The sequence below is a fragment of the Hetaerina americana genome, unplaced genomic scaffold (assembly GCF_022747635.1).
Source record: "Hetaerina americana unplaced genomic scaffold, ioHetAmer1.1.p SCAF_53, whole genome shotgun sequence".
Lineage (NCBI taxonomy): Eukaryota > Metazoa > Arthropoda > Insecta > Odonata > Calopterygidae > Hetaerina > Hetaerina americana.
The window spans coordinates 90,001-227,703 of NW_027287128.1; the positions used below are offsets into that span (position 1 = coordinate 90,001).

At 37.8% G+C, this 137,703-nt stretch overlaps 1 protein-coding gene across 1 annotated transcript; it reads right to left on the reverse strand.

Moving 5' to 3' along the window:
- Positions 1-19,462: 19,462 nt before the first annotated feature.
- On the reverse strand, positions 19,463-103,611 carry LOC139694728 (limbic system-associated membrane protein-like). Its single transcript, XM_071593227.1, has 8 exons — positions 103,575-103,611; positions 93,962-94,307; positions 50,038-50,453; positions 36,217-36,430; positions 35,580-35,865; positions 35,305-35,441; positions 20,524-20,672; positions 19,463-20,175 (listed from the first exon to the last, which is right to left on the reverse strand). The coding sequence occupies exons 2-7, from the start codon at positions 94,215-94,217 to the stop codon at positions 20,560-20,562; spliced, it is 1,422 nt and encodes a 473-aa protein (XP_071449328.1). The 5' UTR covers positions 94,218-94,307; positions 103,575-103,611; the 3' UTR covers positions 19,463-20,175; positions 20,524-20,559.
- Between the last annotated feature and the right edge of the window lie 34,092 nt (positions 103,612-137,703).

Here is a 137,703-nt window from a genome sequence, read left to right on the forward strand (position 1 = left end):
AGTATTATCATGCTTTATCTTGTAATTGGTACTGGAAAAATAGTAATCAGTGACAACGGGTTCACATTCTTAACAAAGAATTTTACATGGTAATTTAAAGTAATCTTTTGACTTAATTCTAGGTCGTTTTTTTCAAACCATGCTTAATGAGCACTAAGTTAAGGAAAATTCATCATTTTAATCGCTGTTTTTCGTACCTGTGCACAGCTCCAAGATTGTATAATCTGCCTCCATTTTGCGTTGCTGTGCTTTTACCTTGTAAATATTCGTACCACGTGAGAAATATCCATTAGCTGTAAGCTTTATTTTATGTACACTTTTAACACCCGCGAGTTTACTGAGCATTGAAATTATAATTCATGTCGTGAGGGGATTATTATTGCGCTTTAAAAACCGCGGGATCCCTTATTCCTTTAAGTGTATTCTACCACATTTCTTCTTTAATTTCTGAAAAACAACACACCGTTTTCTCTCCGTGTATGTTGTGTAACAGAATTAATTTTTAAACTAATGCAAGAAGAAACTTCCTTGGAAAAGAGTTAGATCGGATCTTTTGGAAGCGAATCTCCTTGACTGCAGAGGTGAAACGGTAAGTAAAAGTGATTGTTGAAATATGGCATATATGAAATTTCCTACCGGGTGGATCTTAATCGCAATGAAGTAGTACCGGATTCAAGAGATGGCCCTAGAAGATAAAGCTGCGGTACGTTTAATGAGGGCGCCGCGGTGCACGAATCGAGTCCAATAACATGCACCCTTTCGTTCTCGATTGTGCTTGCCACCCATGAGCCTTCCTGTTTCAATTCATTTCACCCACATAGCACTATATCTCATTATTTTACTTGATTCATTCTGTAGGTTTTCGATGGTCATCTCTACGGCGTATAGAGTGCGTTATTTCTTGTCAAAATAAAATGGAGATGAAATAACTTTCTAAGGCTGCTGGAGGTAAAAAACACCATCATGAAATATGAAAAAGTCATGATTCAACATGATTCCATACATTTACTTGCAACTGTTAAGAACACGTTATGATTTTTACTGCATGACAGCAAGAATGATTTTAAGAAAACATTACTTCAGTATCGATTTCACATTACCCAATTTTACTTGTTTTTCCACCTTTTTAAATTAATATAATTCTTCATTCTGATTTTCAAACCGTAATTCAAACTAATACAGAAAATTTTTTGTCTTCATAACGTTTACTCCCAAAATTGAGATACATCATGGCGTGAATCGTATGATTTTTGTACTTCAGCATTTTATTTGCAGAGCTTATATTTTAATTCATTGCTTAATTTCTTCTGCGGCCGATGAAAATTTTCTGAAAGAGTATACGTTGCATAGAATGAATATTCAGCTTTCAAATTGTTACCGAATTAGCTGTCATTCAATATTTTGGGACCAGGAAATAATGATTTAATGATTATACATTTATAAAGCCATCAGTCTCATGAATATTCCATGCGAAAGTGATGTATGAGCGTTTTGTACAATGAGTGGTAAAATTTTGAAGATCTGGACTGAGATAAATTTTTTCAGCCTCTACAAATGACTTATATTCTAATGTTTATGCATTTATGAAAATTATATTTTTAGCTTTAAGAAGCATAAATAAATAAAATCATTTTCATGTATTCTAAAAATTTTACATGCAGTTTGTCAGTTATAGTTAACCTCTTTTGAATTTCATTCCGCTTTGGTAATAAAGAAACAAGTTTTTAATAACTGCGTGTGAAATCCCAATTTAATAATAGATTTTGCAGGCGAGCTGGTGAGACTTAAGGACTTTTTGGGACTCAAAGTACTTGCATATAATGATGAAATACTTATTTTGATCGAGTTTATAATAGCAACGCCCATTCTTTTCAACCAGCTGCTAAATATTTGTAGTTACATTTTCGACGAAAGTACTATACTTCAGAGGGCTAATTTTAAGGCTATTTCGAAAAACGTCAAATTTCATGGTGGACAACATCTAATGTAAATCTAATATTTTTTCTTCCAAAATTACTTAGATATATTTAATGAAGCCTAAGAATAGTCTCACTAACAAAAGGTTTAGAACGATATTTTGGCGTTCAACAACAGATTTTAAATTCTATATACGTGAGAAAAATGAGGTAGTATTTTAATTTGAACTCTTTTTATTTAAATGGATTCTTTCTGCGTATTTTTATTTAACCAAATGCCATGGTTGCGAAATAGTTACATTTAAAATACAATAAATGCTAGTGATAAACCTTTTTTAACGTTAAACAGTTTCAACGTATAAGTTCTTATGAACTTAAATATTGAAAGTAATTTGATTAAGAAAACTTTTTATAAAAAATTACCCTGATGTACTACAAAATCATAGTAGATTAGGGTAGCGTAGATCTCATATGCTTGCCTAAGCTCTTTACCAGATGTTATCTAATATTGGAAGAATAGAGTTTTTGCTGGAAGATTCTCTGTTCCACGTGATAACCTAAATATAAGGGTATATTTCTGAACACTACATCAAAGTTATCGACCCTAATAGCTTTTTCAGTTTTTCAAAGATCAATAACAGTTGCGGTCAACCGTAAATGGAGAAAATCATGCTCCGGGTGGCCACTCCTAGGTTTAAAAATGGTAAAAGGTGGGCAAATATTTTGTAGACATTCTACACGGACATGTAAGAACTATGTCATATCAATGAGGCTTCCATTGTAAATTTAATGATAAATATTAAGACTAGTACTTTTTATTTAATTTTAAAAGGTAAATCTTTGTTAGAGGAAAATAGACGCACGTAATGTCGATGCCGTTATTACGATGTCTCACATTATAATGGAGAATTTAATAAGTAATACACAAATGTTAGAGTAGAACTCTATAGTTCTCTTATTTTATCTGGATTATTTTCCCTTTAATTTAGGGTCCAAATAAAGTGTTATGCTTTAGAAATGAAATTGTCGTCTCTTTCCATATTTCATATGGTACGCTCGCCTAATGTCGCCGCGTCTGAAAGGATACATATCCTGGTTCTCCATAATATCCGTCGCATTTTCTGCTCAAAAATTTTTTTCATGCAACTTTGAGCTTCAATTAGATGCTCCAATAGATTTCCAATTATTGGAGTAAGCTTAAAATCTGCACGAACTAATTTGAAATAAGATTTTTCTTTTCCATTACGCATTCCCACAAACCAAAATGAAGCAACTTCCAAAAAGATAGACGCGAATATTCGTCTGTTGTGGACGCCCTATTATATGGGATGAATACCATTAGGTTCATTTTAAAACAGGACTTATTTTGAGTTACTGAAAGAGGCTTGACTTTTATTTACTTAAAAATCATTCCCTAGCTCAGTACATGAGGTGTGGCAATGTTGTCGTTAGGCAGATATTGAGATAGAGTTTTTAGCATTTGGAAAGAAATCAATAGCCCTGAAAATTGTGAAAAGGTAAACAAGGATCAATGAAAGCACTAGGAAAGGTATAACATGGAAGAACATGCAAAAACTCTAGGATTGACTAATGACAGATATACTGCAAAATTTTCAAAAATGAAATTAGCAAAAATAAAAGGAGGGCTAGAATATACTGGATGTATATCCTACACGGAAAATTTCAACATGACCGTGTTGCAAGGAATTTATCCAGCTTACAGAAGCTCGAGACACCATTTTAGTAAATGCACAGCAAATACGAATGCCGTGCAAGGTAAAAACGCTGAAATTCTTGCTGAAGATGAAAAAAAGTGAAGAGATGGAAAGAGAATTTGGAGAATATTCAACAGGGAAAAGAAATGCATGCAAGAATACTGGAGGAAAGATACGAATATCGATGATAATGAAAGAGGATATTTTTTATTTATGTATTTCCTATTTCTTTATGTACCCTGCAAGGCGCTGTAAAGGTGTGTGGCAAAGGGTGAATATACACCAGACTTATTTTGACCCAAATATGGCTCAACCACGGTCGGATAAAGTTATTCTGATCCCTTAACCTTCGAGAAAAAATGACGTTATATCTATCTGCTCTACACTTAATCTTTATAATTTTATTGACATGATTACTCCTACTGTGGTACAATTGAGGTAATATAATTCATTTTCAACGTCACTGCTAAAGAGACGATCTTACAATTATATTATATTATATCTAATAATAATTTATCTAATGATATCTAATTATAATTATATCTATCAGTCTAAATGTATGCCAATTAAAGGGCAAACAGGGCACCAGGGATCGACTATACACCCCCGAATATAATGGAATGTACACCCCCGAATAATGTCTTCGAATAAGAAGTTCATATAGCTGTACAACCTTAGAAGTGATATAATGCCTGAGAGCATTAATTCCAATCAAATTTAAAAAGAATGTGTAACTGCCCCTGCACTAAAAAAGAAAAGCCAAAAAACGTGAAAACCTCGGAACGATCAGTCTGACAAAAAATGTATAATATATTCTACCCAAAATATAATATCACAGATCGGAGGAGAAAATGAATGATGAATTGAAGACCAATTTTGATTTAGAAAAAGTCCAAGAAAAAATGAAGATATGTACGCTCTCAGACTCGTCGTGGAAAATAGGTTACAAAATGATTAACCTACCTATGTTGAATTCCTTGATCAGAAGAATGTTGTTTGCAATGTGGGCTGTAATATGCTACGTATCCTAAAGGCAATTAAATGGACTGCAACGACAGGATATGGATACACAATCTTTATGGAAAGCAGGCAGTAGTGATTAGATGCGGAAAAAGCCGTGTAGAAGCTAAAACCAAGGAGTAAGGATATGCGCAGAGATAAGACAATGATTATGAAAAAAGAAATGATGATGAAATGATTAAGAAATTATGAAAAATAGCTCAAAAAGAGTACCATCTCAAGGCTGACATGATTAAAACTTAAGTAATTGTCTACATTCGAAGTTGGGAAAATAATATCCCAGGGTATGAAAGGGCAAAATGGAACTAGTGAACGAGTGTTGCAATTCTGTCAGCAGGATCGCTAAATTCAATGGCTTCATACTCTCTTTTGTGAAAATTCCTCATCACTAAATAAGTAAACTTTGTATATTTTCACACTAAACCTTAATACACTAAACACCTCCTTTGTCTTCCCCCCTTCCATTTTCTTTTCATTTCCACTCATTTCACCTTACCCTCACCCATCTTCCCCTCCCATTTTATACCAACCAAGCCCCCCCCCCTCTGCGGTCACCTACTGTCCCTACCTCCCCTTTCCACCTCAATTTATAGGTGAAATTAAATGAAATTTTACACCTGATGTCGCATATGCATCCAAACTGGTAGTAGTGTAACAAAATTTAGTGTGAAAACACTCTTAAGTTCACTTATTCAGTGAGCAGAGTGACTAGAAATAGTAGAAGAAACGATAGGGTATTTAATGTAGGATTAAAATGTTGAAGAAGAATTACAGAAAAAGCAACTAATAACAGTTTACACTCGTTGTAAATACCACTAATTGTGCAAGAACCCACGAGGAAATTGAATGGTGAGGAGTAGGATAGTTGGACGCATGCTATGCACAAATCCTCTAAATGATAACCCCTGACGATGATCACATTACCTACTTTTCTAACTTTCAGTTGACCTTGGTTTTAAATGTAGTCCCTGCTATTATGGAGATCTGCTATAAATTATAGTAATGAAAGTTATTGAAGCAAAACTCGAAATCAATATGACATCATTGAAAAAACTAACTCCATTTCCGGTATTCTAGACAATATAACGGCCAACAACGGGGAGGAGGATGTGTATTAATGCAAAATATCACAGGGGGAGACATCCGTCACGAATTAGTGGCCGTGATCTATTGATCTAATCCAATACTTCATCCGTATCAATACTTTGTCCTTGTGATACGTAACTTCTCCTCTGTGATATTTTTTCATTTATTTTCATTATAACATATGCCTCTTCCCGTTCTAAATACCGGCATTGGATTTAGTTTCTTCGTTACAGTCATATTGGCTCAGGGTTTTTCTTCTAAAATCTAAATGCCAATATTTCGTATTTTGACTTACACAAAGAGATGTCACTCAACGCTCAAGGCACTGAATCTTCATTCTTAGTCTAGGAATGCCTTTTTAACGTAAATAGTTATTTACAACAAGTTCTCCTCGTGTTTCTTTGTTATCTGTTCAGCGACTGGTATTTGTTTCTTTTTATTTTAAAGCCACCAATTTATCTGATGATTTTTTCGCATTTCACATATTTAAAAATGCTGATTAGTGTTTTGGGATTTGCACATAATATTTCTGTTTCTACATGAAGTTTTCTACATCTACATAATACCCCGTCACCACCCGTAAAAGGGAACAAAACTACATTCAAAACCAACACATATATACACCAAAATCCATGCCCACAGTGACGCATACATTCATGCAAAAATCGTTGAATTTTACACGCAAGCAAAATACATATACTATCATCTAAAAAATCATTGCACCTTAGGATGCAGTGGGAAATGCATTCAATAACGTGTCAGCTAAAGAGATGGAGAGTTTTTTGTTATCTCATTATGAAATTATAAACCGTCTGGTGATATGGGGTAGAAATAATATTGGCATGTTGAATGGAATGGATGATGGAGGTATGCGGAATGGAACCTCCCGCCATACGCCCTTGCGGCGGCATGCGGGGTATTGTGTAGATGAGATGAATGGGAAAGGGATTTATTATAGTTTCAGGGGGCAGATAATGGTTAGTTATAAGGCAAAGACATTTTTCGTTTTACAGTATATGAACATCCAAAAACACCCTTTAATGGTAGAATTTCCATAATAAATTATTTTTAAACTGATTTTTTTCTTATTTTTTACTTTAGCAAGTTTTTATGTACTGCGTTGTATCGTTTCATTTTCATGGTATTTCGTTTATCCCTCCTTGGTTGTTTTAAGCATGATTCCAGCACAACTCGATAACTTAATATATTCGATGTTTTCAGGCTTTACTTTGTGAAAACTCATTATTACTGAAGTAAAAATACCAAGATATCTTTCCACTCAATTTTATTTGCTACAACTAGTTTCGACGCATCGGCGTCATCCTCAGGTACAGAGTTACACATACTTGGTTGAAGTTGGTGGGGATTGTTGAGGGAGGCAGGGGTGTTTGGTGGCAGAGAGTGGGGAGGTTAAGGCCCGAGAATGGAGGTGGTCAGGAGAGTTCACGGTTGGAGGTCGCGAGGCATTATCTTAAATGAGAGAGGGGTTGCCATCGTTGGGGAATATCTTTGAAAAACAATGCCATTAAGGATATGTCCCTTTTAAACTTGTCTTTTTATCTCCAGCTCTTCCAATATGTCCATTTTACTCCATTTTTGACAATGTGTTGGACATCAGGGATGAAGTCACTTGCGTGTCCCTCCCGCAGCAGATGACTCGCAAAGTGGGAGTCCCATGCTATCCCGTGAAGGAAACCTTTTTTGTGTTCCTCTTTGGAAGGATCTTCCGGTCTGCCCCCGTGCGTGGCGTCAAAAATTATTGCATCGTAAGTTTTCCCTTATTTACATTCCCCTATTTCTAATTTATTATCCCTGTCTTTTGCTCTGTTAGCAAACCATCTAAGATTGGTATAGTAGGCAACCCTAAATTGTTCTCTTGGAAAGACCTTTTGCTATTTTAAGGGATACATCCCCAGAGAACGTTAATTTTCACCACTTTTTTGTGATGTATCCTTCACTTTAGAGGGATGGTAAAGGAGTGAAACTAAAATTCCTAATTATTTTGGCCAGCGTTGAGTCTATACAGCTGATGTTGTATCCCTTTTTTGTTACTATCTACCTAATGGTATTAAGTTCGTGGTTGTACTTGTCCTTATATGTTATAAATAAAATTGAGTGGGAAGATCAATTGGTATCTGCACTTCAGTCGATTGCTAAACTTCATATGACAACGAATGTGAAGTTAGCATACGATACAGCCCATCAATTGACGATTCACAGCAGTCTTATTGGACCTTAGTTAAGTGAGTTTACTATATTTTTATTTTTTCAAATTTATTTATACCCTGCAAGCCACCACCATGATATGTGGCATGGGTAAATGCACACCAGAATAATTTTACCCGAACATGACCCTACCGCGGTCAAACAATGTTATTGTGATCCCCTATCTTTCGTGGAAAAAACGAAATCTTAAATCTACCTATTCCACACTTAATCTCTCAAACTTTACTATCATGATCTCTCCTACCGTAGTAATATGGGGGTAATAATACATATTCAACACCACTGCTATAGAGACGATCTTCCAATTTATGCAAGATCTTTAATCTGTAATTTAAACTTCGCTCCGTGAGTGATTCCGAGCCTAGCTTCTCTAATATTTAGGGTACGCTTCTTAGTTTAACTTATAACAATATTATAGCTTCTTTGATTTTAATACTATTGAAACGATCGCTTTTTACCTAATTTCCATCAAATATGCCACGGCAGTTGACTACGGTGTGTGTCAGGCCGTGCCGTGCCGTACTCTCCCAGGCCATTTGGTGTTTTTTTTGTATATTTTGGAAATACTTTCAGACTGCCAAATATTTGGAGGCCAATTTTCGATTCCTAAGGGCTCATGCTTCCGAATATGGATTAAAATATGATTTTTACCCATAAAATTACTGTATTGTAACATTTAAATAAACTCACACTTCCTGCAATGACTTGGCAAGGCATAATTGGAGTAAAATAGAGATACTGATAATATCTTTTTTAGGAGGAATTAATGCACCTACTCTGAATAATTTAAACACTTTTATATACTGCCTATCAACCCAGCCTTAAGTTATGTTTAACTATCCTAGTACGTTTCTGTATTTTTCAATCTGCTCTCTATGATGCTACGCATGTACCATGGCCTTCCGAGTAAATAGTTGTTAGTTATATCCCTTACAACCAGCACTCCTCTTTTGAAATTCATGTGGTAAAGGTATAATCTAATTAATAAATGTGTATTCACATCAAAGGTCATCTTAATTCATGAATTAGCCATAATTTCACATGTTCTGCGAAACAAAGAATTTTTCACTCGATGGCTTATGAAAGTTATTTGTGTTAGGGAGGTATCCCTTCAGCATGGATCTCCCATATAAGACTGCTTGAAAGTGCCCTTATCGCCATTTAAAGAGCAACAATAAATATATATGCCTTTATTAAAAAGTAATGCAAAGTAAAGATCTCATAAAATACTAGAAAGACTCAATGCACAGCGAATACCCCTACGTGAACGACCAAACCATACGAAGTAATGAGCGAATGGTTAGTAAGAAAATAATTGTTTCCTGTAAATTCTGTAGTTAAACTGCCATGTAAGTAAACCCTGCATTTTTAATGATGAGAAAAATGAATTGTCTTAAAATATGCGAAATTAAATATCATAAAAATGGTATCTTTCCAACTCTAAATTTTCTTTACTGATGTCCAAATAAGTATATTCATAAACACGAGACATTTATGAACCATTTAATTGTATATTTATATTTTGAAATTTTTACTCAGAATATATATTACCCCTTATTCAAAAAATATTTACAGAGTTATTCTAATTATAATAAAAATCATGCATCTTGATTTTTTAGACTAAAAAAATAGCACCTTTAACTTGTGAAGAGTGAATATGGCTGAATATTGGATGCCGTTTCTCGAATTTTGTGACATTTCGTCCAGTAAAGTTTCAAACAGACCAATTTTCCTCTGGTATTCTAATTCGTAATTTCTAAGTAAGATTGTTTATATCGTTTTGTAAATTCTTTAGCATTTCCAATGTAAATTCATTTGCGCTTGCCTTTTATTGGAACAGAGTAATATTTACCCGCTTTTCTCAAAGGGTATTCCTTATTCTTATGTTTGATGTTTCTATTTGCGTCACCTTTTCTTTATTTTTTCACCGTTCCTCTCTAAAATTTCCGCCTTACATTCGAGATAAAGTGTAAAAGAGCGACTTTCAATCGATCTGAACAAGAAAGGATACAGGAAACTGAAAGGAGACCACCTAGCCCTCACGGAAAAATTGTCGATTTCCAGTCCCACCCTCCGAACTCTTTGCCGGAAATAAACCCTCTCACTTTTTTCGAGACTTGGGCCTAACAGAAACAGTAAAAACTTCTCTACTTCTGGGGAAATAAATCGAAAATAAAAATTTTGGGAATAAAATGTTTTACAATGACTAAGGAAATCACAGAGAAAAGTTATTTCTGGAGTTATAACATCGAAAGAAAAGAAACAAAGAGAAGAAACAAGGAGTGAAGGAAAATAGAAATGTGAAAGGGAATTAAGTTAAAAGAAATAGGTTGAAATTATCGAAGCAAAAATATCTTGCACGGTCCTTATCTCAGCACAGAGTTTGATAAATATTGCGGTAAGAGTTCAAACGTGCTGTAAAGAAATCACTGTACTTAGATGGAGAGAATTATGTGTACCGAAGGAAAAGGGTACTTTAATCGAAACACAATGCAATGGGAAACAAAAATATTAATAAAAAGTACAGTATTAATCGTTAGAACCATGAAAAATTGGTGAAAAGTGAGAATATGTCTGTGATTTCTAGCAAATTCATAGTTCTAGTGAAGAAATATGAAACTAAGTCAAGATATGAAGAAAAAAATAAAACAGTCTGGCGTCACTTGGTGGAACATTATCATATTGAAATTGAAATTAAACAACTTGGCTTTTCCACATTTTCCAATTTTTCATTTACTACCAAGGTTTCGCATGGTAAAACATCATCTGAGATGATGTTATACCATAACGAAAAAAGCTATTGCGAAAAAGTAAAAAAAGTTCTGAAACACTAATAAATATATCATTCTCTGAAATATTGGATTCCCCAAGGTTAGTTAACACGTGTGGACAGATTATTATTACAAATTTTAAACATTGATAGGTATATGTTCATTAGTAACTTTTTTCACCCTAGATTTACAAATATACTGTTAATTCATATAAATTTATTTGAAGTAGAGCGTAAATATTTTTATAAACCATTTAATTAGTTTATCTGTATTTCGTTGGCGGCACATACTTCCAGCCTACTTAGCCAATCTAGTTCATTGATCGTGCGTTTAGATCGACACAAACACACACGTAAACACACATACACACACTAATTTTAAAATAGACAAGGTTATGGCAAAACCTGGTGTTTAACTGTTGTAGTGAAATAATAATGAGGGAATGAACAAACAGTGTGTGTGTGTATATATATATATATACACATACTACCTTGATCAAAAAGTTCCCGGAATAACCACACACAGATTTAAAGGGAATATCAACAACAGATGTACCAATTTAACAAAAAAAACAGAACTCAAATCGGAACGATGGGAGCGCCACACGGTGGTTATTCCGGGAAATTTTTGTTCAAGGTAGTATATATACATATATATTTATAAATACATATATATACATACATAAATATATATGTGTGTGTATATATATAAATAATACACACAGTTATCAGACACTGTAAATATTGATACATCTTTGATTGAGCAAATGTGAAATTGCTGGAAATAAAATTGATAAAAGATAGAAGAGTTAGAGAAATTGACTCGGAATACAAAAACTAGGCAAGTGCGTGATTGTAGTTTGTTATTGATGTCCATCGCAATTCTCTTTCGAGAATGAACGGAATTAATGGTGGTTTTGCACACATTCGATCAATGCATAAATGCCGAATTCAGCGTTTAATCGTCCAAGGACCGAATCAACCAAAAAGTCTTCACAGCTGTTGCACAAATGCCTTCAAATATATCTTTCAGGGTAAAACAAGGGGAGGCCCCGTTCCTGCTGTTGAATAAGCACATGGCCTTTTAATAAACGCGTCATTTCCAACTAGTGCGCACAGGGAAGCATAAAACCGAGTTGAATATTGCTCGACGCGGGAATGGGAGGGGAGGAGGAAAACAATGACAAAGGAAGAAAAAAAGTCTTGGGAGGAGAGGAGGCGCTCTTGAGTGTAGGCGCTGATGCGATGCAGTGAGCTTTGAAGGAAGTGCGGCAGGAGGAGGGTGAGGAGGAGTTAATCAGAAGGAAGATGGGCGTTGATGGGGAGAAGGAAGAAGCAAGCACAAAAAAGCAGTATAAATGAAGGGGAAGGACCGGGAGATGGATTGAAGGAGAGAGGTGGGTCTGTGTATAAAAAGAAGCTTAGCCGAAAGGAGTAGAGTGAAAGTGGAAGAGAGATAGAGGGGGGGATGGGGGAGATAATTCAGGATTTGATTGCGCGCACAGGGGAAGAAGAGGGGCCGGGGGTGGAGGGGTCTGGATGGGAGGTGGTTTCTGGTGCGACTGCGGAGGAAGGCGCTTATGGGAGGTTAGATGGGGGAAAAAGAGAGTTCGTGATGGGAGTGGGGAGGGGCCGGAGAGGGGTCGGGAGAGGAGATGGGAGAGCCGTTGGAGTAGGAGTTAGGGGGCTGCGTCAGAGGGTGGCGAGCAGTCTATTTCCATATCCATTATTAGATTCCGGATCCGCAATTTTAACTCTCGACTTTTTCTCTCTTACTCCGCACCGACTTTTTCCCCAACATGTCGCCGATCTCAATCCCCCTCTCTTTCCCTTCCTTTTCCTCCAGCTCATTCCACCCTCGGGCAATGGGTAGTCGGGAATGCGCGGAGGGGGGTGGGAGAAAGGTGGAGGGGTACTGGACGGAGCGGTGTGCGGGTATATGCAGTCAAAATGCTTTGCAGGCCCTTCTGAATTTTTTCTCACCTTGTCTTTGTTAGGTATTACTTTTCGGCCGCAGAATTCGCCGTTCTATGTTTTCCATTGAACGCTCACCGAAGACGTTTTCTATTCGAGGGCATGAAAATATAATGCTAAAAAAATTGTTTGCCCTTTCTCTCTATCTCTCCTTTAGAAAGGATTTTATCAGGCTATTTTCCAACCCATTCCCCTCCATTGCCGAGTTTTGTTGATTCCGCCTTTTTAATTCCTTCTTTCGACTCTTGAATGCAACATTTGTAAATTCTACTCGTATATTCATAATATTTCTGCGTATTTTCAAAGTATGTATTTTTATATGATCTGTTCATTTTTGGGTACATTTTTAATTTTTAATTTTGCTCATAACTTTACATGGTATTTTATCTACTACAATAATTTATGGCCACCCAGCCATGCTCTTTATACCATTCTTTGAAAAAATAAGGGAATAATATTTTGATAAAGTGTTGGGAAAATCATGGTTCTGCCGCGTAGTGCCCTTGGTTACCGCGTAGAAAACCGTTCTGTTTTTTACTCATTCAACAGCAATAACTTAACTTCCTTGCGAGCATCGATTTTAAAAACTATACTTATAAGTTGAAAGGAAAACCTGTGGCCTTTTAGCAGTTTATTGAGCAATTGTTACAGAACTTTCCGAATGAGTAATATGTAAATATAAATGTTAATAGTAGTTAAACAATCGACTTCTTGAATAATCGTCATTCGTTTTTTCCACTAAAGAAAATAGTTGCAAGCATATTGGCGAGATCTCTACCTCGGCATCGTTTACAAATTAATGAAAATAACCAAATTGGTTATCTGATATTTTCCATGAGTAGTCATTATTTTCCGAAATACTTAAGGTCGTACTCAGATCGAATTCATGCTCTATTTTTATTTTAGCTTTCATTGGGCTAAAGCTTTTGTGTATTTAAGTATTTAATTTCCGCTAACTATACAGTATTTCACAGTATCTATAACAAGACTATTTGTTTTCATTAGGGTAAATTTAGTCATAGATAATGAAATAAATGAACGAATGTCTGATCTCAGGATGGCTGAAATTTATTAATTTGCTCATTGAAGCAAATATGATTTAATTAATACGTTTACTAACATCCACATAATTGAGCTACGTATGGAGTCTTTTACTCATTATTTCCTTTACCCTAAACAATAAATAAATAAAATTTAATTAATAATAAGGCTAGCCTGAATCGTCACGGGATATTGATTTTTGATTTCCAAAATACATTGACTTACTAGTCATAAATAATTACAATTTAATTTATTTAATAATGTTATAAATAGTATATTTTTGTTTACTTCTCTATTATGGATGTATTTTAATATTCGTATGTAAATATAAAGCGTAAATATGTTACCCTATTGTATTTTGTATTTAATAAGTATAACCTTAATAAAATAGAGAAACCGCTATCTCGAACGATATTTGCATTTAAAAATTCGGACCAAATTTTCTCATGCCTTCTTTTAGCATGTTAAGTCTTTAATTTCACTTTATTTCACCTGTACCAATATATATAATAGAGGATATTACGTAAACATAAAATAAGTAATGAGTTACTGAAAATAAGTTATGAGTTTTTCCTCAAGTTAGCTCATGGAAAATAGCAATAATACTTGTTCTCTCTTTGATGTCTGATTCGTGCTAATTGTCACCCATACGCTGCTGACGTTCAAGTGTTCAGTATCCGAGTGATCGCACGTCTCGTTTGTGGATGAAGGTCTGTAAACTCTAGAGGATTGGTTATATAACAGCTGCACATCTGCAGCTGTTGTATTTCCAGTTCTGTTGTAGATGTGTCTTGAATTCCTCGTCAAAGCCGTTCTTCTTTCTTAAATTCATTAGGCAACACTGAGGACAGATTTGTGACCATATTGTAGGAGCTATTTATAAATTTGTCTGATATCTGAATCAAAAAAGCTGAAAAAAGGCCTTATTCCCTCACGGAAACTATCATTTCCCAGTATGCCAATGTCTTGGATGTTTTTCATGAAAATCTATCCCAGTTGAGAGATAAATTATCAAGTGAAATGTTACCTTTTATAGAATATTCATTTACCTTATAATCAACTTCTGTTGGATAAAGGTGAGTATGCTAAATAAATAATAAAATACGAGATTTGGGACATTTTCATATCAGATTAGGAGTAAATGGGGGGCATTTGGTTTTAAATTCTTGGACATTTTTATTTTTTTAGGGTCAATAGGTGATTCCGGTGACTCCTTCCGAGTCCCCAGCCATTGTGCGTTTCTTGTATCCCGCCTAATCTTCGTATTTAAACCAAGTCTCTCGAGTTAAAAGTAGCCTTACGATGGGTGGTAGTTAAAAAGGTATTAATGAAAATCCCGTAAACACCCCGGTTTAGCAGTGTATATTAATGAATATTATAGAGGTTAAGTGTAAAGCATTTTTTCCGGTTCGTGAACTGGAGCGGTAGGGAAAAGTGTCGGGATGTACGATGTCTAATATCCTCGTCATAAATAGCTTAGGGAGTTAGCACGGCAAATAGCATTGCCTTTAGTCTCTTTGAGAAGAAATATGCGAATATTTCAACCAAAATTTAATTCCGGGAGCTGTATTACTTCATCAGGTGTTTCTCACTAATGTAAAACAAAAAATGTATTCCAAACGATTCTTTTATCCATTAAATAATAAAGTATAGTGACCATAAACTGAGTGTTTTTTCAAAACATCTAAGAGTGTGGTTAACTTCAGATCCTAATTAACAAAATATAAATTATATAAAGAAATCATCACGTTTTCACTCAAAAGGATAAATGTAGTGTAGAATAGAGAAACTGCTTAAAAATGTTTAAAGGAGAAAATAAATTATAAGTTAACTTATCATTAACGACGTGAGATAAGCTATCCAATGTGTATGTTTTCGCTTAACAAAATGATGGCGATATTTCAAAGAAAGTGCGGGAGATGCCGCAACAGTAACTTTAACGGAGTCACCCGCTAAAGTGCATTTCAATGCAACAATTTCAGAGAGTAAAAATCATTCGCCTTGACCGGGATCCCGGTCAAGGCGAATGATTTGCAATGATGGCGATAGCTAGTGAACTTTAATTTGATGTCTTTTCAATCGCATCAAACTTCACTGTTGGTATTCTAAGTGATTTTTTGAAAGAAATAGTCACTAATTTTAAATAAAGCCTGTTATTCTGCGTTTTGGTGATAGTAGGCACTCTAAATTTTCCTCTTTCAACCCTCCCAGAGCGAGAGTTTTTGTTTTACAAATATAACTACAGATATTGCCAAATATCCTTGTCCAAATATTTATATAATGAATTCAAACAAACTCTTATTGTTTTAATCTAGTAAATATCAAAAACTCGGCTCGTATTTGAACTGAAAAACTCAGTTTTCTCACTAATAATTTCTCAAAAAAATTAAAATAGTTTGAAAAATCAATAATGGTAAAATCAGTTTTCTTTCATTGAATTTGTTACACTTATCACTTAATGTCTGCTCCTCTAGAAGTCATAGAGCTCATTTATTTGCAATATGTCGCAGAATACCATTTTTTACACGATTTTTTCGCAGGAGCAAGAGCAAACCTAAAATGTGTACTGGTGACGTATACCATTTAACAGATAATGAAAAAGTTCATAACATAGTGTTGCTCCATTTCGGTATTGTATCCAAAGCATAAAATATTATGTTACGCTACTTACCTTTCCAGTTCTTCAATTTTAAGCAGACAATTTAAATGGTTGTTACCTTTGAGAATACCGAAAAATAGTCACATTCCTGTCCAGGTGCTGTTCTTCCTAATCTTCCTCCTTGTTTTCCTTCCTTGACTAACTCAATCCCATTAATTTACTTATAATATGCAAAATACCCTAAGTACCTGTTGAGCTCTTCTCTTAGCTATTGAACTAAATTTTCGGGTGGTACATTTTTATTTTGGTTAATCTAAACTATCTGTCTTGTTTGTCTAATTTCCCACACTGGATTTGCAATATCCGTTCATTCTGTTGTTCCATGCATATCACCATCTAAAATTGTGCAATTCGTAAGACAGCTACAGTTTCTCCACGTATTCTTTTTGTATTAACTATATTTAGTATTTAGCTCCTAGCTATTTTTCCTATTTGAGTATTTAGATCCCATATATGGATACCACACTTTAAGAATTCCTTAGTTTAAGTCACATTTCACATATTTACTTCCTGCATATTCTTTCAACTCCTTGTAGAGCATGTTAAATATATGTTCCCGAAATTTCTCCATATCATCTCATTGCGCTCACCTCCATTCTTCCTTCTTAGTTTTCTTGATTAAGTGCACCGTACAAAGCATTCCCTCCCACTTCTTCGAACTCACGTTCTTCTATTTCCTTCTTTCTTCTATCTTCCCAATCAGGTTTCCCGTAATACACGGCCTCCTTATTTACATATACAAAGTTCCTATTGTTTGCTTTACAATCCTTGTCATCTATTTAATGCCTTCCCATTTTTTACTGCTTAATTCACGTTATCATATGTTTCATTATTTGGTCCTTAATTATTATTTCAGCTTAAACTGCAGAGTTCCACTTTTACACCATGCTGTCTCTATTAAGTCTATCGAAGAAATCGTTATAAATTTCTCAAAGTAGCTAATGAATTGTTTGAACCTTTGGGCGCCGTACAGAAGTAGTTAGAATTAATTAACGCGTTGGTTCAAAATTTGACTTTTTAGCTAGGCTAGTGACTGGTTCTGAGTTAAACTATTAATTTTATTATCACTTCCTCCAGTGAAACTTAACCGAAAGTTTTCTTTTTAAAGACCACGTTTTCTTAACGTCCGTATCACCCATCTACATTGAAATTGAAAAATCGCTTTTATTGATTTTTTCAAGAATTTTCCTACTGAATTTGTCCAGATTTAATATAGTAATATCTAATTATTTCCTATCTAGACTACTTATCGGTGAGAAATTGTGTCATGTAGGATGTGGTGGAAAATTTAAATAATAACATACCATAAATTAATTATTTTCATCATTACTATAACTTAAATATTCATCTACTCTTATTTCTGGTAATAATATTCTATCACTTACTTCCCACATTTATTTCACGCTTATCTTTGATTTTATGAACTATACGACGTATATCCGATATTGGCTCTCTTTTTCGCCGACAAAATTCTTTGTATCCATTGCTCTTGTAACCATGATTTTTTTTCCTTTCCGCTTAGTCACTTAAAATTTCGCATTTAAAAACCATATTTATTCAATGGTGTTTAAAAATATCATAGGAAAATTGAAAAAAATTGAAACATATAATGAAACATAATATGAAAATTAAGTGAGGAGCTCATCTAGTTACCTTATGATTTACTAATCGATGAAAGCTTTTATTAGTGATTTTAGGGAAAAAATATCTTCATTTAACCTTCATTTCAGTTCCTCTTTTAGTTTTCCTTAGATATTTTATTCTTATATCTTTCAATTTTTCAATTACACCGAGTATTTCTGCAAAAAGAGAAATATTCCACACACTTCGAAGGGTGGCAAAAAAAAAGTAAAGACAGTTTTCGCCAAGTCTTTTAAGATTAACGTTGAAAAACAGCTTTCATTGCACATTGTGATATTATTACCACCTGATACTTAATATAAGATGATCAGCGAATTCTTTCTTCGTGTTGATTTTTAAAAGTATTCCCATGCCCAATTTGTCTTTATGCCCTCATTTATGACATTTTTAACGTAATAATTTTTCTGATAGAAGTGCTATTCAAATCACATACCTTCTCATTCCCAATGATAGAAAGAAAATGTTGATGTCTTCTGTCTTATGTTGCTGATTATTTCCTTAACCCTTAGATATGAATGCTCTCCAAAGCGTGTTTAAACTAGTAGGTATCTAACAAAAATATATATTATAAAATAAAATGGCAGTATGAATTCGAAAATATCATCATTATTATGACGATTTCAAGAGCCAAAGCTTCTATCTTGGAAGAAAATTTGACGCGTTAAAAATAAACCATTAACAAAATGTTCTATTTTTCTAGTTTTTCATGCACACTTGCAAAGTGAAGTCCTTACGACATGAATTTAACATTAACTCAATTTATCCGCGTGAAATTTCTCACGTTGCATGCCAGAACCTGATTTTTGCTCTTCTGTCGGATTTAAACGTCAGTGTAGATGTCAACATCGGTGAGTGTCAGTTGAGAGAATTCGTTTGAGTCCTCTTTCATGATGAGTGAGAGGTATATCCGTCGTGCAGAATAAATTTAAAATCGGACAGCTGATCCACGCTCTCTGTAAACTCCTTAAATGGCTGAAATATTGACGTGCTTGATCGTCTCTAGCATAGGCGAATATTAAACAGTTAACACGATCATATTTTATACGCTTCTAAAAATATCTTTTAACATTCACAGATTACCACGAACACTCAGGCGTATATGGGTGTATTTGATATGTCATTGAAGTGTACATCTGTAAATGCTCAAAATACAACCTGCCATAATTAAAAATTGATATAAATTGGAATTTATATTAAGCTAAATGAATATTATAATTAAATAAAATGTATCCATAGAATGACTCTACATGATAAGTAGCCCAAATTGGCTTGTCTTATTGCTTACGCTTTCAGTGAAACGCTAGAATTACGGAATGGAAGTCCTAAAATATGAACTTGGCAGAATAAGAATAAACACAATACAGACATTGTAGATATGTAATTTAATTGGGAAGCATTAAGTATCATTCCAAGCAACACATTTTTTCGCACTGTTTAAAGACACAACAATGTATGACGTAAATGTATACATGGTTGATCGATTACTTCGGGCATCTTCAGAGCACAAACATTTCTCAAAGGATGAAAATATTAAACATAATAATAACCCACTATCATTAACCCTTTTAAGTTTGGATAATGAAATAAGATGATGACACACATATTTTGAATTACAAAGGAGAATGAAGAAAATTATTTGATTTTGCACATTTACTCATTGTCAGTTTGATGTATTTGATGAAGAAACATTACGATACAAAAATATATGTGACTTACTTATCCTCTTTGCTAAAACCTTTTTTCCTCTTTGCTTTACTAACACTTACGTGAAAAATTGTTATAGTAATGCTTTTCTCTCACTCTCTCAGGTTCTAAATTTTTTAATTGCTTCCATAATCAATAAAATGCTATCCACGCACACGAAATGCTAATCACTTTCACCTCTTTAAATGTCACCGTAATCTTCACTATTTCTCTCTTGAGTCGCAGAGCACAAGGTTTATTATTTTTTGACACGTCTGCACAGAAATTTCTGTGTTATGAGTCATTGCTCCTTAGATTTTGCACACAGTAATTGGATGACTATATACCTTATTATGAAATCTGAGATATACGACGCATGCCAAAATAGTCTTCATGCATTGATCTTGCAACCGGGAAGCTTCCTTTGTGCCGTCATCGGACCTCCTAAAAATAAGATAGGCATATTTTTTTAAATACTTTTCACAGTTTAAAAAAACATTTTAACACATCAGTATCAAATTCAGACCACTAAATAGTCTTTATATTTGCTCCCTCTCACTATGTGATAGTCCAACTTGACTATTATAAAATCATTTTTTAAATCAATTTCCAATCTAGAAAAAACAGTCAATTTTAAGCAACTATTTCGATCTTACATTACTATTTATTTATTAATGTTGACTAATCTTATTACATTAATGGCATTATTGCCCACAAATGTAATTCGTAAAATCGTAAAATTCCGTTTTATTTATATTCTACTTCCAATAATAATGGGAAAGAATTTTATACTGGATCATTTCTCCCAAAGATGCCAATGCTCAGATGTCACCGCCAGATTACACCACATGACAGGTATAGGCAGATTATCTGGAGCCAAATGCTGATCTCTTCGAAAAGGTTCGCAGACGTCCCATACTGAACAGCAGCCGGTAGTTCACCTGAAAGAGAAGTGCGTCAGTATTGATGTGTATTAATAATATCTAGTCGGGTTAAACTAGCCCGAAATACTGTATTGGGACTCGTGGATTTTTTGCAAAAATTTATACCACTATTATCAAGACCAGTCGCGGCAAAAACTTGACAACTCAGAAAAGTCAATTTTAGACAAATTATTTCTATCGAGAAATTTCTACCACGATGTTACCTATGGCATCTCTTTTAGGTAGGCTTTTAGCCAGAATATACCATGGATACATCCATTAAATTTATTAATAGGCGTATATCTATAAAATATATAACCACTTTTTAGATCAATGCGAAAATTTCAGGTTTTGATAACCATTACTACCTTTCTTGCAGTCCCAAAGACTCTATATCCTCTCCATCTTCGTGGCCTCCACTACATTCCGCTTTCTGCCAAGATTTATCTTTGGCTGAGACCTTCAATTTTCTCCTCCAAATTCTTTCTCCCAAAGCTCATCTAGTACGCATCCATTGGTCTCATTCCTTTTCAACTCACCTTTCCGATTCCAACCCGAACCATAATCTCAACATTGGAAATGATCTGTCAATTCTCAAGCAAAAAATTTGTTCACTATTAATCAAAAACTTTATTTTTATTCATCAGAGTCTAACCGTGCAAATATTTATTACATCAACCAACAAGGGTAGGCTGAAAACAAATGCACACATGCTTGTAGACCACAAACAAAATGACCTTCAGAAGCACTCCTGGTGGCATGTGGAAGTAACATTTCCCCTAAACATGCTTGCGCAGGTTTGAGATCCGTTATTTCATCCTGTGTATTTCGAGAAGCGGAAATATGTAGACGTGTTTTAGTGTTATGTCAACGCGAATTAAACAGCGTGCTGTTATCGAATTTTTAACTGCTGAAAAAGTGACTCCTACTGAGATTCATCGTCGTTTGACGACTGTCTATGGTGACGATGCTGTCAATAGGTCAACTTTAAATCGATAGGTAGTAAAATTCGCGGTTGTGAGCCGGGAAAAGCCATAATTGTTGACACGTAGCGGACGTCCGATCATTGGCACAGACGATAAACATCGCAAACTCGTCAAAGATTTGATTCAAAATGACCGGCGAGTCACTCAAAAGCGTCTCACAAACCATAATGAAATATCCAAGGAAGAAATTTGTCGTGTTAAAGGTAGCCTGGCGCCAATAATCTTGCAATATGACAACGCTCGTCCACACACCTCGCGCGCAAATGGAGAGGCTCTGCGAAACCTGAAATCTGAACCAATTCTACACCCTTCTTATTCCTCCGATATTTTTCCTCAACTCAAGATACACCTCAAGGGTAATCATTACACCTCGGACGATGAGGTGAAGGCAGCGGTCAAGTCCTGGATTCGAGAAACGTTGGTAGAGTTTTTCAGTGACGGAATGAAAAAACTTGTTAAACGTTGGGAGAAATGTGTTAGCCTTAGCCGGTGACCTTGTTGAAGAATAGATGCATAATTTTGAAATATTAGAATTTTACTTTAATGTACTTTTTGCTCAATATTGGTATTTGTTTTTGTTCACGCTCTACAAGAAAGTGTACATCACTTTTCAGCCTACCCTCGTATTTTCTTTCCTATATTCTATAATTTATGAACGCAATATCATATTTTACGAGTTATTATATTAAATAATTTTGTTCCCTTTTAAAACTATAAGCATTGAGCACACATAATAATGTGTCTCAATATACATATTCATAGGAGGGTGGTCTGAAAAGTTTCCGACATAACAATGATGCAAGACATTTTTTCTAAAATTCTCTGATTCGGAAACTTTTCAGACCACCCATGCATATATATATATATATATATATATATATATATATATATATATATATATATATATATATGTCTTTCTCGAAATCCCTTTACGCTGGTGTGCTGCGTCATATGTCCAATTTCGATATTGAATTCCGCGGGTGGGTTCACTCGCGACCAAAACGCCTCGGTCCACGTAGATAGTTAAATATTAAACATAAAAACGTGCCAATAAGGCTAAAGCTTTTCCCCCGACCGCCACAGTTTTTTGGCGGAAAATCCTAACAATTCACCGTTTGTTTGATGACCTCATGTCGAATCAACGTGAAAGTTTTGAAACAACGATGTGGCTACTCCTTCAACTGTTATTTTTCCATCAACGCGAAGCGTGCGTACACAGTCGAAGCAACTCGTTATTCCCACAGCGCGGCTCACTCGTGGTCGATTTTATTTCCCCTCCTCTTTACCATTCTATGCCAGTCACCTTTCACTTCCAAACACTTTCAAAACTAGTCTTTTCCGCTTACTACCTCAAAACTAATGGTAATATTTTCTTCTCTTGTTTCTCTCCAACTCACAAAATGCTCATGTCACTGAAACAAACTCTCCATCGCTCACACAAGCTTTCTTTTTAACGTGAAGGATATTACTGCAGCATCTTATTCGTGGAATTGTTTTGTTTTGCAGGTGTTTTATCTTATTTTCTCTCTTTATACAACAATTTATCTAAACAAATACCGACTTTGTGTTAATCAGAGATTTTTACGATCAAACTCTAAATAAAACTTGACAAAATATGGTCATAACCAGAGATGCATTTATTTTCCATCTGAATGATTCTCGTGAAATTTTATTTATTTAAAAATATAAGTATTCCTGGTTTTAGTGAAATAAGTGCTTTATTTAATTAATAGTCATGCTCATTCCGTGTTGGGCTTTGTTTGAGGAAGATATTCCCATTCTCACCACAAAGCTCATATCCTAATTCCTGGCAAAATATTCCAGCAATGACTGAGCATATGTGCACCTTTCCTCGGCAAAGAGTTAATCCCTGTCCTCGGACGTCGTCCGATTGGATGTTCGCTATCTTTTTTGTCATATCGAACGAATGAAGCCTCACTAATGGTTCCCACGGCGTAAGATATAGGTGCTGATGATTTCCTATCGTGCCTTCCCTTCTCCTCTCAATGAGCAACTCCTATACTCAGCAAGATACAATTATTTAAATGTATTGCCCCATCAATTTCAAAGGGATAGAGAAACGAACTAAAACAAGATGAGGAAAAAAAATTCTCTCATTACAAATCTTAACATTAGCTAGGCTTTGTCCGAAAATTTACTTCGAAAATCTCTTGTCAATCCCAGCCATCAAAATTATTTTTCATTTTTAGAAACATGAAAAGGCCTTCTGTGCCTTGCTGTGGGATACTATTTCAGTATTTCCCAAACCAATCTAAAATTTCTTTAAACCAGAAATACATGTATTTCCAGTTCTCGCATCTCCCATCCTAAGTCTGCCATCACCATTTTTTCCGTTACTTATCTAGTTTTTTAATTCTATGGTTCAGAGATTCAAATTTTGTCATCAAATCAAAAATGTAGGCACAAGGTTCTGCTTGGGAAAACTTTCAAACTCTCTGATTTTTAAGTAATAGATGGTAAACGAAAACTCGATGGATTCGATGGCAATTACTGTAACATAGAGATACTTACAAAACTTCTAGTGGTTTGTCGTAAAATACAGACTATCGTAAATCTCGGGATCCGATTTGTGGCCCTATTTTTTGTAACTAAATACACAAGTGAAATTCCTTTTATCCTAGTATTTCCTGGTTCCTATCAGCCGGTTCATTTATTCCTATCATTCCAGTAATCGCCGTTTTAATCGGAAATCGTCTTTCTCAGCTAACTGGAAGATCAATGGTTCAAATTTCGTCGTAAGAATGGAGGTTACGTTGCCATATAATGGTGCTCATTTATAGGGACAAATGGGAAGTCAAAAAAGGGGTTTAAAGCACTTTGAGCTTCTAAATCCTAAGTTAGTCTTCCTCGTCGCGCTCAACATTCAATCACTTTTCCTTTCGCTTCCTTCTTTTCCATTCTCACGATTTCTCATTTATATTAGTTCCTCTTTTTTACATCTCTCCTCTTTCCTTTCTGAAATCGATCGACAAGCACGCGGAATTCTGAAAACTCCGCCATTGTGCCGTTCTTCGGTCAAATTTCTTGGAGGGAAGGGAGAGGTAACACCAGAGTTTCGATATTTTTAGTGCCTAACATGATTTTTTAACTACTATGAAAAAAAAAAAGGCAGAAATTCTGCAGGTATCAGCAAGAGTATCACCTGCATTGATATTTTCTTGACAATATCATTTGGTTGCATCCTGAACGGGTTCTGGTGACCGGGGAGTAAATGGATAAACTGGCTTTGAAAACAAAAAAGCATTATTTGATAAAGTTCTTAGATTTATTTACTCCCGCCCCCTATCCAATATTTGCTAGGTACTTGATTCTGCAATATTTTTCATCGTCATGTCTTCAACTAACACAATGATTGGCTACTATGAGAGAAAGCAAACTAAATGCAGGCAGGCCCTGGGGCAGCTTGAAACGCAACTTATAACACCATAATTTTAAGCACTGCTTCATGCATAGTTATTTTTCCTACCCTCTCGTGGTCAAAATCAAATGTCCTCAGGCATTATTTATATTTGCAAGTGTAAAAATATCGTTGAAATCAACGGACCTCACAATTGTTATCGTAAAACGTTATGCAAACAACCCTACTGCGCGAAATGTTTTAAACAAGATCCCTTGAAGGTGGAGGTCATTTTTCTCCCTGAAAGAAGCAAAATACAATACGTGTCATCACAACACAACATGCTCAGGAATGATTGTAATCAGTTGACTGGTTTATCTGGCGAGCGTGTGACCTTCTATTGGTACCGATTCACTAACCTGGGACTCTCTTGCCTCATAGTGATGCAGCATGCATGCTAAATGGATTTACAGATTTAAAGATACTTCCTTTCCTGAGAAAATCTGTTCTGTCGAGGTTGTCAACTAATTTTTCTGTATATAATTTCCCTCTATTTCTAATTATGAGTAGCTCATTACAAAAGTTTGAGTTTAACTCAATAAACGTATTCTCGGGACTCTCCATCTCTTCCAACCTATTTGTTGATAAGATGCAGTTGCACAATTCTCATGCTTAGCACTAAAGCCTCTCTCGCCAAAGAACTCAAAATTTAATCACTTAAATCTCTTAAATGGCTGAGTAAGAGGGTCACGTAGTATAAAGGAACATTTCCAGACATAGCGTAGTACGTACTTAAGTTTCGAGCTTCGTTTCAAAATGCTTTTCCAGTGCCTTCTCAGAAACGGGACAAGAAATAGGTTTCTCTAATCCTCTTTCAAAGTAATCTAATAAGAAGATGTCGTGGAGAAGTCGCACACGCAGACAAGTTTTGGCAGAGAATACACAGCGCTCCGCGCATTTCCCTCTTGTTCATTTAGTCTGACTGATCTATTGCGCAATATCGTTGATTTAATGTGATACACATAATTGGCAAAATCAAAACGACTATTATTTAACTTCAGTGATATGTCAAATTAGCAAAAATTTTATAAATAGAATTTCAACCATTTTCTGTTATTATAGCAGCTATTTGACTCTATGTGTAGAAAGTAATTTCTCCTTTATAGCAGGATTCAATTCCATTGCTTCCTCTCAAATTACACCAACCAATTATCTTCATTTCTTATCAATTAGTTGCTCGTCATAATGAATTCAGTGTAATTATTACTTTGAAATAATTGTAAACCAATGCTTTTAGTAAATGGATAAGTAAATGGGTCGACGTTCTCAAATGTTTTCAATCTCTTAATAATAAATGGGAATTGTAAAGAATGATTAAAACAATAAGCCTTTTCAATATCATTCATTATCTTTACTATTCTTTCACCAATAAACACTAATTAACTCGAGAATTATAAAACATGCAAAATGAAGTTGGCCATATACGATTTTGAGTGAACGAAGCATATGTGGACATGACAGCCTAACATGCAGCGCCGTTATAGTTGAAGCAATAGGCAACCGATAAAATACAATAGTATTCTACTGTTTCAGGATTCGCATGGTGGAAGTATTTCATGCCCATATTGAAAGAACCTGGCACTTTTCCACAGCTTTTTATTTTAAGGTACAACGCATTTCACCGACTTGCGGCATCATCAGGTACAAATATACTTAACAACAGTGCACCTTGTAATAACAATCTGTGGAAAGTACCAAGTTCTTTTAATATGAATAAAAAATACAATAGATGTAAATTACGCTAAAAAACCGTGACCAGCTGTAAAGTCAGCCAAAGTAAGTCAGGAAATACGTACTATAAACTCAAAGAACTAACTGTGATATATCCACTTTTCAATTTATTGGTTTCCTATCAAGTAATTTTGCGAAATATTTCCTTTTTTAATATTTTATTTTTCGTCAATTGCGTCGTCACATTTAAAATTAAACTGAATTATTTTCCTGTTTATCAGTGCCAATTGGGCCAACAAAATATTTGGTATGGTTTGGAGTGAGGATTGATTAAATGCTTTGGCGATTTAAATACACATATAAATGAAGGATAAAACATCCCCTGTGGTTTTATGTTAGCTTAACCGTGCTCTCTGTTCACATGTGAAACATGTAAACGTAAGTCTGCAAAACAATATAACTAAGCCGATCCAGACACACAATTTCTAACCAAATTTTCAACACCTTATAGCCAATTGATAACCGCTTGTGAGGTGACCATAATTATGGTGGAATAGAATAAATGCTGGTTTACAAGGTTGTTCTTTTTTGGGAAAATTTAGATAAGCAGTCGTTGATTGAAGTGGCTCTATAAGGGAAGGAAACAGTTTAAGGGCCTGCTGCTGAGTGAGCTAACGTTCAGCAGCCTGAATGGCCCCCGTATCTAAGGGCAATAATTTCATAATGGATAGGCTTGGAATATGAATACGTTATATAAAACGGTAAAGATAGCTGACTTAATACCAGGGATATGTTTTGTGAAATGGTAATGGGAATGAAGGATCATAAAAGAGAAGTCAAAAGACCAGGAGAGGCTCTAATGGATACGCTAACAAAGTTCCTTTTCAAGAAAATAAGATGCTGATAAAGAGATGAGCATTTTTGACCATCTAGAATTCATTTTATTTCCACGAGAGGTTATAAATTTAGCAAATTAAGAATCAATTTCACAAAAGGAGGTTAAATTGGTTTATAGGATATATAACTTGTTAAAAATCACTTTTACCAATTGACCGATAAATTTTTATGGCAAGTGATATCAAAATAAATTTCTAAAAGTAAATTCTTAAGCTCCTACGAACACTATATGTGCGATTAGTTTTTAATTTCATGTTGTAAATTACCATCCATAAATAAAATGTTGTCATCAATATGATGCAACAGTACAGATGAGTATAAAATAAATGCGTTACGCTGGTTTTATGTTGTTGCGAAAGTTGATAATCATATCAAATTAACTAAATATAATAGAAGAGTAAATAACCTCAAAAAGAGGAGCAGACTGTGAAAGTCGCGGATCATTGTGGTTGTAGAGGATCTCAAGGCAAGAAATATTGCAAATATTAGGAGTTGACAAGCAAAAGTAATATGCAAAGGCAGGACGGTTAGGATGAAATGATTTCAAGGTATTAATATTTCTCAAATAAACTTAAATAAAATATTTTGGCTTTACCGACTGCAAAAAAAATGAGAGATGTTATCATGTTAATATTTCGGAACCCATCTCCCTTGGAGATTATCAGTGTGCCAACTTTATTGCATGGCATTTCAAATGCATGTAAATAATTACGCAGGATATATGTAGTCTCTAAAAAAAATGGTGCAAATAATTCCTTAAAAGTATTCAAATGGACGATATAATGATAGCAATTTCGCCAAGGAAACTGCTCTCGTTGATCACAACGAAAATTTCTATACATTTTGATTTTGAAATCCACCTGATATTTCAGTTGTACATTCATACAAATAAAGTCGTAAAAGAATATCTTCTATTTTTTTCTTGATGCAACTTTATGCCAATTCAAAAATTATTTATTGAGATCAAATCCCTCACTCAATACTTATTACATCCTATCGTTCCCCTAAGAGCATTTTGTTCATCAAGACAAAATATAACTTCTAGATTATAAATGTTTTAAACTTCTTTTCTCGCATTTCTCCATTTGGAAGAACACTAAAATAATAAACTTTACCTAGTTTATTTATTTTCCTCTGAGAGCTATAATATAAAAAACCGCTTAAAAAGTTAAATCATGCATTGATCGAAGGCCGAATAAGACATACTACCTTGATCAAAAATTTCCCGGAATTTATTCAGAAAATTAAAAATACAAGTTTATTCATCTAAATCTATATTGTCCCCTTCAAAGTAATCCCCATCGACTGCAACACACTTATGCCAGCGCTTGATCCAATCCTCGAAACATTTTTTATATTCGGTTTTCGGTATGTCCATCAGTGCTTCCTGCGATTTTTCCATTACTTCCTCTCGGCTGCTAAAACGCGTTCCCCGTAATGGTTTTTTAACTCGATTGAACAGAAAGAAGTCACAGGGAGCCAAATCAGGTGAATTCGGTGGCTGTTGGATGGTATTTGTTGCATTTTTCGTCAAAAAATTACGAATAATGATAGCACTGTGCGACGGTGCGTTATCATGGTGCAAAATCCACGAGTTTTCTGCCCACATTTCTGGTCTCTTTCGGCGAATTGCTTCACGCAAACGTCTCATAACGCCCAAATAATACTCTTTGTTTACTGTCTGGCCTTCTGGCAAAAATTCATGATGCACTACACCGTTGTAATCCATGAAAACCGTCAGCATTGCCTTCTTTTTTGACTGAAAACGACGTGGTTTTTTTGGTCTCGGCTCATTTGGTGAACGCCATTCACTTGCCTGATGTCTGGATTGCGTGTCGTACTCATAAACCCACGTCTCGTCTCCAGTAATGATCCTTTTGATGAATGTGGGATCGGATTCAGCCTCGCAAATCATGTCTTTTGCGACGTCAACACGGTCTCTTTTTTGCATGAAATTGAGGTCTTGCTTTGCTGCTACACGACGGAAACCCAAATCATTAACCACAATGTCTTGGGCGGATCCATAGGCAATGTTCAAGTCCTCCGCTATTTCTCTGATGGTTAATTTGCGGTTATTGACCAACATTTCTTTTACTTTATCAATTTTTTCACCGACTTTCGATGTCGATGGTCTGCCACTGCGTTCATCATCTTCGATTGACTCACGACCACTTCTGAACCGCTCGTGCCACTGGTAAACGACCGTTTTTTTTAGAGAATCGTTGCCGAAACACTTTTCCAACATTTCCAACGTCCGTGCGCCACTAAATCCGTTTTTTACGCAAAATTTAATACAAGTTCGTTGTTGCAAATTTAAATCCATTTCTGAAATTGTAAAAAATCGCCAACACACACAGAGATAGATGTACTCTTGGCTACGTAACTTTTGCAAATGTCAAGTTATGACACTAAGATTTAAAGGGAATATCAACAACAGATGTACCAATTTAACAAAAAAAACAGAACTCAAATCGGAACGATGGGAGCGCCACACGGTGGTTATTCCGGGAACTTTTTGATCAAGGTAGTATGCCGGTCGAATATATTATTTTTCAGACGTCGACGACTTCATCAGATTTACACTCATTGAGCATCTGTGTAGCTATTTCATGCAGAAACTTATTAATATGTCCTTATGACATACTAGGTGGAAACATTTCATTCAAAATCTCAATATCTATGTTGCGGCATGTCGTTATACAACATGAAAATGACGATATATTCGTGTTTTGCTCTGTTTTCCCGTCTCAAAGACCCGAAGACACTATGCACGCAGCATTTTATATCACTCCATCTTGCACCAACCTGGTAGGAGTTTACGAAATTACAGCGAATGGGAGCAAGCTTGCAGACAACCTTTATCGTCGCCACCACTCCCCTTAGTACAGCCTTTTGTTGCCGCTGCTCTGGCGTGCGCCCAAACTCTAGGAGCAGCTCTTAAGCAACGCATCGGCCGACTTCTTTCCCCCGCCCCTGTTCCCCCCTTTCCATCCTAAACGTGTAGCGTGTCCCTTTACGACCATTGGTCGGGAAGGGCTCCTCCGTCCCACCTCCAGAGGAACGCACAAAGATTCGCCCAAAACTTTTCGACAATAACCTTCGCCCTGTATGCTCGCCTTCCCCAGGGGCGCCGGGCATAGAAGAGCGTTCCGCGTCGCATCCCAAGAGGTATTGCGCGCAGCGAAAAACTCCTCCACCAGGATTCTCCCCTCTACCTCCTTCTCTCTCTTTCTGCTACTACACTACCCGATGAAAACCTAAAGGAAAACATTTTCAAGTGAAGGCTTAAAGGAAGTTGAAGGGTTTTAGTACCCTCTCCTCCCTCAGGGCTTGCACTTCCCCGTCCTCCATCCCCAGGGTAGCAATTTTATCTGCCTCTGCTCTCTCTGCCCCTGCTCTCCCCTCACCCCACGCCATCAACCCCTCTTCCGGGGAAGCATCTTACCGACGCAGGCAATGCTGGCAGTTTTCGCCGCGGTCAAAATCTTTAAGGGGCCCCTCTCTCGAATGGGCGGGCGAAAACTGGAGCAACTGTGAGTGAATACAATGGAGGGATGCGGGGGAGAACTGACCGTGGTTTCGTCGACAAACAGTTCCGAGTTTTTTATCTTAAAATGGGAGCTTCTCAGAAAGAGGTGACGGCTGACGTCAAGGAACTGTCCCGAGGGAAAGTGGATGGAGTCCTCAAAATGAAAGGGTGTCAGGAGATGCTTCGCAATTCAGCGTACATCCAAACGCTCTCTTGCCCCTGGGGAAAGTTTCGAGGAAGTTGTTTGCCATTGTTCTGTATTATTGGTAGAAACACTACATTCTCCTAATGACTTCCTAGATTTTATCTTCCAACATTCGTGTTATCGGTTACTACCCACTAACTGTACTTAATTCGTCGCTTGAGGCAGTACTAGTCTTTTAACTAGTTTCTCGAAATTGGGAGTACTCCGCATCAATTACCAATTTTAGATTGACGCAGGTTTGAGTTTATCTCCTGCTTAATCCGGATTCCTTTTCTCTCGTACTTAATTCATAACTTTTCCCAGTCATTTACTGATCCTTCCTTTATTTCAGAATGCATAGTTAAATTTGTTTAGGGCGAACCAAGGATATCATTTCCAGTTATGTTTACATTTTCTCTGCATACTCACTGAGGCTATTTGATTGCTTTCCTCTTTAATTGGCTGACTGTTATTCCTTTCTGTTATTTTTCACAACGTTCTGCCACTTTCAGAAAACTATTATTCTTGAATGTCAATATATATGTTGCCTTTCTGCCGTTGCAAATTTTCTTTTACTTAGAATGGAGAAGATGTTTGTTACTCTAAGATTTTCACTATGCGGTAACCTAGAGCAGAATCACTCTATCATCAATTTGAAAAATATATCATCGGGCATACCTAGCGAAGGAAATGTTGTAAGGTTCACCTCTCTTTCTCTTTATTTCTCTGTTGCTTCACATATAGAAAAAGAAATAAATGTAGAGAAATTTATTTTGCGCCAAAATCAGACATCTCTGCTGCGTTTTCCATTTAAACTGAAATTGCTGGAAATAAAAAAAATCAAGAGGATATGACGTCTCGAATAAAGGTATTAAAACCTCAGGGAACAGAAAAGTCGTAGCGGAACACTTCTTTTTCACCCTTTCTATAAGTTTGAAGTGCTGCATTACGACAGCCTTAATAGGAATTCTTGTGACCCTGTCTCAAGATGATGGAGCCAGGAAAGTGGAATCCGTGGTTAGTGACAGATAAGGTCACAACTCTTTCGCGGACTACAGATGAAAAGAAAATATCACATGGAGGTAGGTTTCTCCAAATAGTAAGGTAGCAAGAAGTATTAAAAGACCCTGGGACAATTTTATATCTCGTTAACAGAAATTCCATTTCGCCTTGGAGATAGGGTGCCCTCGAATAGCAGTGAGGTATGAGGCGGAAAAATAAGGCAATATTATGTATAAGTAAACAACTTCGACCCTTCAGCTGCTTCATTTCTCCGAAAACACAATCTCACTTTTTCGAGAATTCCTGCTGAACTTCTCGGGACCTTGTCGCAGCGCTCATTCCTTCCCCGCCTCAGGCGAAGAGGCTATTTAGATATATCGAAGAGCTGGTCAGGTCCCATTTCGGTGGCGTACGGGCAAATATAGGAAAGCGAGTACCTTTAAGACATACAGTATGTTTGCCGAATATATAGCAGCATAGATTTTATCAGAAAATTGTCTGAGTTATTCTTTTTTGTATCTTAGAAATAGAAATGACAAAATGTAAATAATCGTTTCTGTTAATATGTGTTATGTAGCTGAAAACGGACTCCTTCATATCTTTCCTGACGTAGGAATTACTCCGTAATCTGCATCAATCGAATCGCATTCAGAGTGATTCTTATGCTGATAACATTTTAATGATGTAAATAATAATCAGATCAGTGATACGCTAAATAAATATTTCACCTTTATTTAGCTGCATGCAAATAAACCCATGAAAAATGATTCATATTTTCTTTGGGTGGAACAAATGTTGTGACTTCATAGAACTTGTAAATTAATTGAATGTTGAGAGATTTTTAAACGATTGTATCTTAAGTTTTCAGGAATTCAGTGTGATATGTCGCAGATTTATTAGAATTATACCAAAACGATCTACTTTAATGACCGAATTAATATTTCTGCATCGTGCACAATGTACACAATCGGAGTACATTATTTATTAATTCAGCACTGGCACATTATTTCTTTTTCATTGTCGTAGATCCGTCAATAACAATTAGATAATCATCTGCAACTATAATTGCATATCAGGAAATAGCATTTTCACCAGCTCTTTAATTGTCTTAAGAGTATACGTAGAGACAGAAATTTCTTTAGAAACATGTTCTCAAAGTCTTGTTCTACTAAGTACCTTAAATGGAAGAATTCTGTTTCTCTGTCTAATATTAACGAGGGTGTACGTGCGAGTACACAAAATTTGGGTTCGAAAAACCAACTTCTAGTATTAATCAAAGATGAACTCATATAAACGTCAAAATGCATGATCTCTGAATGAGTAACTCAATAAATTCATCTCTATTACAAAAATTCAACGTTCGATTAAAATTATTATAGTATTCCAATATTTGTTGGCCATAGCTCTCCAACGTCCGGCGAAAGAAAAAGCAAAACAAATTTTTATATAAATCACATTCATTGACGTGTCAAATTAATTTTCATTCATAACGCTGACGTATCAATACGAAGAAAGTTTAAGAACATCTTCTTCAAGTTAGAAATCCTATTATGAATACTTAATTTTTTTCAATTAATTGCATTGGATGTTTTATTATTTTGCGTATATTATAATGAGTGTATACAGAATCAAAGTTTTTATAAATGAATTTTCTTCAAGTCATCTTTAGAATTATTTTATATTGATCACGCTACATATTTAGCTCATAGAAGCTAGTAAATTATGCTGTTATAATTTGTTTCCCTCTTTGATGATAATTTTTTTGGTAATAAAATTCAATTACCTCTTCGTTCAATTTTTATTACGTTCGAAGATTTCAAATTTTAAGCGGTTTAGTTACTCGGTTGGGCAACGTAGAATGTTAAGTTTTCTTTTCGGTTTATCTCCTTAAACACATTTCGCCACCTTTTTTTAGAACTGGAATGAGGACACAGAAGTTTCGCATCGTCCCCATTATCCACATTCGATGGAATTCGAACCAATTATATGATTTGAATATCCTTTCATAGCAAAAAGCCTCCCGGCCCCCTTAATCTCATGATCTAAGGTAGTCCCGATAAAAGCCAGCGTCGTTATCATTTCTCTATTCGGGGAAAATAACAAAAGAAATTTTCCAGGGACGCTGGAGTTTGATTCGGGAGCTTTTAGTGCGCGACAACTCTCTCGACATATTCAAGGAAATCCTTGGCTTTTCAAATCCATCTGATTCAAAGTCGAGTGGAAATTAAAAGCCGGGGTAACATTAAAATGATTACGTGCAAATTCTTCTTAATTTTATTTAATTTATACTTTAAGTTTATTTCAAATTAATGAAAACCGTGAGGCGGCATTTTATTGCCAAAAATTCTTACTTCTAACTTGGGAAATGTGACCATTTGTGAAGCAAATTTTTCTGTTTTGGTCATAAAAACGACTAATTCATCATTATCTGTATTAGGTTTTACAGAAAAGAGGTCAAAATTCGTAATAATAATTAATTTTTTTATTCAGACAATTTTTCCTACCAATGGTGAAACAGTTTGTTATGTTCGTACGGCTTAAATATGCTTTCAATTATTTCTGTTTAAGCTCGTGAGCAATTCTTTCGTTTAAATTTAAACACTCAATCATTAAACTACCAAAAAAATTGGCAAATCATTTATATGATTAAAAAATACTATCCCCAAAATGACTAATTAATAGCAAATTGATGAATTTGAGTACCTATAATTATTGCTTTCTATCGATATATCCGTAAACCGTAGCAATCTAGGGGTTATTTTATCCTAGTTCGGAGTACAAATTAAAAATTTTCCCCTATATTCCGCGACACAACTTATTTGACAAAAATGGCAGTTCTACATCAAATAATCCACCAATAATAACATCTGAAGGTTCGTATTTCAACCAAAGTCGTTGGTTCTAGAATATGCCTGTCGAAATGCAAAACTACTAATGTGTAACATTTCTGAACGGAAACATACCGTTTAAGATGTGTATGAAGACCGTGGCCGAAGAGATAGTGCCAATGGAGCAGGTGTAATTGCCTCCATCTTCCTTCGTCACGGATTCAATCCTTAGCGTCAGAGCTACATTTCTTCCACCTGCACTCACTCTGATCCTGGGAATAAAATTGGAGAAAGATTGCTTGTGATGATTTCAAAGTTACACTTTCAGGATGAATGGCTTTCTACAAATAAAGTTATTCAAATGCATTTAATACACGTATTTGGAATGAATAATGCGTACTGTTGCTTACCCCACACCTCTGCCGTTAGAATTGTGAGTGATGGCCGAGTCTCCTTGTCTCCATAGGACCCTACCCGCGGCGCCCCTAAGCACAGAGAAACTCCTACGTGGTGGAGAGGGAGGGGCTGGGGATGTTGTCGTGTCCTTTTGACTTGTGTTACCCTCGTCCACCTCGGGAAGACCGTCCCTTTCTTCCAGTTGGGTGGCCAGGCATGTCAATTCAACTTCGCTCCCGACTTTGTAATACCTCTCGTGGACGTCGTGACGATTCTCATCCACTATTCTTATTTGAGGAGCTGCAAAAATATGAAACGCATAGGTAATCCAATACAAGTGGTTTCTCCGACATTTTGACTACCATAGCGGTTCATTAGATTTGAGTTGCAAGCCATATTTTAGCTTTAAATTGATGAAAGTATAAGGAATACCTCAAAATACAACGTAGTTTTTATTGTTTTATTTAATATTTCTAGTTCATTCTACTTCCATTTCTATCATTATACTTGATGAAAATGATAATTGTTTTAAATGCTTAAAATATTTTACTGTAGAAAGCATTTTCATTATCCAAAATATTTTCATTACCGTTACCCTGAAAAGTCATAGTTTCTACTATTCACTCAAGAAGACCATAAAATGCAACCTACCTGTCACTTTAAGGTACACTTTTCTGACCCTTATTGGATGCGTTGCCACTTGACATTCGTAGAGGCCTTCGTCCCGTCTGTTGGTAAACAAAATTTGAAGTCGCCAGTTGTTTGGATAACGATATGCGAGTGAGAAGCGTGAGTCACTGCTGTATGTTTGCCTACCGACCGTTAGCAAGTGAATTGCATCATCTTTACGGTGCAGCCATGTGACCTATAGGGGAAAAGAAAAATAAAGGAATTTAACATAGCAAACAATGATAATTCGATTAGAAAAAAATCATTCGCTGGACAAATCTTATCATAGTGTTCAGTCGAATAATAGGTAAACTTTGTATTTCAGCATTATAAATTCAGCAGTGTAAGCTACAAGTGCAACGAAACCATGGTCAGTAGCCTGTAAAATAACGCATCAACTGAGGGAGTAGACTTATTTAGTGTTGCTAGTCTTTTGATGACACGATTGGTAGTGCTAGTCTGATGAAATATCCCTAGTTCATACGTTGAAATGGTTATGCATCTAAATAAATGATGTGGAAAGTACAAAGGTTAACCTCAAGAGGAATCGAGATACGCGTGAAGCTTTTGAATGAATTCTTTTAGTAATACGACCTTCTGGTATCCTCCAAATTGAATAAATAAGTTATCTGGAAGTAGTTTGGCTTGGGTCTTCAGATTTGCCGCCCAGATTTTAAGTCAGAGTCCCCAGATCATACTACCTTGATCAAAAATTTCCCGGAATAACCACAGTGTGGCGCTCCCATCGTTCCGATTTGAGTTCTGTTTTTTTTGTTAAATTGGTACATCTGTTGTTGATATTCCCTTTAAATCTTAGTGTCATAACTTGACATTTGCAAAAGTTACGGTCGGTTTCCGGTATGTCCATCAGTGCTTCCTGCGATTTTTCCATTACTTCCTCTCGGCTGCTAAAACGCGTTCCCCGTAATGGTTTTTTAACTCGATTGAACAGAAAGAAGTCACAGGGAGCCAAATCAGGTGAATTCGGTGGCTGTTGGATGGTATTTGTTGCATTTTTCGTCAAAAAATTACGAATAATGATAGCACTGTGCGACGGTGCGTTATCATGGTGCAAAATCCACGAGTTTTCTGCCCACATTTCTGGTCTCTTTCGGCGAATTGCTTCACGCAAACGTCTCATAACGCCCAAATAATACTCTTTGTTTACTGTCTGGCCTTCTGGCAAAAATTCATGATGCACTACACCGTTGTAATCCATGAAAACCGTCAGCATTGCCTTCTTTTTTGACTGAAAACGACGTGGTTTTTTTGGTCTCGGCTCATTTGGTGAACGCCATTCACTTGCCTGATGTCTGGATTGCGTGTCGTACTCATAAACCCACGTCTCGTCTCCAGTAATGATCCTTTTGATGAATGTGGGATCGGATTCAGCCTCGCAAATCATGTCTTTTGCGACGTCAACATGGTCTCTTTTTTGCATGAAATTGAGGTCTTTTGGCACCAACTTTGCTGCTACGCGACGGAAACCCAAATCATTAACCACAATGTCTTGGGCGGATCCATAGGCAATGTTCAAGTCCTCCGCTATTTCTCTGATGGTTAATTTGCGGTTATTGACCAACATTTCTTTTACTTTATCAATTTTTTCACCGACTTTCGATGTCGATGGTCTGCCACTGCGTTCATCATCTTCGATTGACTCACGACCACTTCTGAACCGCTCGTGCCACTGGTAAACGACCGTTTTTTTAGAGAATCGTTGCCGAAACACTTTTCCAACATTTCCAACGTCCGTGCGCCACTAAATCCGTTTTTTACGCAAAATTTAATACAAGTTCGTTGTTGCAAATTTAAATCCATTTCTGCAATTGTAAAAAATCGCCAACACACACAGAGATAGATGTACTCTTGGCTACGTAACTTTTGCAAATGTCATGTTATGACACTAAGATTTAAAGGAAATATCAACAACAGATGTACCAATTTAACAAAAAAAACAGAACTCAAATCGGAACGATGGGAGCGCCACACGGTGGTTATTCCGGGAACTTTTTGATCAAGGTAGTATGCCAAATATCGATCCGATTGGCTTCACCACTATTCACTTTTTTGGAAGAATTCCTAAGAATATCCCCTCTACTTTCGGTTTCGTTATATGGTCTTCAACGTTTTCGATCGGCGATGTGGAGTTTTTGCGACGTCAATCGATTAAATTTATTACGTAAATAAGGAATTAAATCAACTTGGTGAAAAAACCTGGGTGTATAGCAAAAATAAAGGATTGAGATAAAATTCCATGTTTAGATATTAATAAAAGGTGAACGTATTTTTCCGTGGAAAAAAATTAAAAATACTATTAATATTGTATTATATAAATTTAGATATATTTTCCGAAAAATCTTCAAGAACTGCCTAATTCGTCTAATCATCACTCAATATGCTCTTTCTAAATTAAATGTGCCGAAGTTTTACATTTTAATATTCAAGCCGTTAAGAAAAATCCAGGAGTTAATATCAAAAATTATTCTTTTACATTTCCTAAGCCTTCATTCGCCAAAATATGGTTTACATAGCCATAATGTAATATATAAATATACCGTAGTTGGGGCCCATATGGAGTAGAAACTTTAAACCAAGAAATTAATGTTTTTGAATGAACCTCCAATAAATTTTACCGGGCATTTTTCCAAAACAGATCTTTCTTCATAAAAGCAGAAAAAATTGGTCTCCATATCTTAGTTGACCGAAGCATTCCCCGTGCATCGAGGGATCTGGGTGCGAATACCGATTAAGGCGAAAGATTTTTACACTCTGAAAATTTCGTATTGTTATGCATAAGCATTGATTTACATGTCTACGGTTAATTTATTCTCATTTCCGGAAACGTGCAATTTTGTTCCAAATTTTTGATTAATTAATAATTAAAATCAAAATGTTAACACGGTTTTCAAATTGAAATAAGTAGCTCATCATTAAAAATCACCCTCCCATTTCTTTCTTTCCTCAAATTATACAAATTTGCGCTATTAAGACCAGCTTATATGCCTCTACCATAATTAATAATGGAATGCGTATAATAAACAATAGTATAGATTTAATTTATGAATATCCATACAAGTTAATTATAAATGATAAACTATTGCTGTAAACCCGAGTTTAAAGGGAAAAATCAAAATGCATGAAATGCATGGAACATAAATTTATTTGTTCATAAAAGATAATGGCTAAAAATATGAATATTGTGTTTTTATGTTTAATATGTAAAATATGTCTTGTAGTGAATTAATTCCCTAGTAAACTTCCTTTATATATTGACGGTCAAAAACTATTAGTCCATGAATTTAATAATCGGTCACTGAATACCAGTAATTTGTCCTCATGCCCTGGAATTACCCGAATCAACAATAATCTCTTGTAACAAACCATTAAGCATTCTTTGGATGCATAGAAACTCCAGACCAATCGTTCAAAAACATGCAACCGGATTCCATATCAAAGGGCGTTTTTCGAAACTTGATCACAGTCCGGTGACGTGGGTGAAGTGAAGCGGAAATCCTGGTCGAACCGAATAGTTTGTTCAGCATCATCAGCGTGCCTCAGCAGTCCAAACCACACGTGACCTTTGATCAGCTTAACCCCACCGCGAAATTTTAAACTTCCTTCATCTCCGATGCAATGTTTGTTTCTTTTTAATTTCCTTTATTTGCTGAAGTGGCCTTATTTCAATGAAGGCATTGTGGAAAGATTAATCAAAAGAATTTCATTCGCTTAATATCGTTTCAAGTTTGCAGATAGTAGAAAATGTGAAATTAGAGCTGTTAAAAAAGTATTAAGAGCATAAAAATATGGATTAAAACTCAATCATACCTTTCATTAACGGTGATCAATAATCTGTAAGTTGAATTTATTGTGGCTACCCAGTTAGTCTAATAGCTGGCGCAATTGCTGCCTTCTCTGACGTTCGCGGTGTTTGTAACGTCCCTGCGATTGATGCTGTGCTGTGGTGCTGTGGTTTGGCTAGAATTGTGTTACATGCACGAAATGACTCCACCATCAAGGCGCCTTTAACCTAATTATTGGTCGTATTTCAACCATTTCCCCGTGTCCCCTCTGCGAGGGTAGATTAATTAATTTCATTTTATGGTAAAAAACTTTTTTTTAAAGCAACGGTTGGACTTAAATGAGGTAATATTCAAGTCAAATCTCTTTCTCTTTAATCTATGTTATCTAGTAGTTTTTGTGATAGTTAAAGATGCTTATAGACAATTTTTTAAATTTACACATAAAAACCACCATCGAATTCGGATTATAAAATGGAAGGCACTTTTAATTCAGGAAAATATTGCAATTTTTCGAAATTATAAAACTGAGAATTTTTTATTGTATTTTCTTTGAATATTTGGGTAAAACAAATATTAAATATGTATACTTCTTATATATATATATATATATATATATATATATATATATACTAAATTAGTCTTCCAAGGATCTGCTGTCAGGTTGCTTCAAACTAAGATTTTGGAAATTAAATTGCAGATATTAGAATTATAACAAAAAACATGATGAAAGAGAAATTCCTTCTGCCAGTATGTAAAATTTCTTAATTTATAGTTCCCGATGACGTAGCTTCTCAGTTTTAGGAATATTGTTCTATTAGTCCTCACCAAGAGAGAGAACAAAATATTAGTATTATATTTACTCCAATTTTAATGGCACAATAATTGACCTAATCAGCGGAAAATACTGTGAATTTCTTTTTGACACTGAATTAAAAAGAATGCAGTTTCAACACCCGCATCCCTTTCCAAGGTATTGAATTCTAATTCACTATTTAATTGTTTCTAATCTCCTGCTATACACTGACACTTAAGATTAACCTTGCTTCACCGCATAATGTTAAATAACGTCTCAGGATAAATTGAATTTATCATTATATTCTCATTAATTTCAAATAATTGATATATGGTGAATGCAGATGTGGTGTTACCTTCCTTGGCCTACACGTAATGCAGCCCGCATCACACGTAAATACTCATTGGTTATTTCTATATTCTACATTTTTGCCCCTTTCATTATTCTCTTCTACATAATTTAGAAGTAGGTCAAAAAAACTCCACGGTCAATCATAACATTTATGAGAACCATAAAAATCATAAGCACAGTAATCAACCCGGCTGGCCTTAGTGGAGCCCCAAGGGCACGTGAAATTCGCTGCTGCCTATGGTTCCGCCTGCCCTGGAAGATTTGACACTTGAAAAATCATATATCTTGTGTGCAGCAGAGGGCACCCAGAGGCACGGATTGAACCCGGCCCTTTCGGTCAGTAGTCCCATGCTCTAACTCTGGAATATCGCATCCCCCATACCACGTAGCAGTGAAATGCCCACTACTTTAGACGCGTCCTTCCAAAGTTTTACTTGAAACTTGAAAAGCAATTACAGGCATATGATAGACCAGAAAAAATATGCAACCAATCTCTTCCCACTTTCTATCCCCCAAACCCCGCTCCCCTGTCTCAACTCTTTCCCTTCTGCTCTCACTTGCACAACTTGGGCATGCATTTATGCTGATCCTTCTCAAATTTTTCACCAGATAATGATGCAAGGTGGCGGAATCATGGTCGTGTAAAATTTCAATATTTTTTCAACTGTTTATTACATGGAAAAATGCCAGAATACGAAATTCGAAGCAGAGTCCCAAGGACATATGGACAATCTCAGTGGTTGCTAACTGATAGCTGAATTTTATTTTAATATTTTTGTGGGAATCATTTTTTTCGTGCCCGAACTCCAATTTACTGGCAAGGCATGGCATATATAATTCAGTTTTGCTATCTTGTTGCGAGGGAATCATCAGGAGTAGTTTTCGTAACATTGTCCAATTATTCGCTGGTAAAGTCCGTTTTCCAACCACGCGCTCTTGAAATATATTAGGAAATTTATTTTGGTTATGAGTCACTCATTCAATTTAATTCTTTCAGCTAAATTTCGTACTCATCTAATACTCATAGGTTTGCCATCAATTAACGAAATAATTTTTTTCCTTTTTTAAGATTAGAAATATATATATTTTTTAACTATTCCTACTTGTGGTCAATCAAGTGGTTGTGGCATTTCCGAGAGCTACCGTTATTGACTGAGAGTTGATGTGCTAGCAACTTTAAATGTTTGATCCTCAGCACATTAGATTTCACCTGCAGTGGATGGAGAATAGTACTCGTATTTATCACTGATACGTCACATAAGGTACTAAAAATAATTAAATCTAATTAGATTCTCTTGGAGAATAATTGGTTATTAGCCCGTCACGTTAGGAATCATACGCAAACTTAACAATCCAAAATGAAATAAATAGTTCCGAGTACTCGTATCTGCCCAGTGCCTATACACAATTACCCATTCACTTTCCATATCTGCGTGCCTAAACTCATGTTTGTAAAATTGTTAAGATTTTATTTTTTTTAATTTAGGAAATATTAAATTAAAATGACATGAATGGAGGGAATACGAATGAGTTACCGTCAGGCTGACGCATGATATTTAAAATACGTATGTGTTGAGGAATTCCCAAAATGCTCTAAAATAGGACGCAAGCTATCGTCAAAACATGGCGAAAACATTAATTTATTCTGGTCTATTCATGTCAATTTGAGTCTTTCCCACCACACTCCCAAGTGGGACCCGCTTAAATAATGCAATATACATTTTTAACTCACTAATTAAGCACATTTGAGGCTGCCAAAAGCTTATATATATATATATATAAATATATAAATATATATATATAAATATATATATATATATATATATATATATATATATATATATATATATATATATATATACTGTATATATATATATATATACTGTATATATATATATATATATATATATATATACTGTATATATATATATATACTGTATATATATATATATATATATATATATATATACTGTATATATATATATATATATATATATATATATACTGTACATATATATACTGTATATATATATAATTAAGAAAAAAGAGCTATAGGCATGATTGTATACTAGGCGTCGGTATTTTGAAAGTCTAATGCCCATTCCCTCTCAACTTCACTCGCGGCGGCTTTCCCATTATTTCTGACAGATCTGTCCTCATAGCGGCCAGACGCAGTTTAATTCCCTGGAGTAGAAGACCCAACCATGTGTACAAGTGTACGGAGTAGCAGAGGGAGAGTGTACCTATGGTAAATAGGTAGCTTTAGGAAGCGGGTGTATTCTTCGGTATGAGGAACCTTTTCATGTGGTACATGAACGTCACCGAAAGAAAAAGAGATTCTTCCTCTCGTCGTCCTTTTAGAGAAAATGCTGGAGGTGTTGCTTTTCAGGGAAAAGGCGAAGGTGGACGAGGAAGAGTGGTCGAGAAAATGTCTGCAATTGGCAAATAGTTAGGGGAGAGGTAAACTTCGTTTGGATTAAGGGTAACTGGGACTGATGTACCGAAGAGTGTAATGGGATTATTCGAAGGAGAAGTGAAAGTGGAAAAGTCACTCCCTCAGGGATGGGTTTCTAATTTCGGCCTTCCCTCGTCTTCTCCTCCCAACATTTCGTGCTATAAGATCTTGGTTCCCATTCTCTTCTCCCCTTTTATTTTTGGGACGAACGAATGAAATAGATTTTATCTTCAGCCTTTGACCTAAGGCCCTTCCAATATCTTAGGGTGGGGATTGAGGCAGAGAAATCAGATTTAATAATAAATGTCTCTTACTGCTGAGAAGATGATTTTGATAATTCGTTCACATTGGCGAAAGCATGAGATTAGTAACAGTAGCAACATGGCAAATATTTTTTGTAAGAAAGTCAAGAACAAATATATGTAATCCTGATTATTTCTTTAATTATTAATGGCTGAGGAACTAAGAATGTTAATTAATGCTTTTGAATGACTAATTTTTGTTCTTTTCATTCTTCTGAAGTTCTCACGGTTATGATTGTCAATACACGGCAATAATTTACTTTAAATAAACATCATGCAATTTTTCTTGAGCATCAATACTAAGCTAATAAATTGGCATTTAGTTCCTCTCTAAAATATTTTATATTTTCATCAAAATAGCTCAATGCATAAATTTTGCAATTTTCATTGATTTCATTGAACCCCAGCACTACGTCAGCGTCAGCTGTTGCAATGTGAAACCTGCAGTTCACCTATACCTGCTTCTGAATATGAAAAACGCTTTCCACGAAGGTAATTATTCACATTCGGGAACACGTAAAAATCAAATGGGCTAGATTTGCACTAGAACGGGAATTAAGAACACACTTCACATTGGTTTTTGCGTGGTAATTGTGAATTTGCGGAACCCACCGCACACAAACGTTGCTAACACGCAGTTTTTATAACAACGTGCGAATATAAATCAATAAAATGTTCAGTTTTTATGATAGTGGTCTTAACTTTATTGAAAGATCTTCTTTCTAAATGGCAGCAGCGGTGTTATTGTTAAATTCCGTAAAAGAAGTAACTGGATCTCCGGATCCATCTTCCTTTTGCTTTGATTGCCTCCTTTATTTGATATTTTGGAGCAATCATTCAGCTGTAGTGTAGGGACGAATTAACTCACCATATGCCTTTTGTACGATATCTGTAGACCATGACAACGGATTTATTCAGAGGAAATCAAAATTTTTACGCAAAAAAGCTTGTTTGAACATCTCCGTAGGCTAACTGAACAGATTTCAATTTGCAGTGGCTGCCGCTACCGTAGCACTGGCATTTAATTAATGGAATTTGGGTCATCTAGGACATCAATGTTGCAACAGGCATTACATGTTGAGCTTACAAGGTAACATTAAATCAAATTCTTATACAGTAAATTATGCATATAAAAGATGACCACCCTTTGAATATCCCTCGTATATTCTATGAAACATAGGACATTTATATTCCACGCACCAAAATAAACATTATACTCGCATTTACCATTTAACTAGCATCACAATTCATCAAATATTTTATACTGCCTTCGTCATGAATTCTGTCATAGTTTACTACAAGTTAAAGCTGTGGATAAAACCATAAAATGAGAAAAGCCGAACGTGATGACGTCCTAAGTATCTTCATAATAACGTCAATGTAGTTGTGAAATGGATATAAAAAATTTCACCATCTATCCAATACAATTGTACATATTTAGATTGTGTTCAATCACCATTCTAGCATTTTAAAAATTGTATGTAAATATGCCAGGTATAGTGGTTTTAATAATTTATAGTGAAATGTAACTATTACTTAGCTTCCTGGTGCCAAACTCTTCGATGGATTTCGACATGAAGCATTAGCCTTTTATATGATAAGCAAATTGATCTTTTACCGCAGCAGTCTCGTTAGTCCAGTTAATGGTTTGAGAGTTTAATTCGGAGGTCGTGGCCCGAGATTCTGTCTAATTCGTATTGGAGTCGAATCGTGATCTCAGTGGGCGTAAAGAACTAAGATCCTTGTAAGAACCTCATGCAATATCAAAAGTATTCTACATTGGTTTTACCTATACTATATTTGACTAATTTCGGAAGATTTCAATTACTTATGGAAAAGGATATAACAGCCGTACAATATTTGCGATATTTTTGTTCCAGGATAGGAAAAAAGCATAGTAACGTACCTTAGTGTAAAATTGACCATTTCTAGTAAAATTACCCTAGGACGAAAGAGCATCTGCACAGAAAGTTCATTTCCAAGTCTATGATTACTTTAAATTCACATTGGAAATTAAAATCGGGAATTTAGAAGGTTTAGAACCATCAAATATGCTGAAAGTGTTAAATATACGTACTACGTTAGTTGTCCTCGACTGCAAAGGGTCCCACAATTGAGCTATCTTGGCTATCAGAAAAGTGGAGGAGAAATTTAACTAATTGCGGTCCAATTCAGCAATTTCCGACGCAGCAAACGATATTCACCCAGTGAACTAAAGGAATATTTTTAAAGAGCTGATTCGAATAAAATTATAGGGATAGGGCAATTTACTTTCGTGGACCATGTGACTCAATTAACTGTCCGACTGTGGAACTCGGGTAGCTAGCTGTGCAGAATTGAATAACAAACTTTATGATATAGATTACGACTGTGAAAAAATGAGAAAAACCTAAATATTCAGCAACCCAAATAAAATCAGTTTTTTTAATCGTTTTCTTCCACTTCTGATCAATAAATATTTAGTTACGTGGACTAGTTAATAACGACGCTTTGGTTAGATTCTAATTTGAAACTGAATACGCAAATCAGATTTGTAAAAGTTAGCCTTTATGACGGGAATATTGCAAAGGTATCTATACGAAAGATAATTGATAAGTATTGTCTAATAGGAAGGTGTAGATAAATAAAGTTTTGAATATTGAAAACTTAGGGGGTTATTGACCAGAGAAAATGCGGCACATTAAAATTTAAGACTTATTCTTAATATGTTTCTATTATTTTTGTTTTTTTTATTATTAATTATAGTAGTCGTTCCTCTTATATTATGGTAGCCTTTTGGGTAGTGCGATGGGACTGAAGGGACCAAGGTTACGGTCATGTATTTTGTCTAGTTCATTTATGTGGCTACAGCACAAATCTTTTCGATGAATTTGGAATAGGTATATTTTTCGATGGTGCTAAAAATATATTGCTAGCGCCAAAATACCACGTTTGGAGAAGTGATAAAATAATTAAGATAACGGTGCAAATAGCTGCAAATGACCGGGCAAGTATCTTAGTGTGTGATTACATTTTAATCTAGCACTTATTTTATTGTCCTTCCTCCTAGAATTTGGTCCTATATAGTATGTATATTTTACAATTCGAAAAAGCGATGTGTGTAGCCATTGTAATAATTAATTCTATCAATAGAACTGTTTAACATATTTATTGGTTAATAACATTTAAGCAGAAATAAACTATGATGCTCCATGGGTAGATGGCAATAATCACCTGCCACATACCATTGCTGTGGCTGGTAGCATACCAAGTAGCTGTGTATCTAAAATCAAAGGACCTATGTTCTTCACTACAACTTCAAATCCAATCGTCCCATCCCACTGTTCTTATTGCATGAATTTACACCCCTTAAGGCTTAATTTGGATTAAGTAAACCCTAAGAACCTAATTACGGGTCAGTTGTAGCAATTATAATACTTAGCAGGTTGCCAAGTATAGTAAAACAACTTGTTATTCAGCGGTGTTGTAATACTTTCCAGAGCAATTTGTTGGACCAGAAAAGGTGCTGATGGAACTCATGAAGAATATCATCCCATTCCAATCGCTTGAATACTCTACCAGATATACTCTTGCCTGCGGTGTGCCCCAAAGGAAGCTTAATTCGGGAAGAGTGAGTACACTTTTGGGATACCTTAACCTCCCTTTTCCTACGCAAGTCACATGGACAGGATTGTGCCCATTTACACAGACGTGTAATTCTTATGCGATTAGGCATATTTCTGTCATCAGCGTGTCTTATTTATGGAAAATGTTGATATACATTCATATATATATATATATATATATATATATATATATATATATATATATATATATATATATATATATATACACATATGTATATATGCGTGTGTTTATACGTGTATGTATGCCTGTATGAATACAGGGTTCGTCCGGAAAATAAGTGTACTGATTTTTTCCCGCCACTCCAGGCGCGTCCAGCACCGCTCTGACGGGCTGCGATTGGAGGGGGGTATGTTGGCAAGCGACGCTGAAAAAGGCAGTCGGCTCTGAGCTGTGGTGTAGGGAGGAGCTCTGTTAACTCGAACCTCCACGCTCGACCCACGTCACGGAACGCGATGCCGAAATTTTTGGAGCAGCGTTATTCCATCAAATTTGCGGTAAAGCTTGGGAAATCGTCTACCGAAACTGTCGGTATGATTAATCAGGCTTACGGGGAGTCAGCCATGTCCAGAAACATGATCTTTCGGTGGCACAAGATGTTCGTGGAGGGCAGAGAAGAGGTCGACGACAAACCACGGCCTGGACGCCCATCAACGACACTCACCGACGAAAATGTGCGAAAAGTTCGCGATGGACTGAACTCTGATCGTCGTCTTAGTGTTCGGATGATAGCAGAGCAGTGTAATGTGCCAAAACCAACAGTGCACGAGATTATTAGGGAGCAATTACAGATACAAAAAATTTGTGCAAAGTTGGTGCCGAAAGTGCTCAGTGATGATCAAAGACTCAATCGTTTGGAAATCGCGACACAACTTGCGGATCACTGAAAAAATGATCCACATTTTTCCCTGACTTCTTTCTGTTCCCGAAGATAAAGAGGAGTTTGAAAGGAACGCGATACGGGACTTTGGACGACGTCAAAGAGGCCGTGACGACGTGTCTTCGAGAGGTTCCCGATGATGCCTTCGCGGGAGAGTTCCAGGAATGGGAACGCCGCTGGAACAAGTGTATCGACTCACAAGGGTCCTATTTTGAGGAATATTAGCTTAAGATATGTAAAAGTGTAATACATTTTTTTCCTGAGCTCAGTACACTTATTTTCCGGACGAACCCTGTAAGTGTGTGTATATATTTAACCTTTGAAAAGCCTTCACTTTTACGTATCTTAACGTCCTTAGGAATTTTGACGGAAGATTTCGTACGACCTGCGTCGGTACTCATTTCCAAAAGGTAAATCTATTTTAATGAGAAAACAAGAGAACAAAAAGACTGATTTTGATACACAGCTGAAGTCGTGTAAAGGATTATAAACAAACGGATGGAAAGGAGAGAGTGTGATTAATAAGGGGATTATCAGTTTGGTTTCAGAAAAGAGAACGGTACGCGTGATGTCATAGCGGTGATGAGGTAGAGGGAAGAGGTTGAGGGAAGCATAGAATAAAATCAGGATGTATTTGTTTCTTTCTTAGATTTCTAAAAGGCGTTCCACAAAGTAACTCGTTTTTAATTATTCAATTGTGGCAGAAAAATTAGTAGAGTGTGGATAGTTATCCGATTAATTGTATTTGTCTCAGGCTACTTAGGTGCGAGTGACGGAGAGTCGTAAGATAGGGATAAGATAGGGATGTCCATTATTACCTGTGATTCAACACATGATATGGGAAAATATGGGAACAAGAGGAAATGGTAAAACTTGGGACGAACTGGAGACAGGAAAGAAAGTCGGTGGGGAATTTTTAAACTCAGTAAAGTAAGAGGATAATCATGATTTATATAACCATTCACAGTCTGCCAATGGGTGACAATTATCATTAAACGCATCAGAAAATCAATGTGATCAGTAAGGGATAAATATCCCGGTTAATAAAATATTGTGGGTTTTCGAGAGGAAAGACGACTAAGATAAATGTTAAAATAGAAGGGCAAACATTAGAGCAAGTCGAACTATTTAAGTACGAGTCTCATATTGGAGGTGTTTTGGGCCATGATGGTCCAAGTCGTAGGAACTTCAGAAGAAGAATTGTGTTCGGCGGAGAAGTTTTCACGAGGAGAAAGGAGTTAATGCGAGGGCGTTGAGTATGGTTTATGACCCCAAATAGAGAATTTAGGCACACTCTCGTACTTGAGGAATAAGCTAGGCTGTTTTTCAACAAGTTTTCTACACATGAACATTGTTCATCACGAAACTTCTTCCGATTGCTATCGTATCAATACGTGAATGTGTCTGACCGTACTTCTAAAATAATTGGGAAGTAATGATCCACTGACAAAAACGTTCCTGTTATTTCCGTAATCTCTGTGTGACGAGCGGAATATTACTTTCATCTTTTTAAAGACCGGAATGGCTGAAGGAAGGAACGTTCTTTGCAAGGCATCGAATAAAATCTCAAGGGTTCTCTCCGTGTTCTCTTTTACCGTCTTGTCCTGTAGCATGCCGATCTTGCAGTCCATTCTCACCGTCGATCCCAGGCGGGCCGTGACGTTGCTTCCGTCCGCCCCTTCCTCGAAGTAAGGACCGAACCGAGACTTTGGCCCGTGGTGGTGTACGGGGTGGTGCACAGGTGGGAGCCACGGATGTGTGGTTGTGGGCGAGACGGATCCCGGCAAAGGGGTTCTCTGAGTGGCCACCACAGTGGTGGGGGGTTCGGTGATGGACGTGGCGCCCGATGAGGCGGATGGGGCGACTTCTCCCATCTGTCGGTGCGGCGGCAGGACGTGGAGGGCGGGCGGCGGGATTTTCGGCCCCGCGCTCTCAGGTCCGTCGACGTGATCCGACAAGTTGACTGGACCGGGTAGGATGCGCGGCAATTCGCTCGGCATTCCTAAGTGCCCTAGAAAGGAATAAGTCATGGTAATCAATGCGTATTTATTCACCTTACTCTCGCTTTATCTCTCATCAAACCAGAACGTAGCAGACTTGATTGGTTCTAATGCAAAAATATTCATTCATACGTAAACAATTAACTCTTGGCCTTTTATCTTTTCGCGCCGAATTGTTGCATATTAAATGGAGGTTTCATCTTTACTCAAGCTTGGAAATCTCAAAACGTCATTCATATGTTGAAATTATTTAAAATGTGTCTCCAGTTCATGACAGCATATATTCTTAAATTCCTTGTTGGAAAATGTTTATCTACATCCCCAGGTTAAAAGATAAAATTATTTTATTTTATTATTTTCTTTAAAGCTTCAATAATCTTTAAATATTTCATATTTAAAAGGATTCCGTCATTTCATTTTATGCAGCTACCTCTGAATTGGATATTCAATCTAAATGCAGCGCATAAAGTTAAACGAATTCCTTTGATTCCCACTTGCACTTAGGAGACTTATATTAATAGTGGACATGAATTTTAATAAATAGGAAGTTTATTTTGTTTGGGGGGTACAAAACTATGGGATTAAATGAAGACTCGGTGAATATCACATTTTACATCTACCCTACCACAATCTTTAAAGAAAAAGAGATTCTGAGATAGATACTAATACGGGCTGAAAATAGGATTGCACGGCTATTTAAATCACATTACATTATGAATAATTGCTTAATAATTTTCATGATTTCCTTCCTTGTAAAAGAATATGTATAATTTAAGTAGTATTTAATGTTTATGTAAATAAAAAATGTGTGCGTTTATATACACACATGCACGCACCTACCCACACACACACATACACACACACGCATATATGTATATTATTCCCGAGCAAGGAACTCTGGGCACCAGCAGTTCCACTCAAGCTAAATTATTTTTCGGGTACCAGATCTTCCTGGGAAACCATAACCGGCACAGGGAAAATAACTGGTTATTAAACTCTGTCATCACCTACCAAACCGACCTTCGGCTTCAATACTGTGTTTGTGGTTTATGGTGGTATATATATATATATATATATATATATATATATATATATATATATATATATATATACACAGTAACACACAATATAGAAACACAAAAAAAGAAGACACCTCACACGTTATTTCTTTTCTTGATATTTCGACGGAAACAATCCGTCTTCATCTGAAGATATAGAAGTAATCATTACTTCTATATCTTCAGATGAAGACGGATTGTTTCCGTCGAAATATCAAGAAAAGAAATAACGTGTGAGTGTTCTTCTTTTTTTGTGTTTCTACAGGGTCGCACCCAAAAGTGGTAGGACTGATTTTTTTACAAGAATTTTATTGACGATATACTTACGTTGACTTAATAATCTTCAAAGTATGCTCCTTGAGCTGCTACACAATATAACGTTGCTCCCATTCCCCGTACGCCCGCTGGAAATTTTCTTTGGGGATGCCGTTGATGACCCTCGTCGAAGCCTCTTGAACGGGCTTTATCGAGTCAAAACGTCCCTTGAGCTGTCTTTTCATCAGGGGGAAGAATAAGTCCGGTGGTGCCAGATCGGGAGAATAGGGCGGGTGCGGCAACGTGGCAACGCCGTATTTGGCCAGGAGCTGTCTGACGACGAGCGCGCCATGGCACGGCGCGTTGTCATTGTGAAGCACCCAGCAGTTTGCGATGGCCGGTCGGACTCTTTTCACGAGTTCTCGGAGGCGGATGAGAACCGTAACGTAAAATTTCTTATCACAGTCTCCCCTGCTGGGACAAACTCCTTGTGAACCACTCCATGACGGTCGAAAAACACAATCAACATCGTTTTGATTTTTGATTTGCTCATGCGAGCCTTTTTTGGACGTGGGGACGCGGAAGTGTGCCATTCCGCGGATTGTATTTTCGTTTCGGGGTCACATTGAAAAACCCATGTTTCATCACCAGTTATCACATTGTCCAAACAATTTTCATCTCGGTGCAAATTGGCTAACACTTCTTCGGGAATGCGCACACGCGTTGCCTGTTGGTCGACACTCAGAATTTTCGGCACCATCTTGGCGCACACCTTGCGCATGGCCAAATCCTGTGAAATAATGCGTTGGACGTTGGATGCAGACAGACCCAACTGGTCTGCAATATCTTCGCTGGTTAAGTGTCGGTCTGTGTTCAGCAGTGTCCCCACTCTGTCCACATTCGTGTCGGTTCTTGCCGTCGACGGCCGTCTGGAGCGATGGTCGTCTTCAACGAGCTCCCTACCCTCTTTAAACAACTTGTGCCACTCAAATACTGTGGAACGGCTTAAGGCAGAGTCCCCATAAGCCTGCTTGATCATATCGAGGGTCTCAGTAGCCGTCTTCCCGAGTTTAGCACAAAACTTCACGGAATAACGTTGCTCTAAATTCAGATTCATTTGTTATTCGACGCGGACAAAAAACTTGCTTCACTAAAAACAATGTCCTCACTCAAGGACAGCCCCCAGGCAACCAAGATTGGTGTTGGTCTGTTGCTAAGAGCCCCCTCCACCTTACCCTGCCAGGCAGACCCCCCTCCACCGCTCCGTTCGCGCCAGAGAAAATCAGTCGTACCACTTTTGGGTGCAACCCTGTATATTGTGTGTTACTGTTTATTGTACTATTCGGTACTTCCGTGTTACGTCTACGAAAGCATATATATATATATATATATATATATATATATATATATATATATATATATATATATATATATATATACGTGTATATATCCTCATCATTGGTCGTGCAATCCTAAAATTGGTTGACCACAGCCCTCCCTATACCCTATGTGATGCTGATTGGCTTACTTCCTAGTATTTTTTGCAATGCAATATCTTTTTTATTTGTCCCATATATTTATTTATCCCTTGGCCTTCCTCTTGGGACTCTTCCCTCAAATATTCCTTCTACCATATTCTTCACGAATCCATTAAGCCTCAGGATGTGGCCAATCCATCTGGTTCTTATTTTCCCTATGGTGTTCCATGAGGTCCCGTCTTTGTCTATTCTTCTATATACTTATTCCTCTTTTATTAATCCGTCCATTTCATTTTAAGCATCCTACTACAGCACCAGATTTTGAAGGCTTCTAGTGTTTTCTGGTTTACTTTTCCGATGGTCCATAGATCTGATCCAGGAGGAGAGAGAAATGTGTTCCTCACATTTCTGTCTCCTCGTCTTCTTTGGAACCGCGATCATCACACGACTTTGAAAGTCTTAATGAAGACTTCCATCTTTAAGTATTTCATACAGATTACCCTTGGCATTGTTTCCAGGTGCCTTGATGATGCCTTCTCCAGAAGATTTGTTTATCTCAAGGTCTTTTACTGCTCTATCGAATCCTCTCCTCAGTATGAATGGACCCTGGTTTTCGTCATCCGTTTCACTCTCGTCCTTCATCAGGTTTAATTCCAGCGGCCTAGGACCTTGGTAGAGTTCTTCGATGTATTGCTTCCATCTATTGCTAATATCTTCACCTTATATCAGAATATCCCCGTTTACATCCCTGATGTTGTTGCTTTTCATTTTTATTTCTCCAAAATTCTTCTTCACCAGTTTGAATGCTGTATCAATATTCCCCTTCTTCACTTTGTCGTTGATTTTCTCGAAGCAAACTTTTATCCAATTCTCCCTAGCCTTTTTGCGTTCTCGGTGGACTTGGTTCTCAAGCTTCTTCTAGAGCCTTTCCTCATCATCATTCCTGGCATTCTTGTATTTTCTTCTTTCTTCTATTAGCTCTACTATCTTCGTCATGATCCATGGTTACTTCGTATCAACTTGTTTTCTCACCGGTTGCTCTTCTGCAACTTCTGCAATTGCCCTCTTCAGTGCACCCCATCTCTATTCGGTTCTCCTTTCTCCTTCATCACCTAGTTTGTTGTCAATGGCCGTGACCAATCTTACTCTGTTGTCTTTTTCCGCCAGCAATTTTGAGTCTAACCTTGGTTCTTGTTTGGTCTTCTAAACTTTCTTGCAGCGAAGGTGGCTCTTCATGATTACCAGTGCATATATATATATATATATATATATATATATATATATATATATATATATATATATATATATATATATATGACATTTTGACGACACAATAGAACACAAATAAAATAGATAACACTTAAAAGGACTCTCATATTGTAGATTGTTTGAGCTTTCGGCCTTCTGCGAGGCCTTCTTCAAGTAAGATCCTATTGTGCCGTCCAAATGTTATATTGCTCTTGTGAGTGCTTCAACATCATCTATATATATATATATATATATATATATATATATATATATATATATATATAGAATTGTATGCATGTCTGTGCGTGATTATAAGTGTAATTTTGTGTGTACACACAAATGCACTTATAAACATAAACGATAAACGTAGCTTCTTACATAAATGATAATTTAAAAAAAGTTCTCTAATTAAACGGCCATTAGCGTCTCTGATTAGTTGTAGGTCCCGAAATGACCGGATGAGGAGGATTCCTTTGTAATGCCTCATTCAAAATGAAATTGGCTTAAGCCTTGCTTGTAGAGGTTTTCTTCGCCAAGAGAAGCATTAGGTACATTGACTAAGAAGAAACCATGTTACATTTCGACTACCACCGAATAAATAATTCCCTTTCACGCCACATAATCTTTATAAATTCGCGTTTGCTCCGAAATAATTCCGAGAACCGCGGTAAGATATAGCAGCATTAATACGGCAGCCTACGTAAACGGGTCGTTTGGTCCCCAGAACGAGGGTAGCAGCGCTCAAAGAGTTTTGGAGCCGAGCGGCGCGATGAGATCCGAGTCAGATGCTCACGCCCCCTCCCCCCGGTGGTGGCGAGACAAATGAGTTGGCGGGCCAAGGTGGATGGGCGGCATTGGGGAGAGAGGGATGGAGGGAGGGTTCGCATTTGCGAGGTGATTTGCTCTCGAGGGATACCTTGGGGAAGCGGATGAAGGACGGGGATGAGTGATAAGGGCCAAGCGTGGGCGCCAAGTCAGCGGAAAGGGGTTTTAACTCGCTCACTCACAGCTTCTGCTCGGTGTTTTATCCTAGAACTAGAAATTGCGAATATTTTCCAAGTGTCAACCTGCGTAAAAAGGCACTTGGAGTGGAAGGAACGATCGGAATGGCGTGGTTGACGACTTTCATGCGATGCATTTCATTCTCAGAAATTTGCATTTGAATTTTTTTCCCAATGGGACGAGGATCTAAGTAGTTCCTTTCGTGTCTATCGTTGGGAGTACCTTTATGATGGTATTTTTCCTCATTTTTCTCTGATTCCGATGACTGAAGCGACGCTCTTTGGCAATCACATTTTTCCTATATAAGTAATAAGTTATCCGTAATACTAACCGAAGAGTATACTTATCAACCAAATGTGTGTCGTAAATTGTATTCAGGTGTTTTTTCAATGCATTCGTGCATGAATATAAAATTGCATCGAAATTCTTAGATACCAAAAAACGAAATGAAACTTGTATGGTAACCCATATTTTAAATTATCATAACTTATATAATTAGTTAATTAATACAGAAAAATACGAATCATTTAATCACTAGTCATCATACGTTAAATAATTTTGTTAGCTCTATCTCAAACACGAATCTGTTCGCCTCGTTTGCTATGATATAATCAGTAAATTATAACATCCATCGAAAATGAAATCCACTGCACATTTAAATATATGTTTGATACTCCAACGAAAAATTAAGTTTCAAACAAAATTTTTAATAAATTTTCCATTTTCTCGAGGAACAACCTGGAAAGTATTTTTGAAGCGTTTTCTTCATGCTTTTTCCCAAATACTCAGCCCAGAATAAATGTTGAGAATATTCTATATTCACTCCTATAGAAGGGGAACGATGAACGCCGGAGTGGGATCCAACGGGGAATTGCGCAAATGATCCGGTTTTGAAACGCAATGTGGCTGACAGAGCAATTAAATGAAAACTACCTGTTTGAGGCTTTAGATGTTAGAATATGATTGACGTAACAAGGAAGATTACGGATGATTACAAAGTATGCAATGGAGAACGAAATAAACACCAAAAGGACATGCGTTCAAATCAATTCAAATGCATGACGGTTATGAACCTGATGTGTTCCTTTTTGTTTGAGTCGCCATTTGTTTACGCTACAGGTGAAGAGGGAGGAGGGTGTGCGTTGGACGGAGATGCGGAGAGAGACATAATTCGACAGGGGGGGGGAAGTACCCTCGTAATAAGAAAACTCTCTGAAGAAAGTGGGGAGGGGGACAACAGACAGGAGGACTTAACTCAGTTAAACCCGAGAGCGGCAAAGAGACCGAGCGTAATTAGTAGAACCACGGAGCCGTGAGAAAGGAGGCTGGAAGCGGTACCTAAGCGGGATAAAAGGGCGGTGGCCGAGGCCTTGAATCGGTGGAGGGAGAGAGGATAAGAGGGAATGAGGGGCGGGTGAAGAGAGTGGGGGAAAGCAGGGCCAATGGAGGGCGGGGACCGCAGGAGCGGGAAGGCGGTGGGTGGGCTGAGGTTGAGTGCATTAGGGTCAGCGATCTGTTTCCTTAATCTCCCCGATCACGTGACGCCCTTATTCCCGCCACATTGGTCTCTTCAGACGCAGCTCCTTGACTCCGCTTTTTTCCATTCCATTTATCCCTCGCTTCACCCCGACAGGAATCTCTCCATCCTCTCTCCCTGTTTCTTTCTCCTTCCCTCACTCAAACACACACACACGCTCTAACACCAACCCGCATTGATCTCTTTCTTTCCCTCCAAACGCTCTCTCCATCCCTCTTTCTCTCTCACTCTCTTATCTCCGACTTTCCACCGTTCTCCTTTTCCCTCCACCTCTCTCCCGCCCCAACTTCTCCGTCACTTTCTCTCCCTCCCCATGCCGTCGCCCCACGGTCAGGCGTTATCGCCCCTCCTCCTCGCGAGAACTCATTTCTCTCACCGACTAAAGCCGGCCTCCTTGCATTTTTCCCTTGCTCCCACCCGGAGGGACCGCGGCTTGTTTCGCCCTACGCTCTCCACTCGATTAGTACCAATTTCCTGCAGAAACGGAAACCCACCCATCCCACACCACTCCCCATTCTTTGAGCGTGATTTCCACCGCTTGTGTTCCCACTAAATTCGACACCTGGATTTTTCTTCCGTCTCCCACAACCTTTCCCTCAAATGAGTATTAAAGTTTCCCGCTGGAATGATTACGAAGCCTTCGCACGATCACGCATTCGCCTCGAAGGTGAAATTCTTGTGATCAATTGTCTACTCTTTCATGTGCTATTTTTCATGTGGTCACTATCAATACGAAATCTACCTTTATTATTGATTTTCGTGCAAGGTAGCGTTCATCCAGCTCTGGGAAACGAGAATTTGAACTTTGGGTAGGTAGCCTTCCATGACAATTGGGAGTGCACTAGAAACCATTGTCGTGTGACCAACCAATGAGTTCGGATATCCTGTTTAATCAGTAAATTCATTACATAAGAATTTTTCAACCTGGCAACGGTAATTTGACAAATAGCAGTCATGCAACTTACGATAAGAAAGCTATCGCTACTGTGGTAAACTTATATAGGTGCCGTTTTCAAATATTGAACTGTGGCGCCTTCTTTCAAGAAAGAATTTAATCTTCTCCCGCTATTTTACATTCAAAAATCAATGCAGATTTCAGATTTACTGATAATAAATTTGTATTTGCAATAAAATGAATAACTTTAGAGTTTATTAATGCCTTCTTGAAAGAGTGAAGAGGGACCTGAAGGTGACACAAAGTCAAACTCGGGTCATGTGAATAAAAATAATGTAGCGTCGAGTCAAGAGACCGTTTTAATTCGATGAAACTAAGATCAAGGAGAATTTTTTTATTAAACTGGATAATACCATTTGGAGGAAGTCATTATGTTAGCTATTTTAATGTATTCCACGATGTTTCAAGTAATTTATTATTATGAAGTAATTATTCTGAATGCTTAATGATCTTATTTAATAAATGCACTTAACTCTTCATTGTGATCATTACTTTTTCTTTTCTTCATATCATTATCCATTAAATCGGCGCCATTCAAATAGCTATCTATAATTCACTAGTATCACGTTTTTGAGGTGAGTATTTTCCTTGTGAAACTGTGTGCAATTCAAGACATTTGTTTTTCCATTATCAATTTTACGAGTATATCCTTAGGATTACAAACTGAGTCAAAATGCTTCTATTTCCTCTCTTCCTTCCCTTCCGTTGCGTTTCCCTCCCTGCCCTTATAGTACTATCGTCTACATTCGCCTCCTATTTTTTCATCAGCTGTCTGACCTTCTCGGCTGTCGAAAAAACCATTAAATGACTTAAGGCTACATTCGTATCAGCGCATGATCATTTGGATCGGGAATCTATCTTTTCTTCCATTCCCATTTTCTGGAATGCTAGAACTTGGTCTCTACACAAATCGTCCAAGATGAGAAAATGTCTCTCTAGCTGGGATAACACTCTCTATGGGTAGGAATGCGGGGATCGTATTTTTTCGAATGAATGAGGGCTTGAAAGCAGACAAACCTTTATATGAGCATTTCTCTCGGGAAAATACATTCAAATGAGAATGCTGACCTTTGATAGAAACGGAGTTAAAACTTTTTTTCAAGCAATTTGCTACCATATTTAAGGTCATAGTTCGTTGTTGCTTTCACCTGTAATCAATATGCACATAAAATAAAATAATACTATTCATGTCCAAGGTATGAAATCTACACAATGATATTATATCTTATATCTCTCTTAGATATAAATATTAATCTGAATTACATTCAAAAGTAGCTGCTAAATTGAACGTCCCAATGTGGTCTTAAGTGTACATATATAGTGTTAATTAATGTCAGAGAAAGCGCTTCGTGAAAGTAAACTTTCAAAAACCAACGCTGAATAAATTAGGGAGAAAAAAATATTACGCTCAAAAGGACTTAGTTTTAAAACGACAGTCGTCCATTTGGTGATTTCGGTTGTGAGAGAACCCCATACGATATAGCAACAGCAGCGCATTAAGTAAATAGCAAAGCGCAAACATTTTGCGTGTTTTCTCTACCTTTTTTGTCATTCAAGGTAAGTGCTAACGTTTCCTTAATTGAGTCAGATTACCAGGAGGTCACTAAATGCAATTTCACAATCTTTTGACCTAGTATCCCATCCCATCTATAGAGATCTCTGATACCAAGCGAGAATACGAGGTTATCGATAAATTACCAAGGGATTATTGATGCAAGGGAAAGGCAGAGCCTTGATGTCATTTCTCAGTTTAAATGCCCAGTGTATCGTGGGGAAAGCGTTCCTTGCTGACAGGAACATTGCTCATTCGGAGCTATTAATTAATTTCTCTAGCAATGTGCCACAATCTTAAGGTTCGCATTTAATCAAACTAACAATCATGAACCAGAGAACGACGCGTTTCACTAATGAAACCTCTCGGTCTCATTTGTTGATGTGATCATGAATTCTCCTTCTGTTCATGAGCTCAGCGTTTTTTTAGGGTACTCTTCGTCAGTCATTCTTATATGTGTGATTCACTCGAACTGAATATCTACGAAATAATTATTTTGAAATTATTTTACCAGAAGTTTAGATATCTAATCATTTTTAATATCCTTTTCAATAACTCCCCATGAAGTACTCGAATGTCAGTCATTGAAACTTACATAAATACAATTACGAGAGAGACTTACAAATATTTTATGTATTTATAATGTACACGATAGATTTACATGGCCGTACTCAATCACCACCACATTTATCACGATGTTATTTGATTCTTGAGTTCGTTTTCGAAATATTTGTTGCTGTTGCAAATACCCTTGAAGCATTTATGATTAATAAATCTATAGAAATATACTTAAGTGATAAGAATTTTCTCATATAGATTTCCTTTAGTATAGATTTCTATTAGATTTCCTTTAATTTTCGCTATGACCACTAAAAGTTTGGCAATACAATTTTTCCAATTGATTTTCTAATTTATTCTAAAATGCTATTGTTGCAAGGGTTATGCGTCAGCACAATCAAACTCTTGGAAACCACCGCCGCGACCACCGGCTAATCAGTCCGGGGACTGATACCGGGAGAACGTTGTGAGTCAGGAGCGGAGTCACGAGTGATTCCCCCGGCCCTGCCGTGCGTCACAAGAGAGACTACCCTTTGTACCCTGAGCTCCGATAAAAGGGTGACCATCCTCGGCAGACGGGTGGCCCGCCAGTGTGATCCTGATCGCCCATAACCTCGGACCAGCCGTGCTCCGCTCGGAATTCGGTCCACGCCCGCTCCCTATCCCCGCTTCCCCGGACCAGCCTCTCTACGTAAGGGTTCGGTCCCTTCCTCACCGATACCTCCAGACCAGCTCGCTCGAGTTACCGGTCTACATCCCATCCCCCGGCCGGTTCCTTCCGACGACTCGACGCCGACGACGCCTCTGGTCACCCTTCAGCCCGGTCAATCCTCTTGTCCTCCTGTAAGTACCTACCCAAGTCTTCCCTTCACTTCCTACTCTCTCGCGGCATTGTCTCATGAGCTGTGTACCGCCATACTGTCAAACCTTCTGTTACGCACATAAAAATACCCGTACCGAAGACCGCTCTTGTTATTTAATTAATACCCTCAACCCTTGTTGTCGCGGATTCGGAGCGCTGCGACATCAACTGGTGTCAGGTGTGGGGTTGACGGTGTAAGTTTAGCTCCGAAACCTTTTCATTTGAACAGCCATTAAATCCTTTAATCGAGAGCGGTCAATAGCACTTGTTCAAAGTATTCATATCTTGCCTTAACCTATTGTGTGAAGCCTTGATTGGTTATCTCTTTATTATTTATTTTGTGCTATACGTTATATAATTTCTTGCCATGGCCTGGTTGAGCTGTTTTCCCCCATTCCCGTCTATGTCTCCTGTGGAAGCGTCCCCCCGAGTAAATCAAACTTTAATCGAAATGGACCCTTGCGTTAATACAATAACTCCATCCGCAAATGGCTCTTGTAACGAGGCAAGAGTCACTCCTCACCCGCCAGCCTTAGGTGCGCACGTTTACTTCGTGCCTTGTTTTAGCGGAGAAGACGATGTTTCCGTGGAAAAATTTTTAGAATGCGTAAAACTCACTAGTCATCTTTGTTCGTGGAGTGAATCTCAGACACTTTGCATCGCTCGTTTGCGTCTCAATGGATCTGCCGCAGATTTTGTTGCCGCCAATCCCCATGTCCTTGATAATTTCGAAAATTTCTCAACTTATCTTACGCGAAGGTTTTCGTCTCGGGTATCACCTCTGTTATTAGAGCGTACATTCACCAACTGCGTGCAGCAGCCTCTCGAGGGCGTGTCGGCCTATGCCACAAGGCTTAGGAAAATAGCTCGCCAATTGCAGGGAACACTCAAGGATCCTAATTTGGAAGGAACACGAGCAATGATAGAAAATCGGCTTTTGTCGCAATTTTTGCTGGGATTACGGGAAGAAATAGGACGTTTTGTGTTGGTACGAAATCCTAAGTGTATCTTGGAAGCAGAAGAATTTGCACTAAGTGAGGAATCTAACGTTAGGAATTATGCCTGTAAATCTATGATCAATTCTCTCCAAATTCCGCAAGATAATGCAGCGCCGCCATGGTTCTCTTCGATGACAATTAAAAATTCATCTCAGACAGAATTTAGGGAACCGAGTCGTTGTTCTTGCCCCAACCAAATCAATTCCCTACGGTGCTCCGCTACCAGCAACCCTCCTGCTCCCATCACCGCTCCCAGCACAGGATGGTCTCGCGGTAGCGATGTCACAAACGCGGACAGAAAATGTTACTCCTGTGGACGAGTGGGCCACATAGCTCGTTATTGTAGATCAAACCAAAGAAATTGCTTCAACTGTGGAGAAACTGGCCATCCCTCCAGGAATTGTCCTCTGTTATGTTGCGGTCTTTGCAAGCAATCGGGTCACCGCCCTCTAGAATGCCCTACTAAATCCAATAATTCCAGTCAGGGAAATGGATCGGCCCCGACCCAGGGGTCGGGGACGAAGTAATTTTGGCCATTTCTCCCGCGAGCGGGATCATGGTTCGAGTGGAGGTACTGGGCAAAAGCTATTGGTTCCTCGTGGATACCGGTGCTGCCGTCACAATAATTCATCAGAAGGTATTCCCGTTTGGCGAGTTGGAAATATCACCCTACGATCGCCCAGTAAGGAGTGCTTCCGGTCACGCACTATCAATAATCGGCCAAAGTTGCGTAAAATTTGTTATGGACAGAATCCAGTACCCTCACGACACATTAATAGCAGATCTCGGAGTAACTCCGTACGAGGGAATCATCGGGCTAGATTTTATGAAAAAATATGGTAGTAGCATATCCTTAACGCACGAGACCATGAAGGTGAATGAAAACCACGAAGTAAAATTAGAATCCAGACCTTCCGCGGCAGCCGACGTAGATCTTATCTCCTTTGGTGACAATGAGCCTGGAAATGACCAGTTAAATACGAGATCAACATATTCTTCAGGAGAATCTCACACCTCAAGAAGAGTAGAGGGAAAATGCGACGAGAGAGAGACAGGCGATGATTGGGCCGTGCCGTCAGTTGCGAAACGTTTTGAATTTTTGGGCAATGACGATGACTTGGGGCAGACCGTAGTCTCTCTTCCTACAGAAAAACATTCTAAGTCCGTATTCGGTTCAGAGGAGACTCGCTTAGAGGGAAAATGCGACGAGAGAGAGACAGGCGATGATTGGGCCGTGCCGTCAGTTGCGAAACGTTTTGAATTTTTGGGCAATGACGATGACTTGGGGCAGACCGTAGTCTCTCTTCCTACAGAAAAACATTCTAAGTCCGTATTCGGTTCAGAGGAGACTCGCTTAGAGGGAAAATGCGACGAGAGAGAGACAGGCGATGATTGGGCCGTGCCGTCAGTTGCGAAACGTTTTGAATTTTTGGGCAATGACGATGACTTGGGGCAGACCGTAGTCTCTCTTCCTACAGAAAAACATTCTAAGTCCGTATTCGGTTCAGAGGAGACTCGCTTAGAGGGAAAATGCGACGAGAGAGAGACAGGCGATGATTGGGCCGTGCCGTCAGTTGCGAAACGTTTTGAATTTTTGGGCAATGACGATGACTTGGGGCAGACCGTAGTCTCTCTTCCTACAGAAAAACATTCTAAGTCCGTATTCGGTTCAGAGGAGACTCGCTTAGAGGGAAAATGCGACGAGGGAGAGACAGGCGATGATTGGGCCGTGCCGTCAGTTGCGAAACGTTTTGAATTTTTGGGCAATGACGATGACTTGGGGCAGACCGTAGTCTCTTTCAATGATAAAAATAACTCGAGGCCCGATTTTGGTTCAAGGGAGATTAGCTTTGGGAGAACGAGCGATGAGGAGATAGACAAAGACTGCACAGTACCACTAATTGTGGAGCCTGTTTACTTTTTGACCCAAGAGGAAAGGGGATCAGAAGTGGTCCGTATAGAGGAAAAATTAAAGATTCCTCCGTTATCATACGTTCTAACAACAGCAAGGAATACTAATTTAGCCGGAAAGGAGGTTTTCTTAGATAATTTTCAAGTACCGGACATAACAGACGTAATCGTAATTCCGGTAGTGGCAAAAGTAATGGACGATGGAACACTTCCGATATTACTGGGTAACATGCACAAAAGCGAGAAAATCTTTCCGAAGGGTTTGGAATTTTCGACAGCCGGGGTGCACGCAGAAAAGGCCTCCTACGTGAACGAAATAATTGTCGCAGAGGAGGCAGAAATATGGCCGAACGATAGAGAAAAAGGGGAATTCATGGTTCAATTCAGCCTAAATAACGTACCAGAAGACGCCCGAGAGCCGTTACGTGACCTATTAGAAGAATTCAGAGATATTTTTGTGCACGGCGGCGTTCCCCTGGGCTGCACCAGCGTAGTAAAACACACCATAGACATAGGCCTTTCCACGCCAATCAATAAGCGACCATATCGTGTCCCTCATTCACAGAGATCCGTATTAGACAATGCAATTAAAGACATGTTACAGCAAGGAGTGATATCACCTTCGACGAGCCCCTGGTCGGCACCAATTATTTTGGTTAAAAAAAAGGGTAGAGACGGAATCCCGACACAATACCGCCCGTGTATAGATTACCGCGCATTGAACAATGTCACAAAAAAGGAAGTATTTCCGATGCCAAATATAGAAGAAACGTTTGACCAGCTAGGGGGCGCGAAATATTTTTCTACCATGGATCTTTGCAGCGGCTATTGGCAGGTCGAGGTAGACGACAAGAGCAAGGAATACACAGCCTTTAGCACACCAGATGGACATTTTGAATGTAATAGAATGAGCTTTGGGTTGACGAACGCTCCGTCTACTTTCATGCGGTTAATGACCACAATTCTGGACGGATTGATATACCGTGGTTGCGTATGCTATCTAGATGATATCCTCCGTTACGATTCCACTCCTGAAGGACATGTGGCAGGTCTTCGGGAAGTATTTCGTCGGCTAAGGACAGCAAACCTAAGACTCAAACCCCAGAAATGCCAATTCTTTCAAGAAAAAGTCAAATTTTTGGGCCATTTAATTACCGCAGATGGATTACAGCCCGATGAAGACAAAGTAGGAGTCATAAAGCATTTTTCGCCCCCAACGAGCGTGCCAGAATTACAATCCTTTCTAGGATTAGTCGGATATTACAGGAAATTCATTCCAAATTTCGCAAAAAAGTCCAGTGCTCTCACTCCATTATTGAAAAAAGATGCAGTGTTTTTCTGGGGTGAGGATCAACAACACGCATTCGAACACTTGAGGTTGTGTCTTACGACCCAACCTATTCTTAAATTTCCCGAATTTTCCAAACCTTTCCTCCTTGCGACGGACGCTTCCCAACAAGCCATCGGTGGGATACTCTCCCAAATTTTTGAGGATGGCGAACATCCTATTGCATGTGCAAGTAGACAGTTGCATAAAGCCGAAAAATCTTATTCTGCCACAGAACTTGAATGTTTAGCCGTAGTAGAGATGGTGAAGAAGTTTCGCATTTATTTGCTAGGGAGACAATTCATCCTTCACACCGATCATAAGCCTCTAAAATGGCTGTTAACTCTCTCAGAACCGAAGCCGAGAATGGCAAGATGGATAATGGAACTGAGTGAGTACGCGTTTGAAATTATCCACAAGCCAGGCAAGAGCATAACCCATGTAGATGCCCTTTCTAGGTTAACGCCTAGTAACAGTACAGTAAATACGTTGGTAGAATCCCATCAACCCGCGTGGGATAAGGATAAAATTTCAAGGGAACAATTAATTTGCCCAGATCTGAAACTCTTGCACGAGCAGGCGAGGAAGCACTATCCGAATTTGTTTTATGATGAGAATGACGTTCTTTACAAAGTTCACACGGAGGAACCGGGAACCCGATTTACCATTTGTGCCCCCAGGAGCATGCGAGCTTACATTTTAAAACAATGCCACGACAATCCGCTCGGCGGGCACCTCGGAATCGATAAAACCTTAGAAATCGTGCAGCGATACTTCAATTGGGATGGATGTTATACGGATATAGTAAAGTATATAAAGCAATGTCTGGCATGTAAAAAACGAAAGATGCAACCGCAAAAAATCCCCATTCAACCAGTCACGGAAGCCTCTTACCCATTAGAGAAGGTTGCCTTGGACATAGTGGGGCCTCTAACTACGTCAGCTCGAGGCAACAGATACATTCTAACTTGTCAAGATTTCTTTACGCGATACCCTGAAGCTTTCGCGATACCCAATCAGTCGGCTCAGACGATCGCGGAAATTTTTGTAGAAAAGTTTATTTGCCGACATGGAGTGCCTAAACAAATATTAACGGACAGGGGAGCTAACTTTACATCTGAACTCATGAAAAACATATGCAAAAAACTTCAAATCAAATCTATTTTCACCTCTCCTCATAATCCTGGGGCCAACGGACGCCTGGAACGTGCCCATCAATCATTTGCTAATGTTATCTCGTATTATGTGTCACAGGACCATTCAGATTGGGACGAGCAGCTTGGCTTTGCTTTATTTGTGTACCGAAACAGCAAGCATAGAATCACGGGATTCACTCCCGCATACCTCATGCACGGGCGAGAATTAGAGATGCCATGGGACTCGATTTTAACGCCTGTTAAAAAATCATATGCCGAAGATCCTCCTTATGAGAATGTTATTCAACATAGATTGCAATTAGCGCACGCACAAGCGGCTGAATTTAACAGAGAGAATACAAGAAGGGAACACATGAAATACAATCGAGGCTTAACACTTCCTACCATTGCCACCGGGCAATTAGTCCTCCTGCGTAACATGAATCTCCGACAAGGTCAGGCGCGGAAACTAGTGTCCCGCTGGATAGGACCCTATAAAGTAATCAAAATTAGAAGTCCGGTTACCTTCGACCTTCAGAATACCCAAAATAGCCGCCTGGTCACAGCTCATCTCAGGAACCTACTACCCTTGCCACCCGACCCCGAACCTAATTTCCCGCCAGACTTTTTCGTCGGCGAAGAGCAGTTCCCCTTACCCCCAGTGCTTCTAAACAACGATGCCGGAGGTTCACCCAACCCGGCCGAAAAAACGACACCAACGGAGCCTTCACTGGAAACACCACCCTCTAACCCTTCCAACGCAAGCCCGCCCCCACCTATCCCCAAAACCCATGATTATAACCTACGGGCCCTTCCCGGAAGAGTACCATAGCCAAAGAATATTCCAGAATGGCAGCAAGAGGACGGCACCCACACCACCAGTCACCGTCCCTGGAGCCACTACAGTTTACCACTCCTGGCAACTTGAACCGTCACCAGACCACAATGCTATCCGAGCGGCCGTCTATCCCGACTTCCAAGTTCGACTGGGACGTCCCCAAGACTCCCGAACGACCACCCACTCCGGGCTGCGAGATAGACCTGGGGACATTCCGGAGTGCACCTCAACCAGTGCCATGCAGAGGGAGCCAAGAGGCATATATCTACACAAGAGAAATCGACTCCGAGGAGATGGAGCGGCCGCCAACCCCGGGGCGGAATATTGACCCAAGGCTGCTGCGGAAATTTGATTCCGATCCGGTACTCCCGGATTCCCGTCCGACCACTGGCTTAGCGAATGCTTCAACTCGGTTATCACACTCTTACTACCAATAGGGATTCCAAAAAAGCGACAAGAGGCATGCTAAATCTGTTGGGATATGGTCTGCACTATTTAGCGGGAACGGCCACGGACGATCAAATAGTTGAGCTCCAGAAACAAATATCTCGAGTCGCAGAAAACACCCAAAATTTAAACAATGCTAGATTCACCTTTTTGGAAAATGTAAGTAGCACCCTAAAGAGGCACGATGAAATGCTTTCCCAAACTGAGAAAATCCTACGCCTTCTGCAAAATAAAATTTACACAACAAGCGCTTCGGTTACCCACTCTCTCTCCGAGAGCCGCTATCAAGATAATTTATTTCATATCCTTCATCTAGTTTTTTCGGCTATTTCGCGTCACATATCGGGGCTCTTAAGCGATCTCAATTACATACGCAATACAGTAATGTTGGCCGAGCTTAATAAACTGACTCCTTCCACCCTACCCCTTGACCAACTCAGAGAGATCATTAGAAATGCTCGCTCTAAGCTGCGGCCAGATACGGAATTCGCCCAGTACGGGAGCGACCTTCTCTCGGTCTACAAATCCGCCCACGCACGCATCGTAAGACAAGGGAAGAGCCTCACATTATTGGTGGCATTTCCGTTATATCGGCGAGGATCGGTTTTCCAGGTGTATAAGGCGCACGCCTTCCCTTCGGTTGACTCGAACCATAAGCGAGCGGTCATCCTTTGACCCGACTCGACTTACCTCGGGGTCTCTGCAAATGACAAGGAATACGTATTGCTCCCAGATGAGTACTGGCGAAATTGTTTCCGGAATGGCATAGATATCTGTCCATATTCCTATCCTATTCACACCAGTTTATCCAGCTCGTGCAATATTGCGGTATTTCGGAATCAAAGTAAGCTAATAAGGGAGAATTGCGAGATCCTCCTTACTCAATCTAATTACGCAGTTTTCTTGAAAAGTCAGTATCCGGGGATCTGGCATTACAGTGTCAGTAAAAATATTACATTGGTTAATGCTTGCACAATGAAAATTTCGCGAATAACTATCTTCGGTCAAGGAAGCCTCACCTTGCCTCCAGGGTGTTCAGCTAGCACTGATCATGTTTTTCTGGGAGCCACGTCCGTTGTGTACGGAACTAGTTTTTCTTTTGACCGGGATGTGTCCGTAGAACCTCTGCCGGATATTAATATCGACTTAAGAAGTAGTGAGCCTGTTGCTCTAAAGGCGGCAGATGGTTTGGCCGAAGCATTCACCTCAGTAGAAAAACTAAATACGCACAATGTTCCGACCATTTCCCTAACCGATATGGCAAGAAATGTGAAAATGTTATCACCCTTAAGCTCTAACATTCAATTTATTAATTATTCTGGAGTGACTGTAGCGAGTGCAATCATTGTGTTGTGTTGTGTAGTGATTCCACGTCTCTGGGGATTCTGCCATAAGAAAGAAGACAATAGTGAAGCCAGCCCTACAGACAGACTTGAGCGCCTCCCGGCCACTGTAACGCCAACACTCCAAATATACAATATTTCAAGGAACGAGCCTTTGTTTCCCCAACTCCCTGATGCGTAAAATGTGTAAAACTGTGGATAAGGAATGCCAGAATGATGATAATCTCTGGGATAGTGATTAAAAAAAAAAACTTATGTGTGTCAGAGACAGACAGACTACTAAAATTATATACGTAGATATATATCTGTTTTTTTTCTATATGTCATATATAGCTAGTGGTGGAGGTATTGTTCATACTCGAGGGTTAACACATGTGTATATATATTCCTGTCATTTTTCCGGTATAAGGTGTTGTATATGTATTTTATGTGTTCTCATGAGCTGTCGCTGAGACAGGGTACTATTTGGGAGTTTTCTCTTGTGACAAGCTGAGTTAGGATTCTAAACCCCGCGGAGCCTTTTTCTTTTACCGCGAGGGTGGTGTTGCAAGGGTTATGCGTCAGCACAATCAAACTCTTGGAAACCACCGCCGCGACCACCGGCTAATCAGTCCGGGGACTGATACCGGGAGAACGTTGTGAGTCAGGAGCGGAGTCACGAGTGATTCCCCCGGCCCTGCCGTGCGTCACAAGAGAGACTACCCTTTGTACCCTGAGCTCCGATAAAAGGGTGACCATCCTCGGCAGACGGGTGGCCCGCCAGTGTGATCCTGATCGCCCATAACCTCGGACCAGCCGTGCTCCGCTCGGAATTCGGTCCACGCCCGCTCCCTATCCCCGCTTCCCCGGACCAGCCTCTCTACGTAAGGGTTCGGTCCCTTCCTCACCGATACCTCCAGACCAGCTCGCTCGAGTTACCGGTCTACATTCCATCCCCCGGCCGGTTCCTTCCGACGACTCGACGCCGACGACGCCTCTGGTCACCCTTCAGCCCGGTCAATCCTCTTGTCCTCCTGTAAGTACCTACCCAAGTCTTCCCTTCACTTCCTACTCTCTCGCGGCATTGTCTCATGAGCTGTGTACCGCCATACTGTCAAACCTTCTGTTACGCACATAAAAATACCCGTACCGAAGACCGCTCTTGTTATTTAATTAATACCCTCAACCCTTGTTGTCGCGGATTCGGAGCGCTGCGACACTATCTTGACTCAGTCCGTCATTACCACGAAGGTTTACTGATTCCAAAGGTGTATTATATATGTGTGAATATATATATATATACAAATATATATATACATATATATATATACATATATATATATATATATAAACAAAAGCATTTAAAATTACAAACTAAACCATTCATTTATAGCTATAAAGAATTTTGATTTCCCAAATATTGAAAAGGATGATATCGCAAAGAAATATGCAATTTTGAAAAAAATATAGTCCATACATCCCATTATTTGTAATAAGTATTTTAATGATTAAATATTAAAATTCTTACCTAAATCATTTATTCAGCAACCACTAATTTAAAGGATCAGTTTCCCTTTTGCAATCCTTACGCTTGATACAGCTCAGAAGAATGTCTTTTAGATTGCTGTATTTAACAAAGAACCATATAAATTTACTGAATAGCCCTTTACAACGTTGTTTGCGTCGAAATGTGCTCTAATGATATTGCCTATTCATTAACATACCCCAATTACAAATTTATCGGATTCTACCTTAACTCAAGTGTAAATGCGTGTAGTGAGAACCAAAACCTAAATGTGTTTATCCCTTACCAAATTTCAATAATTAGAATTTCAAGCGCGGGAGAGGCAATCTCCCGATTCAGAAACACCTAATCTCTTTTCAAATTAGATCCCCTATTGTTTGGCTCGCCGTAAGCTTATGGACGCTTACAAGTCCCGGCCGAGAATTTGCAGTGTGAAACGGATTTAAGCATTTCCCATTTCCCAAGCATTTTCCTGTCCACAATTGAGCGTGACACGTGCTCTCCTGGACTTTAGTTTAAGGTACCCCATCGACTTTACCTTAGAATGGGTATTTGTAATGTATCGCTATTTAGAATGTTTTCAGAAGTTTCTTCTTAAAATTTATCTCTGGTGTTATGAACTAGTGATGTAGTGGTAGATATTGATCTATAAAAGCAGAGAAAATTCAATATGACTTAAATGACTCGATATTTGCCCAAACCAAACCAAATCGAACCAGTTTGTCCAAAATTTATCTCATAAATATATTTTGTTAGTCTTCTGAATGAGCTCTATATAATTTAACAATATGTGAAAAAGTACATGAATCTGTTTTTATAAAATTGATATAAAATAATCAGAGGACATATTCTCATGTAAAATAAAAATATATACCTCTCAGGTGTGCTAAAATAATCAATACGCTGTGACTCAGATCTACAAATCCAATTCCCTTCTGGAAAATTCTCAATATTTTTCATAATTACTTACCCTCTTTTAAGATTACTATTAAATTATTTCTAATTAAAAAAAGGTGGTTTGCTTTAAAAATTAATTACATTAGCTTATAAAATCGATTTGTGCTCACATTTAATGAGGAATAATATGTATCTACTTTAAAATTAATTATGACAAAATTTACCAAAAAATGAACAACAACGAAAGATATCTAAAGATATGAAAATACTAATATTATCCACGTGATAAAATTTGCTCTTAACTAGAAACTTTCACAATCATAAAACGCGGTATTTGCAAGAAGAAAATATGGATTTTCATGGATCCTTCTTACTCAAGTTAAACTATTTATGGAATCTCAATTTCTTTTGCATCACCTATCATAGGGCTTTAATCTGAATTTTAAATTGCTTCTTTCATTAAAGCACCCTCGACAACCGTCAGTTTTCATGAGACGCCTGATCGACGCTCTTCCCAAAAAAAACCGCCTCCTCAAATACAGGCGCGTCCTTAAACAACCCATTAAAGCCCAACCGAGAGCCTGGAAACTTATACGGCCATCAACCTGTGACAAGAACCCGCAATCCCTCATCCCACGTCCCTCCTTGAAAACCACGTGATGTTTCCGAACCAGTCGCTCCCCAAGCCCTTAACCATTTCCTTCCCCTCCCACTTCTCAATCCTCACTCTCCTCTCTCCCAGTTTTCCCTTCCAAAACGTTTCTCGATATCGAAAAAGTATCGATACATTTATTTTCGATACACGCCGATTTTGATCTTTTTCCCGATAAATGTTTCGCGAAGAAAGAGATTCCAATTTAAATCCTGAAAAAACAGCGTAAATAGATAAAATAACGATTGGTTAGATTTTGCTTACAAAACAAAGACGAGAGATATCCTAAATATCGCACGTCATTTGTTAAGTTACTGTATGTATAAGTGTAAGTACTAACTTAATTTTCCTTACCTGATATCGGTATTTAACATTGCAATTTGCCCTACGTACCGATTGCGGTTAGGTTTTGCCTTTTTATTTCACTTCATCTGGATGCACAAAGATTATCGGTATTGCAGAATTCATAGTATTTTCGAACTTAGAACATCCCTGATGGTAATTGAGACCTGATGGTGCCGTTATCCCTATGGGCGTTGCTTTTAGCTTACCATCAGATGTACGACGGGAGTGAATGATGAAAGTTTTCATATAATCCATGAACTCTACAAAACTCTAACTCACGACCTTCGTTTGTGTAACCGTTAAGAAGAATTTCTTATATTCCGGAATATAGTTACTTCTTCTTTCCTCCGCTTTTCCTGCTTTCTCGAATGGAAACGCCGGAACTTTATTTTAAATCAGGGAACTTTCGTCCCTCTCATTTATCAAGAAAACATATTTGGTGTCCCTATTTGCGCGAAATCTTTAGTACCGTGCATATTTATATCTGCATAATGTATCTTAAATCGTTAAAACACCTTCCGCGTATCCAAAATACTTTCTTCCGTACTTCAAACATGATTTCTTCCATTTACTATGAAAATATTGTCTAAAAGTGCTCTACCAGGATGTGATACACCGAAAATAATCTACTTTTATTTTCTTGTCTTCCTTAACTATAACTGAAAATTGTAACTACACTCGGAGAAAGTTCAGTATCTTCCATAAGCGATTATTGAAATTTTGTGACGGAATTTTTTAATTGTGTAAGTGAAGTATAAGTGAGATATGTATCTCCATTTTCATCGCATTTAAGCATAGCGATGTGTAAATATTTTCTTAAATATTTATTAAGATTAATGAGAGACAAAGAATTATGATGGATAATAAATTGCCGATGTTTCCCAAGTTGTTCCTAGAATAGAAGAATAATTATAAAATGCCAAACAAATGCATCGATACCGAGGGTACACATTACCTTTCACCCGTCGTCCCTTCTCTGTCATTTATCTTAATTAATCCCCTCCTCAAACGCCTATCCCATTTCCCACCTCAGCCTCTAGCACATTCACCCCGCTAGTCTTCTCGTCTTTTATCTTACCCCGAGGACCAATCTTTTCTTTGTTTTCTCCCGAAATGAAAGCTGTAAAAACCTCACGTCTCCCTCCAATTCTGTTAGTGCCTGCTTTTTATCTTCATATAACAGGAATTCAAAGCGGCGACCCCTTTAGAATAATCCCGCTATAAAGCCCTAATCAAGAATTATAATATATTACTCTTATAGAGTAATCGTTTATGAAAAAATCATAAATTCTGTCCAATAGATACACTTTTATGAAGTGAATAAAATGATACAAATCTTACGGATTGTTGACTTTGACATGAAAATAATACTTGCTGTTACGACATGTACCGCTACTAATTATAAAAATTCAGTGAAATATCCGAAAAGAATATTATTTGCTTCTCTCCAAAAATTTGAGTAAATTTATTTGAATGCTTATATTATGGCGTACATTACACAAATAAAACGGTGAATCATACAGTACAGATATGAATCCTCGCAAATAAAACAGCATCTTAAATTAGATCAGAAACTCTAGAGAAGACCCAAACTGTGTATCTTGATGAATTTCGGAGCCAGTTTTGGTTGCATGACGATGTAAATTTTCTATGCATGAACACAACTTTAGGAATCGCAAAATCAAGATTCTTGCCATAAAAATCACCTCCTTTCCAATTTTTCAAATTTATTTCACTATTTCTTTACGTTGCTTAAGGTTTTAGAACCCTTCTGGAAGGCGGCGCCCTGAATGCGACCCTCGAGCATGAGCTTCCTCGTCACGGTCTGTTGTAACGCTTCCGCCGAGCCATGGTGGTGTCCTTTTAGCACAAATTTGAAGCGTAGGAAGAGGAAGAAGTCTGGTGGGGCATTGTCTAAGAACTTTGGATTCACACTTACATGGTCGAAACGCTCTTGGCTGATCCTCGTGCGAGTTTCTTTATGTTCGTCCGAGAGCATTTGCGGCATTTACTTCGTACGTAACTTTCTTATGCCCATGTTTTCGGTCACAAGTCAATGCACATCACTTTTACGGATGTGAAGTTCATCAAAAACCATGTAAACACTTAGTATGCGATCCCTTTACTTCAGCCTTAACTCTTGCACGATATTCGTCACTTTTTGGAGGTCGAAGGGCGTTCTGAACGTTCGGCGTTTTTAACATCTCCTCTACCTTTTATATTTTATCTCTTTCGTCTTGATCTTTATGTTGATCCAAGAATAGTGCAATGTTTAACCTTCTGCTCTGGCCATAAACAATTTATTTCCATGAACAATGACTTTAATATTGGTTACGTATTATATTCATGTTTTATTTTATATGACGTCAATATTTTGTCGAGGATTGTAAAAATAAAAATGGCCATGACACATTTTCTGAAGAGCGCTATGCGTAGTTAATCCCCACCTGGGCAAGATTATTCCTTTTTTTCTTTGACTAGCCGCCACGATTCATTCTTCACAGTTTCCTTAATCCCTCAAGGCTTTTGAAGCTTACTTTCCGTTGCTGTATTTTTTGCTTAGGATATTAAGCCCATTTTGTGTCAAGGCGTTCATATTTTTAAAAATACATGAAGGTAAACTACTATATATTCTCAAGAAATAAGTTACTATGAATGAATGTTATGCGGCCTTCAGTTTAATAAATTAGCCTTCTTCGACGATTCGTAATTGTGTGCGGATCATTTTTTTTGATTTTTTCAATATTTATGGACCATAAAATTTTCTACATCGATCACCGAATAACGAAGGGGATATAGACAGAGATCATGTATTTCACTGTAATTCTCGCAGTTTCTGCGGCCACACTATAAAAAGTCTTTGACTTTGTTCTAAAGTTCATACGTTTGTATGTGAAAGTTAATTAAAAAGTTTTTATGCGCCAATTTAATCTTTAAACACGTCAATTAGAGTGTGACTTTTGGAAATTAATAATCATTATTAAACAAATACTTGTCAACAAAATAAAAACATGTATTTTCTCTTTGCAATTTTATTTATTGTTAATTATTTTAATATCAATAACTCCGGAACTTGCTTATAATGAAGATAGAAGTGCCATGAAATTCAGTTACGGATCCCTTTCTAAATTAATTTCCTTTCCTACTGTAAATACATATGTCCCAGATACTTCCTTTATTCTCACTAATCTTAATGTTAATATCACATTCTAGCGTTTTTTATGCAACATACCACATTGAAAAGTAATAGAATAAGCTCGTGAGTTTGCAAAAGATGTTAGAAATATAATAAATCTAACGGAGATCCCTTATGTATCAAAATCTATAAATTTCCATATTTGCGCGGAAAAGCTTGGTCTGAAATTTCTAAAAACATTGGTTCTCGGAATGACACGTCTATCAGAAAATCTCGGAGACCTTGTGAAAAATTCAAACTCATTCGTCTGTCACTTCGACAAATTCGTCCTTAAATCTTAAATGGACTTCGTTTATGGCGGCGGACGAAATGTGTCAGCGAGTGAAAGTCTTTCCCGATTCAATTAAACAGGGCGTGTCGAAATAGTGGGCCACTCAAGTCTAATCTACGACCCGCAATCCATCAGTAGGGTTAATAATCCAAGGGTTCCCGTTTTACATTCACCATTTACGTGACGTGAAGAAAACATGTTTTCACGAAAAAATATATTTAAAAAAATCGTCGGGTACCAACGAAAATACAATTTTTTGACAGTTTACGGACGTTTTTGGACCACTCCACCGATACCGCATGTAAATGGGAGTGATTTTTTTTGGTCTATGTAGGATTGAATACTTGTCGCTTTTTCACCAAAAAAACATTATATATAGCTGCACTCGATTTAAACATTTCCAAAAGTGTCTTTCATTTTTTTTATAGGTACCAAATTGGAATAATGACCTTTGCAATCATTTATTTTCTTTCACTGGTCGATAAGGCATTGATATATTTTTTAATAACATCTTGCATATATGTTTTTAAATTGTAATAAAATTTGCAATGACTTAACTAAAAGAAATATTTTTTCAATCATTGCAAAAGTTTATTAATCAAATCGCGCAAAAGTTTGCCATTATCGTGTGTCTTTCATTTAAAATTCATATTTCTTGATTGACTTAGAATTTTAATTTTTGTGGTTCCTTCCTTTGAGTATTAACCTGTAGTATCTGGGATATTTTTGGCCACTACCGAGGTATCACCTAAAAAAATCCACTTTCAACATATTTTTCAATTTGATTTTTTACGGATGATTATATATTTACGTCAAATTTATGTTCTGCCTAACTCTTTAATGGTACCGTAGGAAATAAAATGTTTAGTATCCCGATCTTTTTATCAATTGAGCAGTTGTGAAATAGAATAAGTCTAACAAAAGGGGGTTTTTAACCTTCGGGGAATAAATTCTGTTTGCTTTCTGGACATTAATGGAGCTTCATACGCCTATTGGGATTCTCGTAAGCCTTGTCTGGCCCTCAGGTTGCTAAGGCTCCGAAGCACCAGAGTTAACGCGACGTCTCCGTCTAAAACGGTACTAACTCCGAGACCTAGCACTAGCGAGAGTGCCGAGATCCGTGGAGAATAGGGCCTAGGGTAATCGATTCATTAAATTAAACTGTTTCATCCAAGTTTAGGAGGTAAATCTTGACAAATTAATTAAAAATAGCTAAAATTAAATGTATAAATAAGTTCAATTCCTGAAGACAATAATTTAAAAAAAGCACTGGGCGCAAAACTTCATGAAGTATATTAATTTATTAAATTACTCCGATTTTTTGATATCATGATTTTTAATATGGCGACAATTTCATCCAGATAATTTTGTGATAATCCCTGTTAAACATACTATATTATATTACATATTATTACCGATCGGTTAAATTGAAATTCCCGGTCGAAAAGGCTCTAGAACACCATATATCGTTTACAAAAAAATCGTGAATTATAGTCAGGTCAAAGCTTTAGCCTCTGTTGTGAAATTACTTTCGCATTTTTCACAGAAAACTTTCAAAAATATCTAGGATAAGATTTTACGGGTGATTTCCCAATGTAAATATATTACGGACGTATGAAAGCAAACATTCATACCTTGAAGCAGTGAAAGGTATCATTTTGTTCCCATCGTGCCACCGGGATGGTTCGCTATTCCTTGGCTTACGCAAATTATTATCGCCGACTCTTCTACCACCCCCTACCAGCCAGTCTCCTCTCCCGCCTTCTTCGCCCGAAGCACCACCGCCCGCCAGAACTCATGCAATCATTCCCTAAGCCTCACTTCTCTCCGCCCTTACTCCTCCCTCACACCACACGCCCTCCCTTATCGTCCCTCGAAAGAGGGGGCCCGCATCCTTTTTCTTCCTCTTCCCTCAAAACATCCAATTTCCTGCGCTTCCCAGCACCTTCCTCTTCTCCTCTTTCTCTCTCTCCCTCTCATATAAAAAATACCTACACGCTCCCACGACGGCAACTCCTTTTCCATCCCTGCTCCCTTCCCCATCTCCCCGACGGTATACCCTCGCCGTCCTATCAACGCCAGAACATCATTTCCAGGGAGCAACCAAGAAATGGTTATATTTCTGGATTTCCTCTCGCGGTGGTCATTGGTGGGCGGATCTGAGATGCAGCTATTTGAAGATTGCTTATATCCTTCTCTTCTCCGACTTACTTTTTCCAGAAGTGGCGAGAATATCCATCTTAGCCCTCTAACTTTAAAATTTGAGGCTTGTAAGAGATAAGCATATTTATTTAGTAATTGTTACTGATGATACGTGCTGAACTTTCGTTTATGAAATATGCTTCTGACAATACTGCAGGTACTTTGTCTTCATTATGCGGTTCCAGTAGAACTGAAAAGTTGATTTTTCCAATACGGGCTAAGCTATTTGCCCTGTGTCTTCATATTCCCGGAGAATTTGGTTTAGTATGGCACCTAGCAACGATGTTACCGGACATGGTAAAACTGAAGTCATAAATATTGTAATGACTATGATTATGGTGGTAGTTGAATTTATGGACAGATTTGTTCATATGCGTTTTATATCACCAGTTTTATTAAAGCTCGATCAAATTCAAAGCGGTGTACGTGTTTTTGCAGTGATTAGCTTCCACTAATCGCTGAATGACGAGTATGTTGTATAATGCTTTTCTACCTAGCATATATTTTTTGTTTTTAATTTACTCCTTGTTGCAAAATAAATTATTCCTAGCGTTGAATTTGGTACATTTTCATCAAATATTAATATTCTTCAAACTATTATTTTCGGGATATTTTACAAATACATTTCAGCACATTTATTCCAAATCCGAGGTAAATTGAGGCTTTGGTATTCGTTCACTGACCGCAAGCAGCATAACTCAGTTTTATGATTCAGTAGGATAATTTAGCTCCTTAAATGATGAACAAAGTAATAGTACGATATTCGTAGAGTAGAATTAAGACGCCTGATCCAACTAAATGTCGTATGACCGATGATTTTAGAAAGGAAAGGCAAGATTTTTGTAACAACTGGTTCTATAAATCTAAAAATTAATCGTGATGTCAATGAGGAAATTTATTTAATAGTATTAGCCTCTATATGAAAAAATAATATTTCAGGCAAGGAATTGCCGATAAAATCATTCCCTTGAAAAATCTATTCTCCATGCCATGAGGAGTACGACTTCAAAATCTCATGCAGCACTTTAGTAACTATATACTACAAGATTTATATTCCCATTTTTGATAGTAATTGCATCACTTGAAGTGAAAATTTGCTAGGTTGTATACCCTATTTGAAAGGAACTTTACCTTAAAAATGTAAACTTACGTAGGATTTCAAAGACTAACACCTTAAAAGCTACATAGTACCTCATTACATTCAAAATGACGGTTTTCCTCCAAAAACGTAGTCCAATATTTTGGAGGAATTTTCCAATTTTAGTATCATCTTCAAGTCTATATCTATATGACTATGTGAAAAACAATTGAGTTTCCATATACTTGAGTATTTTTATTCAATAATGCAAACACAATGCATGCAAACATTTTTATTTACGAGCACACGGATTGTTTAGCTCATAATACAAGAAATATTTCTCCGCCAAGTATTATTAATTAAAAGATATCTCGTGCTTATTTTGATGCACCATAGTCAGAATGTCAGCGCGCTCATCTACGAAAGGTGTGAAGTAACTGCGTGTTTCGTTTCTGCTCCACCACGTAAGTCTCACTTGGAGCCCCTCCCAGGCACCCCCTTTGACTCAGTTCTCTCCATTCTCTTCACTGCCTCCCCCCGCTGAGCCCCACACCCTCCTCGGAATCTCCTTTCTTCTCTGTCTTTCTACCAGGCCCCTCACTTTTTCTCTCCTCTTTTCTCGTCGCCCTCCTCCTCCGCACTCGACATCATCCGGGGCGGCAAAGCCAGCCAGCCGCCTATTCCCCTTCACCGGCGGCGACCCGCCCCTCCAGGCGACCCGGGAGGACGCGCGACAGCGCCGCCCGCGTAATTTCTCCGCTACTCCCAACCCCTTACGACCCCATTCCGCATTCCACCCTCCGGGACGCATCCATCCCTCCTCCTCCCTTCTATTCCCTTATTTTTCTCTCAGTGTCGCTCTGTCCCTCTTTCTCCCTCTCTCGCTCTCTCTTCTCCTCGACGACGCTTTTGAGAGCATCAACCGATACGACGCCTCCATCAGCGCGTTCCCACCGTCCTTATGGCACCACTTTTAAAGGCCATTAGCCCACCTCTTCCACCCACCCACCCACCCCAGTCCTCCTCCCCACCGAGACTGCCTACTCCTCCTCCTCTTCCCTTTCCTACCATTTCACCTGTACCACCGTCTCTGGACCTAACCCTTTAAATACACGGTTTCTCCCCCCCTTCGTTCTCCCTCGCCACCTTTCCACCTCCATTCCTCCCGTTCTCCCTTCCCCGCCCCCCTCCCCAACCACCCCCTCTGAAAACGGTACCCTTTATGGAATTTCGAACGGCGTGCCGGGGGTACGGGAAAGCCGTAGCAAGCGCTCTATCGCAAGCGGTCGCTACTCTTGCCCTCCGCCCCTCCCGAACACCCTGTCCCCATCAACGAAACGAGCAGCGTGATTTATTCTTGCTAATAAATGATGGGGCCATTCCAGCTCCGCCTCCCACCCCCCCCCCCGGACAACGGGCGCGGAAGATGAAGGGTGGGGGGGGCAGTGTGAGTTCGCTGGTCAGGTCATTGAGGGAAAGTAATTCGGTATGCCTATGCGAAATACATGATCCCGCATTCGATGTAAATTCATTTAATACCCCGTGTTTCCCCTCACCTGGATGAATGGAGCGCTCACCTGCCTGTTGATCTGTCGTTCATTCAGTTGTGTCGTTCAAACAATTTAATCCATGTAGGTTAATTATTGTTAACTACTAAAGCGATAAAATTTTTTTTGACCGAAAAAAACGCTCCAGCTGGAATCCTGTATCAATTCAATATTACCGCTTTGACGCTAATTTACTATTGACATATACTTCCTTCCGAATGAACACTTTCATCAAATTTAAATGCCGTGAAATTCTTCACATTCTATCTCTAATGCTTGCAGAAAATATTACATTTATAATACGGACTGCTCTCATAATTGGCATCTCCTTCTAATGTATGTCGCCCCCCGCCACACGCCCTAGCGGTGGTTTGCGATGTATTATGAAGATGTAGGTATGAATGGTGCTGTTAGTATTGTTAAAATAAATTGAAGTTTATAGTGTCAATTTTTTTAGAACGCAAGGAGGTGGGAAAAATACATACCTTACGTAATTTTTTAATAAAATAGAAATGAATGCTGAAAACAAAATTATTTAATGAAAAGTGCCTGAAATGAATTCAATAATTGTCTATAGCGTTAATTTTTCTTATCATTTCGCGTATTTAATTCCATACTGATGCCAAGTGAAGATACTAAAATGATTGAATGGGTGGGAGGGCAAGTGAACCGAAAAAGTTAAATGTTCGTATTTCACGTTGGTCAGGACCCATTCATAAAAAGCAGCAGGGATTTCAGAACCACCACTGAGATCCAATGACAAAAATGAAATAACCAATGAAATAAATGAATTCAGAAGTAGAGATGCCCCATAACTTGTTTCAATAAGAATGAGGTGTCACGGGATTATTCGGGAATCTATTATGAGAAATACTTCAGTGCATATCATAATAGATTTTCAACTAGCTTCTCAAGTTTATTTCAGACATTTGGAGATATATTTAAGTCCCCACTGTTTCGACATATTAAACCACGTGTATGAAATATGAGAAATGGACTCCCGAAATGCTATATAAACTTTTTATTCCACTGTACCAATTAAAAGTCATTCGAGCAAAACCAATGTCGATATCGTATGGGAATATAGAGAACTTTCATTAATGCTTTCTCCCTGATAATAAATTCCCCCAAACAAATACAGGAAACAATATTTACCTTCTAAAATGTCTAGCGTTCTGCGAGTTATATGGGAGCCTGCTTCGGTGGGCAAGTGAAATATTTTCATATTATCACAGCTAGCGGAATAACCAAGTAAAATCAACAATAACACATAACGCCAAGGACTAAGATAGCCAATATTTGCGCAAATTTCATTCTTTTATACCTTTAAAGATAAGAGAGAGATATGAAGGTACTATAAATACAAAGAGTTTTCCTTGGTTTTCCTAAAACAGTATAGCATAAAATAGGATGAGACGTATGAATTACCTGATGGTGGTTACAGAATATCTCAACCGAGTCGTATACGTATAATGGTATTAAACAAACAATAGAACTTTCTCATCACAATACCGTGCAATTTCAAAAATATATGCATTGAATTTTTTAAAGTACCTTTGTACATTTAGATAATCATGTAATAGCTTCAATTCAATCTCGTTCCATTGAAATAGCCAAAATAATAAATTATATAAAGAAAAGCTATATTGCGCAATTGAAAAAACTATTTATTTACTTTTTTAAGCATTTTAGTCGGCTTATGCCAAACCGCTAAATCGGTCAAAATAATTCTATCCGCCTTAAGATGCAAAAGAGTTTTAAAATATTATTAACATATCATTATTAAATTAAGGTCTGTTGCGAATGAATCATTGTTCTCTTTTAATCCAATAATCATCATTTAATTTTTAATGCAATATTTACCTATTGAATTGTACCGAGAGGCATAGGATCTACGTAAGATACAATCGGATATTTCCCAACCTGATGCTTAGATAATTAAGAATAATGAATGTGCACGGGGAATTTGTATGGATCTTCAAATTAAATGCTAAAATTAAAACCCATAAGCATTTAATTTTATCTTAATGCGCGCGATCATGAGCTTTTTAAAACGCGTCAATTTTTAAGTTGGCCCTGGATTATCAGTGCACTCTGAAAGAAGGGAAATGGCTACTTTTTTAGGACTTTGTGCATACTAGTTACCGGCAATGAATCTCATCCTTCGTAAAAACAGACATTCGACTTCTTTTAAACATATATCTCTACCCGCTATTCCACGTAAGCAAGTAAGTTCCCATCACATTAAATTCATTTTGCTGCAAATAATTTATGTAATTAATTATAACCTTCATCACACTTTTTCAAAAATTGGTGAAGAGATTTATTTTAAAAGTATGTTTTTGGTTATCATCCATAAAGACGACCATAACTCGTAATTATTCTTGATGACCTGTATTGTTTGAGTATTACTTTTTTAACTTTTTTAGCAAATTCATCTGAATTTCTTCTTGAAAGTGATAATCTAGATGAGATAAATATACCTACGTGATGTTTTGTACGGTAATTATGATGTGCTATACAAGTATATGCTTCTTGCATACGCTTAAAATATATCGTTTTTATTTTTCACATATTTATTTACCTATACTTCATCATTCATGCTACCAGAAGAGTATCCCAAAAAAAGTACATGGATAACTCTTTCGGAAGGAAATGGGAGTACGCTATATGGTTATAGTCTACCAATGGGTATTCTGAACTTAACCAGCAATTGAAACTCATCAGTGAGGACCTGGCTCCGAAACCAGTAGACATGACCGTTGGCGACAGCAAACGATATAATGTTAGCCTTTGGTATTAATCTATAGGCCGTAAATCCATGAGACGGGATTGATTCCCTGGACCATATATTGGCGTTCAGCTGCAGCATTACTTCAGGGTGTATCGGTTTGCCTATATCTTCTACGAACGTCAAGCGCAGTGGCGCACAAACACAAGAGCTTTCACTGCCTCTACTATATGATAAGCGGTTTGGCCCAATATGGCATTAAGAATACTTACGCACGCGTAAGGTTTTCTGAGATATATTTCCTGGCTTTCAATCGGGTTTCTTTTTCTGTCAAAGATTAAGATAATTCCCATGATTTCAGAGGTAATTGCCAGATGCATATACAAATTGGTAAATATTTAAAGGAATCGGACGACGTAGCGTAAATCACTTCTCTAAATAGTTTTTCATGGCTACCTCCAGAAGTACTAAATCGTGGATTATCTTGTGACTGAAATATTCAAGGTTGTCCAGTATATGTGCCAAATCTTTTGGATGGCGCTATTTTGGCGATCCGTTCCTTGTTCTCGGAGTCGAGGAGGAAAGGCTAAAGGATGCCACGAGAGCACAAGGCGACCCTTCGGTATTTCCTCCATGCTAATCCCCCACGCCCTTCTCACCTCCGCACGCCAAGCCATCCGTCCGTCTTCTTTCCTTTTATGCTTATCACCACACATACCTCGCCCAGAGGGTGTGACGACGATGGCATGAATATTGATGACGTGAAAGCTCCAACAGGCACTCTCGCCCGTTCCCTTCCCTTTAAACAGGTCGTTTTCTTCGTCCGTGTCCATCCGTGGGACCCAGAAACACGGGGAGACCCTCCAATCCCGCCCCACTCCCCGTCCGTCCGTCCTTCCTTCCGTCCTCATCCGACCTTCCTGCCATTATTCCACTCCGTCCTTTCCCTTTTCTCTCCACCCTTCACCCCCGTGGATGTGAGATTTTTGAACCTCAGTATCGCCGCAAAAGGGGCGATACATCGGCGTGGTAACGCGAGGCAAAGCCCCTAGCGATGCCACATTTCTTTTACCGCATCGCATTCCTTGTTGACGCTTCGCGTTGCTTGTTACGTTGCGACGATTATTTTTCAAGCACTTAGCTTTAAACTCCCATTTCCCACATATCTGGGAGATAAAGATGAGTATTGCTAAAGTTGGGATGATATCGTAACTTAGTTAACTTTCACAGCGTTCATTGAGTAGCACGACAAACGTTCAAACATGAACTGAACTTCATCCTCATGTGTGACACAAAGTTAAACGTTCAAACGTTGAAACACGAGTGTTACTGCTCAATGAATGCTATAAAAGTTTACAAAGTTGTAATATCCTTCACCCTGAAGATGTCATTTCACCAAGTTAAAGCTTCAACAGTTAACTGTATAATGGGCAAAGTGTCACTTTATTCCGTAAAACCTCTCTATGTATACCTACTCGTCAGGTCCACAGCCTTGTCATATCGACATTCAAAATGGTTGGCATCTGGTAGGTAGTATACAAATACTAATTCACTGAAGCTCGTATTGTCGCATTGCTTAAGGTTAAAGAGTGAGTACACGTTTCCATGCAATGGGATTAATCGATCTGCTCGGCGACCGGACGTCGCAACACGATATCGAAAGAATTTATCACACTATATATATATATATATATATATATATATATATATATATATATATATATATATATATATATATATATATACACAGTAATACCGCACAGCCCCATCCCCGTCTGTATTTCCTCCTCCCTTTTCTTCTCTTTTTCCCTTGTTTTCCGCAACCCCCACCTTCCCTTCGTGTTCAAGGTCGAGACTTTTTATATAGTATACTCTCTTCCACCGCCCGACGTCTCACAGACCTTCTCTCCGGTACGCTTCCGATTATCTCGTCTCGTGCCATATATTTTAGCTCTTCGAGAGAATATGCGGCAAGGGACAAAAGTTATTTTTTTTCCATAACACGTTATTTTACGGTAGGGAAAGGGTGCGGATGCCCCAAGTGAAATATGAGCATGGGATTCTGATATTTTTTGGAAAATTTGTTCAGTCGATTGAGGTCGTGCTGTACGTTAATGCTAAACGTTTTCCCAAGATAAAAAATCAAGCTATATCATTCGCGCATTTTGAAGGGACCGAATTCGAAACTATTGATTTTGACAGTGAGCGCAAAGCACAACAAGCGAAATAAAATAAATGGAAAACCGATTGGAATGTGGAATATGCTCGCGTTGATATGTGTTAAACCACAATTCAAAACTTGAAATTGTGAATTAAAGGGCATTGGAAACAATGCATGACTCCATAGCTGAAATATAACGATGCTCAAGTAGACGAAAATAATTTTACTTAAATAATATTAAATCAATTAAATAAAAAATGTAAGGAATAGAAGAATGTTTAATTTACATATTTATGGAGTTAATGATGTAATAAAGCCAGCCATTTTGGTAGTTTTTGTCTCCTAACAAGCTTAAATATTCTTTAAATCTACGACACTTAAGGGTATTCTCATACACAAAATATTTCCGTTACACATACCTTGGATCCAACGTGCATGTCAAATCTTCCTTGTTTTATTCTCGTCTCCATTCGCGCACCCTCTCTTTCTGTGTGCACCACTTATCATTTATCTTCCTAAGGGAATGTTCCCCGTTAAAAGAATGACTTCGTGAGCGCCACAGTTTAGATTGTAATACATCCGTACTAACGGCTAACGAGTATGCTGCATTGAATGTGAGTTGAAGTCTCGTTGTGATTTGATAGTCATCATTTCCGTTCTCGGTGACATTCTTTCGGGGACTCTAAATTCACGCGTTACGCGATGGCGTCAATTTGTCCTTGTCAAGGCTCCGCGATCTACGTAAACATCATTACATTATTTACCCCATTCCCCGGGACTTCACTTTGTCGATTTCTCCAACTCACTCCCGCTTTCTTCCCCGTGGGCCTTTAACGCGGCAATATCTCTCGATTCCTCCTCTCATTACTCAAACTTCCCTCCTCAAAACGGGCTCTTCCCAACTCCCCTCCGTCACGAGATGTTTTCCCACTCCACAGAGTTCCCATTCTCCTCTCTCCATCTCCCTACCCCAGCCCTCTCCGTCCTCCTCGACGCCCTGTGCCGCTTCCCCATACCTACGCCCAACCCTCCCTCAGTCCTATTTATCCTCTCACCCCTACCTGACTGTCCCTTACCTCGCCGCGCCTCGTTGGTCCACTCCCCTCCTCCCTGAGGTCGCATTTTCCTTCTCCCGAAACCCTCTTTTGCGACACTTTACACGCTTTCCTTCTTTCTCTCTTTCTTCCCCGTCACTCTCTCCTCCCCGCCCGGCACAGCCGCACCCCTTTACCCTCCCGGACTGCACCGCAAAGCTAGGTGGTTCCCCTCCCCCACCCCCCCGCGCTCCCTTAGGGTGTGTCCGGGGGAGATGGGGTCGGTGGGGTGGAAATTGGAGAGCTGGATGTCTGAGTTGTCGGCTCGAGAGGTATGCAAAGAGAGGGTGGCGAGCACAAGGCTTGCGGTACGGGTTTTTGAACACCTCCTCAATCCAGGAGTGGGGAAGTAAATCGATTTACCCGTTGCACGATTGGCTTGTTCGTCACTATCGGCAAGGTGGACATTTTCGATCGAACATGTTAAAAAGAAGGGAAATAAATACCGAACCAATAACCGGTCGAAAATCACAATCCAGGACTTCAATGCGTCCTCAGTCCAATGTGCCAGGATCCAAGCTAATATCAAATAGATCGGAGTTATACGTACTTAGGCTGATATATACTTAATTTCTAAAGACGTGAGATGTAGTAATAGAATGTAATATATGTATTTGAATACCATCTTTATACTAGATAATTCTAACAAACTAAGAGGAATAAGTTCATGAGATATTATATTCAATTTCTATAGCACACTCGCACAAGATTTCTTCGTCATCTGTCCTCCCTTTTACAAACATATCTAATTTTTAAGTCCCGGTCAAGGAAATGTTTTTGCACTTGCGATCTGCTCGATTCCGCCTTCTCCACCTGTCGTGTTTCGTTCTTTATATGTGTTCCTATACATTTATGTATGCATATATATATATATATATATATATATATATATATATATATATATATATATATATTGCGTTTGGTTCAGAAAAATAAAAGAATTTATAAGAGGCAAGGGAGAAAGTTTCAGTTCCCAAAACAAATAACCCATTTAGGAGTGTAGAAGTGTACCAAACTGTACGCTCACATTTTTCAGAAAGCTGGAAACGGAAAGGAAAAGTTTGTGGAAAATATTTTTCTCTTTGTAAGCAGGGATAGTCTAAGGCAAATTTTAGTAAAGAAGAATCGTAAGGGAAGAGCGTATGCGAGAATAAGCTTAAGGGAACTAAAAGGAAATGACATAGAGACGTATTTATGTAGATTGCCGAAATTTCAGCAGGGAGAGTGAAAGATGTGAAGCTAGGATAGGGTTTCTCGTAGAGGAAACATACATGTAATATCAAGGGGGTGCCCCGAAAATAAGAAGGGAATAAAAAGAAAGTTAGAGAAAATAATGGAAATTGGATGGGTGTTGCAACTTCAATGAATCTGAATTTACGTTCTCCATGTAGAAAACGTAACTAGCACAAGTTAAAGGAATAGAGTAGGAATCAAGGCAGCTGCATAGCCATGTGCACCAAATGAGGACTAGCAAAACAAGAAGACAATAAAATCGTGCCAAAAGGCACTCGTCCAGTAATAATTTAAATAAAAATATCGTGTGTATCTGAAGATCTTATCCTTTTTCCGCCGTTTTTCAATAATGCACTGGTGAAAATGGCTTTAAAATTGTTTTTTTTCCGAATATTATTTTACTCAGAACATGATACACCCTGAAATGTGCCAATTACAACGGAGCAGTTAGCCGCAGTTCACTGTCGCAATGTCACATTTTTCTGTTATCTTCTGAATATCGTTGGTTGTAGAGAATTGGTTAAGTGCATCACATTTTATCCAACAAATTTTATTATTACATGCGCCTAATAACTTTTTGATTTTCATTAACACTTAAATAGATTTTTAAACATTCTGCTACCATCGTATCCGACATCCATTGTAATCTATACCTATGAAAATATTCATAATCCAAGCATCCATAGATTCGTAGCTAATCTATTCCATAACCAAACCGTAAAGGGATATTTTGCCATTATAATATTTTATTGATATAAATTGGCCAACACGAGATGAAAAGTTTTGTTCATTTAAATTTAACTTTTTAAAAGGCCTTCCAATAACTTTCCCCAACGTATCTCAGGAATAGAGTATGTGTACACACGCACACACATTCAAACACGAAACCCCGCCATATGGCGAACAAATATTCATTCATATGGAAATAGATATAAAGAAAAGGGATAGGAACACACACACACACAAAATATATGTATGTGTATATGTATATGTATATGTATATGTATATATATATATATATATATATATATATATATATATATATATACATATATACATATATATACACGTAGACTGGAGGCTTTTGAAATGTGGGTGTGGAGAAGAATGGAGAAGGTGAAATGGACAGAGAAGAAAACAAATGAGGAAGTACTTGGTATGGTGGGCGAAGAGAGGGGTTTGTTGGGAGCAATCCTATGGAGGCAGGAAAAGTGGCTGAAGGGGGTATTGACCGGCAGCGGGATGTTGAAAACTGTAATTGAGGGGAGAATGTTAGGCAAACGAGGAAAGGGAAGGAACAGGATAGGGATGTTGGACGGGATGAAGGGAGGAAGAAAGTACTTAGAGATGAAGAGGGACCTGATATAGAGTAGGATGATGGATTTTTTGTTTTGTTAGGAATAATAAAATGCTTGTTTGGTAGTTGTGTCCATCCAAAAACCTACCTTAACCGGTAGATTACCTTAAAAAAAAAAAAAAAAAAATATATATATATATATATATATATATATATATATATATACACACAGTAATCAACCCGGAGGGCGGTATGATAGGTGATGTTAGAGTTCACCCAGTACCAAGTCCAACGACGCGTGACATTCCCATATTAGGGTAGAGGAGCCAGTTCTTTTCCCTGTGCCTGGTTACAGTTTCCCAGTAAGATCTGGTACCCGAAAAATCACACCGCTTGGGTGGTGCTGAAGGTGCCCAGAGAGGCCCTATGAATTGAACCCGGTCAGTAGTCCCACGCGCAACCCCTGGACTTTCGCTTACCCCATATAATATATATATATATATATATATATATATATATATATATATATATATATATATATATATATATATATAATATGAAGCTTTAAAATACGTAAACAGTATGTGGTAAATACATGAATAGTGTATAAGCATATGAATTTTTAGAAAAACATTAGAAACTTAATGTTATGAAAAGATCACCATATCTATGAAATACGGAATTTACACCCGCGGATGGATTGTACTTCTATTCTGATAAAAATTTATTCTTTGATCCCCAGTTAAATATTACGCAGAGAAGCCATCAGCATTGCGTCCTTAAGTTTTCGAAGAGGATAGCGTTGGCCTGTTGGAGAGGTGAATGAGTCGTTCACTATTGCCTCTGTATTTGACTGTCTAGCTCGCGTATAGATAAGAACCGCCGTGGTGTGGGTCCGACCATGGAATGTTATCGACCCTCTTACTCGGCCACCAAATCACGCTTAGCGCCAGAGGGCACTTGAGCTTGGATTACACGATTAGAAGCGTAGCCATATGCAGTTTAATGCAAAAGTACTGCAAGATGGTGACCGATGGAGTACCAAAATCACCCCAAAAGCCCAAGAAGAATAGGCCCACTACCTATAAATGTCGGAATTTACGCAATTTTTCTATTCTCAACATCGCTACTATACTTTTTATCAGAAAAATTAATTCATTTTTCACTTTGCATAATCACTGATGATATCTGTACTTTTTTACCGATAAAACATATTTCTGTAAATGGCAGAGAGGGTGGAAACTTAAGTTTAAGTTTTGCCTAAATAGGATTATTGGAACATTTATTTCATAGGCCGGGATTACAATTTGATGCGTCATAGGCTCCAGAAGACATTTTCCGCAAGGGTTACAAGGGGGAAAAATTAAAAATATAAGAAACTGATGAATTATATATATCCATTAATCTGCTCCTAGTATACACCTATCAAAGAACAAAGAATAAGTTTTGTTTGATCGTATCATGCATGGCATACTTGATATTTCCGCCTGATGGTGAATATTTTACTGAAACTTGATTTCAAAAGCATTTTAGGCAAAAATATTACCTTGTTGTTTTTTTACTTATTGAATTTAATTCATAGAAACTCTTAAGTATATTTCTTTACCTAAGTAATCCATAAAGACCGCGTCTTCATTTTATTTCTCCACGTTGAAAATTAAGCACCAAGCTGCATTGATTTCAGGCTCCTGTTAAATTTTTCAAAATATGATAACTGAATATTAAACTATTAAATTTTATTGATGTTATTTAAGATAATATCTTCTATGTGTTAATTAAATGCCGTACTAATACGTATTTATTTAGTAGTCGTGCCGAGATTTATGGCATAAAATCGTTCGTAAATTACCTTTTTAATTTAAGTTGTATTTTTCAATTGTATCTACTCAGTTAAATTTATTTCTAAATCCAAGGATAACCTTTGGAACTATCAAACCGCTATGCTAATCATAAAATAGCATTCACCAAGGCTAGGGGGTTGATAAGATCATTAGGATTTGTTTTTATTCCGATTTTAGGATCATTTTTTTTTTATTCCGATTCCAATATTCCAGCATTTTACAATTTTTCAGGAAGGTTAATGGCATGCATGAAAATTTCAAGCCAGCACATTGCCTGCTTACCACCGAGAAAGCAACAGAGTTGGAATAGTAAATACACTATTTATTGAATAAAAATAAAATTTATCCTTTATTTAGGAATTTTCCTTTAAATCGTGTATTTCCTTGAAACATTCAATTAGCATATTTATTTAGTTTTGTCTCATTTTCTCGTTCACAGAATTCGTATAAAAACCTCCGTTTAATTTCTAAGTGACGTGGAAAATACAGTTGTTTCATTTTTAAAGGACATAGCTCACAAAATATATGACAAATATTTTGATCAAATTTTAAATTTTGTATAAAAACAAAATACAGAGTAAATGGAAATTTTAAGAAGACTTTTGCTATTAAAGAAAATCCCCGGCTGTACCACTAAATATTTATCCAATTTTTAATGCATGGTAGACTGAACCACATTAAATGGAAATTTTAGAAGAAAAAATGTGAATTCAAACATTCTTTTCCCAGGAATATAAAGATTATTCCATTTTACTGTTTAGGATTAAATGCAAGTACGTAATGGAATCAAAACATGAATAAAATTGAGAACGAACGCAGTGTCAACAGAGAATACTTGGAAAATATGCGGCGATTAACCCATAGGTTTTGGGATTCAGATCCTGTTTCTGGGGCATGAATGTCAAGTGACCCCTGTACAGAGGTTATATTTGTGGTACAAAATGTCCTCAACTGTCGTAAAACCTTATAAAGCCAATTACGGTCGGTATTACTAGCACAGGCACGATGGAGAAAGTTTACTCTTGCTGAGAGAAAAGAAATTTAAGGTGGTTGAAATTCAAAATTATTTATAAAATAAATTCAAATGCTCACGTAGAGATCTCAAATGCTTAAAGGTAGTAAAAAGAGAATATTAGGGGTTAAAAGAAAAAGAAAGACCGAGAGAGTGAGAAAGTGTAAGAATGAGCTAAGCGGCGTATTAATTAAGGAACGAGAAATATTTAAAATGTTCCACAATAAAGACCGTTCTAATGGCATTTATTTTTGTCTTCTGTTCATTAATCCTCTTACAGTATAATTCCCTTGTTTCCATCCACTGTCTCAAGAAAACCTACCACTTCACTCTTGCTCAATTGAATCACGAAATTTTATTATATGGGACAATGTTAGGTATGCATTTGTAAGCTAAGAATAAAATAATTGAATATGGGAGAATGGAGGTTAAAGCTGCCTCGGAAGTGGGAGACATCTAAGAGGATTCAGAAAATTGTTATTTTGCTTTAGGATTAGGTATACAGAGGAAAGATTGTTTCAAGCAGAGTTATTTCATAAAAAAAAAGAAAATCCCATTTTCTTTAAATATATGAGGCCGTGGGTAAGAGGGAAAAAACAGCCCAAGGGATTGAATGGGATTATGGCAGTGAGGCTAAAATAACATTGGCGATTTTGGTTTCTCTGAAGGACGTTTCTCATATTATGTTACGCAGAGAAAGTTGCTTAACTTTTCCTTTTCTTGTTATTACGTTGTATATTCAAAATGAAGTTGCCTTTTTAGTTGAACGTACAGACATCTCAAAATCTCTGGTCCTAGTTAGCATCTTTAATTTTATTCCTAAATATAAATGTACCGTGATTATTTCATTCAGTCATCTTACTAAACTCCAAAGCCATTTTTCTAGATCGTTTAATTACTCAAAGTAGCAAAAACACTTGAATGTTTAATTCACCTTTTTCTAATCTATACTGTTTAAATTGACTAAATTTAATTGATTAAAATTTACTTTTTATGATTAAATTAAGCTCCGAATTCATGTCCACCCGAAATGTGTTGCCTTTCAAGTATTATTTCATCAACTTGCTCTTTACGTCCTCGGTTTCTTTTACTTAATGAATTCGCCAAAAATACTGAATAACGGCATGATTTTTTTTGGCGTTTGTATTAACCTATTTTTTTAATAAGATCAGTACAATTTTTATCATTACAATGATATCGGGTTTAACCTTGTGAACATTTATATTAAGGTCTAAGAAAATCTTTGTAAAATCCACAAAAATTTTATAAATGCAATACTACTGGTTTCATTACTTAGGTGACATTTTCAGGGACGGGTAGTACTTTGTAAATAACATTTTGTGAATTTTGCAAATTTTGTCTTATTCCTCATAATTTTTATTAATTTTCTATCAATTCCGTGACCACTTCTGCCACTAATAACGTCCTAAATTGAGGTAATTCCAACCATTGCACAAGAGTTTACGCAATTATCAGACGTGTGAAAATCTGAAATGACACAATGATCTTGTTATGGACCCAATTTGAAATAAGGTGAATTCAACCAAAAAAAGGCATTTTTGCGGCTACTATTCACTGATTAGCCCGCTACGCCAATTAAATTATCTTATATTAATTTCACTTGTTCACACCTTTTGGTATTGGTAGTATCCTAGTGCCGGCAAATAAAATTTTTCATTAGATAATGTCGTGTTATGTATGTATTAAAGCCGTGAGGCTCGTTATTCATCCTTTTTTTAATTGTAATACAAGAAATCTCTTATTTTTCCCAGACATAGCGGGTACAGTCCAACGATCAACTCTTACGAAAAAGTAATTGCCATTTGAGCTGAAATCTGAGTTGAAAACGATTGCAACAGTTTTGTTACCGAGATTTTTTACCTTTAAGCTGCCACGTACCAATAGACGACGGCCGTCGAAAGCAGGTTGCTACGGGCGATGTTGTGAACTCACCTGTCCCATCAGCGTGCTCTGGAACAACGGATGGGCGTTCGGTGGGACCGTCTGCCAGCACCCCGGCCTCGAATCCCCCGGTGGCCCCCTCCTCTTCCTCGGCGGTAGATTCGGCAGCGGTGACCGCTGATATGCCGAGTGGTCGTTCCGAGGAGGCGGGGGAAAAATCTGCGGGGGCGCAGACGGGAGCGGCCAGGCAGTGTACGAGGAGGAGGGGAATGAGTGGGTTGACGGTGTGTTGACGGGGGTGAGCCATAGCGGTCTAGCCGGACTCTGCCAATCGGGGACAATGCGATTGCCGTTGGGCCGCGGTCATCATTGGCCTGATGGCCGCCGAGTACGGGAACTGTAAAATAGAATGAACGCATGGTTGATTTCCCCGAGATACCTCAGGGTGGCAAGATTAATTCGATTTAAACGTGATGCATAGATCATAAATCGGTCTCAGTCGCCACAATGCCTATATGTATTCAAATATACTATATACGTATGTATGTACGGTGATATATGCATATAAATATATATATATATATATATTTAAAAAAAAAATATATATATATATACATATATATAATGTATATATATATATAAAATGTATTAATATAGGTATATACGGAGGTATTGTGGCGACTAAGACCGATTTATGATCTATGATTCACGTATCACGTCTCAAATGATATACGAGTATATATGTATATATATATATATATATATATATATATATTTATATTTATATATATATATATATATATTTATATATATATATATTTATATATTTATATATATTTATATATATATTTATATATTTATATATATTTATATATTTATATTTATATATATATATATATATCATGTAAATCAAGTTAGGACCAACGCACAAACACAGAAACACGAAAATGAAACACAAGTTTTCCTATTTTCGGTGGTCAAGCCTCCTTCCTCAAGGATGAGAATCAAGGATCAACCTTGAGAAAGGTGGCTTGACCACCGAAAATTCGAAAACGTGTGAGTTTATTTTTTGCGTGTTTCTGTGTTTTTGTTTTTGTTCGCTTATGCTATGTTAATATACATTATTATTCACATCCGTGAGACTTTTTTATTAGTTTTAATTGTAGGCAAACTACATTTAGCACGGAGTAATAAATATTTTTTTAATTAATTTTTTTTCTAAAGCCTCTAGATTTTGATTAAAGACATAGTTGCACCCAAGGCGATCATAAGTATTTGGAGCTCAATATTGCGTGCAATATCTGTGCGTTAGGCAATGATCATAGAATTCATATTGATGTTGCGTGAATAATATTAATTTGTTTTGTTTATTACAAATAACTGATGAAATTACTTTTTGGAGATCGAACTGAAAAACTTTTATGCTCAGGCAAATTGAAACTCAGTATTAACCGTCACATTTCTAATAACTAACCGCAATTTGCCAAATTGTTTCAAAACCGTATGCTTAATTTTATATTTTTTAAATTCCTGAGGCAGGGAAAAATCGATTTAGGAATCTTACTCTCACATCTCCTGAGTACCACTCAAGGAATTAGATGTGTAATCATCGAATTTATTTCTGCTATAAGACCCATAACACTGACTTTCTTCTCTATTCCATTGCTTGAAGCGAACTACATTGACCCTAAAAGAACGGTTTGAAAGTCTGTCATGTGTATGCGGGTGCCAAGTTGGACTTCGGAGGATCGATGCGTCGTTTTCATACACCCCCTTAGAAAAGGTCCCTCTGCTCTAATTCCAGAAGCTGTTTCCCTACGGAGCATTGCCTATTCCTGCTTTCACGCCATCCCACCAATCAGTGTCCAATCCAGATACCGTCCCCATGTAAAGTGGACGGATATTGGCCATCATCCCTCTCAAGAGAAGTAAATGGTGTTAGGGATAGCGGAAATGATAGCTCGTCTTACATCTTGAAAAAAGGTAGTAGCCTGAATCTTGGGGTCTAATGGATATAGCTATGGCTTTGACAGTGCTGCAGTACATATTGCGACAAAAAATGCGTAAGACAAAAAGCAGTAAATACTTAGATTAGCATGAGACGTAATACAAGGGTATTCAGGGTGTAGCAACATGATAAAAAATACTTTTATTTTTAGTAGGTTATCATTAAATGAATTAACCTATATTAAAAATGATAGCATTAAAATACTGAAAAAAACCGTCCCCAATTTAAGATGAGTATGAAAAATTGGTTGCTTTTTTACGAATCAGGGCCACGTGGCATAAAGAAATTCCCATTGTAATAACTCACAAACGATAGCAGTAAGGAAAAATACCATAAGACAACTATCCAGCAGTGCATAGCACTGAAATAAATTAATAACCAGTTTTTAGGATATTATTTTTCTAATTTAATAAATTTAATTCAAAGGTAAATGAATCAGAAAATTTATCATACTTTTATGGAGGAAACTCAATCAGATGTTAGAATTAGAAAATAAAAATTGTGCAACGGTTTGCATAAATTATCTTATTTATGTCTCGGAAATCAAAAATAGATTCAGCACTCCTTAATATTTTCTGTGTGTAGACGAGAGATTTCATTTTCAAGAATAAAAAGTGATCAAGGTGACTATTGGTGTGAAAGGAATTAAGAGATTTTCCTCACCAGTTGGCTGAAATGCTTTCAAGAGATCCGGTGGATTTGATTGATTACAGTTGAAAATTAGATCTCCCCTTCCTTTTCTTACCCTTCGAACCCTTTCACAGCCGTTTAATACCATTTCCACGTTCAGTTCACGCCATTTTTTTTATATCCCCAATGAGATGGGAAATGCACATTTCAAATTCTTCCATGAATATTTTTATGCGAATCAAGTATTAATCGAATTGTGAATATGAGCTATTATGGACTGTTTGTTATTATAAGCTCACTGCGTTTCTATTCCAATTCTCACAGGATTTTTGTTTCGAAGCGAGAGTTTAAAGAGCACCTACCGCTGAAAATGGAGTTTTTATGCCACTATGGTACTACTGGAAATCAATTTGTGTATTATACTTGCTGTAATAGGTAATAAAACTAGGTAATTTAGTCTTAATAATACAATGATATCTCATCTTGAGAGTTTTCATGAAGCGGTAGATGCATTGCTGGCACAGCAATGAATATGCTAATATTTTACAGAAGGAAATAAAATATTTAAAATCAACTATAGTTCGTAAAAAAAACAATGCTTCTCGTTGGATTGAAAATTCTGTTCACCGTAATGAAATAATTTTAGCACCACATACTTCGTATTTTTCATGATGATGGTAAAAAAGAAACTTATAAAAAAGAAACTGCCATTATCAGGTGATGATGATGCGCAGCATCAAAACCATAGTCGTGAAATGTTAAATCTTTTTTGTGGAAGTGTAAAGTTTCTTTTTTACCCTCATCATGAAGGAATTCCACAAATTTAAACCTTGAGCAGTTATGTTTATCGTATTATTCATTTTAGAATCGAATTACGAGAGATGTGAGGGATAGTTAAATGAAAACTTTAGGAACAAACACGTTAGACTAGTCCGTGCACCAACAAGGTCATAACCTAACAACTGAGTGCTCCTATGAGTTGCCACTATGCAGTTCTCCTATCAAATGGATGGCAGTATCGATATGTAGCAACAGTGCTGCTACTTTTCGCGCGGACTGTGTGTTATGGCGGGTGTTCAATTTTTCTTTGACTGCCCCTTATACTTTGAAATGAATATTATGTTGTAAAATAGGATGACTTGATTCTAACTTCATTAACTCCACTGACAGACATTGGTTTTAACGATAAAAAAATGGTTAATATAATTTCTTGTAGATAGGAGAGATTTTGATTAATTTATAAATAGTTTCTCCATATACTCTCCTTATCTCGCTTTATAATTTGGTCGCGAATTGTAAGAAGGAGGGTTAATCCTTTGATACGAGTACATCCCTTCGGTATTAAGTACACTTCTATTTGTGTAAATATTTCCTGATCCGATGGTATATGTCGGGAATGGGAATATCCTAATGCTGCAAGTAATGCGAATGACAGCTTTTTAATAAGAGTCATCAAGTGCAATTCTTAATTTTTTTCGAATCTCCATGGGCTCCAACTCCTTGTTACCTAGAGCTAATTGTTCTTTCCCCGGTATTTTCCTCTAACCAAGAATCCTCCGCACGTTATTTTACCATATTCTCGAAAGTATTATTTTTTAAATATATTCCAAACGCTCATAGCCTGTTCAAAGGCATTTAAGAAACGAGAAGCAGATGTTTCCTTTGTTTTTTAGGTAAATAATTACTGAAAATATAAAATAATTTCTGTAATATAGTAAATTAATGCATAAAGAACCACTGAAATATCTGTTAAATATTATCCCTTTGAACGTTTTGTATTCCAATATAAAGGTGAGGTTACAAAATACAAATACCTAATAGAGATATCATTAGAGACATTAGTAATTTTCACGTGGTAGGTCCTGTAAGTTTTAATGTTAAAACTATTCGAAATCAATGGAAAAATCATCCCTTCCGTGATGCGTTGTAGGTTGGAAAATTATTTCAATTTTTATCAATATTTGCATGCATACTTATATAGAAAATTGGCTCCACAGTAAGATATGGAGTAGAAAACATTACATAAATATCTTCGCTTTAATTAATATATTTACAGAATCAATGATGGATAAGTCAATCTGGAAAATCTGGTGTAGCCAATATGTTACTTTATCCAATCGGTTTTTTCTGCATGGTAAAAGATAAGAAGAGCATTACAAATCAGAGGTAACTAATTGTATTAATTAGGTTAATAATTACATAGTTTTCCTTATGTCACTGAATGGCAAACTATCTCAAAGGATAGTCCCGTAACTATCCCTTAGTATCATGTTCTTAAATACGTAGTTATCTCCTTTGTTAAATGGATATTTCGTTCGCCGTACAAAGGTAATGAGTTGGCATTGACAACTGCATTACTATGATGACAATATTAAAAAAGTCAGTAGGGGAAACTTTAACCTGTCGTCATTTTAACGGTTCAGAGTCCATGTTTATTAGACGTCCTTCGTGTTTTTATGAAAAAATAATACGACGACACGCTTCAGAGAAATTTGTGCTTGATATAAAAATAGTTTTTTGATTTCTCGTTATTGTTTTTCTGATGCACCATTAATCAGTTTCCATCTTATCTTCCACTCTTTTTAAATCATTTTTGTGTTGGTGCCCCTGACCTTCACTAGTAAATGGGTGAAATAGGTACGTTTGGGTATTCACCAAAGTGTAACAAGTTCGACTATTTTTAATGAAATATTAAAAATAAAATTTCGTACTGATCAGGTTAATAATAACTATTTTTTATTATACATATATATACCTCAAACGGACACATTGGTATACTATACATCCGGAAAATAGTTACAATATCGTTGAAATAACCTCAAAACATGCCCTTCCCTTAAAATCCCGAAATAAAATATTCCAGGAAAATAGTACTTATTACCAAATATGGAGAGTGTAAAAAAGTTGAAGAGAGAAATAATTAAACTGCGTATATTTCTCATTAAAATAGAAACTTTACATTCAGCAGCCGAAGTAACAGCGAGATAGCCTCCTTCCTAAGTTGTTGGATGGTAAAAAGCTAGTCTACTTTAATTGGTTAAAATTTTTTTTGCTTCAAACGGCCTTTGATTTCCAATTATTTCTAATCGGTGAATAAATTTTCACGTTGCTGTCATCACACCAGTGGACTCACAGTGAGTTGATCACAAAGTATATTCAGCAGACGCCAGCAAACTTTAATAAGCTTATTCATTAAGTAGCATAGTTTGTCCGAAAATATTATACCACATAATCATAATTGTGGCTTGAAATACTTTTAAAAAATCGTATCCGCAAACTATCACTTGGATGAAATGAAATCGATCACAATTTCAGAACTGTATTTATTAAATATAATATTGTAGAGTTAAACGTGAAGTGAGGAAAGTATAAGATAAGTTTTAAAATGTGGATGGTCCACCGTCGGTATGAAGCAAATTGAAACTCAGCTTTGCCTCGAACTCAGACGATAAGAAATCCGAAACGATTATAAGTCTTGATGAAGAGCTCTATTGTGATTAAGATCATTGATATCATGGTCCATATTTGGTGAACCAGCCTCGGGAGATATTGAACCGAATGGATGATCTTTGGGAATTGATGCAAGGGATGGGAAAACAAAAGGCCTTGGTTAATGAAGACAATGTAAACAAATGCTAAGACGAAACCTGAATGAAAGATAATATAGGATCAAATTAAAACAAAAAAAATAGGAATAGACAGAAATAAAAAAAAAACAGGTCATGGGCGGGATCGTAAGTTTGATGAAACGATAACACATACCACAGAAGTTTGGAGGCGAGTGATGAAGGTCAAACGGTGCAAGGCGGAGGAGGGCCGAGGAGTTGCGAGTGGGTAGATGAGAGGAGATGGACCGAGAAACTGGAGCTGCACGCGGCGCGATGGAGCGGAAAAGGTTTTTCGGGAGAAAGAATTTTCCACGGCCATTTATCTCAATATGAAAATAGCCGCGTAAAATCTAGAGAGTTGGGGGGACGGGGCGCGTGTATATTTTATGCCATTAGTTAGGAGATACCTATGTGTGTGTGTGAGAGAGAGAGAGAGAGCATAAATGGGGTGGGAAAGAAAAAGGGGGGTGGGACTGTAAATTAAACTTTACATTGATTTCATTTTACCCTATCCGTTGGGAAAGGGCTAATGCACACGATGCCGAAGTTAAAAAAAAGGGGTCAGATTTATGGTGATTCACTGCGAAAGAGAGAGATACCATTTGTGCGTGGAAATCCCAGACGACGACGACGGGGCATGAGGTGGCAAAAAGAAATAACGGGTCCATAACGAAGATTAATTAACAAAGAGTCCGGTTGGCGTAAAATGAGGCTAAAGTGGATTGGATGACGGGATAGTGCGTGTAATTGCGAAAGGGGGAGGGGTAGAAGGGGAGTGAGTGGGCACGTTCGGCGAGTTTAACGGGAGGGTCCCGTAGAATAATGGAGGGGCGTTCGACCGACTCCACCCCCACCTCACCTTTTGACCAAATGAATGGCGAGGAAGGGAGATGGTGGGGGTGGGAATCGGACGATGAAGCTATAAACGGGTGAAGAAGGAATAAGGTACTCCCACTTCAATTCGCACGCCCGGGACAAAGTTTACTACGAGGAATAATTGGAGGGAAATTAAGGGGGGCGTGATGCACTTCGGAGTGCCGAATACACGGAATGAGGGTGGGGTAGGGGCCTCGAGAAATTTTCAAACTACATGTTAGTTCCGTAACGGAGATGTTTTAAAAAGGAAAGGCTGGATTCGTGTGGATTGACATTATCATGGTGAATAAAAATTAGTAAGGAGAAAGTTCTATTGCAGGAGATCACGTAGGATATGCTAAGTTTTTTTTTACTTTGATGCAGCGATGTATAAGTATGAAGATATTACTATAGAAATAGAAAAAGTAGTGAATTGGTAATGATTTTCAGAAATGATCGACAATTTTCCCAAATGGAGAACTTTTAAATATTCTCTTACCTCAGTAAAATGTTACTCTCTCCTGGGAGAGATATCATACGGCCTCTTAAAATGTCAATACAAATAATAATATCATTGTTCATGGGAATATACCAAGTATGAACAAAATGTTTTCGCTAAAATACAATTAATTTTTAAATCAACACTAGAAATTTCAAAAAATGTTACATGAATGAATCCGGTTCATTGGCAGTTATTTGCATGTTTCATATGCTTATTCATAGACGTTTTTACCGGTGACTACTTGAAGATACACCCTTGGACATTTCCATGCATCAGTTTATTTGGTAAAAGAAAAAAAGGAAAGAGGCGATAAGCCATTATGAATTCCCGGGGGCAATTTTCAAAAAAATGATGCCCGCAGTTGATTTTTTTTTATATTTCGAAAATTGCGTTCATAACGCACTCGATTGGGATTTTTCTCGGAAAGAAAATATACGAAATGCTTACGCTTTATGATTCCCGCATTAAGTATTATCGGTAGGTATTGACCACTAAAAGCAATGACTGAAATATGAGTAATGAATTACCATGTGGATGTTGGGTTTTTAACGATTAGGTAATTACACGGGAGTCTGAAAAAGATATCTTTCATGAACATAAACAATAAGTTTCTGACAGTTTCACCATGGGTAATTCGTGTAAATTACTGATTCCCAAAGAATATTTTTTAAAGTTTGTGTTTAATCAATATGCAGGCAATTTATATTGATAATTATTCTGGGGAAATTATTAGCACCTCTGTATCATGACTACATTTCCTCCCACTTTAAAAATATTTTTGATTGCCACACTTTCAGTAGGAAATTCAAATAATACAGGTAAAATGACAGCAACTTATATCTGTATAATGACAGCAACATATTCCCATATTATCAGGAGCCTGATATTCATGTAAAAGTATTTATCGCAATTTTGTTATCAACGTACTTTAATTCAGAATAAGATGCATAAGAAGTTTAGGTTAAGGTTCTTATTACCATATCATTTTCGTTGATATAAGAATTCTTAATATGGCGAGCTCCTGTATAAATGCAACAAAAATTATAAAATAAATATGCAAAAATTCCACTTACAGGTGATAACCAACAATGCATTTAATCACGAAAGACTGATGGTATCCATCATGGGTCTTTCGCTCACCGAATATAATTTAACAGGAGCCCTTATTGAAAGATAAAGGTATCATGCGTCGTTCATTTACTTTTAACATTTCTCCGCCTTCCCTAGAAAATATTTTAGGTCCCTATTAGATATGATTGTTAAGCTATATTCATGTGTTATAATTGAAAAAGTTGTCAATATAGACTTATTTAATAGAAATAATCCAATTTAAGAAGCTAAATTTTGATTAGACGAAGTTTAGTAGGCGTTATCAAAGGAATACCTTACTGATTTTTTCTGTACAAACCATTCAACGGATCGAAACGAGAAACAGTGTGCCATCTGACGACTAAAACGAGAGGTGTTGTGTTTGTTTACGTCGAGTCGTTAAGCAGCAGCTGCGGTACGTGTCTTAACCTGTTCCTCGCCACGTGCAACGGCAGCAATGAAGGAGCTAGAGGAACAGCGTGTGTGCGTGAAATTTTGTTTCAAACTTGGCAAAAGTGCTACGGAGACATTTGGAATGATTCAGCAAGCCTTTGTTAATGAAGCTAAGAGTCTAAGCCAGTGTTTTGAGCGGTACAGTCGTTTTAAGTCGGGCAGAACCTTGACAGATGAAGATTCGCGAACGGGGCGGCCATCCACTTCGACAGACACCAACCATGACAATTTGGTGAGCGATTTGGTGCGGGCAAATCAGCGTCTAACTGTTAGAGAATGCTGAGGCAGTGAACATTAGCTTTGGATCCTGTCAGATAATTTTGACAGACATTTTAATAGAAAACGCGCAACAGATATCTCACGGCTCACACGGCGCTGATCGTGACAGAGTTTTTCGCCAGAACCGGAACTTCCGTGACCTCTCCATACTCTCCATCAGACTTTTTTTTGTTTCCAAAGTTAAAATCGATCTCTAAAGGGTACTGATTCGGTTCTATTGCGGACATTAAAACTAATTACCCGGTGGACCTGAAGAGGATCCGTAAGGCGGCTTACCAGGCAGGGTTCGAGAGCTGGAGGAAATTTTGGCAAAGGTATGTCGTCAGCCAAGGCATGTACTTTGAGGATGACAAGTTCGAATAAGGTGTATCTGTTGAAATAAACAAGTTATAAAATCAGTCCAGTCTTTCTTTGATCACACCTTCTAATTTGAAAATACATTTAAAAAACCTCGAAGTCTCCAATTGCATGAGGTAATAAAAACATCTGCATTGAAATAAAATTTATCATCAAAGTATTTAATTACGACGCTTTTAATCTTTGAGGGCTGATTTAGGCACGATTACCTCTAGCAAAGTGGCAAAAATTGTCAAGAGTATGGCAACGCAAATCAGCTGAAGATATGGCTCTAGCATTTGCCGTACATTTATATCAAGAAAAGAATAACTTTACAAAATCTTTTGTTGAGAGGTCAAAATTGTAAGAAACCTTGGTACATAATCGACGTCGAGATAAAATTATTGAATGACCCTTACAGGAAGCTTTGGTTGCCGTGCATTAACTAAGTTGCGAATATATCTCTTTATTACTTTTGTAGTCACAAAGTAAAAGTCTGAAACTCTCTAATATTGTTAATAAGGATTTTTAATATTTTTATTGAGATAAAAGCATTTCAATTAAACCGAATAGCTAAAGGTAAAATCAAAAACTGATTTAAATTTGGCCAAAAAAAATAGGAAAATCCCTTTGCGCTGTATCTGCAACTCTCTCGGATTCCGCAGACAAAGTAGGAAAGGATATTCCACGAGCATACTTTCCCTTTCTATTGAGGACGTGTTTTCAGAAGACAACATGGTCGGCATCTTCTTTGTTCGCCCTTTCACGCTTAGCAAATAAAACACGCGACACCTTTGCTCGTTCAAAGGTGCTCGTATCCCACCACTTCCAATGCCTAACTATAAAACGCAACACCGTCGAATTGCAACAAATAAAACTTTCTCGCTTTAAGCTCATGGCTAAAATATATCTTCTCCCTCTAATTAAAGGCTAAATGCCAGTATTTCCACATATAGCGTGAATATCAACCCCTGCTTAATGTAAAAATGAATTCAACCGAATATTTTCCTGAAGGAATACTTTCATAGGTTCACTAATCTATTTCATAGATGTGCAATCAAGTGTAGTCAGGACGGATGAAAATAAATATAGAATGCACTATTGAGTCACAAGTTTGCAACTTATTACCACATATTATAGAAGTTTTACCGAATCTCGACAAAAATAACCACTTTGCATCGGTTAAAGCACTAGTTAAGGAAATCAGATACAATCAACGAAGCCAACATAGACCAATCTGCATATGAATGAGCGAAATTTAAGTAGACAGTATATTACTTGTAAAATACTACCCAAGATCTCATAGGTTAAATCCAGAATATCTTCCCTCTTTTCGAAAGCCATTCGGGCTTTATATATATTCGGCTGTTAAAAAAACCCATTAATCGGGCTTATTTTTTTGCTGTAAAACAAATAACTGAATCTGGAATGTAATGTAAGTGTTCTGAAGTAATCGCGTGTAAGATACTCAATAGAATATTTGCACTTCTATTTGTTTCATTTATCATTCAGATTATAATGGCATTTTTATAGCACTTAAATGCTTTATTGCAAATTAACAAAATAAATAGCTTCAAATCTGTTTTGCAAATTAGAAGTAATTTATGAATTACATAATTTCACTGTTAACTACATAACGCATAACTCCAATTCAACCCAAGCAAACGTATGTGCTGAGATTACTATAACGAGGACAGTTAATAAAACCAGGCCACTGATAGAAGCTGAGCCTTGTGAAGGACCTCTCAGCGAAGCAGAAATGCAAATGAACTGCTGCATTAATGACGGCAGCGGTGATAAAAAATAAGCAGAGATGGCAGGGCCTTATTCCGTGGAAAATCAAGTGTCCTACGCGCTGCATCCCAATGACCCCTTCACTTTCTCCTATCAACACAGTCAGTCTCCCTTTATATATTTCGCCGGGTCCTCACCACCTCAAAACCCACCCACATCTCTGTCGTCTCCTTCTTTCATCTTCTTCGTTCTCATTTTTATTGCGTCTGCACATCTCTTGGAGTAAAAAAATGGGGAAGAAGAGAGATGGAGGAAAGACTTCGTCCTCCAATCCCTATCCTCGTCCCCGACGCTCTCTCTTTCTCTGCCTCGCAATCTTCCGAGGCTGTCCTCGATCCCGCTCCTCGGTCCCTCTACCCCCAAGGATCCGTTGGCCCGCCCACCCCTTTCCTCTTCCAAACATTCTCTTCTCTGCTCTTCAACCTCTCTCTCTCTCTCTGCCCCTTATTTCTTCCGGTTTCTCCTCATTCACCCCATGGGGCCAACTCCAAAATTGACTCCCGGCACTTCCACTCACGGCTCACGAGACCTTCCTCCGCCTCCCATCCCGCCACAGCCTCTGCCCTCTGCCCGCCCAAAAGCCACCGTCCTCCACATCGACCTTCCCTTTTCCTATCCACTCCTTCCGCCCCTTCACTGTACCCCACCCTTATACCCCCTTACCCCCCACACCCCTAACCTTCCCGTCACCCCGTGCGTTGTCCCCGTTCTTGCTTTTCCATCGCCGTCGCATTTTTTCCCTCCTTTTATTTTCTTATTTATATTTTTCCGTTACTTTTTTCCCCATCATCGTTCTTTTTTCCCATCCCGCCGACGAAAGGTTCACTATTTTCTGCCCCCCTCCTATTTATATCCTTCCCCTTGTCCTTTTCGTGCACCCTTTTGCCCTCTCAGCACGGGAACCCATCTCTTGAAGGAGTTCTGGGACAAATACCCCTCCCCATTATTTCCGTCCCTGGTTGAACTTGCCCCAGTCAACATGAGGTGATAATCCTCCGGTTGTGGTTTTGATGAATTTAATGAGTGGGTTTACATAAGTGGTCTGATCTTCGGTGAATGAATGATACAAACACCTCAACATCAAATAAATAATTTAATTCTATCCAGAAAAACATAAATTGATGGCGATTTCAGCAAAAAATATTTTTACTTTTCGGACGAAATCAGAATCATATTATTTTCCAATTCACTGCCAGTTAGCGAAGATGCATGCTAGACATGTGATTCAGCACAAGGTGTGTCACAGTGCGAGGTACAACTCATCTTCCTTGCTTATATGAAGACTCAACCAAGCGACCCATAACATTTCTCCTTTAACACCCGTGTCTTCTCTTGGCTAATATCTCCATCACCAATTCTTTCCTATTGCATTCCTGCTTGGGTGTTGGCTCATTTTTCTAAGCCCGTCCCTCGCATTCCTTCCATTTTCAAGCATAGATCTCTTCCACTCGTCTCCATTCCACTCTTCCTTCCGTTATTTACGGCTTCTTCCTTTTCTGTCTTACCCCAGCCTTCCATATCTTGCCAGTTTCATATAAATAACACAGAGCCTGCTTCTTTCCTTTACCATTTACCTACTCTCTCCCCACTATGATCATAAATTTTCTCCAGTTTGCCGAAAAGGTAAAAGAAACGTCTAAATCCCAGAACCAGAATGTTGTGGACACAGAGGGTATTTCAGAATTACTTACTGTGGTGATCATCGATAGATTTATATTTTGCATTTCAATGAAGGCCCCTGCAATTATGACAAATTAAGATAATAAAGACTACATTTTTTTGCTGTTTTTCTCAAAATAAACAAAATCATTCTTAATATCCAAGGACACGAATTAAATTTTTGACCATTACACAGTTATACAAAATATTTTTTTGATTTAATCAGGAAGTGAAATAATATTTTCATCCTAGGATAACTCTTACAAATTTGGAGTAGTAAAATCCCTTAACTAACACCTTCTTCGAGCATACAATAATATATTTGAATGTAAGAAATAGGCTATATTTTTATTGAACTCTTAAATAAATCCACGTAATCTATAGTTTCAGAGATCTAATTAGTGCTATTTTCATGATAATATGCTATTTTATAATTTTTTAAATGTTTAGCAACTTTCTGTTGAAACAGTTTTGAGTTTAAATATACTTGTACCTATACTTTCCGAAATCCCTTACTCTTGCGTTATAATTTTATGTAATAGAGAAAAACATTAATGAATCTGGAGAATTAATATGGAAAATAAACTTCCTAGAAGAAAGCCCTTATTAAACTATATTATCTTAAAAAATTGATGACGACTGATATATTTCGCCTATTGTGAGTAATTTTATTTCTTGTCAGAAACCGAGGGTTGATTACATTGGTACTCTTTTGGTGCATTACGCATCCACCAAATACTACATTCGAAAATGTTTCCAGTTCTCTGAGTAATTTTTCTGTGATTTCCCAAGGCAGAATACTACTTCATGCCGGATATTTTTTCTTCAGAAATTTTGCCTATCTGAGTAGTTTTCAAAAAATGAAAAAGTTATGCAAGGGCAAGTAGTAATAGCAAGATGATGGACAAGGTAGCATCAACTCCTATAACCAGGCCTTTTAACATCATTTGACTCATTTGAAATTCTATTAATCATGAAGTATTTATAAAATGGAATATATTAAAATATATAAAAGTAGCGGAACTGGTGGAGCCATGAAATGTTTAAACCGCGATCACAATCAAATTTGTGCATTATCTCTTTTTTACTAAATGACAAATCCTATCAAGTGTTTCAATGGGATTTTAACGATACCATAACTTTTTCCTTCCCTCGATATTTTATGCTATTAAACTAATTACTTCGCAGTTATGTAGAAATATGCATCATAAAATGTGCAAATTTTCTATTATGATATCTTTTTCATGCCAAAAGTTTCGCAACTTTTTTCTGCTTTACGTCGTGACGTGCTCCTTTGACTTTTTTTTACCTTTTTACTCTTATGCTGCATCCTAAATTTTAGGCCACGTACATTGCAGTACATGCAATTTGCCTTTTATCCGAATGCATTTCCAGTGGGAATTCTCTGGAGTGAAAAGAGAGTACCCTGAAACCAGTGCTTTGCTTCTATTGCGTTTCTCCGGGATTCAAGAGGTCTTCTCCCATTCTCTTCTTCCCTTGCAGCTCTATCCCAGTGATTCTTGAAACCTGCATGAGAATGGTGGATCCTTTTTCTGGCTTGTGTTGAGAGGCTATGCTCAACATTAAAAACGAGGGAACGCTTGTGTTCTCTTTTTCGCATGAAGTTGAACATTTTTCATTATAAATAATATATTTCAATCCAAATACACCCTATATTCATACTATCTACTAATACTGCTGACCATGAACCTGTGCGCTAACATTTCCCCTTGAGTATCGGAACAAGTATTTTAATTCTTTATTGTTCTCCTCTTTTCTTATTTTCATTGCTAACATCTAAACTCTGAACCTAATCATAAAATTTAAAATCAATGTTGATAAAAAAAGTCATGATTTTTTGTGGATAAGCAGAAATATTTAAGATTGCTTTGCGAGGAACTTCGAACTGGACCCCCAGCAAAAAAAGGCCGACTTCACGAATCGCTGTTACTTAAGGTGTAGCTTCACTCTCAGATTTAAGTAGCGATGACAGCTTTGTATAATTAATGAAATGTTTTCGGAATGGTAGCAATAGTGTGCATCTCGCCCGCCTGCTAACCCTAAGAACGCGGATGTGAGTCACACTTCGAGCAATTTTACTGCGTTAAATTGTATCATTTGGCCCCGGGGTCACATGACCATAAATACAGGCTTAGCATAATGCCAGATTTAAGGGGATCTTCTTTTAATATGTAATACTCAAAAAGTTAGATGATGAGATAAATTGGAAAATCAGCTATAGTTGGAGCCAAACAGTATGTGCGAAAAACTAGAGATAGCTACAGAAGTCCTTCATTGCAAAAATCGCAATGTATATAAGGGTTCATTCTTCATAAATCTTAAACTAGTAAAATAATGAAGCTGCTACTCATCACACTTGGCTAGTTCATTTCGTAATTTCAATTATGATAGCATTTTTAACACAATCGTGAAATTGCGTCTCGTCACACAAAAGCATAAGGGCACGACGAAATAATATATTTTTTTTATTGCAAAATAAAATATAGCTAATGCCGAACGAAATAATAATCGACAAAATATATTTATAAATTTCTTCTATGTTAACTCCAACCCAATATTAGACATTTTATTATTCACAATGCTTGCAGTTTACCATCGATCTAAGGGGTTAGCCGCCCGAATTTTTTTCCGCCCTGTCACGAAAGATTCTATCGTATTTTCCAGTGAACTATACTTCAAACTGTAGAAAAGAAGTATATATCTACCCTGTAAAACGCCTTTATAATTTCCACCCCTAGATACTCGGGCATCACAGTGAATTCATAAAAATCGACATTTTCTCGATCGTATTCTCACGTTCCTGCGTACGAAATTTGCAACCTGACAACAGTGAGACTCCGATAAGTCAGGCACACATCACAGCCGATGAATCCTCAAAAGCGAAGCAAAATTTCTTCCTCGTCGTTCACCGGGGAAAAAAAATACGCAGGCGGAACGAGCGAGCATTTACTCTCTACCTCCCCCCACACCCGACCACCTCTCTCGCATTTCATTCGTTTTTGTCCTTGCACCGCATCGTTTCTCGCGCGCCTGAAGGATGAAATGCGGGAAAAAATGACGTGAGGAGAAAACTGGAAAACAAAGGTCTTGCGGCGAGCTGGAAGTGTTTCGTGGAGAGGGGAGTGAGAGCGGAAGGAAAGAGGACGCCGCGGGTGGAGTGGAGGGGGATGAAGGGCGGCCCTGCGTTGTCACTCCCATCTTCCTTTTGTGGAAATGAATGCACCGTTAAGTTCGGATGGAGTGGTAGGTGTCATGACCATGCGGCTCTCTAATGATACAAACGATGCTAAAGCGTTGAGAGGTCTGCCGGCGCGAAAAGGAAACAAATAGGACGGCCGGATACGGTTTGGATATCCAACCCGGATCGAGGAGGGGGAGGCGGGATGGAGGAGAGGGAGCGGTGAAAGAGGGAATGAGGTGGAGCGGAGGGGGCCCCGGCCAGCGTGATGATTTCATGCCGAAGGGGCAAGATAGCCAGGGAAATTAATTATTCCCCAGTGTAAATATCGTTTTGCGTGCTGTGCGTCATAGAGAAATTATTAAAAAATAAATCCACCCAGAAACCGAGCAGAAACAATTATTTTTATTTTGAAAGCGGCATTCTAAGCGAATGAGTGATAAATCGCGCAGGGCTTTGTTGCGTGCTGTGCTAACTCTAAAAAATATCGCACTTCGAGCGTAATGACGTTTGAAATAAGTGTCATTACACACAAAGTTATGCGAGTAAATAAATTAAGCCCTATACGTGCAGCCCTATTAATGAATTTTGTCAGTAAGCATTTTTAATAATTAATGTTTACATAGCAGATATAACTATTTGCCCTATGTTATTAGACGTAATTAAATAAAGGTTTATCCTATAAAAAGTTAAACTTAAAATTACACAAGGACATTTTTATGGGTATGTACAAGTATAACGACAAAAGAATTGTCTCGAGGGAATCTGTAAGGAATTCTGTAAGGAATGGGAGTGAAAAAATAGGAATCTCGTAATTATATCACAATGTTGATGGGGGGAAAGCTGAAAAATACTGACGCAGCTCAAAATGAAGTTAAAAATTTTTTCCGAACCAGGAATTGAACGAGAGGACCTTTTGTACGACACATGTGATGGAGTAGTGGTATGAACAGCGATCCCCCCTTGCGTGAATGAGAGAGCCTTGCAATTTGGTCAGACTGGCATTTATCCATTGGGTAAACACCTTTGTTCGTCATTTTAAATTTTTTCTGGAGTTTTACACTTTTAGAAAACCTGCTCCTATTTTAAAATTTGAGAGAATAAGTAAGTGATATTTTTGCGCCACCAGCTGGATAGTTGAAGGAGTCTGTGTATCCCTTGTTCCTCATTGATTTCTGTGCCGCATCTGTTGGTTTGTATTTTTTATTAGTTTCAAAAATTGAGTGGAGAAAGTAATTCCCTGGCCATAATAAATTTATCCGAGCCTAGTGATGCCAGCCAAGATGTTTTTTGTAAAGCTGGTAGTGACGTCTTCTCGTATTCTGAATGTTTCCAGCCTGGAAACAAGTTCGTTAATAAGTTCTCGCACCTCCAGACAGGACTCAAATGTATATAAATTTATATTCTTTTCCTCTCTCTTTCCTCAAACCGACTTTCCCACTCTAATACAGCTTTCAACACCCCAGGATATCTCATTATCTCCGCAGTTAATTCCTCCTTTCAATTTTCCTTTGCAATTTCCCTTTGTCCTCTTCTCGTGCTGTTTCCTTTGTCCTCTACCCTATTCAGCTAATATTCTAAATCATTCTCCATTCTTAGACCCGTGACCTTCCAAATCTATGCTTATCCTCTTTCCCCAAAGTTAGTCAAAAATAGGAAGCAATGTTTCACAACAAAATTTTTGTCGCGCATTTTTCCTTCGCCCATCAATTACTGCCATCCTTTGGCTTACAAGATAACCTAAGCTTTATCGCTCGCAAGTCTGACTTGTTCAGCCCGGGCGTTTTAAAACAACACGGCCCACGCTTTACAGCCCTGCCTCACACAACCATTATTGAAGGTACAAACTGCGTACTTAAAGTCATTTGCAATTTATGAACACTCATCGAATAATCGAACCTAATCCATCCAGTATACCCCTTTGTTCTGCTGTGATTTCGTTTTCATTGTCTCTCGAAATTGTTGACCTTAGTAAAAGCGTCCAAATTACATAATATAGGTACACATTTATTCTTATAAATGGTTTCCAATTTCTCAGTCTCTGGAAGTTACTTCATCTTTGCAATATAGAAAATTCAACTAAATATTCTAATACCATCGTTAATCCTAAATAAAAATTAAGAGTCCGAAATATTATGCCATTAGATTTTCCCAAAACTCCCGCGGAAATAGGCGAGACTATTATTTAATTAAAGTTCTTAATATGTATTCATTTTCATTTTTTCTGCCTCAAGTTTCCTATCTATCGTTAAAATTAAAAATATATCTTCACTCTTGCCGAATTTTCTTTGCACATGAGATATACTTCATAAAATAATAAATTGATTAAAACCATTAAATCTTAAATAAGACGGCCTATAACCCATGATTATTGTTAAGTATTATACAAAGCCGAAATAAGAATTTATTCAAGTTGCTAGTAACGTCAACTGCTTGAGGAAATAGTGCAGTTGATGTATTTATAACTAAAAATCATGAATAATCAAAAATCAGGAAATAAATCAGAATATCAGATGTGGTACAGTTATTTTATTGAAATGATATACCAAATTTGCGATAGTGATAGATGAAGAGCATAAGGGACTTTTATTCAACAAAGGCACTGTTTTCAAGAGAAGAAATTTCATAATTTCTTTAACAGATTTCACAAAAAATCCTGGCAAAGCTAATACAAAGAATAACCAGGAATAATTCGTGAAAATAATTCAATTTCAAACAAACAAAAATGTAGCAATAAAGAAACAGAACAGAATCACAAATATGTAGAACGGAAATCTTATGGCAAGGAAATGATTGAAAATTGTTGCGAATTGGTTAAAAGTTAATGAAGTAAAATTTCGAATCGTATATTGAATATGGAATAAAAACTAAAAGGTTTTGCACAGAGTCTTATGTATGTTGCAAAGAATTATGTTGCGCGAATATTTTGAGGAACACAGTAGTAGTAGTTTTGAGGGGAGGCGACCGACAGCTAAGGTCATTTGCGCCATAGGGGAAGGACAGGAAAGGATGAAGGGTGGAGAGAAACCCGGCGTCGGCATTAGCCTACTCTTTACGAAAGGCGCCAAGGGGTCCGCGGCTTAACGTCCCATCCGACGGACGGCGTACTCACTCAAAGTGCCCTCCACAAAGCACCTCAAGTAGGGATCGAGATACCTCTGAAAAATATTCAACACCGCCGGGATTTGAACCTGCGCCCTCAGGGTGGGAAGCCAGTACGTTAGCCCCCGCACCATCTCGATCCCCCTTGAGGAACACTAATTCAAAATTTTTCCTATAATTCTTATCCCTGCAGTTACTGTTACTTCTGCTACTAATCCGGTTTTCCTACCTGGTGTTCTTAGTCAAATGCTATTTTACTCATTAGTTACATTTTAGATAATATTTTTATTATATTTTAATGATTCAAATTTAAAGCGAGTAATTACTATACATTGAGCTTCTAATAATCTGAAAACGATCATAGTCTTCGGCTCAACATGAAATCCCAAATCAACTACTTTTACGAGGCACTGTAAAACATTCACCTCTTTCCCTTTATGTGGCATACTATATTTAAAATATATTTGACCGCAATTCTATGCTAGACTACAATTTATATTTAAAAAATTTAATGGGGATTGATAATGACTACTCTTACAAATGGAAATGGACAATTTTTCTGCGGATTCTAAATGAAAACCCTTAACACCTTTCCCTGCAACTGACAGAAAAATGTTTAGGATTTCCGAAGTAACTAATCCCTATCTTGAAATTCGTGGCCGCTTGCTGTTTTTCGCCTACTTGTGGGATCAATGCTCAACGTGTTTATATGGCTAGTAGAATGCGCTATGAGCATCACATGAAAGACTTGAAATATGCTCGACCAAACCTTTCAGACCCTTATACCAATCAAACTGTTTATCCATTCTCTGTGAGAGAATCCTTCTTATACAACTCGCCGCAGCGGCGCCTTCATCTGCATAAGGTGCTTCACTGACTAAAAACTATTTTGCTCTTGCTAACCCCCTGCTCTGTTGATTAAGCGGTTGAGGCAGTTATTATTCGCAATTTAATCGACTCCATATTTTGTCCCGGGAAGTAGTCGCCTACTTTTGACGGCGCTGGCTCCGCCCATCGTGCGCTGGCGCTATATAAGCGGCCGCCCACTTTGCACTCGTGGTAGAGTCATTCGCCCTCGTGGTCGACCGTTAACGAGGTAGCCCGTTTCACTTAAAACTCCAAGGGACATTTTCGTTCACTGCATAACTGTCACCATTAGGAAGTGCCATGATATGCTTCAATAGAAGAAATAGCTCTGCAGGCTACTTTTTCAAAACTTGAAATTTATTCTAGTCTCCTAAGAATATTTGATAAAAAAGCGATTTTTATACCTATTGTTAATCAATCAGCAATGTTATCTTAAAAAAAGAGTTAAATGAAAATATGGAAGAGACCCATAGAGAGAAAATTTTGTAAATGTGTGCATAATCCCTCTTATACTATGTAATCATTCACTTTTCCACGAAGGACACAACGAGGCAACAGTTTCTCAAAAATATTCTATTGCTCATTAAACGTGCCACTAATTCGAGCGAAGCACTATCCACAATCAAACCAGTCTGCCCGTCGGCGGATTGATGATCCGTTTTTAATTTTTGGGTGATAATAATCGGGATGAAAAGTATAGCCAAGGCAAAGCTTCCGTCAAACTTGAAATAATCACTGTCATTTGTTTTGAATATTTATATTTATTGAAATACTTTATATTTATTTTGTGATTTCCAACTGTACAGATATATAAATCAGATGTTATATTTCATAAAATTGATCAATTTACGTAATTTACTCGCTGGCAGTGAAGATTTCCATTTTCTTTGCACATGAAAAGTATTTATTCAGCGAATGACAAATAATTACGTGAAATCTTCACTTACAATCCATTCCTTATCAATTATTCTGACAATACTAATATTGGTTAACATTTTAGCTTGCCGAGTTAAACCATGTAATTGGTCGGTAAAAAACTTAACCCATTTTTTATGTACAACCTTGAATTGGCTTCCTCTCCCCTACCTAAAATATTCCGCCACCCGAATCCATTTACTTTGGTAGCCCTTTTGTGCACTGCCCTATTGCATTGTCCATCCTTTCTATACTGAATTCGCCATTTCCCCGTATATCTTGGCTCCATAAAAGGAATAGAGTAATAGCCGGTTGAGATGGATTGCGTAAGCGGTGGGACCAAGGAGCGAACCTCACTCCGAAATGGCTGAGGATCGGTGGAATTAGAATAAAATGAATGGGACAAAGAAAGTGGGGATGGTGGGCGGAGGGAGAGAGAGAGTTAGTGAGGTCCTTCCTGACATCTCAGGGTGCGGGAGAAAAAGGTTCCAACCACGTTGCCCTGATGGAGTAGTGTTCCCCGTCGGGAAAGGCACGAGCCTGAGGGAAAAGGTGAAAGGAAGAGAATTGAAAAGAGATGAGACATAAAAACGAGAAGGACGACGAAAGGTTTAAAGGAGACACGCAAAAAACACGTGTGGGAGTGGTATTCGAAAGAAGGGGAAAAAAAACACTCGACCCACGTTCCGGGAGACCTCCCGAAAGACAAGGAAAAAAAAGCCTTGATCTCGTGCGGGGATGGGGCAGAGGGATAAGTATTGTAAGTCGGTGGAGAGAGGTTCAATTTGTAACTTTAGCAAATCACCGGAGCAAAATGGGAGGCGGGTCCTAATCGAGAATTGGTAATTTGAAAATAAAAACGCTCCACTTGTGAAGGTACGTCCTTTTTCCACTATTCAGCATAAAGAGTGCGGCTTTGGGACTTTAAATTCCAGATGATGTTTTCAGGATGAATTTTTTTTCACCGATATTATAAAAAACGAAATTTGCTTAATTTTACCACAGTCCTATTGCTCTTTGAGCCTGGCAGATTGATAGCATGCAGGACATTTTCTCTTCTAAAATTACACTAAGATCACATTTTACTTCCTCCGCTTTCTTTTTATTTCGAAATTACATAACCTCAATCAAGCTAACACTTTAAAATTTGTTGTCTCAGGCGTAACTTTATGGAATTGGCATAACATATTGAAATGTAATGAAATAATTGACTTTGTAATTCCACACACTTTTGTGTGGAAAGTGTGTGGAATTACAAAGTCAATTATTTCATTACATTTCAAGCCAATTCTTGCTTGAATAATATTCATTCTACTACTAAAAACGTTATTAGATTCCTAAAAAATCTTTCTAACTTAACAATTCAATCATTACATTCTCAGAAGATTGTCAAGGTTTAAACTTTTCCTAGAGAGGTTTACATAAAAATATGAACTTGTTTTTCTAACCGATAAGTTCTTCAAAGACTTTTTAAAAAATTAGTGGAACCTCGACTTAAATTTCAAATCATCTAACACTTACACGAATATCATAAGGACTGACGTCCTAGAAATTTCTAACAAAATATTTGAAATTTTCTAGCGATACCTTATTTTCCATTTTCATATATTTACAGTTCAATGGTGCATACTGAGTTCTTACTAGTATTCCAAGATTAGCCGAAATCTAAATGATAATATCCTAATCCTGAGTTATCAACATTCTATATTTTTAAACCCTTTGGGCTAATTGGGAAAAATTAACTAGAAAATTTTCCATGTCATTATCATCTACTTAGTGTAGGCTGTTCATCAAAAACATTCTGGAATTAATTAAAATATTTTTATTTCAGCTGTTCAGATTCACATATTTGTCATTGGAAGATGGAGTTCTTATTTTTATCCACTCTTCAATTGATTTCAGGTAATATCTTCTCGTAAAAAGAACACCACTGACGTATCGCGCCAAAGTTTTCCCCTTGCTGCTGCCAGGGTCAGGATGTGGTGCACCTTTAGGATACCGCAATATTTTCAATCCAAAGCCGATTCCTTCCTCCAATTCTTCAGCTCGTCTCTCCAAACCACCCGTGACCCACATTTCCACAGCGATTATTATCATCTCTCCCTCTCTCGCGCTCCACCAGAAGTATTTCTTTTTCCGTCACATTTTCACTCCGGCGAACTATCACGCTCTCACTACCACCCGCGCTCCGACCTTCCACTTCCACTCTCTCACTATTTCTCTCATTCTTGCCAATCTTTTTCCTTCCATTTCCTATTAAACATCGATCTGTTGCCCTTAATATCTCACTTTTGTTTCTGAGAATCTCTCTCCTATTTTATATTCACTCCAATTTCCTTTAAAATGAAAACCAGCGTCGATCTATAACAGTCTTTATGACTGTTCCCGAATAAAAATTTAGATGAAAAAATCGCTGTCATGATACCACCATATTAATTACAGAACTCGAGGGGCGAAACAGGAATCGAGGACGCGCACCATTTATTCTCGCATTTCGAATCCTTTACTTTGAAATAATATCTGCACAAATGGTGACAAAATTTGCTTCATATCAGAGTCGGGAAGAGATTGGAACTCTGAATTATGCATGAAGTGGTCGTAAAGCTTAATATATCATTTCGCTTACTAACGGAAAAGAGTTATATCATCTGTAAAATGAGACCTCAAATAAGTTATATATAGCCTGTTATTCAAATTTCTGACGATTATTATTTATCTTCGAAATTGGGAGGCAACTTTGTTCTTAATGATTATCATGGCAATTAATGGAGGAAAACTTTTTAGTTTTCGGAGCGCGTTATTTTTAATTAGAATGTCTTCATGTAAAACCCTTCTGTGTAGCCTCGCCATGGCTGGCTGGAAACACTCACAGTGATCGAGGATGCTTAGTACCCTTTCCTTTTTTCAGTTTACTGCTGTCCTTTTATAAGTTAATTTCTACATATTTTATGTAAACCTTTCCATGGATTTTACTGGATAAATCCAAACATATTCTTCATGTTCCTTCATTAGACCTTAGAATCGAAAGTATTTTCACAAGTCTTCATTTTTAAATTTATTTTACATCTCTCTTCAAGTAGAACATATTTAATCAGTCTTATTCATCGATTGGGCAAATATGATTAATAAAGCGCATTAATAGCAACACTTTTACTTTTGTAAATACAAATTTAGTATGAAGGACCAATTACTTAATGAGTCAAGTGAAAGCTAGGGATATATGTCGCTATCCAGTCCACTAAATTAAATACATATTTTATTGAATTTCTAGTACTCAAATTGTTAATGGAAGCTTTCAGAACGAGCCCAATTGCAGTACTTCTCCACGCAAAGCTTCTCACTCAAGAAGCTTTCTGCTTCTCCCTCGTATTCTCATGCTTCAAGCACTTCCACCGCACGCAATCGACCCGGCCACTTCTCCCTCAGCCTTCTTGCCCTTCCTCCCACGCAGATGCTTCCCACCCCCTCTTCACCTAACAGAGCTCCTTTCCCCGGTCCTCCCCTTTTTTCATTTTCTAGCTTCTTTCCATTCTTCCTTTCTCCCTGTCATTGCCTAATCTGACTCTTTCTCGACGTGATTCTATTCTATGGCTAACTTGGCGCTATTTCGTCCCCAATCATATTCAAGGGTTGCGAACTCTAAAGATCTACGACACCTGCATTTGAAAACTTTTCCTTCTCTATGCTTGCAGATCTAGGGAATATGAAGCGTAGTGAACTTACTCCTTGGAGAAGATATTGCCTCATATGCAACGTGCATACCGATCTGTGAACAAATCATTCGGAGTCATGACAATTTTTTTCTTAATCTACGGAGGAAATAGATTATTGAATTTTCAAGGCTACAAATGTCTTGCCAAAGATTGTGCCCATTCTACTTTCCATAATTATTTCAGTAAAAATATGTATTTAACTAAAAGGTTTTTAAGGTAATTTGACCAGTGATTTTCGAATTCAAACTCAATTTAGGCGATATTTTTCTTATGTGAGCACCGAGTGATGACCTGAACCCTTGAAACCATGTTTACTATTATTATGTAAATATTTCATCTATATTATGTTAGTAATAACAATTATTTAGAAGGAACAACACTTGGAGGTTCGTCATGTGCAAATATGAGTATAACCCTTGTCCGACTTACTTCGATACAAGGTATAAATCTTCCTACATCCTTGGTTCTCATTTCCTCTTCGCTCACTAACTTACAACACTCCGCTTCTTTCACAGTATTCGTACCCCCCTGTCGCCCTGAACCTTGACCTTCCCTCTTCGTCTTGTCCCCTTTCGTAAAATTCCCATTTCTCATCTCTGACACCTATCAAATTCTTTTCTCCCTCACACCACTCTTTTCGCCTCCTCTCGTTTCCTTTAGTCTCGGAACCCCCCGAAGAATAAAATTTGTGTTCCCCATCCACTTCCTGCAGGCGCTTCGTCCTTTTGTCTCTCCAATCTCCTCCTTTATTATTTTCCCGCTTCAAGAGAGAGATATGTCACTGCCTACTAATGGGCTTAAGCTTGCTTTATTTCCAACAGCCTCTCTTTTTCATTTATTTTACGGTACTTTTTTATGATATTCGATAGGTTCTTAAGATCACAAAAATAGTGAATTGGAGTGGTATGTTTTATATTTATTATGATTATTAGTTTCACTTGACGAACACTAGTTGGAGTCTGAGCACCGGGCGATAAATGTTCTTTGCTCAACTAGTGTTTCGTATTGAAGGTATTTCAAGTTGACAAGAAAATGCTCAGTGATAGACAAGCGTACTTAGATTTGTGCTTTGATGTGGATTTATTTTATATTTCGAGCGATTTCCACATGATGCGCTCTCCAAAAATACGGGCTAAAGTAAGAACATGAATATTTATGTTCTATCAATAAGCATTAAATGGATTTTGGCAAAATGGGGCACACCATTTTAATCTCTTAGTTTTTTGAGCCCTTTCTAGTACTGCTATTTTGAGGATAGCTTAGTCAGGGTAAATAGTTTTAAAGGAAAAAGTAAAGAATTAATCGCCTGATTTTAACTAATGAGGGTTTCGTAAAATATAATGCAAAAACATCCATGGCATTTTCTTTAGCTGTGTCGTTATTCAAAGTATTCACAAAGGTAAAACGGTGTTTAATTAAAATACCTCCTATTATTTAAGCATCGGGATAAGCAAATGAAATGATCTCTATTCTCCAGCGTGTCCGAATTAAAGACAGAAAAAACTTCAATTGTTTGCTATAAGTATTTATCAATATTCAATTCCACTCGCAAAATTTTAAATTTACCGTCTATTTCAAATTTAATTTTATTGGATGATTTTATAACTCAATTAATGAAACAAAGTCTCATTACATTAGCCAAATATTGACAAATCAATCAAACTTGACTTGAGTAAATAGGTAACGTGGATACAAAATTAAATTAACGCTTTGTTTCCCTAAAGCTTCCAAGTCAGAATTTTGTGCATTTGTCATATTGATTTCAAAAATTTTATAGATTCATCAAATGCTTTTCTAAAAACGCTTTCCTCCTCGTACACCCTACTGATGTAATTTTATTGATGGCCGGAAGACATATATGTAAATGCGTCATGGTTGTAAGCAAATTTTGCTTACAACCATGGAGAACAAAAAAAACCATGCAAACTTTGTAAGATGAACAGAGGTGATGTCCCGATGACCAGAGGTGTGGTGCCTGCTGTTTGCTCCAGCTACCTGGGATCTACTGACTGGCTCCCCAGCCTCTCCAACGGGAATATGAACGAGCTTTACCGTTTGTGAAATCACTAGAAATATCCATATTTCTCATCAGTCCAGCCAGTATCAATCCAGCAGTTTTTCCTACCGACATCCCGCTAATAAAGAACAAACTCGATCTACGTCGATTACTACATTAAATTATATATTCAGCCCACTCATTTCTGTTCTATTTAGTTTTTTTCAAAATACGTGTGTATTTTGAGTTACATGGTTTGATAATTGTTCTTGTTTTTCCCATAAAAATACAAATGTAAGAGTTGGGTTTGAAACAAGGATAAGGAAAAAGGTCACTGACACCAGAAAGATAGGCCATTGAAAAATATTAAATTTTCTTTTTTAGCTCGCTTCTGTCAAAAACCAGCTGCTTGCAGGTACATTTGAGATACCATTTTTTGTTTTGAGAGATGCCGAAGCGTTTTGCTGGCCTTCGAGTAACTAGCAAATTTATTTGTTGTCACTGACGCTAATTTATCAGAAATTCTTACAAAAATATGGGAGTAGTCAAATAATGACGAAGTTACTCACTGCGCCTAGTTTCTTTAAAATGAAAAACACGTTAGAAAGGTGGTAAAAGCCTTCAAAATCCCTTTACTCGGAAATTTATGTTAGCATTTTGATCATACTTATGATAAGAAACAAGCTTAGATAATTGATTACATCTGAATTAGATTAAAATATCTTTTTCAATGCAAATAAAATAGGATAAAAGTTTACTTACTTCATTAATGTCGTTCAAATTTGCGGGAATAGCATGAGTAAAAAAATGAATGCATAAAAAATATTTAATTATTATCCAGATCTAAAACTGTTCAAACAAATGTTGTTTCATTTTGAGATATGTCAAATAACATCGTCATCGAGATGTACCGCAAAATGCATGTTTGATCAAAAAACGCTTAACAAAGCCAACAGCTTTGAGAAAAATTATTAAAAAGTTCGTTTGATATAGAGAGCAAATATTTATTTCCCGCGTATAATGAAATGTTAGGGATCGATATTCCAATTAAAAGATTTCATCGTGATGAAATATAGATCGCGTGTCGGAAAATGTACTTCCATTCTGTGTTAAGGGATTTCTTTAATGATCTCTCACCCCGTAAGCTATTGAGGTCTCCAGAGGCCACATGTAAATCGTAATCCTGTTTCATCCTGGCAAAGGGGGAACCGTTATGCAAAGTTTCTTGAAGCTATGCTGATTAGCGCTCCTCTGTGTGCCTAAACCAGTTCGAGGGCACTCCCATCACTGAAAGACATTTTTGATACCGTGCAGCACACCTTCCTCGCCACATCTTCTCGAGATCATTCCCGCGCATTTCCTGACATCGCATTGTCATTCCACGTCTCCAATGACTACTCACATTCCAACACCCTTCTTTCGTCGACTCGAATTTTTCCCTAACGCCACCCCAAAGCCCCCTCGAGTAAACCTTTCCCTTTCTTTGGCCTTTGTATAATTGATTATCCGGTTGAATGTATCCCCAGAAAGTGTGAGACTGGCTTATGTTTCACCCCTACCCAAGTCGAAATCCCTCGGGCTCGAAGCTCACTTAAGGCTCTCGTGATTTTGATTTGAAAACTTCGTTAAGATCAATATTATTGGAATGAATGACCTTGCCACGACATCCCAAATAGCTGAGGAAACCTTCGCTAAACCCATGATTCCTTCCCGACCTATTCTCGTCGCCTCCTTCAGCTCCCTAATCCTTTCTATACCCTATTCTCCTCTTTCTCTTTCCAATTTCATTTCACACCTTTCCTCTTTAATATATTCATTGTGCATTAGCTACACTAACTAATTTCGTCATTGCAATGATGGCAATTTAACTTTTGTACAATTGCAGTGCATCTTTAAGTTCAAAATGGTCCCACCCAAGTTTACACTGAGTTTTATTATTTTTGCAGCATATTGTTCAAATTTTGAGTTAAAAACAAATAGTTTTCATTAAGCTTAAACAATAATAAATTTACATAGAAATCAATTGCAACTTTACCCAATCGTACGTAACATAATATTAATATAAAAGTTATTTAAGGTGACAAAATATTTTCGGTATGGCGTACAAGTGAACATTAGACATTGCGTATTTTACTTGACTAAAATTGGGTGATTCATTTTGCTTGTATAACCACTAATTGGTCCTTGGTCCTATATCATGATGAAAGTATTTCAACCATTCCAATGAAAATGTACCCTTTATTCAAAAATAATAGTATGCTATCCTTGATACAAATGAAAATTCTTCTCAACTAGTGTGATGAGCTCAATTAACAAATTATTTTCAGTCTTCATAGCCTAACGCCTGATGCCAGTGAGATTCCCATAAATTTTGTCAGGTGGGGGACTGTGGGAGACGCTGCTTGAAGTACGCAAACAGCCATGTTTTTTCCCGTATAAAATTGAATCCAATTAAACGCAAATACAAGCTCTAGCATTTTATCAATTCGGTTGATATTTTAAAAATTATTTCAATTACGGGTCATGAACTTGTACTGACCGTGGACAATTTTTTATAAAACTAATTAGACTACGCTTTCTGAAGTGACTCAGGCTCCTAGTAAAATTTTGAAAAAAAATAAAACCAAGCAGCATAAAAGTCTGTCTCATTAGGCATCTATGGCTACATAAGTCAAATTACTGCGCATGTTTATTTCATCCAGAAGTCTCAAAAACGACACTCATATTGCCCGGTTTTTTTAAAATGAAAGGAAAGATAAATTTACATTCACATTTTGCAGTTAGTATTCAACCTTTAATACGCTAAATGAGTTCTTCTGCGACAAAACATAGTAATAGTTAAACACCGTCTTTTTTTTCGATTACGCCCAGTTTCTTCTGCGGCTCCTTTCTTTAAAAGCCCATGATCTTAATTACCCAACGCCAATGATGAATTAATAAAAAAGATGAAGTGCTCTCGTCACCCTATTCTTCGCGATATGCAGCCGGGACTAAATCCCTGAAGGAATTTAGCAGCATGAAGAATAGTCTGTGATAAATCCTCTTATCAAAGAAGAAAGGGGTAGTACTGAGGTGCTGACCCACTTACGGACGAGAATCAACGAAATGTTTTTGAACGAGACGAGAGGTTTTTTTTTAATGAGCGAGGGAGGGAGAGACACACTGGTACAATTTTTCCTCCGTCAAGACCCTTCGTTGAACAACTAACCTAATTTTAGCCACGTTCCCCTTACAGATTAATTACATAAAAATAAAGACACTCCGTGCAGTTTGCGGCTTTCAAAACTTCAATTGGTATAAGTGTCTACGCCGCCAGATATTGCGTTGGCGAAGAGAATTTAAAATTGCCATTGTGGTTTCCTTTAAACGCTATCGAAGTTTTGGGTGCATGAGTTGAAGTATAGCCTTAAAATTATCTAAATAAGTATTTAAATAAACCTTTAAATGTATTCGCTGATCTTAGCTTTAAACTCTAATCACCGTCAAAATAGCCACATAGGGTCTGTTCAAAACGTTTCCGAACTTGTTTATTGCCAAAAAAAAACTTCACCAACTAATTATTGCTCAAATTCCCATTGAAGTTATCTCCTCCCCAACGGAAACACTTTTCCCAGCGGTATTTTCCCTTTTTGAAACAATCCATGAACCCTTCTTCGGAATTTTCATAAGCTCCTCCGTCGAATTTTTCTCTATCTCTGAAATGGTGGTAAATCTGTTTCCTTTGAACCGAGTTTTTATATTGGGGAGCAGGAAAAAGTCGCATCGGGCCGTGTCTGGTGAGTTTGGTGGGTGGGGAAGCACAGTGGTCTTAGTTTTTGCTAATAACTCACGAGTTCTGAGAGGGGAGTGAGCCAGCGCGTTGTCGAGGTGAAAAAACCACTCGCCGCTACTCCAAAGTTCGGGCCGTTTTCACCTGATTCTCACTCTAAAGCGTTTCATACCCTCAGGAAGTACTCCGGTTTGATTTTTTGACCTTTAGGTAGGTATTCGTGATGCACGACACCCATTGCATCGAAAAAAACAGTCAAGGTCACCTTGACATTCGAGGTTTTTTGCGGCGGGGGAATGTTCCATCAATACATTGTAAAGATTGCATTTTTGTCTCAAATACATATCTATAAACCCATGACTCATCACCTATTATGATCCTGAACAAGAAAGTTACCCTTTTATCTTGATCAAACAGTTTATAACAGACTATAACTCGACGTTGTTTCTGGTGTGCTGTCATCAAGCAAGGCACGAATTTTGCGGTGACTCGATGCATCCTCACTTTTTCGGTCAGGATTTTAAAACACGAGCCAATCAAAATGCCACATCCTTTTCCAAGTTTCCTGACGGTGAGATGTCAATTTACACGAACAAGATTGTTCTCTTTCTCGATGTGGAGGTCATCAGTCGACGTTGATGTACATCCGGACCGCTTATCTTCTTTTATTGATTTCCACCCCTCTTTGAACCGGGTAAACCATTCATCATATGCGGTACATTTCATAGCATTCTCAACGTAAGCCTTGATAATCAACTTAAAAGTAAAGGTTGTAAAAAACAAATTCCAACATGGCCGCCGTTCGTTCAGCGATGAAAGTCGTGAAGGTCGTCCAAAATCAGTTGTTGTGCCAGAAAACTTTGATGCTGTGCAAGAACTAGTAAAGTAAAATGGTCATGTTATTTATTTTTAATTAATTATTGACATCATTATGTTAAATATGCAACATATTTCCACTTGTATTGGGAATAATTGGCATATAATAGCACTACAATTCTAATCGTTTAGTTATTTTTCTGATTTTTATTCGTATAACCTATTATATAACTTTAAAATATTAACTTTCCTACAATTTTGTCATTATTTCGAAAGATTTTAAACAGCTAAAGAAATATAAATTAGCCAGATAACAATTATCGTACCATATCATATTTTTTTAAGGTAATCTACCGGTTAAGGTAGACTTTTGGATGGACACAACTACCAAACCAACATTTTATTACTCCTAACAAAATACAAAATCCGTCATCCTACTCTATATCAGGTCCCTCTTCATCTCTGAGTACTTTCTTCCTCCCTTCATCCCGTCCAACATCCCTATCCTGTTCCTTCCCTTTCCTCTTTTGCCCAACATTCTACCCTCTATCACAGTCTTCAACATCCCACTGCCGGTCAACACCCTCTTCATCCACTTTTCCTGCCTCCATAGGATTGCTCCCAACAAACCCCTCTCTTCGCTCACCATACCAAGTACTTCCTCATTTGTTTTCTTCTCTGTCCATTTCACCTTCTCCATTCTTCTCCATACCCACATTTCAAAAGCCTCCAATCTACGCCTATCCTCCAGCTTCAATGACCCCGTTTCCGCACCGTACATGGCTACGCTCCATATCAAAGTTTTTACGAGTCTTTTCTTAACATCCTTACTCAACGTCCCCGTCATCAACTCCCTCCTCCTTGTGAAAGCCTCTTTTCCCAGCGCAATTCTCCTTCTTACGTCCCTACTACTTTGACCGTGTTGGTCCAAAACACTACCGAGATAAGTAAACTGTTCTACCTGCTCTAGTTTTTGCCCTCCTATTTTAATGTTAAGCTTGCCCTTTTTCTTTCTAGAAAATCGCATAACCTTTATTTTATTAATATTGATTCTCATCCCATACCTGTCGCACTGAATTTCCAATTCACTCAGCAATGCTTGCAGCCCCTTGGCTGACTGACAAACTAAAGCTTGGTCATCAGCGAACCTGACTGATTTTACAAATTCCCCGCCCACTTTCATTCCTACCTCCAGTTCTTCCCATGCCTCTTTGATCATTTCCTCTGCATACAGGTTGAACAGCAACGGTGATAATGGGCAACCCTGCCGTACACCCCTTCCTAACACTGCCCATCCGGACTCCCCGTTTCCCACCCGCACCTGAGCAGTCTGAGACATGTACAGGTTGCGGATTAGCCTCCTTTCCCTCCAATTTATTCCTATTTTCTGCAGAATACTCATTAGTTTTTCCCAATTCACTCTATCAAACGCTTTTTCGAAATCTACGAAACAGGCAAATACCTCCTGGTTGTGTTCTATATTCCTATCGATTAATAATCTCATTACTGCAATGGCATCACGCGTACCTCTCCCCTTCCTAAACCCAAACTGATCATCCCCTAAGTAATCATTTTCCCTACTTGTTTATGATCCTGAGAACAACTTTAGCTGCGTGGGATATCAAACTTATCGTCCTGTAGTCCTCACAAGATGTAGCCTTTACCTTTTTCGGAATAGGAACTAACACTGATCTCACAAAGTCTTCCGGCCAGATACCTTCCTCATAAATACTACGAATTAGCCCATATAGCATCTTCCTCCCACATTTTCCTAAACATTTCGATAGTTCCCCTTGGAATGTTATCCACCCCCACGGCCTTATTTCATCTCCCTTAATGCCCTTTCTATCTCTTCGTCTAGTATGCCTGGACCTAAGCTATCTTCCATTATGTCATATTCCTTGTCAATGTCTAACTTTGTTGGTCTGAGTTCTTTACCATACAGTTCTTCTATATACTCCTCCCATCTCTCTTGGACCTTTCCTGCGTCGACTATTACCTTACCCGCCTTATCTCTAACTGTTAGCATAGCTCTTTCTTTCTTACTTCCCGATAAAGATTTAACTTTGCTGTAGAGGGCAACGATTTCACCCTTCCTCTGCAGACTTTCCATATCCTCGCACTGCGTCTTCCACCATGCTTCTTTTGCTTTATTTGTTGACCACCTCAATTTCTTGTTCAATTCTTTGTACTTCATTTTGCCTAATTCTGTATTTATATTCTTCCATTTTCGCCGCTCATCCATCTTTGTAATCATCTCATCCGTGATCCATGGTTTCCTTGTCCTTTTAGCGTTAACGGTTCCAATAGTGTCTTTTGCGGCTTTAGACAATTCTTCCTTGATCATTTCCCATTTTTGTTCGATAGTACTAAGCCCTTTACCATCCTCCATGATTTCCTCTACCGCCTGTTTGTATTCCTTCCTTTTCAAACCATTTAATGCTTCTACATTCCATTTTCTTACTCGCCGACCCTGCCTTATCTTTTTGAAACGTACGGCATTTCATAACCACTTAATTGTGGTCAGAGTCCGCATCCGCTCCCGTGAAGCTGTGCGAATTTATCACACTGTTCCTAAACCTGTGTCTAACCAGGATATAATCTAGCTGATACCTTCCTGAGTCACCTGGCATTATCCATGCATAACTGCGTCTTTTGTGGTGTCTAAACCAAGTGTTGGTGATGACTAACCCCTGTCTCCTGCAGAACTCAACTGCTTTCTCCCCGCGGTCATTCCTCGTGCCTAAACCGTAGTCCCCCAACTCATCACCATCTCTTCCCTCGCCTACCGTCGCAATTCCAATCCCCCATCACTATCAAATGTTTCCCTGCAGGAACACACGCGATTATGTCCTCTAACTGATCGTATATCCTATCGACCTCTTCTTCCTTATGGTTGCTCGATGGCATGTATACCTGAACAATAACCAAGTTCGTCGGCTCTGCTTTTATCTCTACTAGTAGTATTCTATCCGTTACCTGCTCTATGTTGACTACGCTTCTTCCTACCTCTTCATTTAATACTATGGCAACCCCTCGTTGGCTCTCGTCCCCGCCGCTGTATATTATTCTATAATTATCACTCCAGTAATCCCCGCTATTTTTCCATCTCACCTCGCATAGACCTAAAATATCTATTTTTCCCCTTTCCATCTCTCGCTTAACATTCTCCAATTTCCCTGTCCTCATCATTGTCCTAACATTCCACGTTCCTATTCTAACTAATTTGGTCTTCTTCTCCTGCGTCTTCTGTCCTGCTGCTGCTGGTTTTCCCTTGCAAGGGTTTCGTTGGATGACGACTGCGGAAGCCTTGCCTCCCCCGCTGCCGGGCACGACACACGGCTGATTAAGCCGAGCCCCGTGGTTGCCAGGACTCAAAATATCTCTATTGTCCATCATATTTTTCTTGGGAATAATAATTGAGGTGGTTTCCCGTTGCCTTCCTCAATAGTGTTTTTAACGTGACACCATCACTTACTGGCCGCCCCACTAGGGTCAGACGCCATTGCAGCCGCCTCACTGAGGAACAGACGCTGCGTGGACTACATTTCGTCTGGCTCCTAACCTTCGACCTATCTGGCATGGGTTACCCTACCAGGAGCAATAATTATTACTCCCGCCAGCAGAGCTCTAGGGGTCATCGGAACACACAAGCCCTTCCACCACGTCAAGGTTGTAGTCCGGGGAGGGGACCATATCATATATATACACAGTAACACATAATATAGAAACACAAAAAAAGAGAACACTCACGTATTTTCTTGATATTTCGACGGAAACAATCCGTCTTCCTCTGAAGATATAGAAGTAATGACTCAGTCATTACTTCTATATCTTCAGAGGAAGACGGATTGTTTTCGTCGAAATATCAAGAAAATACGTGTGATTGTTCTCTTTTTTTGTGTTTCTATATTATGTGTTACTGTGTATTGTACTATTCGGCACTTCCGTGTTACGTCTATGAAAGCATATATATATATATATATATATATATATATATATATATATATATATATATATATATATATATATATATATATATATATGTATATATATATATATATATATACACATTCAAACACGAAATCCCGCCAAACGGCGAATAAATACTCATATATACAGAAACAGATATAAAGGGATAGGAACACACATAAAGGACGAACACAATAAAGGTGGGGAAGGCGGAATCGAACGGATCACAAGAGTAAAAATATTTCCTTGACCGGGACTCGAACCTCGGATCTTTCCACTTGCCGGGCGGATGCTCTTAACCACTTGAGCTATCGAGGAAACGTAATTTACCCTGAGATCCGTGGGTCTAATATGTCGCCAAGCGCCCCGATTCTTTAGCCAAGAGATGGCGTCAGGGGACTGTTTCACCCACCAAAGGAGAAATAGACAATACACAAGAGGAAAGGACAGTGGTTTAGAATTCATACAACATCGCCGTTTGGCGGGATTTCGTGTTTGAATGTGTATTTGGCCAATGTGGCTCATCTCTTTCTTCTGGCTATGCGTGCCACGAAACGCACTGTTCCTTTCCTGTATGATGTTGTATGAATTCTAAACCACTCTCCTTTCCTCTTGTGTATTGTCTATTTCTCCTTTGGTGGGTGAAACAGTCCCCTGACGCCATCTCTTGGCTAAAGAATCGGGGCGCTTGGCGACATATTAGACCCACGGATCTCAGGGTAAATTACGTTTCCTCGATAGCTGCCTTGATAGCAGGACGTGCCTGTGTTCACCGAGTGTCTAAAATCGCCGGCGTCCGAGGCTTCGGTCGCCGGGGTTTGGAGAGCGGCACGGCCGGACTCTCTCGGAAATCGAGGTTCCGATCGTGTTTTGTTCCGAGCGGCGGTTGACCGCCTAGTTCATCAAGAAGCGTGCAGTTTGACTCTCGACTTCTTCCGCCGGGAAGGCCGTACTTTTGTTTTGTTTAGTGGATGAAGACTGACCTTGACTCCTGGTGTAGAGCTTAGGCTCCTTTTTTTTGCTACCGCCGGGGGCGTGTGGCGGGGAGGGAGCGTTCGTGAGTGTTTTATTTCCCTTTAAAGTGCTCGCTAGTGTGCTGAATTTGATTTATTCAAATGGCTGTGCGCCGCTTAAACACGCTCGCCTTGCAAGTTGACGAAAAGGCGAAGCCCCCTACCCCGTTAGAGGTCCACGTCTTCACGTTAGAGTCGCTGGGCCTCACACCCGAAGAGATAGTGGCGATCCAATTTGGATACAATCGCCATTTGATATTCCTGAAGTTGGCAACCGAAGCTACAATGACTAGGATTTTAGACAATACTCCGCGGAAACTACCGTTTCCGTCTTTAAGTTACCAGAGGACGACAATAACAATTGACGAGACTTCCGACAGCCTGTCTAATGTCAGGGTTCTTTGTCTCCCCGTGGAGACCCCATTGGAAGACATAACAGGCGAGCTCCAACGCTTTGGTAAAATACATCGCTCGTGGGAGAACAGGTGGGAGGGAGACAAGATGGCGCGGGTGCTTACTGGCACCAGGGTTGTGCGGATGACGGTCGAGAGAAATATCCCCTCGTACCTCCACATCGGCGGCAACCGGGCCATCATCATCTATGAGGGTCAGCGCCGCACTTGCGCCCGCTGTAACCAAGAAGGCCACGAGCGTAAGACCTGCCCTCGGAACCAGGGAGGTAAGAGCTATGTGGAGGCAATGACGATGCCCTCCAACCTTAACGCCGCCGTGGAGATGGACGAGTCCGAAGTGGCTGTGGAGGAGAGAGCGCGGTCGCTTCTACTCATCGAGGGTGCGGTCCCGGCTGCTCCCGTCGGTCCCCCGCAGCTCCCTTCAATTGGAGGGAAATGTCAGCGGGAGCGAAAATCGTCAACGGAGGAAAGGGGACCGAAAAAGAAGAGGACAGACAAACCCAAGCTCCTGGTCTCGAATACCGTTCTACAAATGGCTCACGTACCTACCACCTCGCCTAATATCACACGACCTCCAGCCCCCGTCTCCGTGAGCTCGTCAAATGAGGAGGGATGGTCTTTCGCCCCCCCTCCCCCCGCTCACGCCATCGACGCCCTCGCTACGCAATCCTTGCATCACGGGTTTCAAACACCCCAAGAACCTCTGGTGACAGGTGAGGAGGATGCATCTGATTGCGATTTTTTCCCGTCCCCAGCAGCTCATCCCTCGACCCCTTTATCATTGACTGTAAAGGAAGCGTCACCGACCCCGGAAGTCGACCCGCATACAAGTTTCCCAAAGTCAAAAATCCCACATACCCCATCTTCTTTCCCCATTAAGGACAGCCAAGGTGTCGACGATCTTCCCAGCGCTTCTCAAGATACGGACCACAAGCAACTATCTCCCCTGATTTTTTCCGACCACAACCCTTCCGCAGATGAGCCCCAGTCCGCTACTCCGACCCTCCCCGAGGGTGCGTCCTGCCCCTTGGCGGCCCCCAGCGGTGCTCCTTCGAAGAAGGCCCCCTGTGGAACGCTGCCGAGTTACCCGGTCTTCGTGGAGACCACGGCTGGCTCTTCCTCTTCGGACGAGGCCGGGGGGGAGGGATGTGGCGAAATGCCGCGTCCTCGCTCGTCGACCCGTTGGACGAGGCGTCCCGGGAAACGGCGAAGCACTCGTCGCCCGGGGTCGAGTCGCGACCGGAGCGACGCTAGCCACGATCAGAACTCTGGGAAGTGATGTCCGGTAGCCACCCGGTGCCGGACACATTTCGTCCATCGTTGAAGAGTTTTTTTTTCTGAATGACTGATTGAATTGATAATTTCAACCCTACCATTGATAATTTCTTACAATACATAATTTTCCATTGCTAGCTAAAATCTCCCTCCTAATATCTGTGGACCTTGTCTTCCTTTCTTTTTTTTCTTTCTAAATGTTAATGGTCAAATTCACGAGTATGCGTTTGTATGCATATGCTTATGTATGTGCGTGTGGATGTGCATGTGTGCGTATGTATGTACAAGTGGATATGTATGTGGTATACTATATGTATCATGTATGTATCCATGTATACACTTATACTAAAGAAAAACATGATGTACCCATAATCTGTGACCTGATATTATGTATAATGATAAAAAACTCTGTAATATTCTGAACCGAATAAAATAATTTATATCATAGCTCAAGTGGTTAAGAGCATCCGCCCGGCAAGTGGAAAGATCCGAGGTTCGAGTCCCGGTCAAGGAAATATTTTTACTCTTGTGATCCGTTCGATTCCGCCTTCCCCACCTTTATTGTGTTTGTCCTTTATATGTGTTCCTATCCCTTTTCCTTATATCTGTTTCTGTATATATATATATATATATATATATATATATATATATATATATATATATATATATATATATATATATAATATGTATAATATATATATATATAAAATATATGTATAATATATATATATATATACTGAATATACGAGTATAAATATCAGGTGTCTTCTTACGGAGTTGAGAATTCGTTATTGATTCAATATGCCGCATACGGTTTACAAAAAGCCGACTCTCGGTATTTGTTAACAGTAAAAATGTAGAGAAATAAAAATTCAATGATCTATATATATTTTTATTTCCTATATTCTCGATATAAATACTGAAAAAGTATCAAATGTAAATACCTACGCAATTGATAGGTTCACCAAATCCGAATAGATTTAATTCACTGACAAAAAATTTGAAAAGCACAGTCATCAACTAACATACTGGTATCATTTATTTGCATAGCGTAGTGCGCGCCTCTTACTGGGTATGAAGTTACTCGTACGGGTAATCAAAGGAGGTAAGGTAATTTCCCAGTGGCGCGAATGTTATCTGCATTTAGTTTCCCAAAACAGACAGCCTGCCTCTGTACAAGAAGGTATCAGGGCAATTATCGGATTTGAGCCCTAGGCTTTGCCGTCTGCAACCAGGAGGTCAATGCTTCTGCATGACTCTGCTGCATTTTTTCAAACCTTTGTAGACCAAAGAGCACCCACGAGGTTATCAGAACAAATGAAACTCTATAAATCTATTTTTTGTCTTTTGCTTTGCATAAGTATTGCCATATGTGTCGAACTAAAAAGTTAACTGTCAAATAAATTAAAATCTTCGATAGTAAGCGGAAACAATGATTCACGTTCTAAGCACGAGTAGAGGATAAAAATTAAGGCAACACAAATTGATTATAGGTTAAAACTTTTTTCAAATAAATTTTTTTATGGAGGCTAGAATTTGTGAAAATACTATATATCAAGATCAAATGAAAGATCCAAGTTGTGAAAGCTATAATGGATGTTGTTCGAATCAGTATGTATTTATCGACAAAATTATCCAATGGTAATAACAAATAACTGATAGTAACTAACCTTCTTTACAAATCTAATCATATTTACATAAGGTCGATTTGAGGAGCGTCTGATAGCTCAATTTAAAAAGGACAAAATTAAACTTTCATTCCGATTTATGTTATCATTCAATTGCAAAATAATGTACGCATAGGTTTTCACACTAATGGACGATTGATATCCGAAGGCATACAGCTAACAAGATCATGACATATTGATCATTAAGCTCTCAACTTTAAAGACGCAACCACATAGTATAACCACCGTGGAAAGATGTGATCTCTCCAAATATTTTTAATTTAATTTCAATAGTGATACATATGAATATCTGTAGAATTAAATGAATATTTTTAAAAAAACTATCTTAGTTTTCGTCTGAATTCACCTATTTTTCCAATTTGATTTTCCAAAAAGATTTGAATAATAAAATAATTTTTCAGATATTGAGTCAAAAAATCCATCGCAGAAATTAATCTATGCAACAGCTGTGATTTGAAAAGCACTTGAGACACTTGAATTCATATCACTCGCGTGACGTGTAGCAGCTACATGGAATGACGACCGTTTTCATTAGAGAGTGAAACGATTTCTTTTTAAGAATCGCATGCCACCAATTGGGACTAAAATCTCTGACCGCGAATAATGTTTGAGTAAATTAAGTAACAATGTTCCCCTCATTCACAAGGATATCTTTCATACTCCTCTTTTACTTTTGTCCTCTTGTGAGGTTAAATTTCCTTGAGAGCTCTCAAACTTATTTCCCCGATAATCCTTATCCTCCTCAGTAGCTCTTAGGAGGTTGATCTTATAACACGAGGTATTTCATGTGCCTCAATAAAATACTATGCGTTATTTGTTCAAAAATTAGAGAAATCGAAAATAAAACAGGACAGCGTTCCGTCGGTTTATAGCAATCTCTCTCTTCCTCTCTCTATCTCTTTATCTTCCCACAGAGCTCTTTATCATTTGTCATCAGCGCATTTCAATCGATCTCCTAATGTGGATTCGGATGATTTTAATGAAGTACTCAGAAAAAAATTTCTCTTGGCCTAATTCATAGAAAGTCACAGAGCCTATGCGGTACGCTTGGTAGGTAAATAAGCAAAAAAATAGAAAATCATTTTTCTCTCCCTGAAAGCATGAATCAGTATTTTGCCAAAGAATTAGCCCTTTGAACCTTTTTAAAATCCTTATCGCACGTTTAAATATAATTGCCTTACTTGTGAAGGTCACTCGTTTGCCCGGCCGGCATCTCAAATTATTTCCTTTTTGCGGATTTTTACAAAAAAAGTGAATACTCTTTATTGAAAAACTCAAGTAATTTTTCTTATCTTTTCTCTTCCTATTCAAATTTACAAATCTTCAATTCAATGCACAGGTTATAGTTGTTTTAGCGGATATTAATATTAAGTTTCTGATAGTGCCATACAGTTTTCTAAAGCCATTAAATATGTTATAGTATTTAACACTCATTCGCATTTTACAGATTTTGTAGTATCTTTACTACTTATGCGCTAAGATGACTATTCTACAAAATGATAAATTTACTTACCATTGTTTTCAACGCAGAATATTATATTTTCTTAATTTGTAATGTTTTTATTTTGCATTGAATTTAACTTCCTTTTTTAGAGACTTTTATTAATTAACAGCAGTTTTCAGAAAAAGAGGCCCGAAAAAATTTCCCACGCACATAATCTCTAATAATAAATTTTCATTTACTCTTATCGTCTTTATAAATCTACTCGCTAAATAAATATAGTTTCAATGAATAAAAGTGCATTTTTTAACATGTCCTTTCTTGGCATGTGAAATGGTATATTCTTCCATCAATTAGAATTTTATTAGGAAAAATGCTATAAATACTATTATTATGTTCTGTTATCTTAATTAATTTAAATGAATAAATAGAAAATATGGTCAGTTCCACCAATCGTAAAAGAAGTCACTCCAATTCTCACACATCACCGAGTACCATATTCGTTGTCCGAAGTAAGAATAATCCTCATTTAGTTGTAATTATCAATCTGAAAATCGAGATAGGAGACTAGGAATGAGTCATGTTAGGAAATTAGAAATGAAAGAGGGCAGAGGATAATATTTGGATTGCGCCGCCTTAAGGTCTTGTGATTCTATCCAGTAAGTGATCTGTATTGTTTGTGCCTCATCTTCGTCGTGGAATAAAGTTCAAGAGCAGTTCTGCCCTTTTAGTGATACGTTTAGCGCATACCCGCAGACCTTCTTTGGGAATGGTGAAATTCCCTCCCCTTATCTCTTCTCTCTTCCTCATCTTCCATGATTCTATCTGTCCAATCCCCATGACCTACTTGCTCATAAGGATGTGAATAACTTTGCCAGCAGTTCGTATTCCACAGGAACCCAATTTCCTAGAACCGATCTCTTCATTGGGCAATGAAACGGCTAATCAGCAGTCCAGAAAATCCACCTTGGTCCTTTCTCCTCCAAATCTAATGACATCTCCTTAGCATTCTCAAAACGGAACTTGAACTGTGCCCCAGTATTAATACAAAAAAATATTACTTTTCCAGAATTTATCATTGATTTTTATGGCGTTCATTTCTTATTTGTAATGAAAAATTCTAAACACTGAATTGATACCTTGGAAAATTTTATTTTATTGCCCATAAAATATCAGAGGAAATTATAAATAACATTGATGACTACGATTATACCGTTTTTAATTTTAATTCACACATAGGCAACGACGCCTGACAAAAGGAATAAGTATTACTAAAATGCCACGATGAACAATTACCACTTATCTAATAATTATTTTAGTTCAGTAAGTTTTATTTTTTTAGCTTTAGTCGAAAATCCTGGGAATATACGGTTCGTATATTAGTATATTAGTCATACTAAATAGACACTTTGCTGATGCTTTGCTTTTGCAAAGAATAAATTTCCATTCCATCATAAATTGATACATCTATTTGTCACGGTTCGTGACAAGAGAACATTCATTTTTCTTTCAATTTTTATAGGACCATGAAAGACGGGAACAGCAGTTCATAGCTCTTGAGGGTATATGATTTTTGTCTTGTAAAAGGGGTTATAAACTCGAAGATAAAGGCAATAATTCCAATATGGAGACTTTCATTACATTCTTCAAGATCAACAGTTAATTTCACAGTGAAAACCCAGACACGGAGTCACTACGAGTTATTAATCGTCAAAATTATATTGCTTAAAGATCGAATCCACATTTTAAAGATAGTAACTTGTCTGTAAGAGAAACTTTCTTTAAGCGAAATAAAAATTTATTGTAAAAACCTTTTGACGAAATCAATTAATAATTTTCATTGCTAATTCATAATTTACATTTTTCTCTAGAGTATTTTGATTCCTCCGGGTTCATAAAAAGTATTGAAAATATTTAAAACGCTCCCCGTAAAATAGCGAAAGTTTTCTAACGAGTGACCATATTTAATTCAACACTAAATATAGTGATCGAATGCAATTTAGAATAAATATAAACCAGGGAAATCAAATTTTATTCTAATTTAAGAGTTCGGGTAAGATTTTTTTAATCGAAAACAGGAGAGATTGCATGGAAATACAACTTCGCGTGCCTAAGGGACATTTTCGCTTGAGCGATATTCATGAGAGAAGTACGTGCTGATTTTTTCTTCAACGGGCCCGTTTCACATGAGTGGAAAGGTAAGGTGTTATAATACAGAATATACACCAAGTATTGGTGGTTTTGTTTCCACTTTTGCTTCTCCCATAAAATGGTCTGTGGAATGATTTTATCAAAATCGATTATTTCTGTACCTTTATTATCAAGCAATTTTGCATAAAACCCGAGTTTTTCGAACAAATGTCATGTATCTGAGTTTTCGCCAAGATTTCCACTATAAGCC

Bases quoted from the DNA above. Each gene is read 5' to 3' on its own strand.
- LOC139694728 (XM_071593227.1), bottom strand. From the start codon at position 94,217: ATGGCTCACCCCCGTCAACACACCGTCAACCCACTCATTCCCCTCCTC. The intron at 50,454-93,961 runs GTGAGTTCACAA...ATTCCTTTCTAG, and splicing joins AGAGCACGCTGATGGGACAG to GGCACTTAGGAATGCCGAGC. The intron at 20,673-35,304 runs GTATGTTTCCGT...CTTCTCTTTCAG, and splicing joins CTTCATACACATCTTAAACG to GTGAACTACCGGCTGCTGTT.